This window comes from Thalassophryne amazonica, chromosome 9, assembly GCF_902500255.1.
Source record: "Thalassophryne amazonica chromosome 9, fThaAma1.1, whole genome shotgun sequence".
In the NCBI taxonomy this organism is placed as follows: domain Eukaryota; kingdom Metazoa; phylum Chordata; class Actinopteri; order Batrachoidiformes; family Batrachoididae; genus Thalassophryne; species Thalassophryne amazonica.
The window spans coordinates 71,160,322-71,264,934 of NC_047111.1; the positions used below are offsets into that span (position 1 = coordinate 71,160,322).

General features: G+C 42.9%; 1 protein-coding gene across 1 annotated transcript; it reads right to left on the minus strand.

The window, feature by feature from the left end:
* Positions 1-4,429: 4,429 nt before the first annotated feature.
* slc7a1a (solute carrier family 7 member 1a) lies at positions 4,430-91,747 on the minus strand. Its single transcript, XM_034178353.1, has 13 exons — positions 91,663-91,747; positions 29,474-29,751; positions 29,220-29,402; positions 27,089-27,247; positions 26,316-26,493; positions 26,054-26,187; positions 23,344-23,566; positions 21,292-21,428; positions 16,235-16,337; positions 12,008-12,213; positions 10,007-10,158; positions 7,842-7,950; positions 4,430-6,753 (listed from the first exon to the last, which is right to left on the minus strand). Exons 2-13 carry the CDS (start codon positions 29,658-29,660, stop codon positions 6,566-6,568), a joined length of 1,959 nt encoding a protein of 652 aa, XP_034034244.1. The 5' UTR covers positions 29,661-29,751; positions 91,663-91,747; the 3' UTR covers positions 4,430-6,565.
* Positions 91,748-104,613: the final 12,866 nt, after the last annotated feature.

Sequence of the window (104,613 nt, forward strand, 5' to 3'; positions counted from 1 at the left end):
ATTCACGCATTTGCAAGAAAGTTCCCTATACCTCCACACCAAACGACAGCTCACACACTTCATTTGTTTCCGTGGGGTAAAATAAGGTGAAGCTGTAGGTGTGTGTGTGTGTACGTACACAACAGCAAGGACTATGTTTTCACTCAGACATTTTATTATGTCCCAGAGGATTTTTCTCCTTTAACATTGATGGCATCATCACACATTTGTAACTTTAAAAGTAGATTTTAGGTTACCATGGCAACCATGACTAACATCAGCAAAGGTGAAGGCTGTGATTTCATTTTTCACCAATCCTGAGGAGATATATGTGAAAGTTTCTCTCATCATGTAAACACAAGCAACACATGGGGAACTTAATATTTGCCAAAAGACAAAGCCCCACAGAGAGATGCTTATACAATATGTGCAATAATAATAATAATAATTTGAAGAGTGAAATATAAACAATATCTTATATACACAATTTTGACACAATGTTTCTGTGTAGGCTCTCAGTTGTCCAGGTGGTTTCCATAGTAGAGAAGCTTGAATCTTCGACTGGACTGGGTTGCTTGACGTGAGGACGTTTCACTTCAAATCACGGAAGCTTCCTCAGCTAAAATTCTTGCTCTGGTAGTCTGACTTCTGTCTTGACTCTTGTAGAGAAGAATAAACCAGAAGCCAACAAAAGCTGGAGTTTTTTAACCTAACCAGACCCCACCTACCGAGAGGCTGACTGCTATAGGCTAGTGACTAAACAATAGCTCTAATTCTAGTTAGCACTCTCCTAATGCCAGGACGGAAGCCTCCCCTGATGGATCCTCACGTCAAGCAACCCAGTCCAGTCGAAGATTCAAGCTTCATTAATCATTTTCCGAATTACAGAATTCCATTGTTGTGCGTATCTTAACTTCAAACATCACAGTGATAAAATTTATGAATCTAAACATAACTGTTTTAAAATGTGTATTTCCACAAGTTTTTTTTTTTGTATGAAATTACCAGCAATTCCTTGCAGATAATTGTAAAAGGTTAAAGTGACTCATGTTTATAATCTAACCAAACAGTAAACAGCCATGGCATGTTTTAATACTAAAAATGGACGGAAATTCAAAAGAAATCCAGTATATTGGAAAAAAAATAAATTCTGAGCAATAAATTTGTTTGAAAAGCAAAGCTAAATGTTCTAAGCTCCAGATGCAAAAAATACACAGCAGCTGCCACTGTGGAAATGAAGTCATCATGTAAGAAGACATTAGGAAAAGCTCATCAAATGTTAAAATTCTCCAACTTGTCAACATTTTCCAGGATTCACAAATAGGTGGTATTAAAGTACGTTTTTAAAATATTATTGTGACAAGTATATTATGTACAGTACAGTAAGGCTGTATATTCTATTCTCTATGTTGGATGGGTAAAGCTGCAGGGATAAGGGGTATCAAGGCTGAACGTCTTCAGGCTGGTGGAGATGCTGGTATTATTCCAGCAGACTAAACTCCAGAAAGTAAAGAATAAACCCTGGATTCCAACAACTGCAGGTGTACTGCACTGCTCTCTGTGCTGGGCAAGGAAACGGCAAGGATTATTCTCCACAGGATTCAGTTCCAGTTCAGCTGGAGCAGTCTTAACTCCACACATCCTAGCTCTGCAGGTACTCAAGTGTGAATATCAGTAAGCCTTCGTTGTAGCTTATGTTGATTTTCACAAAGTATTTGACTCGGCTGATCTGCCTGCTTTGTGAGACAGCCTGAGACTCTGCGGGCTCCTCAATAAATTGCTCAACATCATAGCCAGACTATACACAAGTGCTGTGAATGCCAATATTAGGGATGTGCCATCAAACTGAACAGCCTGGGACTGAACACTTCACTGTGCAACTGGCTGCTAGACCTCCTGACAGGGCGACCACAAGCATTGGGGGTCGGCGGCAACACATCCAGCGCCATAACTGTGAACACGGGGGGGCCCCTCAGGGATGTGTGCTGAGCCCCCTCCTCTTCACCCTGCTGACCCATGACTGCACAACACCAACCTCCTCATCAAGTTCACAGTCGACACAACCGTGGTGGGTCTCATCAGCAATAATGACAAGACCAACACAGGAACGAGGTGAACCGCCTGACCTCATGGTGTGAGCACAACAATCGCTCCCTGAATGTGGAGAAGACAAAAGAGATTGTTGTGGACTTCAGGAGAGCACATATCCAACACCCCCCTTTGACCATCAATGGTGCTGCTGTGGAGAGAGTGAGCAGCACCAAGTCTCTGGGTGGGCACGTCACACAGGATCTCTCCTGGACCACCAACACTACACCACTGGCCAAGAAAGCTCACCAACGCCTTCACTTCCTCTGCAAACTAAGAAGAGGTAGGGCCCCGCCCCCCCATCATGTGCACCTTCTACAGGGGCACAATTGCGAGAGCATCCTATGAAGCTGCATCACAGTGTGGTACGGCACCTGCACCGCATCCTGATGCGGGACCATTCAACACATCATGAGAGCAACTGAGAAGATCACAGGCACCTGTCTCTCCTCCAAGACATATAGCACCCGCCTCACCCACAAGGCCATCTGCATGGTAGGAGATCCCGCCCACACATTAAACTGCCTCTTCAGCCTGCTATTGTCAGGGAGGAGACTGAAGAGTCTCTGGGCCAGGACCAGCCGACAGAGGGACAGATTGACTCACCAGGTGGTCAGAGCTCTCAACACGCCCCCTGCTCTTCCCTCTTTCCCCTGCTGCCTCCCTCACACACAAACTCTGGATCCTGACCCCCCCCCCCGTCACTGACTTCTTACTCCTGACACCCACCTCACAAACACTGAACATATGTCCAAGGACTGCTTCTGCACTACATGCACTTTAAATTAGTTTGAATAAGCTCATCAATGTTGAATCACTGCTCAATTTGCACACGACATACTGTACCACCAGGTACCTCATTGACCACATTCTACTGTCTACCATATTCATACATTTATTTTATATTCTTACTGTTGTTCTCTTGCACATCAGAGACTGTTCTGTTTTTTACTCTGTGTTGTCTGGGAGACAGCGTATCGGAATCTCAATATGTCTGTGTATGCATTGCAGAACTGTCAAAAGGAGTTGTGTCTGGGTTTGCAAGTGTTCTGGATGAAGATAAAATACGATCCAGGCTTTTAATGACTTCGAGTCTGCCACGAGAAGTGTTTGTACTGAAACTGTTGAAGATGGTGAGACATTCATTGATCTTCACAGTGACATTCATGTCTTTAGGAGATAGGTGTTTAACCTTATGACTCCATACACTCTTCGTAGGCATCTATCAACCACAAAGTACAGAGGTGTTTAGGACCATGGTCTTTAAGGCCCTGGTGCTTGTAGCCTTACTGTATGGTTGTGAGACCTGGTCAGTGAACAGAGACATTGGTGACTTCTGCATAAGCTTCACTGGTATGTAGTAGTTGGTCACACACTTGCGTGGATCTTGTCATGGCGTTGTAACAGGACACAGATAGTTGGAGCAAATCGTGGATCCTCTGTCACAGTGCAATCTGGTGTACCACAAGTCAATGCTTGGCCCCATCATGTTTCATTTATTCATTAATGATATTACAAAAAGAGGATGAACTCTACAGTATGACTTTTTGTGGATGACTGTGTCCTATATCAGAGTTGCATCACCAAAGGACCAGGCTCTGTTGCAAGATGGCGGAGTGGTCACACACATGGCAAATGCAGTTTAATCCAAAGAAATGCAGTATATTAAAGATCAAAAACAAGAAAAACCCTGTACTGAATTCTTACTCAGTGATGGGGCACATCTTGGAGACAGTGAGTCATCATCCATTTTTAGGGGTAAGGATTAGCTCCAGTGTTATTTGGACTAAGCACATAAATGACGTACATAGCAGAGGCTAAAGGAACATTAAGGTTCCTTAAAAATAATTATATATAAGCACTGGTTTGCCCCCATATGAAATACATGTCCGCAGTTTGGGGCCCCACCATGCCAGTAAGATCCACCAAATAGAGATTATTCAGTGGAGCGCACCAAGATTATTTATGTCCAGTTATGAGTAGACAACCAGTGTGACAGCAATGACAAACAAGCTCAAATGGCAGTCCACCCAACAAAGGCATCAAATAGATTGGCCTGTACTCTTACACCAAGCTGTGCATGGAACTGTTGCCATGAAGATCCCCCTGTACATCCTACCACAACAACTGAACTCTGCACATGCTTTTATATTCAGCCATTTGCCAACAGTGACCAGTATACCACAATAGCTTCTTCCTGAGGACCATCTGTGAATGGAAGAAGCTGCCATCCAATGTGACAATCCTTACAGACACTGAGGCCTTCAAAACTGCAGTTGAGCGCCAAGAGGTGGCTTGTAAAGCAACAATTTATCTTTTTATTCCTGCACCCGCACAGTTCTTTAATCTGTTTTTATTGCTTTTACTTAACATGGTCATATGTCTATTGTCTTTATTTAACTATTTCATTTAAAAATAGCAGTCTTATATTTCCACACATGTAATTTTCAACAACCTGAGCAAAAGCTGATGGCCTGCTCAAAATTATGACAGACATAGACATCTGGATATCTTTGGTACTAGGTCTCTCCAGTGGATCCTTGGGTACCACTGAAATGACTGTGTCAAATGAGCAGCTACCCTGGAAGACTCAGATGAGGCATACTAGCTGCAATTTCATGGAACACTAGTTAAGATGCTATAGCCATGTAGTGCACCTTCCTGTGCATGATCCAGGGCAAGATACTTCAGTGCTAAAAAACCCAACAACAGGAAAAGAGACAACGAGATGCCCACAGATGACCAGCCTGCAACAGATAGACAGTTACATCTATCTATAGTTAGTCGGATTCGAACCACTGACCGTTCGGTCACAATACGGCTCACTGAGCCGTTGCCTCCCCCAAGCATTTCTGTTGTATGGTCGATTACATTGGTAATGGTGGACTTGGAGTATAGCAGGGAGGTTAGCAACTATAATAATGACTTGGATTTATAGAGCACTTTTAAAGACACCCAAATCACTTTACAAGTTGCATTATTCATTCCCTCGAAAACAATGGTGGTGGTAAGTTATTTGTGTAGCCACAGCTGCCCTGGGGCAAACTGACATAGCAGCCATTCTGCACCTAAGGCCCCTCCGACCCCCACCTCATTCATACACTGTGACTGGTTGGGAGCTGGATTCGAACCGCGACCCTTCGGTCACAATACGACTCACTCTACCAACTGAGCTATCGCTCCCCCCCCAGGCACTTCTGCTGTATAGATGTGTTGATCGGCAGCACCAACACATGCTCCCAGAACTACTTTGAGAGGATACAATGACAAAAGCAATGCTATTTGTGTCTTATGACTGCTTTTTGCCATCAAAGATGTGCGCAAACACTGACTATTTCTATAGTGTTTTTTTCCCATCTGATGCAAGCACTCAAAGCACTTTGCACTGCCTAAACTTCACCTATTCACACATGTATTCACAGAGTGCAACCATGTGGGTGTCCCATGTACACTAAGAGTAACTTGGTAATTGAGGACCTTGCTGTGTGATTTTTCCTGTTTGATCAAGCAAATAAACAGAACACCATCTGGTCACAAGCCTGCCTATCTGACCTCAAGGCCACATCGAAATGGCACACAGTTTTCCTGTCTTGAGAAAAGCTTATTGCTAGCTTTCATATTTTGTCAATATGTTTTCCAGTTAACTATGTTATTACACGTTGCTGATCATATTCAAAACACACAAACACTAAAACTATCAAATAAACTGTTGAAGAGAATGCAACAATCAAGATAACACTTTTTCCCAAGTGGCCAACCTTTGTTGCAATAAACGTCAAACTGTGTTAATCCATTCCGAAATCTAAAAACATGGAAATCACCTACAAGCCACAGCTGTGACATATACTGAAAGCAACCATCTGGTTCTGAGGGAACATGTGTCATAAGATTATTGACAAGCCACAAATGCTCCAGGTTCTTTGTGCAAACTCCCACTTTTTAGCAAAAACAGTTTGAGCAGCAGTTCAGTATTTTTTAATAAATTATTTACTTTATGAACTGATGTTCACAACTTCCTACCATCTAATTTTTGTCTTAATGGAAAAGAGGCAAAAGTTGTATTCAGATGTGACTTAAAGACAACTATCACTGCATCACTACTATTTATCCTTCTCATTACCAGACAAATGTGATGCAGTACTGCCATACCAATATTAACAATAAGACCCAAAGTGGAAACAAATATCACTCTTCCAGTATCAGTGAGCTGAAATGACACATTTGTGCCTGAAAAATACCCCCAGAAATAGGGGGTAGAAAAACCAGACAATAAAATATGAGGCTCACATTCAAGAAAATACTGAGATAACAGAACACTTATGCTTTAAAACTAGTATGAGTGTATATTCATTAGCTGTCTGTGTTTAAGAGGAGTTAAAGTTGTTCACAATTACTTTCCTGGAACACTCCATAAACAGAGTGGGAGTAGTGCTGTCCATAATACTTCCACACAGACAGACTGGGATCAGGACAAGTGTTCAGTATATGCTGTTAGGGCCTAAAAATCTCCGTCCTCTTCCCTGGCCTGCAAAACATTGTGAAGAAAGGTCTCCTTTTCTGGTGCTGCGGCACTTGACTGGTGACTGTGCAAAGGTTTGAAACTGATCAGCTCTTTTTCTGGAGCAAAGGGGACCGAAGTCGCTTCGAGGCTGTGGTGAACACCATAGCAGAAGTAGATCCCGAAACCTGAAAAATTAAAACGTGGGCCTGTTAGTCCAAGCAAGTAATCTTTATCATGTGCAATAGTAATTTACCAGTTACTGCAGAATTCTACTTCAGGTTCACTTGTTTGTGTGTAATGGGCTAGCTCTTCAGCATAATCTATATGACAAATACCTGGCCAAAAATTAAAAAATTAAGAAATAATCAGAATAATAAATTGGGGGATTCTGATGACAGCATCTCTGCAGAGATCAGGTCAATCCAAACAAATCTAACTCATATATTATGATGATAACATTAAACCGGTTTTCCATGTGGAAACTTGTTATATTTAAAGCAACACTGTGTAGAATTTAGGGGTGATTATTTGTAGAAATTCAATATGAGCATTCATAACCATCTGTTCATTAGTGTACCATCAACAACAAATTGATGCATTTACATAAGCTTAGAATGAGCCCTTCATATCTACACGGACGCAGGTCCCCTCATGGACGCTGCTTCCATGTAAAAGCTGTATGTTGATACAGAACCCAAAACAGATGCACTTATGCACATTTTGTAGTGTGCCTGGAAGACTGAAGAAAAAGACAATTCTGTCTAGTAAAGTCTCACAAATTTGAGAAACCTCAGTTTTGTGAAATGGAGGATCAAACATATTAGTTATCACACGAGAAGGCAAGTGAACATGAATCCTGGTCATCAAATAACAAAAATGTGAAGAAACAAAATCATGACTGGCAAAGGCATAATGCAATCTGCAACCTCGCCACTGGATGGCGCTCACATTCACGTCACATCAACACCTCTCCAATGCTTTTTGCACTGTGCAGATTCATAAATAAACCAACAGATTACCAGAGAAATCTGCAGTATGAGATGCTTACGTTGCAATATGTTTTAATTAGTAAACCTACTGTAAATGGGCAGATTAATACACTTTTGACAATTTATTTGAATGCACGTAGTAAGTAAGAAATCTCCAAGTGACACGTACTGAAAGTAGTTGCCACAATACAATACTGAATCAAGCCCCCCCCCCCCCCCCCCCCGAAACTCCGAAATCATCCTTCATATTTTACAGCATTTAAACCATGAATCTGCCAACTTACCGATCACCATCCAAACTAAAAAACGTATCCAAGTGCCTCTGTCCAGCTGCATCATCAGGTAGACATTGACAAACATGCTAATCACTGGAATGAAGGGCACCAGGGGCACCTAAAGAGTCAAAAAATAAGGAATGATTCAGGCTTGTAATGACAGAGTACTGTAGTTTCTGGACTCTTGCATTTGGACTAAGTTGCATTTGTTGTGTTTTATTTATTTATTTTACTAGCTTGGGAGGTCATGCAACATTCTTTAAAGACGAAACAAACAAAAACATAAAAAGTGTGTGTGGTGGGGGATTAACAGTACATAAAGTCACGGTTCTGTACATTTTTTCAGTACAGTGGGAATAAGAAACAGTATAAAAGATATTTAGCCAATGTGTCTGTCTTTCCAGATTGTTATAAAATGTTTTTTCTTGAATTCTTTTCAAATACATGTTTCAATGATAAATATGACTTAAACTCCTGTGCTAGCTAGCTATCTATCTATCTAGCTAGCTAGCTAGATAGATAGATAGGTATTTCAACACCCTGCGATTTTGCAAGTTCTCCCACTTAGAAATCATGGAGGGGTCTGAAATTTTCTAGGTGCATGTCCACTGTGAGAGACAATCTTAAAAAAAAAAAAAAAAAAATCCGGAAATTACAATGTATTTTTTAAAATAATTTATTTGTATGTTACTGCTGCAAATAAGTATTTGAACACCTATACCAACCAGCAAGAATTCTGGCTCTCACAGATCTGTTCATTTTTCTATAAGAAGCCCTCTTATTCTGCACTCTTTACCTGTATTAACTGCACCTGTTTGAACTTGTTACCTGTATAAAAGACACCTGTTCACACAATCAATCACACTCCAATCTGTCCACCATAGCCAAGACCAAAGAGCTGTCTAAGGACACCAGGGCCAAAACTGTAGACCTGCACAAGGCTGGGATGGACTACAGGACAACAGGCAAGCAGCTTGGTAGAAGACAACAACTGTTATGATTATTTATTAGAAATTGGAAGAAACACAAGATGACTGTCAGTCTCCCTCAGTCTGGGATTCCATGCAAGGTCTCACTTTGTGGGGTAAGGATGAGAAAGCTCAGAACTACACAGGAGGACCTGGTCAATGACCTGAAGAGAGCTGGGACCACAGTCAAAGATTACATTAGTAACACATGATGCTGTCATGGTTTAAAATCCTGCAGGGCAACAAGGTCTCCCTGCTCAAGCCAGCACATGTCCAGGCCCATTTGAAGTTCACCAGTGACCATCTGGATGATCCAGAGGAGGCATGGGAGAAGGTCATGTGGTCAGATGAGACCAGAATAGAGTTTTTTGGAATCAACTCCACTTACCATGTTTAGTGGATGAGAACAACCCCAAGAAAACCATCCCAACTGTGAAGCATGGGGGTGGAAACATCATACTCTGGGGATGCTCTTCTGCAAAGGGGACAGGACGACTGCACCGTATTGAAGGGAGAATGGATGGGGTCATGCATTGTGAGATTTTGGCAAACAACCTCCTTCCCTCAGTAAGAGCATTGAAGATGGGTCATGGCTGGGCCTTCCAGCATGGCAATGACCCCAAACACAGAGCCAGGGCAACTAAGGAGGGGCTCCGTAAGAAGCATTTCAAAGCATTTTCATGGAGTGGCTTGGCCAGTCTCCAGACCTGAACTCAATAGAAAATCTTTGGAGGGAGCTGAAACTCCAAACCTGAAAGATCTAGAGAAGATCTGTATTGAGGAGTGGACCAAAATCCCTGATGCAGTGTGTGAAAACTTGGTCAAGAACTACAGGAAACATCTGACCTCTGTAACTGCAAACAAAGGCTACTGTACCAAATGTTAACATTGATTTTCACAGGTGTTCAAATACTTATTTGGAACAGTAACATACAAATAAATTATTAAAAAAATCATACATTGTGATTTCCGGATTTTTTTTTTTTTTTTAGATTATGTCTCTCACAGTGGACATGCACCTAAGATGAAAATTTCAGACCCCTCCATGATTTCTAAGTGGGAGAACTTACAAAATCGCAGGGTGTTCAAATACTTATTTTCCTCACTGTGTGTGTGTGTACATATATATATATATATATTTCCTCAACATGATGTTCTTTTATTTTTATGAGAGTTAAACTCCAATAACATTCTGAGGATTCAAACCTTGAAGGAGAGCTTAGATTTGCTTTCAGTTTGTCTCCAGATGATGAAGACAAGGACAACACATATGATAAAGATGATACTGAGAGCTGTAATGTTCCACAAAGCCAGGCCTCCCTGCACTGCCAAGACACTAAACACCAGGATCAACAGCCCTACAACAAGGAAAGAAAGGGAATGAATTTACATAGATATGGGGATATCTGATTTGGCAATGTGTAATAAGATAATTAAACAATTGAATATGCATAAGGACTCAGCACAAATAGATACACTATAAGGCCCATGTCATTACATCTGCAAAATGTGTTCTTGTTTGTATCTGCTGTTAACAGTTTTTGAACACAGAACTGAAAATATTAATATTAATAATAATGTTAAAAACGGAAGTCCTAACATGAAATAGATAGCATAAAACGTGACGGTACAACCCCAAATCTGAAAAAGAAAAGAAAAAAACTGCATGAAAATCACTGCAGACAGTATGAATCCAATGTATTTCATGTTTATTTAATTTTTAACATTCCAGCATTTCAGCCCTGCAACACATTCCAAAAATGTTGGGATGCTAATGGTTTTACCAACTTGTAATATTGCATTTTCTTCTTCACAACACAAACATTTTGGCAATGATAAGGAAATGTATATCAAAACACTAACATTTTAACATCGTAAAATACTTTGTGATACTATGCACTTTTGTTAAACCTCATTGAGATAATTTGCCTTTCTCCTGAGTTCTTTTATGCAAAATACTTAAGCCTGGTTTATGCTTCTACAACTCTGTAACACCATCGCCAAGCAAACACGTCAACGTGGGCTTGACCCTTTCAAAGTCATGTTGGTGGGTGTCGCAATGCAAATTACCACCGGAATAGTAGGCTGAAGAACAAGGCATGGACATTCTTTCCTTCTGCACTACCACTGCTGTTGGTCAGTTTTTTTCAACAATCGACATTGTGCTGCAATGCAACATGGGAGTTCTGCATTTTGGGGTTTTAAATATTGTTATTCTTGTTCATGTTAGTATAACAGTGTTAGTCTTATTGATTTATTGTGTCTTTTGTACTTCAATTGGTTTAGTCAGTTTAGTTAAATGTCATGTTGCCGTTACCATGAGTGGGAAGTGGAGTGTGTTTGATGTCTTCCACCACTGTCTCTGTATGTAGGTGTGTAAAAATAAAAGCACCTGCTTGGGGCAAATTGCAGAAAAGACAAAAAGCTCTGGCTCAGTTTTCATTCTTCCGCACAGCTCACCGCAATATATTAAAAGCGAAGTGTGCGTGTGTGTGCACCATTGAACACTGACAAAACAGAGAGAGCGCACATTTGTCATTTAGTATGTTTATGTATTTTGGGTGAAGGTATGAACACTGCAAAAACAGAAAGTTGATAGGACTAATATTTTTGGAGAAACTACAGATATTAAATATTACAATCCAGTGTTTGTATTCCAGCAGATTGAACTTGCTAAATAGAAATCACGCACACACACATACAAGTATATCTGTTGTTTTCAGTGAGCAAACGAAGGAAAATTACACCACCACTGGCTGTGACAGCACATTGCAACGATACTAAAAAAAAACCAAAAAAAAAAACCCCAAAGTTACTTTAACTGCCTTGCCACAGTGACGAGAACAAACTGGTTGTTATTTCAGCTTTAACAAGGGGGAAAATGAGCAGCAAGAGATGCATTATTTTATTGCAGAGAGTCATCTGGTTTTAATCAGGTAAACATAAATAATTTGTGATGTTCAAGAGAGGAATTTATCTACACCCTCACAAAAAGTTAAGTTTTTAACAACTGTAAGAGCCAGGGTTTCCTGTTTCAGTTTAATGCTGTGCCAAATACTACAACTGTTATCTTTCAATTATTATTATTGTTGTTGTTGTTGTCGTCTGTCGTTAACTTAAAATTAATTTAATTAATTGAAGGATAACATGCTACCCGAGTGAAAATATTTCATCCCAGTGTTTGTATTCCAGCACATTTGTACCTACCTATGAAAGAAGCACACATGTTGACAGTGTGACTTGACAGCACAGATGGCTCAGGATTGTCTGGAAACATGATGGTATGGAAACTCAATCTTTCTTCCACACCAGGCAGGCTGTCCATGCTGTGGGCACTGATGCGGTCACTGATCTCCACCTCCTCCTGCATACGGGTCATCTGATAGGCCATGGTGGGCTGCTCCGGCTGGTACCTGACACAAAGAAAGCCAGTTCCCCACTGAGGCCTTATTATGGATTCACACCATGTAAAAATAACCACCTGATGGCTTTGATGTGTGCATTTTCTAATCTAGCTGATAATACAACAGGAAGGAAATATTATAGCACAGGTGGACTGGTTATTAGTAATGTCAATCACACCTTCAACCTCAGCCAAATTTTCAGGAACAGCATTTCAAGTCAGCCATAATTTCTCTCCTATGATTAAAATTAATGGGTTGTGAAATTGCTTTCAACATGAATGCAAGGTTGATTTTCATGGGCAGAAAACAGGTGGCGGCGGAAAGGTGGCGATCAGACCGGAAAATACATTCTGTGAGTTCTTAAAATGCTCAGTTTCATTCAAGTGATTTTGGTATGCACAATGCTTCAGGCTCAAACTGAAACCAACCCAAAAAAGTAGAAATTCTTGACAGTAAGCCCAAAGGGCAAATTTACTGATTTTACCTTGATTTTTAAAATAGCGAACTGATAAAAGTGATTGTAAGAACAATTAGTGAGCAGTGGCTCATACTTAAATTACAAAGAATTTCAACATACATTGTAACAAGAAATTTTGCTTAATTTAACAAACAGACCGAAGCCTAACCCAGCAATCATAGGGCACAAGGTAGTTTACACTAGAGGGCTGCACAGAGATTGAGTCCCGCCAGGTCCCGCGGGACCCAATGCAAATCTGGCAGGAGTGGGCAGTTAAAAAACCCACTGCGGGAATGGAAGCGACAAGATGACTCAATCAACAAAGGAGAATAGTGTAAAGTATGCGGTGTCCACACAGTACTTTCCTCTTTAATAATTTAACAGGAGCAGAGGACATTAACAGGAGCAAACAGAGACACAGCGCAGCGAGTAGAGTCTGTGTCTCTCTGTGTCACAGCGCAGCAGTTCAGTTACTGCATGCCCATTTATGGGCATGCAGTAACTGAACTGCTGCGCTGTGACACTATCTGTAAACTTAATGAAAACAATCAAATGTAGTGCTATTGTTGACCAGTGCGTCAAAAAACATACAGGCCAAGGAATCAAAACAAACAATTACATGAATCTCTATTAATCAGTGTTTTCTCCTGTGAGATGGGAGGAGACAGCGTTTCGCGGGTGCGGGCGGGACTGGACAGGCACATTGCGGGAATGGGCGAGAGTGTAACACACACATTGCGAGTGCATGCAGTAGCGGTCTGAAATTCAGTGGGAGTGGGACAGAGAAATTAGTCCCGTGCAGGGCTCTAGTGTACACCCCGGACAGGGTGCCAATTTATCACAGGGCTATATACTACAGACAGACAAACTCACACCAACGGTCAATTTAAAGTTTCCAATTCCAATTCTCTTCCTACAGAATGTATGTCAATATAATCAAAATTAACTTCTGAAATATCAAACAAAAGTAAGAATCACTGAAACAAAGAAACAGAAATCAAAAGGGTTAGGGTTAGTGCAAACCCCAGAAATCATTTATGGAACCTTGTAAATGTAGTAGTGCTTTTTACGTTTTTGAAAATACATGCTTTCACTTCCAGTTACCTGTGCTTCTTTGTCACTGGTCAGAATTTTGCCCTCACTACCAGCTTTTTGGTTACGCTCCCATCCACCATGGTGCAGTGACTGCCCTCTTACCAAGAAGGTTTATATCCCATCCATCCCATAATCTCTGTGTATATCAGGAGATCAGGAGTTGTGCCAGGAAGGCCATTCATTGTGATATTTGTGCTAAATACAAGTTAATCTGCCTATTACAAACCAGAAAAAAGTGAACAATCACATGGAGTGTTTTTGTAGCATATCATCTTACAACTGACTGCATATATTGTAACTGTTTATTCTATGCTTGTATTGACAGCACTGTATTAGGTAGTTATTAGGGGTGTAATGATACACAAAAATCATGGTTCGGTACGTACCTCGGTTCTGAGTTCACGGTTCGGTTCATTTTCAGTACAGTATGGGAACAAAATGCAAAACCTAAATTTGCTTGTTGTTTAAATTAACAATTTACAGTAACATTATACAAACAGGAAAATAAAATAATTGCAAAGTGCTGCCTGGTAATAAGTTAAATAAAATGCTCTCAAATAAATGACAAATGTATGAAATATTATAAAAAAAAATACATTGCTAGTAAACAGCTTTTAATAAAAACCTTTCCACAAGTAAAAGAGTAGCATAACGGTTCCAGCATGAAGCCCTATTCGATATTATTCAACCTTCATATTTTTTTACCAGAAAAGTTAACTTGTCCAAACTGTCACACTCTATAAGGGATATTTAAAGAGAATTAATGTTAAGGAATCCCTTTACTTTTGTACAATTTATTTTATTTTCTATCTCTTTCTATTAACTGTTTGTTTTAATGTTTGTTAATATATCCTTTTAAAAAAAAGTTTTGAAAACAAAAACATTGTGGGAGAAGCAAAAGAGTGAGTAAAACCACCTTAAAAATATTTAGAACTGCAAATAAACCTGATTCTTGGTTTATTTATTTTGCCATTAAAATTAGCCATCACTTATCAAAAATAAAATAACTTCTCATGGCCAGGGCTTCTCAAAGTCTGGGGACTATTTAATCACAGCGCAGCAAACAAGGTCAGTAGGCTGAGTGAGTCCGAGTGAGGAGGACTGTAGATATCCCTCCGCTCAGTGCTTTCAGGCTGCTGCAGGCAGCGGAGGAGGGGGAGACCCGCTGCTGCTCAGTGACAACAGAGACTTTCACTTTCAGTCGCCAAACATCAGAAAAGTCTCCAGTAACGCCAGGCAAAGTAGCTAGATTTATCGCTAGACACTTGAGAAAATAAATCAAGAGGGTTTGGAAAGTCCCCAGATTTAGCGAGAAAGTCGCTAAGTTGGCAACACTGAATGTAAACACACGCAACGCAAACTCACCTGTGAACAGCCCTGTACTGAACCGAACGTCCCGTACCGAAATGGTTCAATACAAATACATGTACCATTACACCCTTAGTAGTTATATAATGGCTGAGTGGATCCTTGTCATTTTGACTGGTGCTTTGTATGTCACATGACATGGATTATTCGTCCCATTTGTGGCATTGCATTTAGAGTGCAATTTGGTTCCATTTAACGTGCAAATTTGGTTCCATATGTTTCGTACCACTGCACGCTGTGCACACACACACACACACACACACACAAAACAAATTCACTGCGCTGTAAGATGTCTGGAGGCATGAAGAGCTGTTAGGAGGAAGTTAGAATGAAAAGCTGAACAAATTTCTGACGTGATTTTTTTCTGGAAGTACAGAAAGTCAGTGCAGTGATGCACCAAAATGTAAGTCCCTTTTCTGTCGTTTATAAATGAATATATCAAATGACAGGGATCTATTTTAGCCATTATATAAAACAAATAAATGTTTTTACATTCTTTCAATGGAATGAATATTTCATGAGGTGAAAGCTGGAACATACCATTCCTCATTGAATGGTATGTTCCAGCTTTCACCTCATGAAATATTCGTACCATTGAACTCATAAGCATTCATTATTTGTATACTAGCCAGTAAGGCATGTATCTGTGCTGTCTACTACAATCTTACTGATCTGTACCGATCTGTTTTTAGAGTAGTTCATGATATATACTGAATCCAATAATCATATACGCCGGTAATATTATAATAACCCCATTCTGTATCATTTTCACTTTCTCAAAATGATTTCAAAATTATTTTCCTTCTTGCTTGTCTTCTGGTGGCACCTATAAGAAGTGATTGCAAGGAAAGTCATTATCAAGAGGGACGTAAAGCAAACCACAGGGAATGTCATGCCTACTGAAGATGCCCGGCCCCTAAAACAAGGCATGATCGGCCAAGTACTTGCAGGAGGGGGTGTTGTGTAAAACAGGGCAATCACGGCGACTGCTTCTCCACTACTTCCAAGTCTGACTGGAATGCCAGAAACCTGATGACTCCTGAAACTGTGTGGACAGTCTGATACCCGCTGTCCCTGGTTAAGCGTTGTAGCTGTGTCGCCTCCACTGACCTGAGCACCAGGACGCAGGCTGCCACTAATGTGTAAGCCAGCAGAGTCCCTATTGACATCAGGTCCACTAGGTCCTTCAGGTCAAACAGGAATGCCATGATAGCTTGAGAGAGAGACAGCAAGAGAGAGAGAGACTTCAACAGTAGTCACTGTTTTTGTTTTTTAAATGTTCAAAAATTGTTCCCACCTTGAAATCTCACATCATGTTGTGACAATGTATTGTAGGTTATTGGCAGTTTTGTGACATCATGCTGAATTTCGAGTATTCCCGGTGATACATGGAAGAAGAAAGCAGCTACAGACTGACCAGCAACAACATGTCAAAAATACAATAAAAGCTACAGGATCAAGGGACAGGAGACATTCTTTCTGTATAAATAATAGACAAAGGAACACCTCTGTTCCGGAGTGTTAGAGGACAAGTTGGGACATGTCCAGCTCTCCACAATTTCTCTTATACTCACTCGACTGGTAAGCACTGAAAGCCGAGATAGACATGTCCCAACTTGTCCTCTAACACTCCGAAACGGAGGTGTTCCTTTGTCTCGCTTCATCAGCGAATCAGTCATGACGCGCGAAGCCTCCGCGCGGCTTTCCATGACAAAATCTCTTGTTAAAAGTGAAATCTGCCGGAAAATGGCTGATGTCCAGCTCTTGTGATAACCAGAGAAAGAGCACACGACGGTCTCGTATCCACAGAGCCATCAGCTTAGAAATGATCCAGTGGTTTGTGCCTCATCGTTGCAGCTCGGAGCGCGGCGCACCGACCGTCCTTAAAGCAGTCCTGAAAGCTGTAGTAAAAGTCCTTATTCTCTGTGAAGCCTGTAAAATTTTCATCGAAAGCCAGATAAATTTTTCGAATGGTTTCCAGGTGCCAGTCTCTAACAGCTTCTGAAAAAATTCTGATGGAAAAAAGTCCTTTTCATTCTGCCATTTCCAGACAATGAAAATCCGACGAGGGGGCGGGACCACTCCTTCCCAAGGCGTGCTCACAGGCGAATGACGTGACCGACAGGCGTGGAAAAACTCACGCATGCGCACGAGGGTTCAAGCATGTCTGACGTAAAAACATATGAATGAAATCCATATAGTTTTTGAAAAAAATAAAAAAGGTACAATACTTTGACAGACCTCGTACATATCACCGTAGTTAAAAGCATTTGAAACTTTGTTGTGTCACCCTAACCCAAGCTTAGAGAAAGAATTGATGTATCAATGTTGTGTAAACGCCTTTGATCGCCAGCACGACAAGGTCTAAAAAGATCATTATACCTAGGTTCTTCTGTGATAGCAAAGCCATCATTCATATTAACTACCAACCACACGGTAATGAGTCAACTTTATTCTGACCTTCAATAGCACCTGCTCCAGAATATCAAAATCCATAACGGTATTCTCTATCATTGAGGCAAAATGTCAGTCTACACCAGGCAATTTCACCCCCTCTATTCCACTCTCCTGGCTCCCAGGACAACACCCTGTTGTCTAATCTAAAGCATCATGATGGACATGATGAAGATGAGCTTGAGCAGCTGGTCCTGAGCAGTTTGAGGGTCAGACATCTACTGGAGGACACATAATGTCCCTAAAAGAAGGCATGAGTGATATAACTTTATTAAGCTTTAACAAATTTGACACTCCATTGCAGTCCATGTGTTGCTTTCAGTCTTAATTCTCATGCTAAAGAATTAAGAAATACCAGAAGCTATCTTGTTCTTCTTCCGTCAGATGGCTTCCTTGACCACCGGTGTCCACCACGGTGTTTGAGGGTGGCCACCCCTTGAGGCACTTAAGACTTTCAGGCCAAGGCCCCCTGTTGTAAATTCAGCAATGGAAGCTTTGAACATTGCCTATTTAATGTTCCCAACCTCCATAGGGATGCCAGAAACGTTCCGCTGGAGGAGTGAATTGAAGATCTGTCGCACAATGGGCTCCTCCAGACATTCTTAGTTCACCTGCACTATCCATTTGGGCTTGCCAGGTCTGTCCAAAGTCCTCCCCCACTCTCTGATCCAAATCACCACCAGATGGTGATCAGTTGCCAGCTCTGCCCCTCTCTTCACCCATGTGTTCAGAACATGCAGTCTCAGATCAGATGATATGATCACAAAATCAATCATCGACATTCAGCCTAGGGTTCTCTGGTACCATGTACACTTATAAGCATCCTTGTCTGAACATGGTGTTTGTTATGGACAGTCCATGACAAGCATAGAAGTCCAATAACAAACGACCACTCGGGTTTAAATCAGGGAGGCCGTTCCTCCCAATCACGCCTCTCTAAGTGTCTCTGTCATTGCCCAGATGTGTGTTGAAGTCCCCCAGCAGAACAATGGAGTCCCATGCAGGACTTCAGTCACCGACTCCAACAAGGTTGAATACTCCAAACTGCTGTTTGGTGCATACGCACAAACAACAGTCAAAGTTTTTCCCCCTGCAACCAGAAGGTGCAGGAAGGTGACCCTCTCGTCTACCGGGGTAAACTCCAATGTAGCGGTTCTCAGCTGGAGACTCATGAGTATCCCCACACCCGTCCGGGACCTCACACCCTGGGCAACTCGAGAGAAGAATAAGGTCTAACCCAGGGGTATTCAACTCGTTCTAAAAAGAGCCGAGAAAGTGCTGGTTTTCTTTGTAACCACCGACTCCAACAGATGATATCACTGATTAACTGATCCCATTGGCTCAAAATTATGTTAATTAGTGAAATCACCTGGTTAAATCGGTGGTTACAAAGAAAACTTGCACCCTCCTGGCCCTTTCTGGAACAAGTTGAATATCCCTGGTCTAACCCCTATCAAGGAGAGCGGTTGGACCACGTGGAGGCGAGGCCCACCAGATCTAACTGGTAGCCCCCCAACTCCCACACAAGATCCCGCTCCTTCGCCCACAGCAAGGTGACGTTTCATGCCCCCAGAGCTAGCCTCTGCTGCCCAGGTCTGATCCGTCAAGGCCCTCAACTTTCATGTCACCCATGGGACAGCACACACAACCCCAGTGGTTCCCCCTATGGGTGGTGAGCCCACAGGGTGGAGATGAAAAGTCCATGTCACCTTTTGGGACTGTACCCAGCCAGGCTCCATGACAAGGAGTCTGACGAAGGAGAAGAAGGACTCTTTCCAGGATATGTTATCTTGGAGGCAGTGGTGGGCACAGCTCAGATAATTCGATAGTGCATAATTATCGAAGCTAATGTTTTTGCTATCGGATTAGCTTTTCAGATAGGTTTTAAAACCATCATCGGACCAATTATCTTCCTGTAATTTAACTTTTTGGTTAGCTTTTTGGTTAGCTGTGCCCACCACTGCTTGGAGGACTGCGGAGGCAGTTGTAAGGTGTGGACAGGGCCAAGGGCGACATACTCTGCTGTGAGGAAAGCAAAGATGCAAGTGTGGGAAGAGTTCAGAGCAACAGTGGAGAAGGATTTTCGATAGGCACCAAAGTGCTTCTGGAGGACACCTCAGGAGTGGAAAATGGGGAAAAATCCAAGCTGTATACAGTAAGGATGGGACTCTGCTGACCTCAACTGAGGAGGTAATCAGGACTTGAAGAATGCGTATGTTTAGGTACCCCAGGAGATACTGTGGGAGTATGGAATGAAGGGGTCCCTTCTCAGGGCCACTGAATCTCTGTACTCACAATGCAAGAGCTGTGTTCAAGCCCTCACCAGTACGGTCAGACTCATTTCCGGTGGGGGTTGGCCTCTGCCTGGGCTGCGCCTTATCACCAATCCTGTTTGTGATATTCATGGAGAGGATATCGAGGCATAGTCAGGGGAGGAGGGCCTTCAGTTTGGTGGGCTCAGGGTCTCGTCACTGCTTTTAGCAAATGATGTGGTCCTGTTGGTATCATTGGCCTGTAACCTCCAGCACTCACTGGGTCAGATAGCAGCCGAATGTAGAGTGGCTGTGATGAGGATCAGCACCTCTAAAGCTGAGGTCATGGTTCTCAGCAGGAAACTAATGGATTGCCTACTCTGTGTAGGGAATAAGGTCTTGCCCTAAGTGAAGGAGTTCAAGTACCTCTGGGTCTTGTTCATGAATCCTTTGTGCCTCTTACAATATTAACTATTAATTATATTAATAAATAAGGAGTGTCACAATAACTGCTTGCATTTCATCTCATTTCCACAGACTGTGTCACTCTAGTTCAATGCTCTGTGCAGGAAGCATGGCCAACCCCTCAGTCTGCTGTCTGAGGCAAAAAGAAACAGTGAACCAGCACAGTTGAGCGAGCAACCGGATTATTCCAATCAGAAATTTTGTAAGTACAAATGGAAGTGTGTTAATTTCCCCTTTTCTTCCGAAATATGAACCTAAAAGTGAACTTGTGCCAATCCTGCATTTGTGCTGAATCGCTGTCTTCAGACAAAATCGGTGCACATTCAAGTTTACGCAGAAAAGTTTGTGTTCTTGTCCAAGAACACAAACTGATAGCATGACCAGGAACCAAACCCAGCTCCAGATGTTAGCACCCCAACTTCTACATCACAGAGCAACTTACTCCGCTGAAAGCTCAGTCTGTGAATTACTTGGGTCATTTTATGTGGGTCAGTATGTAAGTTGTGCAATCCTGTTTCAATATTCAGGATGAAAGCTGACGTCAATATGCAACTGTTTGTTGTGATTTGGCGCTATACAAGAAAAAAGTTGATTGATTGATTGATGTAGTTTTTTTTTTGTCTAAAACATCATATATTAAACACAATAATAAAAAAAAAAGTGGCAAGGGTGGTGGTCAAGCTGTTAAGTGCATGTGTGTTCAGTGTGAAATGTTCCTGGTTCAAAGCTCACATCTGCCCCTTCTCCACCTAATATGGAGATGCATTTACGAAGGACTTCTGGTGTAAAACCTGTGCCAAATCAACAAGCAGATCCACCTCGGATCTGCTGGGGCGACCTTAACTGAAAATAAGGGAGCAGCTGAAGCAACTTACATGATGAATAAAACATGTTTTCAGTTTAACTCTCAATGTCCCATCATTTCTTCATAAATTAATGAATGAAATGAACCTTCAGTCTTCATTTTTATTCACATTCTCTCTCCATTTCTCTTACCAGACAAAACTCCAGCGGCGATGGTGGCGGTGATGGGAGATTTCCTCTCACTGATGCGGGCCAGGAAGGAGAACAGCAGACCATCCCGAGCCATGGCAAAGATGATACGGGGCAGAGGGAACATGGAGCCCAGTAGACTGGGAAAGTATGTGGAATGGCATAAGGAGGGGGAATGGAAGAATAAAGTACCATCAGATGAGAAGAAAGGCAACAAATATTAAGAAAAGAAATGAATAAGTACATCCCAAGTTGCCCATCAGGGGATATGGAAAAATACAAGAGGTTCTTGGACCAGCTGTACATATATCTACAGTAATGGAATAATGTTACAAACGCATGCTTGATTCTTCCCCTTAAACACAAATAGAATGTAATCTATTGTGTAACACTCCCTTCCAGCACAATTTGTAAAACAAGCTGAACATTTTTTTTTTCTGTTTTACGTTGAAAATATAAAACATTCAGCTACAAAAGCACCATGCAGTAACTCTGCAGGCCTCTTTACTCCAACAAGATAAAACTGTCAAACAACTCTGTCAGTTTACGAAGTTTGCCATAGAGGTTTTAGCAGCCGCTGCATGTTAGAAGAATTAGTAGCTCAATGATGAAAAAAAAACAAAAAACAAAAAAAAAAACCCACATACTTGGTCATAATACGTAGGTGTCTTAAAAATCGATATTAACACCCTTTTCATGCACATGTGCTGATTTCTGCCAGAACTAATGTGGGACTTGAAAATACCACGTCACAACCCAGCAGTATGAAAAGAGGCTTTGGTGAACATAGAGCTGTTTCTATGCATGCGTGTTAGTGTCTCACCTGCCCCTATGCCAGGGGTGAGGGTTGCATTAGCAGGATTTTGGTGCTAATGTTGGCCCATCGCCAGCCACAGCTCAGATTTCATGGGTCACAGAGAACATAGCACCCAGGTAGCCAGGCGACAACATCCACACTTACACCGAGGGGATCACCACAAACATAAATACATGAACAAGCCACCAGCTCACTTATACAGGACACACCAACAATCTACACCAGGGGTCACCAACACTGCTCCTGGAAATCACCTGTCGCACTTGTTTTCCAAACTCTCCCCGCACTCCCTTTGACATGTTTCGATGACAACAGAAAATGGCTAACAAAGACTAGCTTATACTGTACGGTGATAAAACGTACTCACCCACAGGCAGAACCAAGTGTCTGTCCAATCTGCTAGCACAGATGAGTTACTTGTCTCTATGCAACAGATTCTGATTGACAAATCAGCAAAAATAATCTTCTCTTCCTGTTTGCCTGAAAAGTGTCACAGTGACATCGTAGCACCTTTTGAGAAAATTTGAGGGATTTTCAACTTAAAAGTGCTCAAAAAAGCAGTGTGGTCTGGAAAAAGACACTAGATGCTGCTTTTTTTTTAATGCTGCTGCATGCAGCCACATGCACACTGCTCGCATTTAGAAGTGTAAAAAAAAAAAAAAAGATGCTATGTGCACATGGGGCCTAACAAAGTCAGGTGTAGTCGGCCACTTAAGAGCAAGGAAAATCCAGATATTAAGCATCGGCTGTGGTTGCAACAGGTTCACATAGAAAATATGCAGGGCAGCTAATCTCCAGGGCTGGAGTTGGTGACCCCGAGTGTATGCACATTTAAGCAGCATTATTAAAAACCAAACACATACAAAGTTAAGTTAGAATGACAACACGCAGCTGCAAAATCGGAAAATGGAATTAGGATTACCACAGACGACGCAAATCATAGCAAAATAACTGACAATATCTTGTTTTTTTTATTTATATGATGTGTTAAATGATTTAAACACTGTAGTTTCAAGATATATCCAATATAATAATACTGCATTTTAAAATTAAACAAAACAGAAATGCAGTTTATGGTTGCCTAATGGTGCAGGTCAGTGTGACATAAAAGCATGCAAACAGGAATGGTGCAGTATATTCTCAGCAAGGCTTGTATTTTTAGGCAGAGGGTCAAATTTCTGCTCGAGTTAAAAATATATCATAACAGCACAAACAGATGGAGAGGGCAAGTGACCTACCTCGTAGACAGAGCACACAGAGAGCCCACAGCCACAGCATACTTTGCTCCTTCCCAGCCCACATATCTAAAAGCAACAGGCAGGGGACTGTTGTTATCCAACAGGTAGTACGGCATCATGAGGGTGAGGGCGGCAGAAACGCCAAAGTACGCCACAAAGCAGATTAGCAGGCAGGCCACGATGCCGATAGGGATGGCTCTCTGTGGGTTCTTCGCCTCTTCGCCTGCAGGCCCCACACACACACACACACACACACACACACACACACACAAAGATTTTTTTTGTGTGTGTTTGAAAATTCTTTGTTGTACTTTGTTTATTTGAGCTTTATCAATCAATCAATCAAACAACTTCATTAATCCCACAGGTGACAAATTTGAGCAGTCCATAAAAAAAACACAACATAACAACATATAACAATAATAAACTAAAAAAAACAGACTTAAGGAGTTAAAATGGATAGCCAGAATGAATAAATAAATAAAAAACATGGCAGACCTACAGAGCATTTAAAGTCGAATCACCGACGGGATAAACGACTTTTTTAAAAAAAAGGTTGGTTCTACACACTGGGGAAGCATAATGGCTTCCTGAAGGAAGCAGAGAAAACTCCCTTAAAAGAACATGACCTGACAAGGACGGAATACTTTCAGCCTTCCAGAGGATCTGTTGATTGCGAAAAGAGTTTAAATGTCTGTTTCACTGCGATAATCTTTGAACAAATTTTAACAGCGTTGTTCAGGCTGTTTCTGTCTTTCACTGAAAGACTGTGAAATCAGCAGATAAATGAAAAACACAAAAGACTCTCAATAAAAAACTGATAAAAGCAACAAAGGATGGCAGACCTGACACAAAAGGAATTCAATTTATGGAGAAGATAAATTCTCTGCTGTCCTCGCTTCACAATGGTGTCTGTGTTCACGTCAAACATCAGTCTGTCATCAAAAATAGTCCCCAAATACTTATATGATGTGACAAGTTCCACTTTTTCATTGTGTACAATACACTCCTTGGCCACATCCCTGTTACGTCTGAAATCAATGATGTAACTGTTAAAATGAATTAAGCAGTGGGACACCCCTCTGAGCCTGGTCTGCTTGAGGTTTCTTCCCCAAAAAGGGCATAAGGGAGTTTTTCCCTTACCACTGTTTACTAAGTGCTTGCTCTGGGGGGTTGGTAAGGTTAGACCTAACCCTGGTGAAGCACTTCAGAGTGACATATGTTGTAATTTGGCACTTTATAAACAAATGGAACTGAAATGTTGTCAGAACACATCACAACATTCTTGTGTCGAGGTGATTAGTGTGCCAGATAAGTGCTGGAATTTTTCACAGAAAAACAATTTAACAGACAACATTTTCATTCACATCGTCCAGTAACAGTTTCTCTCAATGTACAAGAGAGCAACTGGGCTTTTATTCACCAGAACTGGTTTCTTCTGGAATGAGTGACTGCCAATCATAGCAGAGCGGCACCATGATGTCAGTGGCTGGTCTCTCTAGCGCTACCAAACCGCTTTGTTTATGTGAAAATATAACATGTTTCTCATATGTTATGTAAAAGCGAGCGAGAAATAAGCACTTCTAAAACTGAATGCACTGTTTTTGTAACCTGATAACACCTCATTCTGTGGATGTTATAGCATGCACACCAACTTCCCCTAACTCAAAGCTAACTTCCTCTTTTATCAAATGCTCACGTATGCGCACACGCACGCCCTCCTGCAGATGTCGTTAAAACGTAAATAAAATATTGTTTGATTGATTGACATGAATATAAACATACAGAGGTGAATTTATCAATGATACATGGATAACACAATAAAGCATAAATGCTTATTTCCATTGTGGCTCTTGTGAAATGATCACGTGACAAAATAGAAGGGCTTGACTGAACATGTACAAATTCTAGGACAATAGAATCTTAAAAATTATTGTAAATAAATAATGTAAATAACAATCATGTATTTATATATATATATATACAGATATACACACATACACATAATGTACACTTTTCACTGGAATACCAATTAAACAACTGCAAATTATAAATAAAAATGCTCATATGGCTGGGGCATTTTAGCATTGCGTTATATTTATATACTATGGTTATCATGACATTGTGCAACAAACTGGAAAAGGAGCTTATTTTCTATGTGCAAATGCCAAAGTGAAGCACCCAACTATTCAACTGCAGCCGGTTGTGCAATATGACTCCTCGGACAAACACTCAGTTCTTGTTGCACAATGAAATCACCTCACATCCACATACGTATGTGTACTGAGTGAGCCACATACCACCACGTGCAAACTCCAGAAGTCATTCAGGGTTAAATATTACCAGCCAATTACAATTCAGAAAATGAAGGGGTGGGAAACACTGTGGGGCCACAGAGTCTGCAAACTGGAAGAGATTTGTAAACCATTCCCACTATGAAAGCCCAAATGACCTTTAGGATTTACACCTCTAATGTATGTCACAGGGTTTGACACTTTTGCAAGCGCATATGTGGGCCACAAGCACAAACCATCTCTGTGTGCAGCCCTCTTATGTAATATTCTGAGATGTTTTCAAAAGCTTAGTACAGAAGTGGTCCCACCTCCAAACTCAGTGACACCACCCCCAAAGCTAAAACAGCCTGAAAGTAGCAGACAAGAAGATAGAAAACACAGTGAAAAGAAGGAGCACTATTTCCAGATGCACTGACCTGTGGTAGCAATGCAGTCAAACCCCACGAAGGCATAAAAACAGGTAGCAGCTCCTGACAGGACGCCTGTGAAGCCAAATGGCATGAACCCACCTACTCCCAAACTTTCTTTGCTGGGTAGAAACTCAGTCACACTGAAAGCGTGAAAACATTTATGATCGATACGTCATTTATTTAGAGTCAGATATCAAACAACAACTCAGAGCAGACATGTTTGAGCTCAAAATTCATGTGTAATATGTCTGTCTGAGCATGGCCTTACTTGGTGGTGGAGTTACTGGTGTTACTGACATGTAGAATCTCCTCCGGGTCCACTTGCCAGTTCTTCAGACTGCCTTTGACCAGGCCAGAAACAACCATAAACAGCAAGACTAAGATGTTGATACACGTAAATACCTTGTTCACCATTGCAGACTCCTTTACTCCAAATGCCAGAAGACCTTACAGACACAAAAGACAGCAAAGAAAAAAATTCAAAACAGTGACTAGGGGAAAGCAGGATTAGCAGGGAATTGTTTTCACTGTCGTGTGTGTGTGTGAGCATGTGCATCTGTGGACAAGATTGTTCAAAAATGGCTAGACAGGTTTCCTTCAAACTTCGGGGGAATATTATTTGGGTAGACATCTGGAGGTGACTACACTGTGGAGTAGTTTGGTCAAAGGTCAAGGAAAAAACATGGTCCAAAATAACACCTTTTTTTGGATATCACAACAACCAAGAATCTTTAATGAATGATACTGAGCATACATTGATCAACAAAATATTTTTGATTGACTGGCATGAATGACATCATAATGAAGTGACACAGAAGTCATATGATGAAGTCATACATACTACAGACAAAAACACCATTACAGACATATATTTACATTGTGTGTAGCGTGTGCAGGGAATATACCTGTGACACAAGTTGTACCACCAAATTTGTGCATTTTACATAGTGTTAAGATCTGCTGCTTCATGCACTTGTTTATGCTTTATAAAAAGCATGCATTAGAGTGACACAGAGTGAACCATTGGTGACGTTTCCATACCTGTAAGTATTACGATGATAAGAACAGCAAACAAGTCGGGGTATTCTGCCAACACACCCGGTGCATTCATGGACATGTACTCTCTGCAGAAAAGCTCTATGCGCTTTGCTATCAGTTCATCAAAGGTCGCGCTCCATGCACGGGCCACACTAGAGGTACCTGAGATACAGAGACAAAAGAAGATCTTGTTTTTGTTCTTCGTCACCTGCAGCTAGCATTTTCTTTAAGACAAATGTCCCATGTTGACATAGCAATGTCTGATATAACTAGCAGTACATTTTAAACATGGAAATAAATTCAGTATTTTATTGACAACGTTCACCTCTGTTCTTTAACCTGTTCTGTCACTGGGGTTTTGGTTCTGCTTATCCAGATTCAGTTTTTCCTTTCTGCATTTGTAAACTGCTATACTTTACATTTCCAATTAACCTAAGAGGAGCATGCGACACATCAAAATGTGGAATTTCCACTGCAAACAACAGTGGTGCTTGAATGACAAAGAAAAAAAATCCCATGTTGCCTTTTTATATTTCAGTTACTTGAAGATCTGGAGCCAAGAAGGCATGATGTCATTGGCCAGAAGAGAAGATGACAATTACTTGAACTGCTTCAATGGAATCAGGAGAACACTGTTTTACAAAGGGAATTCCAAAATCATTCTGACAATACTGGCATTATGGTGTACCACAGCTACCACAAAAGAAGAGTTGTGGTATTGTATGATGACGTCTGGAGTGGCAGAGAAGTATGTGAGGGTAGTGCAGGATATGTACAAGGACAGTATGACAGCAGTGAGATGCACAGTAGGAATGACAGATTCATTCAAGGTGGAGGTGGGATTACATCAAGGATCAGCTCTGAATCCTTTCTTGTTTGTCTGTAGGTCTTGTTTGTCTGTGTCTATAGTTGATGGATGAGATAGGAGGAAGACTGAGTACATGTGTGTTAATGAGAAGGAGTCCAGTGGAACAGTGTGGTTACAAGGAGTAGAAGTGGTGAAAGTAGATGAGTTTAAATACTTGGGGTCAACTGTCCAAAGTAATGGAGAGTAGCAGAGTTGTGAAGAAGAGAGTGCAGGCAGGACAGTGTGGGTGGAGAGGAGTGATTTGTGACTGAAGAATATCTGCAAGAGTGAAGGGAAAAGTCTACAAGACAAGGAAAGGTTGGTAATTTTTATCATAGGTACATGTCAACTGTGAGAGACAAAATATTTTTTTTTTCTGAAATTAATATTGTATGATTTTTAAATAATTAATTTGCATTTTAATGCATGAAATATGTATTTGATACAACAGAAAGACAGAAACCTTTGGTTCAGAAGCCTTTATTTGCAATTACAGAGGTCAGATGTTTGATGTAGTTCTTGACCAAGTTTACACACTGCAGCAGGGATTTTGGTCCACTCCTCCATACATACAGATCTTCTCCAGATCATTCAGGTTTTGAGTTTCAGCTCCCTCCAAAGATTTTCTATTGACTTCAGATCTAGAGATTGGCTAGGCCACGTCAGGATCTTGAAATGCTTCTTACGGAGCCCCTCCTTGAATGCAAATTAATGATTAAAAATCATACAATGTGATATTCTGAATTGCTTTTTTCTTTTTAGATTCTGTCTCTCATAGTTGAAGTGTACCTATGATAAAATTAGATCTCTCCATTTTTTGTAGGTGGGAAAACTTGCAATATGGACAGTGGATCAAATACTTTTATACATACATATACATACACACACTCAATCTAACAGGGCTATTATGATTTACCATAATTTCCACTTAAAGAGCAGCGGTGGGCACAGTTCACCTGGTTTTGTGTGATGCAAATCAGATCAAAACTCATTTGCTGTTCATGATTTTGTTCTCACACAGGCAAACAACAACCCCACATGCAGCACTGCTGCACGTAAGGCCAGAAATCTGAAGTGACCTTGAGAAACCTGATGTGAGAATGTACATTGTACCAAATAATTACAGATTCTGACTTTGTTTGCTGTAAATATAGTCTGCCAAGCTAATGGAAACACTGCTTCTCACCGGTTGGGCACCAGCATTGATTGGCACAGCATGAGTAGAAAACACAGTGTCAGACTACAAGTTATTAAAAAGAAAAACTACTTGCATTGTGTCATGTTTACCAATGATATAGGCGAGGATGAGGTTCCACCCAGTGACAAATGCCCAGATTTCACCGACAGTCACATAGGAGTACAGATATGCTGAGCCTGTCTTTGGAACACGGGCTCCAAACTCTGCATAGCACAGCCCAGCCAGCACGGAGGCTAAGGCTGCTATCAGAAAGGACAGCACAATAGCCGGACCTGCAGAATAACAGACAACACATCAGTATGTTTTTTAGATTTTGTCTCAAAAACACAAACACGCATTATACCTGAATTCTCCCGTGCCACTGCACCAGCGAGCACATAGACACCAGCGCCAAGCGTGCTGCCGACTCCCAGGGCAATCAGGTCAAATGTGGTGAGACATCTGGCCAGATGGGATTCCTCTGTGTTACAGTCCACCACCTTCACCCTCAGCAGCTGCTTCCCAAAACCCACAAGCTTCTCCAGCGCCATGAATCACTGTCTGGCCTCAGCAAGGAGAGGTGGGAGAAGGTCGACTGAGGTTCAGAAGTCACAGGGAGAAGGGGGACAATCTCACACAAACCTTAACAGGACACAAAAGACAGGAAATATAACCAACATGAAATAACAAAATTAAGTGGTTTGTGGAGACTTTTTAATTTTACATTTTTTATTTCCATACTTTGAAATTGCATTTAATCATGTAGAAAATGTTGTTTGTGATCTCATCAGCACTGATCACACACACAGAGCAGCATAATGGGGCTTAGCTGTACTTGACAAACCTGTCATAAGTATCACACTGCTACATGGAGAGTTACATAACAGTCCAAACCCACAATACGAGGTTTGTCCGTAAAGTATCGTACCTTTTTATTTTTTTCAAAAACTATATGGATTTCATTCATATGTTTTTACGTCAGACATGCTTGAACCCTCGTGCGCATGCGTGAGTTTTTCCACGCCTGTCAGTGACATCATTCGCCTGTGAGCACGCCTTGTGGAAGGAGTGGTCCCGCCCCCTCGTCGGATTTTCATTGTCTGGAAATGGCGGAATGAAAAGGACTTTTTTTCCATCAGACTTTTTTCAGAAGCTGTTAGAGACTGGCACCTGGAAACCATTCGAAAAATTTATCTGGCTTTCAGTGAAAATTTTACGGGCTTCACAGAGAATAAGGACTTTAACTACACGTTTAAGGACCCCTTTAAAGGACGGTCGGTGCGCCGCGCTCCGAGCTGCAACGATGCGGCACAAACCACTGGATCATTTCTAAGCTGATGGCTCTGTGGATACGAGACCGTCGTGTGCTCTTTCTCTGGTTATCACAAGACCTGGACATCAGCCATTTTCCGGCAGATTTCACTTTTAACAAGAGATTTTGTCATGGAAAGCCGCGCGGAGGCTTCGCGCGTCACGACCGATTCGCTGATGAAGCGAGACAAAGGAACACCTCCGTTTCGGAGTGTTAGAGGACAAGTTGGGACATGTCCAGCTCTCCACAAGTTCTTTTACACTCACTGGGCTGGTAAGCACTGAAAGCCGAGATAGACATGTCCCAACTTGTCCTCTAACACTCCGAAACGGAGGTGTTCCTTTGTCTCGCTTCATCAGCGAATCGGTCGTGACGCGCGAAGCCTCCGCGCGGCTTTCCATGACAAAATCTCTTGTTAAAAGTGAAATCTGCCGGAAAATGGCTGATGTCCAGGTCTTGTGATAACCAGAGAAAGAGCACACGACGGTCTCGTATCCACAGAGCCATCAGCTTAGAAATGATCCAGTGGTTTGTGCCGCATCGTCGCAGCGCGGCGCACCGACCGTCCTTTAAAGGGGTCCTTAAACCTGTAGTTAAAGTCCTTATTCTCTGTGAAGCCCATAAAATTTTCACTGAAAGCCAGATAAATTTTTCGAATGGTTTCCAGGTGCCAGTCTCTAACAGCTTCTGAAAAAATTCTGATGGAAAAAAAGTCCTTTTCATTCCGCCATTTCCAGACAATGAAAATCCAACAAGGGGGCGGGACCACTCCTTCCACAAGGCGTGCTCACAGGCGAATGATGTCACCGACAGGCGTGGAAAAACTCACGCATGCGCACGAGGGTTCAAGCATGTCTGACGTAAAAACATATGAATGAAATCCATATAGTTTTTGAAAAAAATAAAAAGGTACGATACTTTACGGACAGACCTCGTATGTGACTGAGCCAAAAAACAAGAGGTCTGTAGGGATCATCCATTTTACATCTGGATACATTACGGACATATATTACATAACACAATGACACGATTCAGGAGATGAGACAAAGACTCAATACAAACTGAATGGCGTCACTGCACCAAAATACTGATTTGAAATGCACATTAGAAACCTATTATTTTGCTTCACATACCGGAAATAATACATCTAACAAGGCTGTTATGATTTATTGTACTTCTAATTAAAGAGCAGCAATGGGCACAATTCAGCTAATTAGCTAAAAGCTACTTTTATGACCATTTTCATTTGTGATCATTAGCCTTTCAGGGAGCTTTGAAAAACATTTGTGGACAATCAGCTTAGAAAAAAAATTAATTTCGTGAACTTCAAGATCGCCAATATTTTAACATTTGTAAGCCCTAAAATTTAAAAGCAGATACCATATTTTCTGGAGTATAAGTCTTTTTTTTTATTCGTTTGAGAGGTCCTACAATTTTTATTAGTCTGGTGAGACATCATTAAAAAAAAAAAAAAAAAAAATCACAATTCACGACCACCAATTTTCTTTACACCTGAAATGAGAAACATACCATTAAACTGCTTTTTATAAAAAAAAAACAAGAGGTTTATACTTCTTAAGAGGGCTTGATTACTTTGAGCACACATTTAAAACAGAGTGAGGTCACATTTCAAGTATCATTTAAATGAGTTATCGTAATGGCGTTACTATTTTGAGCTTTTCCTCATGTTAATTATTAAACGAGTAAGAGGAAAAGTTCCAAATAACTGACTATGGTCTGGAAAGAGACTCAAATAAAACAGTCTGCCCTCTGATCACAAAACACTACCTGGGAAAATCCACGAAAAGAGCCCCGTGCCCATCCAGAGCGAGAACCGCTAAGCGGGCCCACTGCCTTCCACCAGTGGGAGAGGGGGAGGTGATGGGGCGACCACCCCCCCAGCAACGGTGTGAGCTCAGCCCTACTTCTCACAAAAAGTTACGGTGTGATGTCAAATTTGTCTCAAGATGCCTATCTTCAGGAAGCGTACGTCGAATAACAAGAACTACCATAAGATCATGAAAAAAGAAAAGAAAAAAAAAACATTCTTTGCTCTGAAGAAATACTGTAACATGTTTTTATTGCAAGACCAGACTCTTGAATGAAGACTTATTTAAAATTAATGGTGAGTTTATTTTATAAATGTGCTAACAAAGGAGTTTAAATTACATTTAAATTATGTTGTACATTCACCTCACATATGAATGGCTGCTCATTGACTTAAAGAAGCAGTTTGTGCTTGTAACAAATCATTCATTAGCTCTTAGCTTCCCATTGCTAGTGGAGTATTTGTGTTGTAAATATATAAATGATACACCAGGTTTTCAAATGTTTCATTGATCATTGTGATCATATTTTGCTTCTTCTTGCATGAAGGGATAAATGTGACTTTTCCCCAGTGCAACTTACAGTTGTATGTAAACGTTTGGACACCCCTGATGATTTCCATGATTTTCCTTTATAAATCACTGGTTGTTTGGATCAGCAATTTCAGTTAAATGTATCATATAGCAGACAAACACAGTGATATCTGAGAAGTGAAATGAAGTTTATAGGATTCACAGAAAGTGTGCAATAATTCTTTAAACAAAAGTAGGCAGGTGCATAAATTTGGGCACCCCAACAGAAAAAAAATACATCAATATTTAGTAGATCCTCCTTTTGCAGAAATAACAGCCTCTAAACGCTTCCTATAGTTTAGAGTCTGGATTCTGGTTGAAGGTATTTTGGATTCTATTGGATTCTATTCTTTACAAATCATCTCCAGTTCAGTCAGGTTTGTTGGTTTCCGAGCATGGACAGTCGCTTAGAATCACACCACAGATTTTAAATAATATTCAGGTCTGGTGACTGAGATGGCCATTTCAGAATGTTGTACTTGCTCCTCTACATGAAAGCCTTAGTATATTTTGAGCAGTGTTTAGGGGTCGCTGTCTTGTTGAAAGATCCAGCCCGGCACAACTTCAACTTTGTCACTGATTCTTCAACATTGTTCTCAAGAATCTGCTGATATTGACTGGAATCAATGTCACCCTCAACTTTAACAAGATTCCCAGTACCTGCAATGGCCACACAGCCCCACAGCATGACGGAACCACCTCCAAATTTTACTGTAGGTAGCAAGCATTTTTCTTAAAACACTGTTCTTTTTCAGCCATGCATACCGCCCCTTGTTATGTCCAAATAAATCATTTTTAGTTTCATCAGTCCACAGCACCTTATTCCAAAATGAAGCTAGCTTGTTCAAATGTGCTTTAGCATACCTCAATCGACTCTGTGGCGTGTATGCAGAAAAGGCTTCCTCTGCATTACAGCATCTCTTTGTGCAAAGTGCGCTGTATAGTTGAACAATGCACACTATCTGCAGCAAGATCATGTTGTAGGTCTTTGGAGCAGGTCTGTGGGTTGACTATGACTGTTCTCACCATCCTTTGCTTCTTTCGCTTTATCCAAGATTTTTCTTGGCCTGCCACTTCGGGCCTTAACTAGTACTGTGCTTGCGGTCTTCCATTTCCTCACTATGTTCCTCACAGTGGAAACTGACAGCTGAAATCTCTGAGATAGCTTTTTGTATCCTTCCCCTAAACCATGATCTTTGTTTTCAGGTCATTTGAGAGTTGTTTGGAGGCTCCCATGTTGCCACTCATTAGAAGTGATGCAAAGAGGGGAAACATTTGCAAATGGCCACCTTAAATACCCTTTCTCATGATTGGATTCACCTGTGTAAGGAGGTCAAGGGTCAATGAGCTGACCAAACCAATTTTGTGTTCCAATAATTAGTGCTAAATGTATTCCAATTAATAAAATAACAAGGGTGCCCAAATTTATGCACCTGCCTAATTTTGTTTAAATTATCGCACACTTTCTGTAATTACTAGAAACTTAATTTCAATTCTCACACTTTATTCCCACTTATGCATTGCAGGCTACTAGAGGAAGTGTAAAAGAAAAAAAAAAAATGTAAAGTCATCTTCTTTGTTTTCACATATGAAATTGTCCATTAGCTCAAGTTTGTAACCAACTACTCACCAATCAATAGGGATGGGTAATGATAAGATTTTATTGATATCGATACCATTATCAATTCCGCGTACTGATCCAATTCCTTATCGATACCTCTTGTGAACTTTCTGTGTACTAAAAGTAGGCTTTACAGGTTTTCTATGTCAACAACATTTTATTGAGTCTTAAAGCAAATAAATGTGAAATTGGTTATTGGATTCTTAAACTCTGGACATAAATAGAAATAAACAAAATCTGTAGTTTTTGCCAAAAGCATTTCCTTTCAGACATTATTGGCATGAATGTCTTTCCATATATCGGAGCTGAGGTCTTGCAGCTGGCTGCGCTGCACGTCAGGATGTAATTAATAAAGAATGCAGGACGTCTCATTTTGGGAGGGAAAAAAAAACCCATTTTAGTCAATTGTTGTTTATTGTCTGTATTACAGCGTTTGGAAAGAGGCGTCATTTTATTTAAAGTGGCAGTCACTTTGAAGTTATTAATTTTGAATGCACTCTAACTTGACTCAGCAGAGAGCGGAGCAGGATTTGGAGCTGTGCCAACGGAACGGAGGACAATTCTCGTTTCTTGACTGCAACAAGACAAGAGTCCCAGTTAGTGACTTTAATCCACACAAAAGTGACTCACGCTTAACATATTTTAATGGCTTTGAGAGGGGTTAAGAAGCGGACTTGCCACTTCTGAAGAGCAGCAAATCAAAGAACCAACGAACCAGCGGATCGAAGCATTGCTTCATTGGTTCACGCTTCAAAGTGGAGTCGTGCTGCAGAAACGGCTGATTACAGAGCCGCTGCAGGGTCTGTAATCAACGTAGAGGAATGATCATTTTCCCAACAAACACCCTCAAAAACAACAGTCGGTCTGAAGGACCGATAGGGGAATCGTTAAGAAAAAGGCTATTGATCATCATATCATTTCTTAACGATACCCGAAAAGAACCGGTTCTCAATACCCAACCTTACCAATCAAAGATGCATAATACCCTTAAACAAAACCAACAGCTAATACATATTTTGCCTTGCAATGAAAATTATACCCTTTCAGTTCAATCACATGAAAGTGAAAGTTCTGCAAATGATCACTTGGTCCGACAAAAAGAGGTGGGCTTGGTGTGGATCAACCTGAACTCTGGTCCAGTGTCTTTTCAGTGTGAAAACACTTTTTTGAATAACTGGGGCTTTTAAATAGATTAGGAGGCAGATTGTCGTCACCTATTAAAGAGTAGAATAATGAAATGGTGAATAATTTAATTAATTTCCCTGATTAAAATTGGAGGCTGTCTAAACCACTTTATCTTTTTTCCTTGTGAAAGATAAAACTACATTTATGTCAGCCATAAAAAAACAAACAAACAAACAAAAAACCCAAAGCTGACCTCACTGTATTGAGATTTAATCACTCATTCATCTTCAACCACTTACTCCAATTAAGGGTCATTGCAGACAAATGCAAATAGTGATCCTTTATCCAACAAAACTTTAATTCATTCTCTCTTCAACCAGGACATTTTTTGTATGTGTTCAAAAGGAACCATCAGTGATGAAATTGGCACTTGAAAGAATAACCTGAATTTTTTTTTTCATGACGTTTGCGCTGCCGCAAATAGTGGGGGGTCTGGGGGGAAATACTACATGCAATCTGGTGCAGTTAATAAGATAAATGAGAGCTATTTCTCAGTCCCATTTTCTTGCTCTTGTTAGTCATAAGCAGACAAGCTGGAGGAAAAGACAGAGGAAGGTGAGATATGTATGTATAATGACAGTGAGTCAGTAACAAGCTACCAGCTTGATCTACGTAATTATTTTATGTTCATTTACTGTCTTAATGTATTTATGAATTGTTTAAGTTGTTGCTATCATATTCACACATTAATATTATTATTATTATCATCAGTTGGTGTTGATACAGCCAGATCTGCACTGGCATTTGGCACAAGTTTTACGCCGGATGCCCTTCCTGACGCAACTCCAGTGTCACCTGGAGAAACACACACAGCCGCTGGTGTTCCAAAGAGGTCTCCCATCCAAGTACTAACCAGATCCTGCACTGCTTAGCTTCTAAGATCTGACGGTATCAGGTTTACACAGAGCAGACCAGCTGCATTATTATTATTATTATTATTATTATCAGCATATTATTTTATTTTATTACTTCGATTTTGTAATTTGATTTTTAAATGGACCACAATGGAAATAAGTGTCTTCACTTTCTTGTGTCATGCATGTACTTTTAACATATTTACAATTGTATTATGTACTTACGTACACTGAACTTATGAATAAACTCACACACCCACGTACACTTTTAATATGTAGATAATCGGCATGTGAATGAGATATGTTCAACAACTTCAAGCTGTGTAACAATTCATTTTGTGGTGAGCTGCGTGGAATAATGAAAGACAAGTGAGAGCTTTTGTCTTTTTGGCACTTTGCGTTAGGAGGCGCTCTTATTTTTCAGATAAAATAACAGGTACGGCATTAAACATGATACACTTTTGAGTTATGGAGACAACATGGTGACACTAAACTAACTAAACAAACTGAACTACAAAAACACAATAAATCAATAACACTAACAACACTTATGAACCACAAAAACAGCATTTAAAACCCCAAAACCCAGAACTCCCATAATGCCTTACAGCACAACAATTTACAGGTTCAGAAACCAACCCGACGATCGCTCCAATTTAATTTTGCTGAGTATCATCATCATGACATTAAATTATTTTTATGATTATGCATTTATTAATGCAGTTCAGGTTATATGATTAGTTGATTCTGCTGTTCATTCCTCTGTAGGAGTGCAGAGCACATTTATTTTTTTGTTTCCCCTTCCCTTTCTGTGACAACCAATCACAGCTCTTACAGGACCACGTCATACCTAGCAATGGTGTCATCAACCCTGCCTCCTCACTAAGATAGGAGTTCTGGTCAACTCCTTGCCCGGAGTTGCCCTCAGACACCTCTTGGGTCTCTCTGAGGCTATGAGTCCTTGCCAGGATATTTTAGGCTAAGTTAGGAGCTCTTTGAAAGGCCTTTGAGATGCACCGAGGATATGGGCACAGCTATGTTGTATGGCTTATAGATGGTGGCACTAACAAAAAGACAGGAGGGAGAGCTGGAGGTGGCAGAGCAGAAGATATTACGATTGTCCTTGGGAGTGATGAGGATGGACAGGATTAGGAATGAACATATCAGAGGGACAGTTCAAGTGGGACGGTTTGGAGACAGAGTCAGAGCAGCGAGATTGAGATGGTTTTCGCATGTGCAGAGGAGGGACCCATGTTATATAGGCAGAAGGCTGCTAAGGATGGAGCCACCAGGCAAGCAGAGAAGAGGGAGGCCAACGAGCAGGTTTATGGATGTGCTGAGGGAGGACATACAGGTGGTTGGTGTGATTGATATGCTGTGGCAACCCCTAACAGGAGCAGCCAAAAGAAGAAGATGATGATGGATGGATGGAAGAAAGAGAGAATGGGGATGTGATGACATCCAGAAAGATGGCCCCACCTGTCTTCCACCCAGTGGAAAGCAGGTGCAGTGCTATCATGTGGATACAGAAAGAGTTTACATTGCAGCCCAGCAAAGTGTGGAGTTCTACTATTTAAAGGGTTTAATATTCAGATACACCTGACATGACAGGTTCAGGACATGCCTACATTCTATGCACACAGAGGCAATTTAGTACATCATACAACCATGAACCCCTGAGCTGGCTGGCAGAGAGCACTAAGAAACCTAATTAGGGTAGGTCCTCAGGGGGAACCGGGGGAAAAAACCCCATTACAAGCATTAATGACATCTTCCAACATAACACAGCGAGGGACTCTCACTCCATGTACGTGTCAAGCGCCTTTCAAACTGAACGAGTTGGTTGATCATTCTGACTGATTCTCTTGCATTGAATGTGTTTGGGTGCATTATATGTTTAAAAAAAAAAAAAAAGGATTTTCTTCAGAAAACTGCACTGTATTACACATTTCTGCACTCCGTCATCTTCCGTGTTTTGACCTGATGCCACATTTCTACTGGACACGCGAAGCTGTGTCACACCGTGCACCATTCCCTGATTCTTCTCACTGAAAATAATGGGTTTTTACAGCGATGCGTGAAGAATTTAATACCCTGAACATGGTTGGTGTGAAAGGCCCTTCAGAATGCAACACAGGACACAGAATTTTTAGTTTGAGTCACAACAGTTTTTATCTTATCTTTAAAAATGCTGCAGGTGACACATCTCAACGTGGAGAGCCTTGTCCTTTCATTCAAGAATTTGGACGTGATGTCTGTCTTGAATCAGCTCACCTTACGTGCATGATACATGAACCAATGACAGTCAGAAGCCTGCTGCTCCATTTTCCACGCCACCACCTCCAAGGCCATGGTTTATTCTCAGTTAATCAACTAGTCACTTCATTTCTACCCTGCAACTACTGTGATGAAAGCACTGGTGTTCTGAAATAGAATCCAGATGAATCACATGGCTCGGTTATTCCATGCAGCTTCTCTTGGCTACTGGGGCACGAACACACAGATTGTCGTACGCCATCTGAGCACACCAGATGTGCATGATGACCTCTGATGAATATGATTTCATGGTAATACTGACATCTCTGAAGCAAATGTGAGGCCTGAGAATGTTTTGTGGGAGCTGTCCCATTAACTGGAAATATTACTTAACAAATATTCAATGCCTTGTCATTTATATGTTTGTAGAGTTGTAGAGTAAAAAAACAAAACAAACAATAATAATAAAAGGCCATTCATGCATAAGTTTAACTTTTTTAATGCTCAAAGTGAAAAGAAGAAAACTCCCAACATAATCTAAACTCAACAAAAATATCAAACAAAATAGCATTATGACACAGCATATTGCTTCGGTAACTGTGGATTAAAAGTGAAGATAACCTCACCAAGCACTTGATATCTGCTTATCAGCATTAACAGTTCTAATATCGAAATTATCCCAGTCCTGCTTGTGGGGGCAGCAAACCAAGCAGCTCAACCTACAATTCCCTATCTCTAACCAAGCCCTGTAATGCTTTCTACAGGAACTTTAGGTGTTCTAAACCAGCAAGGAGCTAAACCCTGGTCCCACCAAATAATGAACAGTGAATAATGAGCCATGCAGCATGTTTTTTGTTTTTTTTTTGTTTTTGTTTTTTTTTGGGGGGGGGGGGGGGGGGGGGTATTCAACAACCATGGGAGAACAGTGGCTCTAAGAGGCTCTTAGAGGCAGAATATTCATCTCTGAGCGTGGCGCTAATTTCAAGAAGCTCAAAATTTAGCAACAACAGTGTGGGCAGTTTGTGTGCAAGTTCCTATGAGGATGAACAAGGATTTTAAAGGCATGTTTGAGGTAAGGACGAGGCTGTTAAAAGCCCATTATCCGAGCACCTGGCAGCTACGAGGACCGGAGAGGCTATTTTTGACGGGCTCAGCCCTCTTGTGCACGACAATTCCACCTGCTTTGTGCGCCGGATGCTGTATATAAAATAATTACTTTGTAGCGGATTAAGCATTTTCTGTCAGAGCTTGGATGCTGAAAACACCTCAAATTGCTTCTGGAATCACAGAGGACTGTTTCAGCTGGACACTTTTTTTTACCCCCTCTCCTGTTCCATGAAGTGGACAACGTATTGGAACAGCTTAAAAGATAACAACTTGTAATATTTTTATAACTTGGTAAAACAGTTGCATGTTCATTCCTAGCTGTAAAAGTATGTTTATGATAGATTTAACATCTTGTTAATGGATCAGATGAGCTGTGTCTGCGCACTGAAACAGTGACTTGCACCCAAGACGAGCATTTATGCAATACGCCAGCTTGCAAAAGAGTGATTTTGCAGTCAATAACGGATGAAACCAAAGTTAAAAAATTGGATCATGGTGTCAAAATGGCTGTGTTTAAAGCCGCGGAAGAAATGAAGCCAGCGAAAAGGAGCGCAGAGGCAACTATCCAGGAACGCAGAACGAGAGCGATTTTCGTTGAAATAAAAAAAATCAATCAATCAATTTTATTTATATAGCGCCAAATCACAACAAACAGTTGCCCCAAGGCGCTTTATATTGTAAGGCAAGGCCATACAATAATTACGTAAAAACCCCAACGGTCAAAACGACCCCCTGTGAGCAAGCACTTGGCGACAGTGGGAAGGAAAAACTCCCTTTTAACAGGAAGAAACCTCCAGCAGAACCAGGCTCAGGGAGGGGCAGTCTTCTGCTGGGACTGGTTGGGGCTGAGGGAGAGAACCAGGAAAAAGACATGCTGTGGAGGGGAGCAGAGATCAATCACTAATAATTAAATGCAGAGTGGTGCATACAGAGCAAAAGGAGAAAGAAACACTCAGTGCATCATGGGAACCCCCCAGCAGTCTAAGTCTATAGCAGCATAACTAAGGGATGGTTCAGGGTCACCTGATCCAGCCCTAACTATAAGCTTTAGCAAAAAGGAAAGTTTTAAGCCTAATCTTGACAGTAGAGAGGGTGTCTGTCTCCCTGATCTGAATTGGGAGCTGGTTCCGCAGCAGAGGAGCCTGAAAGCTGAAGGCTCTGCCTCCCATTCTACTCTTACAAACCCTAGGAACTACAAGTAAGCCTGCAGTCTGAGAGCGAAGCGCTCTATTGGGGTGATATGGTACTATGAGGTCCCTAAGATAAGATGGGACCTGATTATTCAAAACCTTATAAGTAAGAAGAAGAATTTTAAATTCTATTCTAGAATTAACAGGAAGCCAATGAAGAGAGGCCAAGATGGGTGAGATATGCTCTCTCCTAGTCCCCGTTAGTACTCTAGCTGCAGCATTTTGAATTAACTGAAGGCTTTTCAGGGAGCTTTTAGGACAACCTGATAATAATGAATTACAATAGTCCAGCCTGGAGGAAATAAATGCATGAATTAGTTTTTCAGCATCACTCTGAGACAAGACCTTTCTAATTTTAGAGATATTGCGTAAATGCAAAAAAGCAGTCCTACATATTTGTTTAATATGCGCATTGAATGACATATCCTGATCAAAAATGACTCCAAGATTTCTCACAGTATTACTAGAGGTCAGGGTAATGCCATCCAGAGTAAGGATCTGGTTAGACACCATGTTTCTAAGATTTGTGGGGCCAAGTACAATAACTTCAGTTTTATCTGAGTTTAAAAGCAGGAAATTAGAGGTCATCCATGTCTTTATGTCTGTAAGACAATCCTGCAGTTTAGCTAATTGGTGTGTGTCCTCTGGCTTCATGGATAGATAAAGCTGGGTATCATCTGCGTAACAATGAAAATTTAAGCAATGCTGTCTAATAATACTGCCTAAGGGAAGCATGTATAAAGTGAATGAAATTGGTCCTAGCACAGAACCTTGTGGAACTCCATAATTAACCTTAGTCTGTGAAGAAGATTCCCCATTTACATGAACAAATTGTAATCTATTAGATAAATATGATTCAAACCACCGCAGCGCAGTGCCTTTAATACCTATGGCATGCTCTAATCTCTGTAATAAAATTTTATGGTCAACAGTATCAAAAGCAGCACTGAGGTCTAACAGAACAAGCACAGAGATGAGTCCACTGTCTGAGGCCATAAGAAGATCATTTGTAACCTTCACTAATACTGTTTTTGTACTATGATGAATTCTAAAACCTGACTGAAACTCTTCAAATAGACCATTCCTCTGCAGATGATCAGTTAGCTGTTTTACAACTACCCTTTCAAGAATTTTTGAGAGAAAAGGAAGGTTGGAGATTGGCCTATAATTAGCTAAGATAGCTGGGTCAAGTGATGGCTTTTTAAGTAATGGTTTAATTACTGCCACCTTAAAAGCCTGTGGTACACAGCCAACTAATAAAGATAGATTGATCATATTTAAGATCGAAGCATTAAATAATGGTAGGGCTTCCTTGAGCAGCCTGGTAGGAATGGGGTCTAATAGACATGTTGATGGTTTGGATGAAGTTACTAATGAAAATAACTCAGACAGAACAATCGGAGAGAAAGAGTCTAACCAAATACCGGCATCACTGAAAGCAGCCAAAGATAACGATACGTCTTTGGGATGGTTATGAGTAATTTTTTCTCCAATAGTTAAAATTTTATTAGCAAAGAAAGTCATGAAGTCATTACTAGTTAAAGTTAATGGAATACTCGGCTCAATAGAGCTCTGACTCTGTCAGCCTGGCTACAGTGCTGAAAAGAAACCTGGGGTTGTTCTTATTTTCTTCAATTAGTGATGAGTAGTAAGATGTCCTAGCTTTACGGAGGGCTTTTTTATAGAGCAACGGACTCTTTTTCCAGGCTAAGTGAAGATCTTAGACAAGAGGGTCACCTCCTTGCGTCTTCGGGTGGCGGTGGGGGAAACTCTGATTGTTGTTTGTGCGTATGCACTGAACAGCATTTTGGAGTATTCAGCCTTCTTGGAGTCCCTGAATGGAGTCCTGTATGGGGCTCCGGTGAGGGACTCCATTGTTCTGCTGGGGGACTTCAACGCACACGTGGGCAATGACAGAGACACCTGGAGAGGTGTGATTGGGAGGAACGGCCTCCCTGATCGTATCCTGAGTGGTCGTTTGTTATTGGACTTCTGTGCTAGTCACGGACTGTCCATAACGAACACCATGTTCAAACATAAGGATGCTACCAGAGCACCCTAGGCCAAAGATCGATTAACGATTTTGTGATTACATCATCTGATTTGTGGCTGGATGTTCTGGACACTCAGGTGAAGAGAGGGGCATAGCTGTCAACTGATCACCATCTGGTGGTGCATTGGATCAGAGGGTGGGGGAGGACTTTGGACAGACCTGGTAAGCCCAAACGGATAGTGTGGGTGAACTGGGAATGTCTGGAGGAGCCCACTGTCCGACAGATCTTCAACTCACACCTCCGGCAGAGCTTCTCAAGCATCCCTGTGGAGGTTAGGGGCATTAAACCAGAATGGGCAATGTTCAAAGCTTCCATTGCTGAAGCTGCAGCGGTGAGTTGTGGCCTGAAGGTCTTAGGTGCCTCAAGGGGTGGCAACTAGGGATGTCCTGATCAGGTTTTTTTGGCCCCGATCCGATTCATCTGATTTTGAGTATCTGCCGATACTGAGTCCCGATCCGATACTTTAAAAAACTGAATGAACAATGAACAAATGCTAAATATATAATATTTTCATTTTAATGACCTTATTTTATTATTTATCACTTAAACAGTGCACTTCTCCTTGAGGTAGCTTGAACAATCAAGTAATAATCTACCAGACTTAAAAAATGTACAAATTTCCATGTTATTTTATTTGTCTAAAAATAAATGTCCAAGGTTCCTTATGTTAAGCAAGAAATCTAATCTGAAATAACAGGTGGTTTTAATTTACAGATGAAATGTTTCTAAATAATCATTTACTGATTTAGCTATTGTAATTACAAGTGTTCCTAACTTTTTTTAAACAGTAATCAGAAATTTTGAGTTAAACAACAACAAAAAACATTTCCAAGGATTTTTTTTCAGAAAACTGCTCTATAAATAAGCAGTCCTGTGACACGTTTCTGTTTAAAAAAAAATGGAATATTTTACAAAAGCACATTTATCTGTAAACACCAACACACGACACACGTCACATTAACGTGTTGGTTTACAAAATGAATGACTCAACCAATCAGTGTTTAGCGGAGGTACATTTTACCCAGAATCCTTTGCGATCTGTATGATTGTTACAAAACTTCAGATTAGTGCATTATTCAACATTAAAAGATATAATATTTTAACTTTGTACAAATGACAGAAATGACATTAATGGAGTTATACTATCACTATTCATTTTATTTATATACCAAACCATAACTCAGCATTGCTTTATTTTCCAAGACCTCTGCCTGACGGGAACGTTGTGACTGGTTAGATATCTGAGCTTTGCGGCTCCTCTCAGCTTGCTTCTGAGCTGGAAGCCATATAGTAAACAGGAGCTTCCAGCAGAGGGCAAGATGTTCAAAGACAGAAGTGCTGACTCGTTGTTTGGGTCATGTCTTTACTTTGATTGTTAATGTCTTTACTTTGATGTACTGCCTTTGATCTTGTTTTTATTTTCCATATATACATATATGCATGTGTGAGAGTTCATGCACCATTATTCTTCTAAATAATCACTCATTGTCAAAGCAGTCATATACACTGAACTGTTCAAGTAATCATTAAAACTGCTCCTACAAGAATGTAACAATTGATCTTTGGCTGTAAAGACTGTTTTGCTAGAGCTATGTTTTTGCTGAGCACAGATGTACATTTTAGTTAACAAGTCAGCCTTGAGCAGAGAATAACACAGCCTGTACACTAGTTCGAGGCTGGCGCTGTAATGTTTTAATTTGAAGAACAATTACTATCTGTCTGAGGAGACCATAAGGCGCCTTCAGGTGCAAAGCGATACAAATATCAACTGACTGAATAACACAGCTGTGCCTTTGAATATTGTTTTGTAATATGTCTGTGTGCAACTTGCTTCAAATAAATCCAGGAAAAGAGTGGGCAGACCCTTCAGAGCGGACAAGGACGAGTTTTGACGAAGGGTCATCTGTTCTCTCCTGATCAGGAAATGAAGTTCAGTCTCTTGCGTGATCACTCTTTGTGTGGCTAACTGAGTTGCTCTTTTACAGATTTCAACTCTGACATCTTGGTCCTTCGAGAGCCGGGTGCCAATAGACCGAAACGGTGGTCGGCCTGTGATGGAGGACCCCAGTGGAAGACCGTGGCCACGGCCGGGACTAGTTCGCTCAGACCCTTTTCCGGGGGGATGGGTCTCCTCCCTAACGGGTTGGTGCTTACCGGGGTGAAGGCATACGGACTTCAGCGGTGGTGACAGAGTGTGATCGTGGGTGAGACTGCTGTTCTTTACGTGCACGTGTGTGCATGTGGCCGGGACCACCGCGAGGAAAAACCCCATAATGTCTTTTTTGGTTTGTCTCTTGGCTTAAACACTGTAAGGTGTGAGGCTAACGCCTGGCTGTAAAGCGTTAAATTTTACTCTCTGGGAGAGAAAGAGAAAAGTCAGGTGGCGCAGCGGTTAAAGACCATCTGTTATGGAGCCGCGTGCTCACGCTGCATTCCTTCTGTGTCAAACACCTGATGTGGCTGTTGGCTCCAGATTGAGCCGGCAGCGGTTACAATTGGCAATTAAAAAAGCAAGACACAACTGAAAGACCACTTTCGGGTCCAGAACAGCACGTAAAAAACTGTACAGTGTTAGGTCAGTTTAAACCTTCGGTGGACAAGCCGTAAAATTCTGATATAAAAACCGGTTGGAGCAGAAGCGTGATAACAGCTGAAGTGCAGCAATGTGAATGTTTGTGTGAGTGTGCTTTTATGAATGAGAATGTGCACAACTGAATCACGGGGGGCCTTTCACCAGTTTTAACCCACTGGCAGAAACGAAGCCCTGTCCGTGAAGTAGGTTGTAAGTGTTCTATATGCACCACACCTGTTTGTGAACCTACGAGTCTGAAAAGAAGCCCTAAGTAAGGTCACCCACCTCTCAGAGGTCGAAATGGTGATACTTTTCAGGCTGATCGGCGACCAAACAGTGAAAAAAGAACAACAGCCTGTTCGTTTAGATCTCCCTATGAGATAACCCCACGGACAGCTAAAATGGGTAACTGCTGTTGTTCTCACAGTAAACATGACACACAACCACAGTCTAATGATTTCAGGTATATGGAGGTTAAATATCCCGGGTCATCTAAACATTTATGCATGTGGCAAAAACAGTTCAATTTCTCAGGGAAATTACAGCCAGAAGCAACAACAGAATTAGTGGATAATAATAAAGAGGAAAGCTAAGGACTCTGCAAAAAATCAACAAAAAAAAAAGTGTGGGTTAGAAAATGCACTAAAGTGGAAAAGTGAAGCCTACAGGCGGCGTGAGGCTGAGAATAAAGTCAAAAATAAACTGAAGCAGGGACAAGACGATCTTAAGAGCGTCTTTTAGAATAAAAATTAAACTGATAATGAGACACCGGGAGGGAGCCAGAGGCCCCCTCTGCAGAATGCAGGCGCAGCCCTTTACCCAGCCGCAGATAATGCTGAAGCTACAGCAAGTGCGCCTTCTCCACCTCCCTACACTCACCAGACCACAGATCCAGCATCACCTGAACACTTAAAAATGTGGCGAGAGAAAGTTAACTTCTCGGGAAAATTACAGTTAAACTCCACAACAAAGTCATTTGATACTATAAAAGAGAACACCAGTGATTTTACAAACAGGCAAGAGAGATGTGGAGTGAAAAATACACCAGACCACGCTTTTGCACCAAACACAGCAGTTTTTAAACCTGCCGGAGCAGTCATGACAATGTGTGAGGAAGAAGTGTATTTTGTAGGAAAGGGCAAAGGTCAGCGCCGCAGAGCAGCCAGAGGCAAACCCCGTGGGCGTGAGACAAAGAGGAAATTAACATGTTGGAAGTGTGGGAAGAATGGACACTTTGCATGTGAATGTACACACTCGCAAAGATAAGGAGTTCTCCGTTTTCAACATGAATTTTGTTTATGTACATATAAGGTTGCAGTTCTTTCTTTTCTAGAAGATTATACTTATCAATTTTTCTTTACTTTTATTCTGTTGTCGCTATATAGACAGATTGTGTGTAATTATTGTGAATTGTTTTAGATAAAACTGTCAAGGTCACAGTTGCTGGCACGTCAACATTTAAAAGTGTGGCGTTAAGATACTACGAAATAAGTGCACATTAATCAATTTTGTACGTGTATATGAGTGTGAGTTGGTGTCCAGGGTAAAAGACAATTCCATTGTCAGGAATTGATTTGTCATATTAAGACTGGCCTGCACGTAACAATCAATATTAATCAATGCTTATCATTCATCCAATCAATCAATTTTTGCAACTTAATGCGTCACAATGTCCACCAAACTGCTGATGGTGTGTATGCCTGATCCTCAAACAAACCGGTCCTACCCTGCAGCCTTTTCCAGTCGGCACCTGTCGTAAGTCATGGACCATGTCACGTTTCTACGGCTGGGATGGTTGGACTGGTTAATACTCATTTTGTGACGTTTGGATTTCAGGCATATGCAAAACATTACTGCAGAGCATGTTTAATTTGTGCAAAGCACAACCCGCAGGGTAATGAGAGACCAAAATGAGGGAAATTTCCAACCCCTCAATACCCATTTCAAAGGATCCATATGGATTTTATTGAATTGAATCAATGTGAAGGGAAAAAATATTGCCTAGTATTGACTGATGCATATAGCAAATGGGTAGAGGTGTTCCCTGTTAAACATGCAGATGCTCTGACAGTTGCAAAGATACTTTGTAGAGACATAATTCTAAGACATGCACTACCTGAAACAATGTACAGTGATAATGGTACACATTTGTAAATAAAATCATCCAACATTTGACAGAACATTTGAAAATAAATGCAAAAACACATTGTGCTTATTATCCAGTGCAGGTTTAGTGGAAAGAACAAATGGGATAATTAAAAGTAAGCTCAGAAAATGTATGGAAGAAACAGGAAAAAACTGGGTTATGAGGTCTATTAGAAAAGTATCCGACCTTATTATTTTTTTCAAAAACCATATGGATTTGAATCACGTGTGATTGCGTCAGACAAGCTTGAACCCTCATGCACATGCGTGAGTTTTTCCACGCCTGTCAGTTGCGTCAGTTGGCTTTGAGTGAGGAGTGGTCCAACCCCCTCGTTGGATTTTCATTGTCAGGAAATGGCGGAATGATTTGGGCTTTTTTTCCATCAGAATTTTTTCAGAAACTGTTAGAGACTGGCAGCTGGAAACCATTAGAAAAATTTATCTCGCTTTCGGTGAAAATGTTACGGGCTTGGTAGAAAATAAGGAGTGTTACTGTCGCTTTAAAGATGGCCCCCAGCAGCTGTGGGGCGCACCGCGCTCCGAAACCGCCATCGACAGGCTGAACGACTATTTCATTTCTAAACGGATGGCTGTCTGGATCCGTGACCATCGTGTGCCATTTCTCTGGTTATCACAAGAGCTGGACATCAACCATTTTCCGGCAGATTTCACTTTTAACAAGAGATTTTGTCATGGAAAACTGAGCGGAGGCTTCGCGCGTCACGATGGATTCGCTACTGGAGCGAGACAAAACCACCTCCGTTTTGGTCTCACAGGACGGCTTTGAGATGGCGTTCAGACAGCTGTCGGTGGTTTTTCCATCGAGTGATTATCCGAGAAATTGTGGATGTGCCTGGACATGCCAGAACATGTCCCATGAGGCTTCATCACGGCGCTGCTGTGCGCCATGCGGCACCGCCGCGACGCGCGGAATTCCTCCGCACGTCTGTCTCAATGTGCCGAAAAAGTGCTGATGTCCACGTCTGTTCACAATTCCTGTGCTAGTCAGACGACGTCCCGGATAAAACACAGCGTCCAGTTTGGAAATGAACGGCACATTCCACTGTTACAGGAGTTTTTGTCATGGAAAGAGGAGCAGAGGCTTCGCGGCGGTGCCGCATTGCGCACAGCAACGCCGTGATGAAGCCTCACGGGACATGTTCTGGCATGTCCAGGCACATTCACAATTTCTTGGATAATCACTCGATGGAAAAACCACCGACAGCTGTCTGAACGCCATCTCAAAGCCGTCCTGTGAGACCAAAACGGAGGTGGTTTTGTTTCGCTCCAGTAGTGAATCCATCGTGACGCACAAAGCCTCCGCTCGGCTTTCCATGACAAAATCTCTTGTTAAAAGTGTAATATGCCGGAAAATGGTTGATGTCCAGCTCTTGTGATAACCAGAGAAATGGCACACGATGGTTACGGATCCAGACAGCCATCCGTTTAGAAATGAAATGGTTGTTCAGCCTGTCGATGGGGGCTTCGGAGCGCGGCGCACCCCACAGCCGCTGTGGGCAGTCCTTAAAGCGACAGTAACACTCCTTATTCTCTACCAAGCCCGTAACATTTTCACCGAAAGCCAGATAAATTTTTCTAATGGTTTCCAGCTGCCAGTCTCTAACAGTTTCTGAAAAAATTCTGATGGAAAAAAAGCCCAAATCATTCCGCCATTTCCTGACAATGAAAATCCGACGAGGGGGCTGGACCACTCCTCACTCAAAGCCTGCTCACAGGCGAATGACGCAACCGACAGGCGTGGAAAAACTCACGCATGCGCACGAGGGTTCAAGCTTGTCTGACGCAATCACACGTGATTCAAATCCATATGGTTTTGAAAAAAATAATAAGGTCGGATACTTTTCTAATAGACCTCGTATTGTTTGGATTTGGTGAAACTGTACATGCATATAACACCCAGCTCAGAGACTGGCCTTACGCCATTCGAAATCTTGTATGGCAGGCCCTACAGAATACCAGATTTACAGAAACGTGCAACAGTGTCGGCTGCATCTTTGAGAACGGGAGACAAGAGACAAGACAATCCTGTTCTATTCCTGTGCATCCATGTTTGAAGAAAACGTCAAGAACGAAGACATTCCGAGAATTCCCCTTCCGGGAAATTTGTCCAAGACACTCACCTCCACGCACAGCTTGGGCTCTGGTACCCAACTCCTGGAGAGGGGCTGGACGCTTCATTTTTCTGGCGTCGCCCACGGGGAGAGGCGGAGAGCTGGGGTCACATTGCTTAAGTTCACTCCGGTGAACGAGAGGGTCGCATCCCTACGCCTTCGGGTTGGGGACAGGTCTCTCACCGTTGTCTCGGCCTACAGGCCGAGCGGCAGTGCAGAGTACCCAACCTTCCTCGAGTCCCTGGGAGAGGTACTAGATAGAACTCCGACTGGGGACTCCAACGCCCACGTGGGAGGCAACAGTGAGACCTGGAGGGGGGTGATCGGGAAGCACGGCCTCCCCAATCTGAACCCGAGTGGTGTTCAGTTGTTGGACTTTTGTGCTAGTCACAGTTTGTCCATCACGAACACCATGTTCGAGCACAAGGGTGTCCATAAGTGCACATGGCACCAGGACACCCTGAGCCGGAGGTCAATGATCGACTTTGTAGTCGTATCATCTGACCTTTGGCCACGTGTCTCGGACACTCGAGCGAAGAGAGGGGCAGAGCTGTCGACTGATCACCACCGGGTGATGAATTGGATTCACTGGGAGGGTAGGAAGCCGGTCAGACCTGGCAGGCCCAAACGTATCGTGAGGGTCTGCTGGGAACGACTGGCGGAACCCTCTGTCAGCGAGGCCTTCAACTCCCACCTCCGGGAGAGCTTCTCCCAGATCCCGGGGGAGGTTGGAGACATGGAGTCCGAGTGGACCATGTTCTCTACCTCCATTGTCGATGTGGCTGCTCGTAGCTGTGGTCGCAAGGTCTCTGGTGCCTGTCGCGGCGCCAATCCCCGAACCCGGTGGTGGACACCGGAAGTAAGGGATGCTGTCAAGCTGAAGAAGGAGTCCTACTTATCTTTGTTGGTAGGTGGGACCCCAGAAGCAGCTGACAGTTACTGGCAGGCCAAGCGTGCCACAGCCCGTGCGGTCGCAGAGGCAAAAACTCGGGTCTGGGAGGAGTTTGGGGAGGCTATGGAGGAGGACTATCAGTCGGCCTCGAAGAGATTCTGGCAAACCGTCCGACGCCTCAGGAGGCGGAAGCAGCTCTCCACCAGCACTGTTTACGGTGCAGGTGGGGAGATGTTGACCCTGACTGGGGATGTTGTCGGGCGGTGGAAGGAGTACTTTGAGAATCCCATCGTCACGTCTTCTGAAGAGGAAGCAGAGACTGGGGGCTCAGAGGCGGACTCATCCATTACCCAGGCCAAAGTCACCGAGGTGGTTAGAAAGCTCCTCGGTGGCAAGGCCCCTGGGGAGGATGAAATCCGTCCTGAGTACCTTAAGTCTCTGGCTGTTGTGGGGCTGTCTTGGCTGACACGCCTCTGCAACATCGCGTGGCGATCGGGGACAGTGCCTCTGGATTAGCAGATCGGGGTGGTGGTCCCTCTGTTTAAGAAGGGGGACCGGAGGGTGTGTTCCAACTATAGGGGGATCACACTCCTCAGCCTCCCCGGTAAGGTCTATTCCAGAGTACTGGAGAGGAGAATTCGACCGATGGTCGAACCTCAGATTCAGGAGGAGCAGTGTGGTTTTTGTCCTGGTCGCGGCACACTGGACCAGCTCTACATGCTCCATCGGGTGCTCGATGGTTCATGGGAGTTCGCCCAACCAGTCCACATGTGTTTTGTGGATCTGGAGAAGGCGTTCGACCGTGTCCCTCGGGGCACGCTGTGGGGAGTGCTCCGGGAGTATGGGGTCCTTTGCTAAGAGCTATCCGGTCCCTGTACGACCGCAGCAGGAGCTTGGTTCGCATTGCTGGTAGTAAGTCAAACCTGTTTCCAGTGGACGTTGGCTTCCGCCAGGGCTGCGCTTTGTCACCGGTTCTGTTCATTATTTTTATTTCTAGGCGCAGCCAGGGTGTAGAGGGGGTCTGTTTTGGGGAACCACAGAATCTTGTCTCTGCTGTTTGCAGACGACGTGGTTCTGTTGGCTTCGTCAAATCAGGACCTTCAGCGTGCACTGGGGCAGTTTGCAGCCGAGTGTGAAGCGTCCGGGATGAAAATCAGCTTTGGCCTCTTCAGGTCGGTGGAGTGTCCTTGCCTCAAGTGGAGGAGTTTAAGTATCTCGGGGTCTTGTTCACGAGTGAGGGACGGATGGAGCGTGAAATCGATAGACGGATCGGTGCAGCATCTGCAGTGCGGTGGCCTCAGATTTGGAGGTGCTGATTTTCATCCCGGACACTTCACACTCGGCTGCAAACCGCACCAGTGCACGCTGAAGGTCCTGATTTGACGAAGACAACAGAACCACATCGTCCACAAACAGCAGAGATGAGATTCTGTGGTTCCCAAACCAGACCCCCTCTACACCCTGGCTGTGCCTAGAAATTCTGTCCATAAAGATAATGAACAGAACCGGTGACAAAGGGCAGCCATGGTGGAGGCCAATGTGCACTGGAAACGGGTTTGACTTACTACCGGCAATGCGAACCAAGCTCCTGCTGTGGTCATACAGGGACCGGACAGCACTTAGCAAAGGACCCCGGACCCCGTACTCCCGGAGAACCCCCCACAGGGTGCCCCAAGGGACACGGTCAAACGCCTTCTCCAGATCCACAAAGCACATGTGGACTGGTTGGGCGAACTCCCATGGACCCTTGAGCACCTGATGGAGCGTGTAGAGCTGGTCCAGTGTGCCGCGACCAGGACGAAAACCACACTGCTCCTCCTGAATCCGAGGTTCGACTATCGGTCGAATTCTCCTCTCCAGTACTCTGGAATAGACCTTACCGGGGAGGCTGAAGAGTGTGATCCCCCTGTAGTTGGAACACACCCTCCGGTCCCCATTCTTAAACAGAGGGACCACCACCCCAGTCTGCCAATACAGAGGCACTGTCCCCGACCGCCACATGATGCTGCAGAGGCGTGTCAGCCAAGACAGTCCCACAACATCCAGAGACTTAAGGCCCTCAAGACAGATTTCATCCACCCCAGGAGGATTGCCACCGAGGAGCTTTCTAACCACCTCGGTGTCTTCGGCCTGGTAATGGATGAGTCCCTCTGAGTCCCCAGTCTCTGCTTCCACTTTGGAAGACGTGATGATGGGATTGAGGAGATCCTTGAAGTACTCCTTCCACCGCCCGACAACATCCCCAGTCAGGGTCAACAGCTCCCCACCTGCACTGTAAACAGTGCTGGTGGAGAGCTGCTTCCGCCTCCTGAGGCATCGGACGGTTTGCCAGAATTTCTTCAAGGCCGACTGATAGTCCTCCTCCATGGCCTCCCCGAACTCCTCCCAGACCCGAATATTTGCCTCTGCGACTGTATGGGCAGCAGCACGCTTGGCCTGCCGGTACCTGTCAGCTGCCTCCGGGGTCCCACCTACCAACAAAGACAAGTAGGACTCCTTCAGCTTGACGGCATCCCTTACTTCCAGCGTCCACCACCGGGTTCGGGATTGCCGCTGCGACAGGCACCAGAGACGTTGTGACCACTGCTACGAGCGGCCACATCGACAATGGAGGTGGAGATTTCTTCACATGTGCAAGGAATTAATTTTGTTGGTTTGGAACCAAGATTTTGCTCATTTACTAGTGTGCTTGGGGTCATTGTCTTGTTGAAACACCCATTTCAAGGGCATGTCCTCTTCAGCATAAGGCAACATGACCTCTTCAAGTATTTTGACATATCCAAACTGATCCATGATACCTGGTATGCGATATATAGGCCCATCACCATAGTAGGAGAAACATGCCCATATCATGATGCTTGCACCACCATGCTTCACTGTGAACTGTGGCTTGAATTCAGTGTTTGGGGGTCGTCTCACAAACTGTGTGCGGCCCTTGGACCCAAAAAGAACAATTTTACTCTCATCAGTCCACAAAATATTCCTCCATTTCTCTTTAGGCCAGTTGATGTGTTCTTTGGCATATTGTAACCTCTTCTGCACGTCTTTTATTTAACAAAGGGACTTTGCGGGGGATTCTTGCAAATAAATTAGCTTCACACAGGCGTTTTCTAACTGTCACAGCACTTACAGGTAACTCCAGACTGTCTTTGATCATCCTGGAGCTGATCAATGGGTGAGCCTTTGCCATTCTGGTTATTCTTCTATTCATTTTGATGGTTGTTTTCCGTTTTCTTCCACGCGTCTCTGGTTTTTGTCCATTTTAAAGCATTGGAGATCATTGTAGATGAACAGCCTATAATTTTTTTGCACCTGCGTATAAGATTTCCCCTCTTCAATCAACTTTTTAATCAAACTACGCTGTTCTTCTGAACAATGTCTTGAACGTCCCATTTTCCTCAGGCTTTCAAAGAGAAAAGCATGTTCAACAGGTGCTGGCTTCATCCTTACATAGGGGACATCTGATTCACACCTGTTTGTTCCACAAAATTGACGAACCCACTAACTGAATGCCACACTACTATTATTGTGAACACCCCCTTTTCTACTTTTTTTTTTTTACTAATAGCCCAATTTCATAGCCTTAGGAGTGTGCATATTATGAATGCTTGGTCTTGTTGGATTTGTGAGAATCTACTGAATCTACTGGTACCTTGTTTCCCATGTAACAATAAGAAATATTCTCAAAACCTGGATTAATCTTTTTAGTCACATAGCACTACTATTATTCTGAACACCACTGTATGGAACCAATTGCACGGTAAATGCAATGGAACAAAAATGAGACGAATAATGTCATGTGACATACAAAGCACCAATGAAATGACAAGGATCCACTCAGCCCTTTATATTTATGCATGCATGTATGTATGTGTTTTGCTTTTCTCTTTTTTGTACTTTCAATGATTTTGAAAATGAAGTTTTTTATTCACTGATACTGCTAATATTGCAATTTAATACAACAATTAAGTATTTTATTTTAAAATATTCTGTAGAACACGGGACACCTTGTTTTCATTCAGGACCACAGGTAAAAAGGATCCATGGCATGCTGTTTGATAGCGCGGACTCGTGAGACTAAAAACAGAGATTAAAAATCATTTTCTCTTCTGTTCTGCTCCACACTCAGACTGTGCAGCCATCAGATTATAATGGTTATCCATCCATCCATTTTCTTCCACTTTATCCGGAGTGGGGTTGCGGGGGCAGCAGCTCAAGCAAAGCCGCCCAGACCTCCCGATCCACGCACACCTCCCCCAGCTCCTCCGGGGGAACCCCAAGGTGTTCCCAAGCCAGCCGAGAGATGTAACCCTTCCAACGTGTCCTGGGTCTTCCCCGGGGCCTCCTCCCAATGGGACGTGCCCGGAACACCTCTCCAGCGAGGCGTCCAGGGGGCATCCGGAAAGAGATGCCCGAGCCACCTCAACTGACTCCTTTCGACATGGAGGAGCAGCGGCTCGACTCCGAGCTCCTCCCGAGTGACCGAGCTCCTCACCCTATCTCTAAGGGAGCGCCCAGCCACCCTGCGAAGGAAACTCATTTCGGCCGCTTGTACCCGCAATCTCGTTCTTTCGGTCATGAGCCAAATCTCATGACCATAGGTGAGGATCGGAACGTAGATCGATCAGTACATTGAGAGCTTTGCCCCCCTACTCAGCTCTCTGTTCACCACGACGGTCCGATACAGTGACCGCATCACTGCAGACGCTGCACTGATCCGTCTATCAATCTGACGCTCCATCCGTCCCTCACTCGTGAACAAGACCCCGAGACACAAACTCCTCCACTTGAGGCAAGGACACGGCACCGACCTGAAGAGGGCAAAGCACCTTTTTCCGGTTGAGAACCATGGCCTCGGATTTGGAGGTGCTGATCTTCATCCTGGACGCCTCACACTCGGCTGCAAACCGCACCAGTGCACGCTGAAGGTCCTGATTTGACGAAGCCAACAGAACCACATCGTCCGTAAACAGCAGAGACGAGATTCTGTGGTTCCCAAACCAGACCCCCTCTACACCCTGGCTGCGCCTAGAAATTCTGTCCATAAAAATAATGAAAAGAACCGGTGACAAAGGGCAGCCCTGGCGGAGGCCAACGTGTACTGGAAACAGGTTTGACTTACTACCGGCAATGCGAACCAAGCTCCTGCTGCGGTCGTACAGGGACCGGATAGCTCTTAGCAAAGGACCCCGGACCCCGTACTCCCGGAGCACTCCCCACAGCGTACCCCGAGGGACACGGTCAAACGCCTTCTCCAGATCCACAAAACACATGTGGACTGGTTGGGCGAACTCCCATGAACCCTCGAGCACCTGATGGAGCGTGTAGAGCTGGTCCACTGTGCTGCGACCAGGACGAAAACCACACTGCTCCTCCTGAATCCGAGGTTAGACCATCGGTCGAATTCTCCTCTCCAGTACTCTGGAATAGACCTTACCAGGGAGGCTGAGGAGTGTGATCCCCCGATAGTTGGAGCACACCCTCCGGTCCCCCTTCTTAAACAGAGGGACCACCACCCCGGTCTGCCAATCCAGAGGCACTGTCCCCGATTGCCACGCGATGTTGCAGAGGTGTGTCAGCCAAGACAGTCCCACAACATCCAGAGACTTAAGGTACTCAGGACAGACTTCATCCATCCCAGGAGCCTTGCCACCGAGGAGCTTTCTAACCACCTCGGTGACTTCTGCCTGGGTAATGGATGAGTCCGCCTCTGGGTCCCCAGTCTCTGCTTCATCTTCGGAAGATGTGACAATGGGATTGAGGAGATCCTCAAAGTACTCCTTCCACCACCCAACAACATCCCCAGTCAGGGTCAACAGTTCCCCACCCGCACCGTAAACAGTGCTGGTGGAGAGCTGCTTCCGCCTCCTGAGGCGTCGGACGGTTTGCCAGAATCTCTTCGAGGCCGACCGATAGTCCTCCTCCATAGCCTCCCCGAACTCCTCCCAGACCCGGGTTTTTGCTTCTGCGATCGCACGGGCTGCGGCACACTTGGCCTGCCGGTACCTGTCAGCTGCCTCTGGGGTCCCACCTACCAACAAAGATAAGTAGGACTCCTTCAGCTTGACAGCATCCCTTACTTCCGGTGTCCACCACTGGGTTCAGGGATTGCCACCGTGACAGGCACCAGAGACCTTGCGACCACAGCTACGAGCGGCCGCATCAACAATGGAGGTGGAGAACATGGTCCACTTGGACTCCATGTCTCCAACCTCCCCCGGGATCTGGGAGAAGCTCTCCTGGAGGTGGGAGTTGAAGACCTCCCTGACAGAGGGTTCCGCCAGTCATTCCCAGCAGACCCTCATGATACGTTTGGGCCTGCCAGGTCTGACCGGCTTCCTCCCCTCCCAGCGGATCCAACTCACCACCAGGTGGTGATCGGTCGACAGCTCTGCCCCGCTCTTTACTCGAGTGTCCGAGACACGTGGCCTAAGGTCAGATGATACGACTACAAAGTCGATCATCGACCTCCGGCTCAGGGTGTCCTGGTGCCACGTGCACTTATGGACACCCTTGGAAATATTAACCAGATTGTACGAAGTCTGTTAGAAAAGTATCGGACCTTTATGTTTTTTGCAAAAACCTGATGGAGGTGTGCATGAGCAAACCTTGAACCTTGTGCATGCGTGAACTTTTTCATGCGTGTCGATTGCATCATTTGCATCATGTGTAGTGCGCTCGGCGGATTTTCATTTCAAGGAAAAAGACGGAACGACTGGAGCAGCGCCGCATCAAATTTTGCCAGAAACTGGGCGACAGCCAGGTGGAAACCATTTGGATGATTCAGACGGCTTTCGGTGACTTTTCAGTCGTGTGACTATCCGAGAAATGGTGGAAGAGGTGGGCATGTCACAGCATGTCCTGTGAGACTTCAACACGGAGGCGCTTTTGCTGCGCCATCAGCAGCAGCATGAATTTCACAGCCACTCTTTTCATGGCCAAATCTTCTGTCACAGTGGAATGTGCCGAAAAAGTGCTGATGTCCCCCTCTTCAGCAATTTCTCGGATAGTCACACGACGGTCCCGCATCACCACAGCGTTCACTTTGGAAATGATCTGGTCATTTCAGCATGTTGATGGCCGACTGGAGCGTGGCTCGCTCTCGACCATTGTGCAGACGTCTTTAAACCGGTTGTACCTCTCCTTAATCTGTGTGATGCCCACAGGATCGTCTCCTTTGCGTCGAAAGGAGCAGCTGAGGTGGTTGGGGCATCTGGTAAAGATGTCCCTTGGGCACCACCCTAGGGAGGTGTTCCAGGCCTATTCATCTGGGAGTAGATCCCAGGGAAGAACTAGGACTAGGTGGAGAGATTATATCTCTACACTGGCCTGGGAACACCTCGGTATGCAACAGTCACAGGTGGTTAATGTCAATGTAATGTTAATGTTTATATCATTAATGATGTATGCTGTACAATAATTCCACCCTGGCAAAAAAAAAATAAAAATAAAAATAAAAACTGTTGAAATACATCATTGAAGGCTCCAACTTACCATGAAAATTCAGTAAGGTACGTCTTTAATACATTCCAATTCTAAAGCAGAACTCTACTAGTGTATATTAAGGTATATCTAAATATCTAAAAAAAAGAAGAAGAGTGGAATAGAAGAGTAGAACAGAGTACAGTGGAGCCACTTAGGTGCCTGGTCTTGAGAACCATGGATGGTAGGTTGAAAAGCATTTTTATCCTATGGGAACTCTCCCTACCCACTCAAGCGGCTCAAGAAAATAGACATGTATATAAGTGATATTTACACAATAAGGGTATTAAACAACATATACAAAAAATATAGTTACTACATAATATTATAGGAGTTAGCTTCTAAAACCTAAATATTCATACAGGAGAAGATTGTATTATACGTATACCTAGTCTGTAGACTAGTAGTAAAATTAAATTATAGCTAGTAGGCTAAGCTATAAATATGGTTATTTTATTATAGAAACAGAAGACATTCATGACATCCATCATCATCATTCATGACATTCATGCCCATGATGTGTGTATGTAAATGTTCAACCACAACTGTAAATAAGTTTGATATAAGTAGTAGTATATACTCAAATATACTCAGGGTAGCAACATTTGCTACTGAGGATTATAGAAAGACTTTAATTTTGTGGCTAAAGAACTCATTTAACTGACACAAACTGTGAAAACATAATGGTAATTAAATTTTTTGATGATAATTATGGGTTTGATGAGAGTGCATTGAATGTCTATGGATGTGAAGGTCACAATACTTTTATTCAGTCTCAGAGAAACATAATGATAAAATAAAACAAAATCATGTAAATATTAAAACTAATGGTAAAAAGATGGTAAACAGAAAAACCTTATGATAGGACAGTTCATGGGTTTAGTGGGATATCAATATCCAGCACAATGCATGTTTAGACTGAAAGTCATAAAATAGATTGTGTTCAGTAGAGCTGTTGATATCAACATCACGACAGCCAGCTGTAATACATTACAACATGCAAGACTGTCAGGAAATGATGGTTTACGGACGTGACAAAACCGTTATGGAATTTGGATATCTGGCAGTGTTAAAGCTGCCACTGGGCAAATTACTGTAATAAAATCATAATTTCCATTTATCTGAAATAAACAAATGCCCTGTTTAAAATATACAAGACGAAATTAGAAAAACATACTTTTAGTTAATTAAAGATAAGAGTTGTTTCAGAACCAGGTGTAAAAATCAACCACAAGACTGTGACATATATGGTTGATGTCAACACCGAAACATACTGATGATAGAATGTAGCATTGTTTGTTGTTGTATTATTGATTTTGATTTTTGAGACAAAAATGTTTGCAGAGCACTTGAATTCCAAGACAAATTTTCCCTTGGGGACAATAAAGTGTATTGTATTGTATTGTATCGTATCGTGTCGTAGAATGAAGAACAGACTTGCAATTATAGGTGAGATATTAGCTGGAATAACCAAGGCAAGTACTGAGACACACAAAAATGTCTTTACATCAAGAATAACTAGTTCTGTTAATTCTGTGCATTTTGCAATCTGGCCAAGTCTGACATGTAAATTTGGGTTTCCTTTGAATAAAAAGTTGTGGAATGTAATCATTCATTAAAGTGTAAATTATCAATAGTAAATTGATAAATTGTATGTGCTATTACTTAGGACAACTGTAAAATGAAGATAATGTGCAGCAATATTATGTGCACATATGTTGTGTGGGCTGCCAGAAGAGGAGGTACTGCTGGCCCACCACCAGAGGGCGCCCTGCCTGAAGTGCGGGCTTCAGGCACGAGGGGGCGCTGCCGCCTTACAGGAACAGCCGAGGTGACAGCTGTCACTCATCAACTATGACAGCTGTCACCAATCATCTGCACTTCACCCCGGATAAAAGCAGGATGACACCTCCACCACGTCGCCGAGATATCGTACTTCTTTGGAGGTAACTTTCTCTGCCTGCGTATTGTACTAATTGATTTCAAGAGCTACTTTGTTGCAGCTGTCTACCCAGAGGACCGGCGTGGGCCGCGACTGTTTCGTTCTACTTCCCACCAGATAAGTGGTACTCAGACGCTGCACGAGTGTGTGTTAGAGGTGGAGGTGGAATTCCCACCGTTGTTGTTACGGGGTGTACACACACCCACACTTGACTGTCTTTGCTCTCCGCCAGCAGTACCAGATCCGACACACTGAGACGGTGGCCACCTGGGGAATTCAGGACCTGGCGGCTCCAGTATCCTTCGGGTTCGGTGGCGGTGGAAATCGTGTGGTTCCGGTTCATCTCCAGACGGACGTCTCCTATCGTCGAGCCTGCCCACACGACACCTTTATCCACTGACTTGTATTTATTCTATAATCAGCTGTGTGTGGTTGTGACATTCACAACAGTAAAGTGTTCACATTTAACTCCCTCTATTGTCCGTTCATTTACGCCCCCTGTTGTGGGTCCGTGTCACTACACTTTCCCAACACATATGTCATGCCACTCCTAAATTAGTACACTAAAAGAACTTAAGTGGGTGAAAATCCTTGTGACATTTCTGTAACTGAAAATTCAGTCTGCCTTTTTAAAACAGCAACTTATATCATAAGCCTGGAATGATACAAAGCAAAAACAGTCTTCGACTATTTTGAGAGAAACTTGAAAATGTGATAAATGTACCCTATATCCAAAAGAACAAAACTGATGTATGTACGGTGCATCCACCAAGTATTCACAGCACTTCACTTTTTCCACATTTTTTATGTTACAGCCTTATTCCAAAATGGATGAAATTAATTTTTTTCCTCAAAATGCTACACACAGTACCCCATAATGGCAATGTGAAAAACTGTTTAAGATTTTTTCCAAATTTATTAAAAATAAACTAAGAAATCACATGTACATAAGTATTTACAGCCTTTGCCATGAAGCTCAAAATTGAGCTCAGGTGCATCCTGTTTCCATTGATCATCCTTGAGCTATTTCTACAGCTTAACTGGAGTCCACCTGGGGTAAATTCAGTGGTAACACTTTATTAACAAATGACACAAAGTATTGAGGAATAAGGATAAGTAGTTAATGCAATCTTCACAAATGTTATAGCTGATATATTGAGCATCAACTAATGGTTTATTAATGCTTGGTAAAGGCTTAATAATTTGAGGAAAAATGTAAATAGAAAATAGTATTTTTATCACTAATGAAGAGTGTCTGATTTTATGTTTGTAAATGAACTATTAATGATCAACGTTTCTTAAATGGTTTATAGAGAATTTAAAAATCATTTATAAATGTTTTATAAAGACATTACATATTTTGTTAGTAATAATTATTAAGCCATCTATTTATTTTCTTACCAATGAGTAGCTAATAAAAAAAGAATGGTTTGTAAATGTTTTACAAGTAGTTATTTAAGAATTTACTTACACTTTATAAATGCTTTACTAATGCTTTATAGCATGCAGATAATATAAAGTGATACCAATTCAGTTGATTTGGCATAATTTGGAAAGGCACACACCTGTCTACATATAAGGTCCCACAGTTGACAGTGCATATCAGAGCACAAACCAAGCATGAAGTCAAAGGAACTGTCTGTAGACCTCCAAGACAGGATTGTCTCGAGGAAAAAAAATTGGGAAAGGGTACAGAAACACTATGGTGCATTTTCATAGTTAAGGAGATACCCCTACTGGAGGTATAACAAGATGAAACTGGTACCAAAATTTTCATCTGAATCTGTAGTTTTCAGAACTAAAGTTGTACTATATATTCATTTTATGAATTGTTCTGTCATTTATTTCTGTAGCATGGCCCAAGCAGAGGGTCACCCCTTTCAGTCTGGTCTGCTTGAGGTTTCTTCCTCAGAGGGAGTTTTTCCTTACCACTGCTGCTCTGGGGGTTAGTAAGGTTAGACCTTACTTGTGTGAAGCGCCTTGAGGCAACTCTGTTGTAATTTGGTGCTATATAAATAAAAAGAAATTGAACTGAAAATGAAAAATTACTTTGCAAAAGTTGTGCACATCATGCCGTTTTAACCCTTTCAAGGACAAAATACCCACAAAAATCGCACCGCCATGCGTCTTTCAAGAACATGATCCAGTGATCAAGGAATCATGTTCTGAATCAAATTAATGGTAGGTTTTTGTTGGGAATAAGTTGTACAAGACAACCATTGACCATTCAGGGGTTTAAAGTTGTCTTAAGGGTCCACTTGGACCTCTAAAAACAGCATTTATTGGCCCTTTCTGGTGCTTTTTTTTCCAGGAAAGTTCTCTGCTAGATTACCTATCAGGGTAAATTTTTACTTTTAACTCACACAAAGTGTCCTCCAGAGCCAAATAATTAAGAAAAAAATGATTTGAACAAATATGTACTGTAATTAACCCTTTGTCAAAACGCTCAATTGGCATACAAAAGCACAAAACTCACAAATGTCTCATTCTGTGAGAAATTAGTGAACATTGGTGATATTATGATGGTTTTGCAGTCATTGTTCAATGTCACTGGGTGTCAGTCAACTATGCTTCAGAACACAGGATATGGGATGGCGCATTGAGTGACCCCCCCCAACAGGTGGGGTCAACCCTGGGGAGACCCTCTTCGGTTAGCTGTCAGTTTTGAATGTTACATTTCTAACTGAATATAGAAGAGCTGATGAAATAACATCATTAGATGTATGTTTGGATTAACATAATATGTAGGGACATGATTTTTTATATCCACTAAAGCAATTAGATGACCTGCCTGCGGTGATAATACACATGTACGAGGTCTATTAGAAAAGTATCCGACCTCATTTTTTTCAAAAACCATATGGATTTGAATCACGTGTGATTACATCAGACATGCTTGAACCCTCGTGGGCATGAGAGAGTTTTTTCACGCCTGTCAGTTACATCATTCGCCTGTGGGCAGTCTTTGAGTGAGGAGTGGCCCACCCTCTCGTCAATTTTTTTCATTGTTTAGGAATGGCTCAGAGACTGCTGCTTTGTTTGATCAAAATTTTTTCAAAACTGTAAGGCACAACTGAGTGGACACCATTCGATAAATTCAGCTGGTTTTCGGTAAAAAATTTTAAGGGCTGATGAGAGATTTTGGTCTGGTAGTGTCGCCGTAAGGACAGCCCACAGCGCCTGATGGCGATCTGCGCTTCGAGGCGGCAGCGTCTCGCCGTTTCAAGTTGAAAACTTCCATATTTCAGACTCTGTTGACCCAGGAAGTCGTCAGAGAACAGAGAACTTTCAGAAGAAGTCGGCATGAGGAGTTTATTCGGACATTCCATTGTTAACGGACATTTTGTAATGAAAGAACATGCGGGCAGAGTCGCATGTCGGGCCGGACCCGACCGCGGGGGGTCACGACAGGAAAAACACCTCCGTTGGAAACCTTAACGGGCGAGTTGGAACATGCCCAAGCTGTTAAACAATTTCTCAGTTATTCACTTGTTGAAAGCCATCAAAAGCCGCCTGAATTTTACAAATGGTTTTCAACACGGAGGTGTTTTTCCTGTCGCTGCGCGACGTCCCGCTCCGTGGGAAGTCCTTACACCGACAGAAACACCCCATAATCTCTCATCAGCCGTTAAACTTTTCACCGAAAACCAGCTTAATTTCTCGAATAGTGTCCACTCGGATATTCCTCACAGGTCCAGAAAAAGTTTTGATAAAGCAACGCGCGCCGTCTCGAGCAGCGTGTGAAACAAAGGAATTCAACCGAGAGGGTGGGACCACATCTCACTCAAGGCCTGCCCACAGGGAAATGACGTCACCGACACGCGTGAACAAACTCACGCATGCGCACGAGGGTTCAAGCTTGATTGGTGTAATCGCACGCCATTCAAATCCATATAGTTAAAAAAAAAGTGTCTTTTTATCTAATATACCTCGTACATTCCTAATTGAAAACAGGATATGTTTCAGGGCGTTTTTGAATTTTGCACCACAGATTATTGTTTTCCTGAGTTTTATTATATGACTTTTCTACCATTTTATAATCAAATGAGAAAAAGTTGCAAAATTGGCCCCAAAACCCATTTCGATTGATCAATCAGACAAACCCGATGCCTTTTGTTTTTATCACAACCGTGCAATATGCACCAGGTGGTGAGTTCGTTAATCATTGCTATGAACCCTTAGAAGTGGAAGTATACCATATCACTCCGCCTGTGTTTTAGTATTCACCTCCATCTCCATCCACTGAATTTCAAAATCAAGTTAAGCCAGAAGGACTGGACACTGTCAGAAAATTTATACTGTTGTTGCACAACAGAGGCTGCAAGGGTAGGCCTTGCAACAGCTTGGATGAACTTCGCTTGATTATGTCAACAACTGGCAAAACAGTGGAAGCCCTGCCACCAACAGATGATGCTTTTCAGCCACATGCACTCCGTCCAAAGTTCCAGACATGACGTGGTGCAGTAGCCATGTTCCCAATCCTGTTGTGGGCTGCCCAACTAGTAAGGGCATATCTTAATACAAATTATAATGAACACGCACAAGCATGTGCTGATATTTACTGATATACATACAAACGGAATCTGCCCGCTTGATAAATCCAGATTGTGTGTTTGTTTGTTTTTTTTTGTATTTACATATAAACTAAATTTTGCATGTTTTCTGTGCATCCACTGACTCCACTAGGTGAGTTCACTGATTAAATGATGTTAATAAATGAAATTACCTGCAGCAGTCAGTGGTTGTACAGAAAACCTGCATCCTTTTGGCCTTTTCTGGAATTTTTTTGGACACCAGTCCATTTGACAAACAGTGACAACAGTGATAAATGATGACAAAAACAGTGACTAAACGAAAACGTGGATGCCAACAAAAACAATGTAGAAACACAAATATAAGTGATTAAAAAACAAACAAAGGAAGATGAACATGTTAAATAGGGGAGGTGCTTATGACAATAACAGTACACATACGAATGTAAGGAATTTTACTTTATGGAGTATGTTTTGTGCGCTTGTTGCCAAAACAGATGGTTTCTGGTTCAAGACCACCCCTGCCCATTCTCCATATAAGGTAGAATTGCATCAGAAAGGGCATCCAGCATTGAATTCATGCAATTTCAACATGCAGATGCATCTCTGATCTGCTGTGGTGATTCCAAATGGGGGAAAACAGGGAGAAACTTAAGTAAGTAAGTAAGTAAGGTTTATTTATATAGCACCTTTCAAGATAGAAATCACAAAGTGCTTCACATAAGAACAGAGAAATTAAAAACAGCAGAAACATAAAACCATAAAAACTAGGTAAAAGCCAGCCTATACAAAACGCTCTTTAGCTTCACTTTAAATGTTTCAACAGAGTCTACGGAGCGTAGGTCCAAAGGCAATGCATTCCACATTTTAGGTGCCACCACCTCGAAAGCACAGTCTCCCCTGGTCTTCAGTCTTGTCCTAGGCACAACCAATAGGCCCAGGTCCGAAGACCTCAGAGACCTACTTGTCACATATGGATGTAATAGCTCGGTGATATAAGATGGCATTTGACCATGCAGAGCTCTAAAAGTCAGTACGAGAATTTTAAATTGGAGTCTGAAATGGATGGGGAGCCAGTGCAAGGAGGAGAGGATTGGGGTTATATGTGACCTCTTTGATGACCTCGTCAGCAGCCTCGCAGCCGCATTCTGAACCGTTTGTAAGCGGTCCAAAGAGGACTTGCTAAGGCTAAAAAATAGAGAGTTACAGTAATCCAAACGTGATGACACAAATGCATGAATGATCATCTCCATCTCCGCCCGAGACACAATGCTGCGCAGACGGGCAATATTGCGCAAATGGAAAAAACAAGACTGTGCCAGGCGGGTAACATACGTGTCAAAATTGAGGGAGTGATCGAACGTAACACCCAAGTTCCTCACTGCTGAGCGAACAAAAGGGGCCAGAGAACCAAGATTCCCAACCACAGTGGGAACAAACTCATCATGGGCACAAACAAGGACCTCAGTCTTTGCTATATTTAAGGACAAATAGTTGGCCGCCATCCAGTCACCAATAACCTCAACACAGTTCTGAAGAGCAGATACCCTAGAGACCGTTTGAGGAGTGAATGAGATGTACAGCTGGATGTCATCTGCATAACAGTGGTAGGAGACATCTTTAAAACTACTCAAGACATGACCAAGTGGGAGCAAATATAGAGCAAACAATATAGGTCCCAGAACAGAACCCTGAGGCACACCACAGGATAGCATGGCAGAGGAGGACATAAATTTACCAGCAGCAACAGCGAAAGTCCTGTGTGAAAGATAAGACAAAAACCAGTCCAGAGCAGACCCAGAAATGCCCACCCAAGTCCTTAGTCTCTCAACTAAGACTCCATGATCCACCGTGTCAAAAGCTGCAGAGAGATCCAAAAGGACAAGCACAGACTATTCACCTGCATCTCTGAGCATTAAAATATCATTTGAAACTCTGAAAAGGGCAGTTTCTGTAGAGTGCAAGTGACAGAACCCAGACTGGAATTTATCAAGAATATTATGTTCAGCTAAAACCTCATTAAGCTGTTTGGCCACCACTTTCTCTAAGACTTTGGAAATAAAAGGCAACTTTGAAATTGGTCTAAAATTTTGAAGGGGTGAAGGATCAGCATTAGGCTGATAAGGTACTTAGAGTGCACTTACAGAAGATATGTGGATGGGACAATAATTTTTCAATGTAATTTAGTTTCATTTATGTAGCGCCAAATTACAACAAAGTTGCCTCAAGGCACTTCACACAAGTAAAGTCTAACTTTACCAACCCCTAGAGTAAGCAGGTGACAATGGTAAGGAAAAACTCCCTCAGATGATTTGAGGAAGAAAACTCAAGCAGACCAGACTCAAAGGGGTGACCCTCTGCTTGCACCATGCTACCAAAACAAATGACAATACAGGAAATTACACAGGAAATTTTGGGAGTCCATGGTGGTGCACAAGATGGGAGGCCTACAGAAGAAAACCCCCACTCCTATCTCTGGATGGAGCCGCACCTCAAACAGAGGAAAAAAACAGAATCAGGTGGCAGAAAGACAACAAATACAGTATAGTTTGTCAGTATAAGGCAACAAGAAAAACAGAAGAAATACTAAGGTGATCACTGGCCACTAGTCCTAAGCTTCACTAAAAGACCCAGACTTTAGATAAAGTTGAGGCCCCGCCCACTCCATTTACTAATAAAATGAATTTAAGAGGGTATAAAGCATAGTAGTATACTATGCCAGTATGCCAGCGATACGAAAGGGACAATAAGTGGGTTTTAAGTATGGACTTGAAAGTCTCTACATAATCTGACTGTTTTATTGATGCAGGGAGATCATTCCACAGAACAGGTGCACAATAAGAGAAAGCTCTGTAACCGCAGAGTTTTTATTCACCTTAGGGACACAAAGTAGTCCTGCAACCTGAGAATGCAGAGCCCGGATCGGGACGTAGGGTTTAAGTAGGTCAACTAAGTAGAGAGGTGCCAGTCCATGAACAATTTAGGTTAGTAAGAAAACCTTAAAATCTGATTTCACAGGGACAGGAAGGCAGTCAAGAGATGCCAAACTGTGTGTAATGTAGTCAAACTTTCTGCTTCCTGTCAAAAATCTGGCAGCAGCATTTTGAAAGAATTGGAGACCCCTAAAGCTGGACTGCAGAAAACAGAACATTGCAGTAGTCCAAGTCTAGAGGAAACAAATTCCTGAATAAGGGTCTCAGCATCAGCCATAGACAGGATGGGACAAATCTTCGATATATTTTACAGGTGGAAGAAAGCAGTCCTCGTAATATTTCTAATGTGGAGGTCAAAGGACAATGTAGGATCAAAAATTACCCCAAGGTTCCTCAAGTTGTCACTGTGATGTACAAGCCCAATTCCAATGAAGTTGGGACGTTATGTAAAATGTAAATAAAAACAGAATACAATGATTTGCAAATCCTCTCAACCTATATTAAATTGAATACACCACAAAGACAAGATATTTAATGTTCAAAGTGGTAAACTTTGTTGTTTTTGTGCAAATATTTGCTCATTTTGAAATGGATGCCTGCAATACATTTCAAAAATTTGGGACGGGGCAACAAAAGACTGGGAAAGTGGATGAATGCTCAAAGAACATCTAATTGGAAACAGGTGAGTGTCATGATTGGGTATAAAAAGAGCATCCCCAAAAGTCTCAGTCATTCACAAGCAAAGATGGGGTGAGGATCATCACTTTCTGTACAACTGCATGAAAAAAATTGTCCAACAGTTTAAGAACAGTGTTTCTCAACGTTCAATTGCAAGGAATTTAGGGATTCTATCATCTACTGTCCATAATATAATCATAAGATTCAGAGAATCTGGAGAACTTTCTACACATACGTGGCAAGGCTGAAAACCGGCACTGAATGCCCGTGACCTTCAATCCCTCAGTCGGCACTGCATTAAAAACCAACATCATTGTGTAAAGGATCTTACCGCGTTGGCTCAGGAACACTTCAGAAAACCATTGTCAGTTAACACAGTTTGTCGCTACATCTACAAGTAGAAGTTAAAACTTTACCATGCAAAGCGAAAGCCATACATCTACAACATCCAGAAACACTGCCGCCTTCTCTGGGCCCGAGCTCATTTGAAATGGACAAACGCAAAGTGGAAAAGTGTGCTGTGGTCTGTCCACACTTCAAATTGTTTTTGGAAATCATGGACGTCGTGTCCTCCAGATAAAAGAGGAAAAAGACCATCCAGATTGTTACCAGCACAAAGTTCAAAAGCCGGCATCTGTGATGGTATGGGGGTGTTAGTGCCCATGGCATGGACAACTTACACATCTGTGATGACACCATCAATGCTGAAAGGTACATCCAGGTTTTTTGGAGCAACACATGCTGCCGTCCAAGCAATATTTTTTTTCAAGAACGTTCCTGCTTATTTCAGCAAGACAATGCCAAGCCACATACTGCACATGTTACAACAGTGTGGCTTTGTAGTAAAAAAAGTCCAGGTACTAGACTGGCCTGCCTGCAGTCCAGATCTGTCGCCCACTGAAAATGTGTGGCACATTAAAAAGTGCAAAATGCGACAACTAAGACCCCGGATTGTTGAACAACTGAAGTTGTACATCAAGCAAGAATGGGAAAGAATTCCACTTACAAAGCTTCAACAATTAGTGTCCTCAGTTCCCAAACGCTTATTGAGTGTTGTTAGAAGAAAAGGTGATGTAACACAGTGGTAAACATACCACTGTCTCGCTTTTTTGAAACGTGTTGCAGGCATCCATTTCAAAATGAGAAAATATTTGCACAAAAACAATAAAGTCTATCAGTTTCAAAAATAATAAATATCAAAATTAATAAATATCTTGTCTTTGTGGTGTATTCAATTGAATATAGGTTGAAGAGGATTTGCAAATCATTGTATTCTGTTTTTATTTACATTTTTTACAATGTCCCAACTTCATTGGAACTGGGGTTGTATGACACATGAGCCTAGGCTAAGCATTACCTCTTCAAATTGATGCCGATGTCTCACTGGACAAAGAACCATCATTTCAGTCTTGTCAGAGTTTAAAAGCAGGAAATTGCCACATCCAGTTTTTCACTGATCCAAGACAATACTGCAATACCGATATATTTTTGATGCACTCCTCCCCTCTCCAAGTCCACAGAAGAAAGGCAGGGAACTCCCTTTTGCCTGCCTAACCCCACACCCTATCTGCATCTGCATGCACAGCTCTCTTCATGTAACATAAGGTGGCAAGGCCTGATTAACATCATTCCATATAACAACAATGAATATAAAATTGACACATTTTACATACAGTAGTGTTCAGAATAATAGTAGTGCTATGTGACTAAAAAGATTAATCCAGATTTTGAGAATATTTCTTATTGTTACATGGGAAACAAGGTACCAGTAGATTCAGTAGATTCTCACAAATCCAACAAGATCAAGCATTCATGATATGCACACTCTTAAGGCTATGAAATTGGGCTATTAGTTAAAAAAAAAAAAGTAGAAAAGGGGGTGTTCACAATAATAGTAACATCTGCGGTTAATGCTACAAACTCAAAACTATTATGTTCAAACTGCTTTTTTAGCAATCCTGTGAATCACTAAACTAGTATTTAGTTGTATAACCACAGTTTTTCATGATTTCTTCACATCTGCGAGGCATTAATTTTGTTGGTTTGGAACCAAGATTTTGCTCGTTTACGAGTGTGCTTGGGGTCATTGTCTTGTTGAAACACCCATTTCAAGGGCATGTCCTCTTCAGCATAAGGCAACATGACCTCTTCAAGAATTTTGACATATCCAAACTGATCCATGATACCTGGTATGCGATATATAGGCCCAACACCATAGTAGGAGAAACATGCCCATATCATGATGCTTGCACCACCATGCTTCACTGTCTTCACTGTGAACTCTGGCTTGAATTCAGAGTTTGGGGGTCGTCTCACAAACTGTCTGCGGCCCTTGGACCCAAAAAGAACAATTTTACTCTCATCAGTCCACAGAATATTCCTCCATTTCTCTTTAGGCCAGTTGATGTGTTCTTTGGCAAATTGTAACCTTTTCTGCACGTCTTTTATTTAACAGAGGGACTTTGCGGGGGATTCTTGCAAATAAATTAGCTTCACACAGGTGTCTTCTAACTGTCACAGCACTTACAGGTACCTCCAGACTGTCTTTGATCATCGGGTGAGCCTTTGCCATTCTGGTTATTCTTCTATCCATTTTGATGGTTGTTTTCCATTTTCTAGATGAACAGCCTATAATTTTTTGCACCTGCGTATAGGTTTTCCCCTCTCCAACTTTTTAATCAAACTACGCTGTTCTTCTGAACAGTGTCTTGAACGTCCCATTTTCCTCAGGCTTTCAAAGAGAAAAGCATGTTCAACAGGTGCTGGCTTCATCCTTAAACAGGGGACACCTGATTCACACCTGTTTGTTCCACAAACTTGACGAAATCACTGACCGAATGCCACACTACTATTATTGTGAACACCCCCTTTTCTACTTTTTGTAACTAATAGCCCCATTTCATAACCTTAAGAGTGTGCATATAATGCATGCTTGGTCTTGTTGGATTTGTGAGAATCTAGTGAATCTACTGGTACCTTGTTTCCCATGTAACAATAAAGAAATATACTCAAAACCTGGATTAATCTTTTTAGTCACATAGCACTACTATTATTCTGAACACTACTGTACATGTAGCATCCTGGGGATGTGGAATGAGTGGCATGTAATGTCTGGCAGTATAGGTTCTGTTCTGACCACACAGAGCTTTGATCACAGGAGTTCAGCTGCATTTTTTTCTGGCTGCAGAGAGAAAATTTCAATCAGGTCCAGCGAAAATGTGATGAGAGAGATCGCAGCTACCAAAAAATTTGACTGTCTTCACTTTAACACAACTTTTTTCACAAACAAAGTGTTATTCTGTAACTGTTCCACAGAGGTGCAAACCACAAATAAATGGACTCAGTGCAGCAAAAGTTTCTTTCCTAATGCATTTACTGTTGTTTATAAATATCTCTCTTTCCTGATGCATTCACTGTTAACTTGTAAATCTTTCTCTCCATCTCTCGCAACTGAAAAGTGGTAGCCTTCCATATTACGAACGATATGGTCCCTCTTCTAAGTGTAACAGGGAGACTTTAAAAAGCTACAATACAATAAATACAACTGACTTACTCTTGTTTACATTTTTTATTATTTGCACGGCTGTGCTTTGTTGTGCAGGAAAGAAAAATCTAGAATGTTTCTTATTTGTTTCTTATCAACGTATTGATTTATTCTGCCTAACAGAAACCTGGTTACAGCAGGATGAATATGTTAGTTTAAATGAGTCAACACCCCCGAGTCACACTAACTGTCAGAATGCTCGTAGCACGGGCCGGGGCGGAGGATTAGCAGCAATCTTCCATTCCAGCTTATTAATTAATCAAAAACCTAGACAGAGCTTTAATTCATTTGAAAGCTTGTCTCTTAGTCTTGTCCATCCAAATTGGAAGTCCCAAAAACCAGTTTTATTTGTTATTATCTATCGTCCACCTGGTCGTTACTGTGAGTTTCTCTGTGAATTTTCAGACCTTTTGTCTGACTTAGTGCTTAGCTCAGATAAGATAATTATAGTGGGCGATTTTAACATCCACACAGATGCTGAGAATGACAGCCTCAACACTGCATTTAATCTATTATTAGACTCTATCGGCTTTGCTCAAAAAGTAAATGAGTCCACCCACCACTTTAATCATATTTTAGATCTTGTTCTGACTTATGGTATGGAAATAGAAGACTTAACAGTATTCCCTGAAAACTCCCTTCTGTCTGATCATTTTTTAATAACATTTACATTTACCCTGATGGACTACCCTGCAGTGAGGAATAAGTTTCATTACACTAGAAGTCTTTCAGAAAGCGCTGTAACTAGGTTTAAGGATATGATTCCTTCTTTATGTTCTCTAATGTCATATACCAACACAGAGCAGAGTAGCTACCTAAACTCTGTAAGGGAGTTAGAGTATCTCGTCAATAGTTTTACATCCTCATTGAAGACAACTTTGGATGCTGTAGCTCCTCTGAAAAAGAGAGCTTTAAATCAGAAGTGTCTGACTCCGTGGTATAACTCACAAACTCGTAGCTTAAAGCAGATAACCCGTAAGTTGGAGAGGAAATGGCGTCTCACTAATTTAGAAGATCTTCACTTAGCCTGGAAAAAGAGTTTGTTGCTCTATAAAAAAGCCCTCCGTAAAGCTAGGACATCTTTCTACTCATCACTAATTGAAGAAAATAAGAACAACCCCAGGTTTCTTTTCAGCACTGTAGCCAGGCTGACAAAGAGTCAGAGCTCTATTGAGCTGAGTATTCCATTAACTTTAACTAGTAATGACTTCATGACTTTCTTTGCTAACAAAATTTTGACTATTAGAGAAAAAATTACTCATAACCATCCCAAAGATGTATCGTTATCTTTGGCTGCTTTCAGTGATGCCGGTATTTGGTTAGACTCTTTCTCTCCGATTGTTCTGTCTGAGTTATTTTCATTAGTTACTTCATCCAAACCATCAACATGTTTATTAGACCCCATTCCTGCCAGGCTGCTCAAGGAAGTCCTACCATTATTTAATGCTTCAATCTTAAATATGATCAATCTATCTTTGTTAGTTGGTTATGTACCACAGGCCTTTAAGGTGGCAGTAATTAAACCATTACTTAAAAAGCCATCACTTGACCCAGCTATCTTAGCTAATTATAGGCCAATCTCCAACCTTCCTTTTCTCTCAAAGATTCTTGAAAGGGTAGTTGTAAAACAGCTAACTGATCACCTGCAGAGGAATGGTCTATTTGAAGAGTTTCAGTCAGGTTTTAGAATTCATCATAGTACAGAAACAGCATTAGTGAAGGTTACAAATGATCTTCTTATGGCTTCGGACAGTGGACTTATCTCTGTGCTTGTTCTGTTGGACCTCAGTGCTGCTTTTGATACTGTTGACCATAAAATTTTATTACAGAGATTAGAGCATGTCATAGGTATTAAAGGCACTGCGCTGCGGTGGTTTGAATCATATTTGTCTAATAGATTACAGTTTGTTCATGTAAATGGGGAATCTTCTTCACAGACTAAAGTTAATTATGGAGTTCCACAAGGTTGTGTGCTAGGACCAATTTTATTCACTTTATACATGCTTCCCTTAGGCAGTATTATTAGACGGTATTGCTTAAATTTTCATTGTTACGCAGATGATACCCAGCTTTATCTATCCATGAAGCCAGAGGATACACACCAATTAGCTAAACTGCAGGATTGTCTTACAGACATAAAGACATGGATGACCTCTAATTTCCTGCTTTTAAACTCAGATAAAACTGAAGTTATTGTACTTGGCCCCACAAATCTTAGAAGCATGGTGTCTAACCAGATCGTTACTCTGGATGGCATTTCCCTGATCTCTAGTAATACTGTGAGAAATCTTGGAGTCATTTTTGATCAGGATATGTCATTCAAAGCGCATATTAAACAAATATGTAGGACTGCCTTTTTGCATTTACGCAATATCTCTAAAATCAGAAAGGTCTTGTCTCAGAGTGATGCTGAAAAACTAATTCATGCATTTATTTCCTCTAGTCTGGACTATTGTAATTCATTATTATCAGGTTGTCCTAAGGCTTATAGTTAGGGCTGGATCGGGTGACCCTGGACCATCCCTTGGTTATGTTGCTTTAGACGTAGACTGTGGGGGGGTTCCCATGATGCACTGTTTCTTTCTCTTTTTGCTCCATATGCATCACTCTATTTAATCATTAGTGATCGATCTCTGCCCCCCTTCTCGGCATGTCTTTTTCCTGGTTCTTTCCCTCAGCCCCAACCAGTCTCAGCAGAAGACTGCCCCTCCCTGAGCCTGGTTCTGCTGGAGGTTTCTTCCTGTTAAAAGGGAGTTTTTCCTTCCCACTGTGGCTAAGTGCTTGCTCATAGGGGGTCGTTTTGACCGTTGGGGTTTTTCATAATTATTGTATGGCCTTGCCTTACAATATGGAGCGCCTTGGGGCAACTGTTTGTTGTGATTTGGCGCTATATAAGAAAAAAGTTGATTGATTGATTGATTATTTGATTAGTCTTAAAATAAGAGTGATTGTGACATCACATGTGTGACATTGAGTTACAGTGCATCCAAAAAGTATTCTCAGCACTTCACTTTTCCACATTTTATGTTACAGCCTTATTCCAAAATGGAGTAAATTCTTTTTCTCCCCTCAAAATTCTACTCACAACACCCCAAAATGACAACAAGAAAAAAGGGGATTTTTTTTTTATTTTTAGGAAAACCTCTTAAAAACACAAAAAACAAAGCAATCACGAATGCATAAGTATTCACACCCTTTGCTCAATACTTTGTTGATGCATCTTTGGCAGCAATTTCAGCCTCAAGTCTGCTGGAATATGTGTTTGGCATATTTGGCAGTGTTTGGCACACTGAGCTTTGTGCAGTTTTGCCCATTCCTCTTTGTAGCACCTCTCAAGCTCCATCAGGTCAGATGGGGAATCTAGATATACAGCCATTTTCAGATCTCGCCAGAGATGTTCAATCAGATTCAGGTCTGGGCTACTCAAGGACATTCACAAAGTTGTCCTTGATATCTTGGCTGTGTGTTTAGAGTCATTATCCTGCTGAAAGATGAACTGTTGCCCCAGTCTGAAGTCAAGAGCACTCTAGAGCTGGTTTTCATCCAGGATGTCTCTGTATATTGTTGCATTCATTGTTCCGTCAATCGTGACTAGTCTCCTAGTTCCTGCCGCTGAAATATCCCAACAGCGTGATACTGCCATCACCATGCTTCAATGTAGGAATGGTGCCTAGTTTCTTCCAAAGATGCCTTTTATTTATGCCAAAGAGTTCAATTCTTCAAGTGCCTTTTGGCAAACTCCAAGCGGGCTGCCATGTGCCTTTTACTAAAGCTTCCTTCTGGCCACTCTACCACACAGGCCTGATTGGTGGATTGCTGCACCTCCCTGATTAAGGCCCTTCTCCCGATCGCTCAGTTTAGACAGGTGGCCAGCTCTAGGATGAGTACTGCTGGATCCAAATTTCTTTGATTTAGGGATGATGGAGGCCGCTGGGCTCAATGGGATGTTCAAAGCAGCAGAAATGTTTCTGTACCCTTCTCCAGATTTGTGCCTCAAGCCGATCCTCTCACACAGGTCTACAGACGATTCCTTTGACTTCATGCTTGGTTTGTGCTCTGACATGCACTGCCAACTGTGGGAACTTATATGTAGACAGGTGTGTGCCTTTTCAGATCATGTCCAATCAACTGAACTGACTCCAGGTGGACTCCAATTAAACTGTAGAAACATCTCAAAGTTGATCAGCGGAAAGACAATGCACTTGAGCTCAATTTTGAGCTTCATGGCAAAGGATGGGCTGTGAATACTTATGCCCATATACAGTGAGGAAAATAAGTATTTGAACACCCTGTGATTTTGCAAGTTCTCCCACTTAAAAATCATGGTGGGGTCTGAAATTTTCATCTTAGGTGCATGTCCACTGTGAGACACAATCTAAAAAAAAAAAAAAAAGAAAATCCGAAAATCACAATGTATGATTTTTTTCAATAATTTATTTGTATGTTACTGCTGCAAATAAGTATTTGAACACTTGTGAAAATCAATGTTAATATTTGGTAGAGTAGCCTTTGTTTGCAATTACAGAGGTCAAATGTTTCCTGTAGTTTTTCACCAGGTTTGCACACACTGCAGCAGGGATTTTGGTCCACTCCTCCATACAAATCTTCTCTAGATCTTTCAGGTTTGGAGTTTCAGCTCCCTCCAAAGATTTTCTATTGAGTTCAGGTCTGGAGACTGGCCAGGCAACTCTAGGACCTTGAAATGCTTCTTACAGAGCCCCTCTTAGTTGCCCTGGCTGTGTGTTTGGGGTCATTGTCATGCTGGAAGACACAGCCATGACCCATCTTGAATGGTCTTACTGAGGGAAGGAGGTTGTTTGCCAAAATCCCACAGTACATGACCCCATCATTCCTCCTTTCAATACGGTGCAGTCGTCCTGTCCCCTTTGCAGAAGAGCACCCCCAGAATATGATGTTTTCACCCCCGTGCTTCATGGTTGGGATAGTTTTCTTGGGGTTTTTCTGATCCACTAAACATGGTAAGCGGAGTTGATTCCAAAAAGCTCTATTCTGGTCTCATCTGACCACATGACTTTCTCCCATGCCTCCTCTGGATCATCCAGATGGTCACTGGTGAACTTCAAACAGGCCTGGACATGTGCTGGCTTGAGCAGGGGGACCTTGTTGCCCTGCAGGATTTTAAACCATGACAGCATCATGTGTTACTAATGTAATCTTTGTGACTGTGGTCCCAGCTCTCTTCAGGTCATTGACCAGGTCCTCCTGTGTAGTTTTGAGCTTTCTCAGAATCATCCTTACCCCACAAAAATGAGATCTTGCATGGAACCCCAGACCGAGGGAGCTTGACAGTCATCTTGTGTGTCTTCCACTTTCTAATAAATAATCATAACAGTTGGTGTCTTCTACCAAGCTGCTTGCCTGTTGTCCTGTAGTCCATCTCAGCCTTGTGCGGGTCTACAGTTTTGTCACTGGTGTTCTTAGACAGCTCTTTGGTCCTGGCTACGGTGGACAGGTTGGAGTGTGATTGATTGAGTGTGTGAACAGGTGTCTTTTATACAGGTAACAAGTTCAAACAGGTGCAGTTAATACAGGTAAACAATGCAGAATAAGAGGGCTTCTTAAAGAAAAATTAACAGGTCTGTGTGAGCCAGAATTCTTGCTGGTTGGTAGGGGTTCAAATACTTATTTGCAGCAGTAACATACGAGGTCTGTCCAAAAAGTTTCTGACCTTTTTATTTTTTGCAAAAACCATATGGATTTGAATCACGTGTTATTGCATCAGCCAAGCTTGAACCTTCGTGCGCATGCGTGAGTTTTTTCCCGCCTGTCGGTTGCGTCATTCGCCTGTGAGCAGGCTTTGTGTGAGCAGTGGTCCACCCCTCTCATCGGATTTTTATTGCGAATAAATGTCTGAAGGATTTGGAGCTTTGCTGCATCAAATTTTTCCAGAAACTGAGAGACCTCCAGCTGGACGCCATTCGGAAATTTTAGATGACGTCGCGGCGGAGCCGCATGGCGCAAAGCAACGCCGTGATGAAGCCTCACAGGACATGTTGGGGCATGTCCAGCTCATGCACAATTTCTCGGATACTCACACGACTGAAAAGCAACCGGAAGCCGTCTGAAAGCCATCCTGTGAGACCAACACGGAGGTGCTTTTGTCCCGCGCCATGAGCGGCACGGGGGCGTAATCCTCCGCTTCTCTTTCCATGAAAAAAAACTCCTGTAACAGTGGAATGTGCCGAAAAAGTGCTGATGCCCACGCCTTCTTCCTTTTTTGTGAAAGTCAGACGACGTCCCGGATCAACAAAGCCTTCACGTTGGAAATGATCTGGTTGTTTCAGCCTGTCGATCGGCGCTCGGAGTGTGCCGCGCTCTCAGACGCTGTGGGCGGTCTTTAAACCGGCTGGAGCACTCCTTAATCTGTGCAATCCCCATAAAATCATCGCTGAAAGCCATCTAAATTTTCCGAATGGTGTCCACCTGGAGGTCTCTCACAGTTTCTGGAAAAATTTGATGCAGCAAAGCTCCAAATCGTTCAGACATTTATTCGCAATAAAAATCCGATGAGAGGGGTGGACCACTGCTCACACAAAGCCTGCTCACAGGCGAATGACGCAACCGACAGGCGTGAAAAAACTCACGCATGCGCACGAAGGTTCAAGCTTGGCTGATGCAATCACACGTGATTCAAATCCATATGGTTTTTGCAAAAAATAAAAAAGGTTCGATACTTTTTGGACAGATCTCGTACAAATAAATAAAAAAAAAAAAAAAAAAAAAAAAAAAAAAAAAAAAAAACATACATTGTGATTGCCGCAATTTTTTTTTAGATTATGTCTCTCACAGTGGACGTGCACCTAAGATGAAAATTTCAGACCCCTCCATGATATCTAAGTGGGAGAACTTGCAAAACCGCAGGGTGTTCAAAAACTTATTTTCCTCATTGTATGCGATTTCTCACTTACTCACCTTGACCCACTTATCCAGGATCAGGTCACAGGCATGTGATTTCTAAAGCCTCGGTCCCACCGAATAATAAGCCATGAATAATGAGCCATGCATGGGTGCGTCAGTGATTATTTGAATAATGATCCACGTATAAATCTATCACGTATCCGCTACTAAGGTGCCTCTATGTGACTCTCTGTATCTCACGTGTCAGGTATTAGCCTCTTGTGAGCCACAACCAAGCTGTCATTTGAGCCCTGCCCAGCCTCGAATGGCTTGTGTCGCCGCATATGATCCACGTCAAGCCACATATGATCCATGCAGCCCCATGTAATGCATTGTCTGTGCACGTTTAGGCATGGGTTTGGTCCAAACCTCCACACTTGGTCCCTTTAAAGTGTGGGTTTTCAATTCACAGCATCCACTCAAGATGTTGACACACAGTTCAGCCAGTGTGCGCCATGCGCCAGGCTGCTGGTCACTTGTGTTCCAGAGTCATTAAATGCACAACTCCAGCTAGAATTGAACCACGGATTCCTGGACAGTCACCTCTGCTCTTCTTCTCACTGCCTTTATTTCTTCCACGGCTTTACAGTCATTTTGACACCATGATCCAACTTGTAACTTTGTGTTCATCCATTAATGTCTGCAAAATTGCTCTTTTGCGAGCTCATGTCCTGCGTAAATGCTCATCTTGAGCGCAAGTCATTGCATCAGCACACTCAGAGCACACCTCGTCTGATCCATTTTAACAAGACATTAAATCTATCAAACATATTTTTACAGCTGCTTATAAAGAAGGAATGAACGTGCAACTGTTTTACCAAGCTATTGCAATATAAACATTACAAATAATGACCTTTTAGGCTATTCCAAATATGTTCTCCACCTCAGCAGATGAGACAGAGACAGAAAAAAAGCTCCAAATGTCCTCTGTGATTCCAGAAGCAATTAGAGGTGTTTTCAACATCCAAGTTCTGACAGAAAATGATTAAGCCAATACTAAATAATTATTATTATATACAGCATCCAGCGCACAAAGCAGTTGGGATTGTAGTGTGCAAGAGGGCTGAGCCTGTCCAAAATAGCCTGTCCTGTCCCCGTAGCCACCAGGTGCTCAGATAATGAGCTTTAAACAGCCTCGTCCTCACCACAAACATGCCTATAAAATCCCCGTAGTACCTTGTAACCCCACGCTGTTGTTGCTAAATCTTGAACCTCTTAAAATTAGCACCACACTCAGAGATGAGCTCTGTTAGCCAAATATTCTGCCTATAACAGGCTCTCAGGGACACTATTCTCCGATGATTGTTGAATAACTGGACTCATACCAAAAAAAAACAAAAAAAAAAATGCTATGTAACTCATTATTCATCCTTTATTATTCGGTGGGACCACGGCTTTTGTTTTGTTTTTTTTAATAAACTTGCAAAAATCTAAAAACTTTTCATATTGTCATTATGGGGTATTGTGTGTAGAACTGAGAGAAAAAAAAAAATAAATTTCATCCATTTTGGAACAAGCCCCATTTTTATTAAAATACTGACCTATAACACATATCACTATTCATCCAAAAATTACAGAGATATGATTTTTGATCCTTATTGTACAGCCCTGTGTAGAGCTCGACCGATATATCGGCCGGCCGATATTATCGGCCGATATAAGCCCTTTTCAAAGTACTCACTATCGGCCGAGATTTTGCCAATAGAACGCCAATAATTTCTCATAAACAGAACAGTTACTGAAATAACGTTTGTGTCGGCAATGTAAAATGTCCTTGCACCGTTTGTTCAGTAGATGGAGCTCTGACTCCATTCAACTGAGAGCTGCTTATACCCCTGCTTAAATGTGTTCATCACTGGCCCCCGTAGTTCGCCGTCACACGGCAGTGATCGGCTGACAAAAGCATACAAGTAAGTTTAATAATAATAATAATGTAATAACTTTGCGATTACATTCACCCCACATCTCTCCTGTTTCAGTTCAACTAAGTTTGATTAACTCAGATTATGTAGTAATGTGTCAAATGTGCTTCATTGCATCGGTCACGCTTTTTATTAAGCCCACGTTGTGTAGACCTTATTTCTAGCATGAAAAACTTTCGTTTACTGCTAAGAGGTTGAAACATTGAGATTCACTGGTCGTCTGGAAGGGTTCTGGGAATTACTGCCGTTCGCCATTAACCCTCTGGGGCCACCGCAGCCGTATACGACGGCTGGAACCAATTTTATTTACTAAATTGTAAATAACTTTTTAATGATATGAGATAGAAACTTACCTTTTTTTTTTTTTTTGCTGAAAAGTTAATTCCGCGGACTTTCGATCCACCGGCGACCATCTTGGTACTCCTCATAGAAGATGTGTGATGACGTGCGAAATGTGAGTGTCCAATGGGAATTGGTTCTCCGTCACATGGTTTTCCAAAATCCAATCATAGGGCAGATTTACCTCACGTGATATGGCAAAGATCGCTTTCAGGAGTGATATCTTACTAGTTGGCCTGTTTCAATAGCCCCCTAACTGCTCCAATTGCATTTTTGCATTTTTTTTAACTTGAAAATTCTTCTCTGTTATAAAGTTAATCAATATGAGGACAAAGCTTCAGCTTTTAGCTCATACCTTTTTTGTTAAGGGTCCAAAAAAAGAATATTTTATTCATTAAAAAAATAATAATAACATCGGCTGATTTATCGGCTATCAGCAAATCAGCCGATTTATCGATTATCTGCATTTTTTCATCTAAATATCGTTATCGGCATCGGCCTCAAAAAATCCATATCGGTCGGGCTCTAGCCCTGTGTGTGTGTGTGTGTGTGTGTGTGTGGGAAGGCTCTGCATCTATTGGCACAGTATGGTAGTTGTAATGTGGTGTGTGATATTGTAAGTTATGAATGATTGTGAGGAGTTGCATCAGTGTCGGATAACATCAAATCTGCAGACGCAGCCTCATGGGCATGTGGAAACGCTGAGCCATGGCTGCATCACAGGGCAGAAATCACCCCTGCCCCAGTGAGAGGGGAAACGCAAAGCAATAAGAATAATATCCCATGCTACTAGCAGGTGAGAAGTGACCACAGGGACCAGAGAGCAGCCATTCAGCAATAGGACACATTTAACCAAGAGAACCTGGAAGCATATGATATACGATACAGACCACCACCTCAGCACCAGAAAGGACCCAGAATCCCACAGAGAAAGGCCACCCACTGGGGAGTGCACTGGCAGCACCATAAGTACCACAGTGCCTCCTGGGTTCAAGTCTGCTGACGCTAGCATGCTGACATTCCCAGTGTTTGATAGCAGCCAAATTATATGCAAGATGAAGCAGAGCTGTTCATAATTTTACATAATGCACCAAACACCAACCAGGTAGCAGACCTGTCTATGTGATATCACACAGGCAAAATAAAGGTGCTCTATCAACTCATCTGATGCTTCAAAGTTAACCATGATGAATCACTTCATCCTCATTATGTGGTCTTAGGAAAAAATGTCACTCATTTGTCTCCCCAAGCAGGAGAGATGCTGCTCCATGGAGACACGTCACATGCAGCTGTACAGTGTAATGATATAGTACAAGCTAAAACCTCCAAATAAACAGCTTCTTCTTCACATTCTTATGTTTTACAAATGGACCAAACCCTCATCAGCAGGTGACTTGTAATGACTTATTGCTGAGTGGCAGCACCAAAACAAAAACAAGCTAAAGTCAGACACTAATTGTATATTAAGCCATTTTAACCTTTACAGGTCAGGCAGAGGATTTGAAGATGCGGTAGGCACCTTGTTAAATTTGGTTTTAAAGCCTTGATCCCACCAAATAATGAAGCCATGAATAATGAGCCACATATGGATTTGTCAGTGATTATTCGAATAATTGTCCACATATAAATCTGTCATGTATCCGCTATGAAGAAACCTCTATGTGCCTCTAAGTACCTCACATGTGGCAGGTATCAGCCTCTAATGAGCCACGAGTGACCTGTCATTTGAGGCCCGTCTGGCCTTGAATGTCTCATGTCGCCTCATATGATCCAAGTCAAGCCACATATGATCCATGTAGCGCCATGTAACATGAGGTTGGTGCACGTTTAGGCATGGGTTTGGTCCAACCCGCCACCCCTCCCACACATGGTCCCTTTAAAGTGTGGGTTTTCAATTTACAGCATACATTCAAGATGTCACATTTTTTAAACGCAGTCCAAAAAAAAGACACTCCTGCTCAGTCTGGCCAGTGTGCGCATCTGTGCACCAGGCTGCAGTTCACCTGTGTTCCAGAGTCATTAAATGCAGCAGTTCTGCATGTACACTCAGTGCAAAGTTGAAAAAGTGATGAAGGAAAAAGAACTACTGTGGAGAGGTTTCTCGTGACCAAAAAAAGACACCACAATAAGGTGTCACATTCTAAATAAAAGCTTGTTTTGAGTGCAAGTCACTGTGCCAGTGTGCACACAGCGGAGCTCATCTGATCCATTATAACAAGATATTAAATCTAACATACACATGCTTTTACAGCTGCTTATAAAGAAACAATGAACATGCAACTGTTTTACAATATAAACATTACAAATAATTACCTTTTATGCCGCATTCACACCGGACGCCACGCGACGCCACAAATTCGCATCCCTCGCCTGGCGATGGAGGTGCCACCATCACCCAGTGTGTTGCTCTGCTTTCGCTGCGAAAATTTGTCCCAGTGCGTCATCAAATAGGAGGAGCTTCCATTTCGCTCGCCGTCAAGTCAACATGATGGACCTTGATCACACAGAGTGAGTTGCTGTGCTCCAACTGTTGTGGAAAGCTGACAAACGCCAGCGGCACCGTCCCTGGGTTCACAACATCCTCATGAGACGTTCCGAATTCGTGGCGTTTCATCATTTGCTGCAGGAGCTGCATCTGGATGACGGCTGCTTTCAACGGTACTTCCGCCTCTCCAGGACCCAGTTTGAGGACCTCCTGTCCCATTCACGCGCGCACGTCAACAATTAAAAAAAAACTGGCTGCCACTGCTGCTGCTGCTCACTCTCCCCTCAAACTCTGTCATAATTGTGTTATAAACCAGTCACCATTTGTTTTATTATACATCTGTGTAGTTAATAAATAAAATAATCTTCACGGACGATTCGTTCGCGGGCGCACGTGAAAAAAACTGGCTGCTGTCACTGCTGCGGTGCTACTGCTCGCTCTCCCCTCAAACTCTGTCATAATTGTGAAATAAAGGACAAAAGGGACATAAGTCCTGCTCACAGGCTGGCTGCCAGAGACAGGACATCTCCACATCACTGCAGTCCCTGATTGGTCATCGCGACAAGACGAAAAAGTTCAGATTTTTCAACTTGGGGAGGAGGGCAATGCAACGCGATATCGTGCCACAAAAGCGCCAATCACTCAAAATCGTTTCATTCGCATCCATCGCGTCGCATTGCGTGGCTTGAACTTTTGTGGCACCACAACGCGTCCTTCCATAGGGATTACGTGGCAACCTGTTGCCGCCGTCGCTCGCATGTCGTCCAGTGTGAATGCAGCATTAGGCTGTTCCAAATACGTTTTCCACCTCCTGCAGCATACGAGAGAGACAGGACAAATAGGGTCCAGATAAAACGGGCCTCTGTGATTCCAGAAGCCATTAGAGGTATGTCCACCTCTTCCGCAATTTCTCGGATAATCACACGACGGTCCCACATCAAAATTTGATGCAGTCGCACTGCTCCAGTCGTTCTGCCATTTCCTTGCAAAGAAAAAACGACGAGAGACTCCACCCATCCTCACACAAAGGCTGCTTACAAGCAAATGACGTAACCGACATGCGTGAAAAAAAAAAAATCACGCATGCGCACGAAGGTTCAAGGTTGGCTCATGCAAGCACACGTGATTCAAATCCATCAGGTTTTTGAAAAAAATTAAAAAGGTAGGATACTTTTCTAACAGACCTCGTACAGCGTCCGGCGCACAAAACAGGTGGGAATGTCTCAGAGATGAGCCTCGTTAGCCAAATATTCTGCCTCTAAGAGCCACTGTTCTCCCAAGATAGTTGAATAACTGGACTCGTACCAAAAAAAAAAAAAAAAAAAAAAAAACATGCTACAACACCAATTCCAATGAAGTAGGAACATTGTGTGAAGTGTAAATAAAAACAGAATATAATGATTTGCAAATCCTCTTCAACATATATTCAATTGAATACACCACAAAGACAAAATATTTAATGTTCAAACTGACAGACTTTTTTTTGTTTTTCTGCAAATATTTGCTCATTTTGAAAAGGATGCCTGCAACACATTTCAAAAAAGCTGGGACAGGGGCAACAAAAGACTCGGAAAGTTGATGAATGCTCAAAGAACACCTGTTTGGAACATTCCACAGGTTAATTGGAAACAGGTGAGTGTCATGATTAGGTATAAAAGGAGCATCCCTAAAAGGCTCAGCCGTTCACAAGCAAAGATGGGGCCGAGGATCACCACTTTATGAACAACTACGTGAAAAAAATGTTTCTCAACGTTCAATTGAAAGGAATTTAGGGATTCCATCATCTACTGTCCATAATATAATCACGTAAGTGGCAAGGCCGAAAACCAACATTGAATGCCCGTGACCTTTGATCCCTCAGGCGGCACTACATTAAAAACCAACATCATTGTGTAAAGGATCTTACCTCGTGGGCTCAGGAACACTTCAGAAAACCATTGTCAGTTAACACAGTTCGTTGTTATATCTACAAGTGCAAGTTAAAACTCTACCATGAAAAGTGAAAGCCATACATCAACAACATCTAGAAACACCGCCGCCTTCTCTGGGCCCGAGCTCATTTGAAATGGACAGACGCAAAGTGGAAAAGTGTGCTGTGGTCTGATGAGTTCACATTTCAAATTGTTTTTTGGAAATCATGGACATCGTGTCCTCTGGACAAAAGAGGACAAAGACCATCCAGATTGTTACCAGCGCAAAGTTCAAAAGCCAGCATCTGTGATGGTATGGGGGTGTGTTAGTGCCCATGGCATGGACAACTTACACATCTGTGATGGCACCATCAATGCTGAAAGGTACATCCAGGTTTTGGAGCAACACATGCTGCCATCCAAGCAACGTCTTTTTCAGGGACGTCCCTGCATATTTCAGCAAGACAATGCCAAGCCACATTCTGCACGTGTTACAACAGCGTGGCTTCATAGTAAAAGAGTGCGGGTACTAGACTGGCCTGCCTGCAGTCCAGACCTGTCGCCCACTGAAAATGTCTGGCGCATTATGAAGCGCAAAATACGACAATGGAGACCCCGGACTGTTGAACAACTGAAGTTGTACATCAAGCAAGAATGGGAAAGAATTCCAGCTCCAAAGCTTCAACAATTAGTGTCCTCAGTTCCCAAACGCTTACTGAGTGTTGTCAGAAGGAAAGGTGATGTAACACAGTGGCAAACATCTGTCCCAGCTTTTTTGAAACATGTTGCAGGTATCCATTTGAAAATGAGCAAATATTTGCACAAAAAACAACAAGGTTTGTCGGTTTGGACATTAAATATCTTGTCTTTGTGGCATATTCAATTGACTATAGATTGAAGAGGATTTGCAAATCATTGTATTCTTTTTTTATTTACATTTTACACAACGTCCAAACTTCATTGAAATTGGAGTTGTACATGGAGTTGTACCATTCCTGGTTCTCAAGACCAGGCACCTAAGTGGCTCTACTCTTTTCTACTCTCCTATTTTACTCTTCCTTTTTAGATATTTAGATATACCTTTGTATACTGGCATAGTTCCACCTTAGAATTGGAATATAATATATAAGATATACCTTACTGAATTTTCATGGCTCATTATTGATCCTTCATTATTCATTGGGACCAAGGCTGAACTCACCTGGAGGGAGCCAGTTCCTTTGCTCGTCTTTTATTTATTGATTTTTCATATGCTTTTAATTGCATTCAGCCACACATTTTAGCAGAAAGACTATGGGACTCCTACAATGTTGATCCTACTCTTATAGCCTGGCTGACTGACTTTTTAACACGGAGGCCACAACGGGTGAGAGTAAATGGTATCCTGTCAGACACTCTCATCTACTCCACTGGATCACCCCAGGATTGTGTCCTTTCACCTTTATTATTTGTTTTATATACAAATGAATGCTGGTAAAAACATGCAGGGTGCAGGTATGTCCTGCCAAAGTGCAGGACCAACAGATATACGAGGTCTGTTAGAAAAGTTTAAGACCTTTTTATTTTTTTCAAAAACTATATGGATTTGAATCACGTGTGATTGCATCAGCCAAGCTTGAACCTTTGTGCGCATGCATGAGTTTTTTCACGCCTGTCGGTTACATCATTCGCCTGTGGGCAGGCTTTGAGTGAGCACTGTTCCACCCCCCGTCGGATTTTCATTGTCAGGGAAATGGCTGAGCGACTGCCGCTTTGCTCCATGAAAATTTTTTCAGAAACTGTGTGAGACAGCCAGGTGGAAACCATTCGGAAACTTCAGATGGCTTTCGGTGAAGATTCTATCGGCGTCACACAGATTAAGGAGGATTACAACCGGATTAAAGACGGCCCACAGCGGCGGAGAGCGCGCTGAGCTTCGAGCGGCCATCGACAGGCTGAAATGACCAGATCATTTCCAAAGTGAAGGCTGTGTTGATCCGGGATGTCATCTGACTACCAGAGAAATCGCAGAGAATGTGGACATCAGCACTTTTGCGGCACATTCCACTGTTACAGGAGATTTTGTAATGAAAGACATGCGGAGGAATTTGCGCATCAGAAAGCCATCTGAATTTTCCGAATGGTTTCCAGCTGGCTGTCTCACACAGTTTCTGAAAAAATTTTCATGGAACAAAGCGGCAGTCGCTCAGCCATTTCCCTGACAATGAAAATCCGACGAGGGGGGTGGACCTGTGCTCACTCAATGCCTGCCCACAGGCGAATGACGCAACCGACAGGAGTGAAAAAACTCACGCATGCACACGAAGGTTCAAGCTTGGCTGATGCAAGCACACATGATTCAAATCCATATAGTTGTTGAAAAAAATAAAAAGGTCGGATACTTTTCTAACAGACCTCGTAAGTTTTCTTTTGTCCGTGCTGCCATTTCCCTCCCTGTTATATAAGTGATGTGTCGTATCTTTTCTCTGTATTTATTTTTATTGTCTGTATGATTGTGGCAATGACTCTCATTGCTGGCTGCACAAAAAATTTCCCCACAGGGATATTAAAGATTTCCGAACTTGAATTTAACATTTACTGAGGTAAATGCCCACAATGTATATGTGTGTAGAGAATGTCTACATGCTGCCAGACAGTTGTAATTGCATCTTCACCAATTCGGTGGTGACAAAGAGGCTGTTTAAGTTGAAATTTTTTTACTTTGCCCCATAGTGTTACATTGTATAGCTGTCTACCCATGATAGTCTTAGTGTTTTTAACACAACACTGGACAAATTAAAATGATTTTTGACCCAAGTGAAAAATTATACCCCAAAATGTAGAAATAAGGCTCAAGTTGAAAAATCCTGGAGTTTCCCTTTAACCTAACTCTATCCTTATAATGGAGTTTTTCCCCCAGAAAAAAAGAGACATTACATTTGTCATGAAAATTCAGTGAGGCATATCTTAAATATTATATTCCAATTCTAAGGTGGAACTATGCTAGTATACTAAAATATATCTAAATATCTAAAAGGGAGAGTAAAATAGAAGAGTAGAAAAGAGTAGAGTAGAGCCACTTAGGTGCCTGGTCTTGAGAACCAGGGATGGAACTTGCAAAAGGACATTGTTACAGATATGAAACCCATATCCTTAAGTTGCATGAAACAACTCCTCGCATGCCCAGCGGTAGCTTAGACAAGATACTTAATCTGCATTTTCAAAGTCCACCCAGTTATAAATAGGTGCCAGCCTTGGCTGGAGAAGGGACCTGCGTTGGACTGGTGTCCCGTCAAGGGAGGAGTCATGGACTCCCATCCATTTCATGTTAGTGAATCTACAGTTTAGCACCGGCACAAACAGACTTCAGTGCATTTATAGGACTTTCTTCTTCTTCTTCTTCTTCTAGCAATAGCACTGAGTCTGTGGCACCTGGACATTTGTGGCTGTGACAGAACCCAGTAGTTAATGTATTGCAATGCTACTACTACTTCTAACCCAATACAGCCAGTGTTGGGATTGAGACCAGAGGATCCTCAGTTCAAATCCCAGCCTGACCGTAAAATCACTAAGGGCCCTTGGGCAAGGTCCTTAATCCCCTATTGCTCCCGGTGTGTAGTGAGCGTCTTGTACCCTGACATCAGGGTGAATGTCAGGCATAACTGTAAAGCACTTTGAGCGTCTGATGGAAAAGCGCTATATAAATTTACCATTTATCAATACAACACTGTCTGATCTAGGTGGATCATAAAACCTGGAAATGTCTTGGAAATGGAAACATTACTTACTATACAGATGATCACATTTTATGATATGTCTGTCTAGAATTAAAAGTAATGTGGAAGATATTTTAAATGGGGAAATTGTGTGGAGTTTTTTTAGTACAACCTAGAGAAACTGTTGTTTCCATGTGGGTTGCAGTCAAACAAAACTGAAATGGCTAAATCTTTCTTCAAATGTACTTAATTTTAAACATCTTCAACATTGTTACTTTTAAATATAGCCAGAAATGTCATAAAAATGCATTAATCTGCATATGAAATGTTTCTGAGACGTCTCTGGGTTTTAGGATCCACCTCTGATCTAGCATGTGCCCATGGAGATGCTCACCAAGCAGGAGACCTGAGATGGACCTCTGTGTCATATGTCACATAAGTCTCAACTTTGACCTTTTTGGTTTAAATTTTGCTTATAGCAGGAGAAAGTCTACAAGCAGGCATACAACCCCTGGCAAAAATTATGGAATCACCGGCCTCGGAGGATGTTTATTCAGTTGTTTAATTTTGTAGAAAATAAAGCAGATCACAGACATGACACAAAACTAAAGTCATTTCAAATGGCTACTTTCTGGCTTTAAGAAACACTATAAGAAATCAAGAAAAAAAGATTGTGGCAGTCAGTAACTGTTACTTTTTTAGACCAAGCAGAGGAAAAAAATATGGAATCACTCAATTCTGAGGAAAAAATTATGGAATCACCCTGTAAATTTTCATCTCCAAAACTAACACCTGCATCAAATCACATCTGCTCATTGATATTGACCCTATCCCATGACATTGACCCTATGTGTCTTTTTGCAAGGAATGTTTTCACAGTTTTTGCTCTATGGCAAGATGCATTATCATCTTGAAAAATGATTTCATCATCCCCAAACATCCTTTCAACTGTCCAAAATATCAACGTAAACTTGTGCATTTATTGATGATGTAATGACAGCCATCTCCCCAGTGCCTTTACCTGACATGCAGCCCCATATCATCAATGACTGTGGAAATTTACATGTTCTCTTCAGGCAGTCATCTTTATAAATCCCATTGGAACAACACCAAACAAAAGTTCCAGCATCATCACCTTGCCCAATGCAGATTCGAGATTCATCACTGAATATGACTTTCATCCAGTCATCCACAGTCCACGACTGCTTTTCCTTAGCCCATTGTAACCTTGTTTTTTTCTGTTTAGGTGTTAATGGTGGCTTTCGTTTAGCTTTTCTGTATGTGAATCCCATTTCCTTTAGGAGGTTTCTTACAGTTCGGTGACAGACGTTGACTCCAGTTTCCTCCCATTCGTTCCTCATTTGTTTTGTTGTGCATTTTTGGATTTTTGAGACATATTGCTTTAAGTTTTCTGTCTTGACGCTTTGATGTCTTCCTTGGTCTACCAGTATGTTTGCCTTTAACAACCTTCCCATGTTGTTTGTATTTGGTCCAGAGTTTAGACACAGCTGACTGAACCACCAACATCTTTTGCAACATTGCGTGATGATTTACCCTCTTAAGAGTTTGATAATCCTCTCCTTTGTTTCAGTTGACATCTCTCGTGTTGGAGCCATGATTCATGTCAGTCCACTTGGTGCAACAGCTCTCCAAGGTGTGATCACTCCTTTTTAGATGCAGACTAACGAGCAGATCTGATTTGATGCAGGTGTTAGTTTTGGGGATGAAAATTTACAGGGTGATTCCATAATTTATTCCTCAGAATTGACTGATTCCATATTTTTTTTCCTCTGCTTGGTCTAAAAAAGTAACCGTTACTGACTGCCACAATCTTTTCTTGATTTCTTATAGTGTTTCTTAAAGCCAGAAAGTTGCCATTTGAAATGACTTTAGTTTTGTGTCATGTCTGTGATCTGCTTTTTTTCTACAAAATTAAACTGAATTAACATCCTCTGAGGCCGGTGATTCCATAATTTTTGCCAGGGGTTGTAGATAGACTTGTGGAATACAAGCATGTTTAAATGGAAACCTCTCATACCATTTAACCATAAAAGCAGGCAGAAACAGAAAGAACATGCACCCCTTTATAAGTCACTGTGATGCGTTTGTGCCACATGAAAGTTTCGTAAAAACACAGTTTGGAGTAAAAATGCGCTCCTCAAACATTTCTGCATTCATGTCATTCAGTCACTGAGTTACAGATGACAGGTACATCTCAATGCATCCTTAAAATTATGAGTAGCTAAAATAATCACGGCAAACAACTAACTGCATTTAAAAATACGCTTTTCATAACGTGAAGGCTGCCGCTTTAAACTTCCAGTAATATTTATTTATTTTTAGTAAGTGTTTAAAGCGAAAATCTTTTAGTTTACAAGTGTTACCAAAGTCAAGTTAATGGAAAACAAAGATACTTTGTTCTTTAAACTGAGCGCTGTAACAGGCGTTCCTTACCTTATCAAGCCTGTGCGAGCGCATGGAGCAGCGAACCTAGACAGACTGAACTCGGATCCGGAGTCCAACACAGCATGATGCAGACTGTCGTCTGGTGAACGTAGGCCACGCCCCCCGCGCTCTTACATGTCAAAATAAAAGCTCAAGTAAGCCACGCCCCCCGCGCTCTTACTTGTCAAACTGACTTTCCCAGTGGATAAAGGAGAGGTGGAGTGTACTGTGTTTACAGCTCATTAATCCATGTACTTCTGCATCATATATATATATATGTATATATATATACATATATATATATACATATATATATACTCAACAAAAATATAAAAGCAACACTTTTGGTTTTGCTCCCATTTTGTATGAGATGAACTCAAAGATCTAAAACTTTTTCCACATACACAATATCACCATTTCCCTCAAATATTGTTCAATCAATCAATCAATCAATCAATCAATCAATTTTATTTATATAGCGCCAAATCACAACAAACAGTTGCCCCAAGGAGCTTTATATTGTAAGGCAAGGCCATACAATAATTACAGAAAAACCCCAACGGTCAAAACGACCCCCTGTGAGCAAGCACTTGGCGACAGTGGGAAGGAAAAACTCCCTTTTAACAGGAAGAAACCTCCAGCAGAACCAGGCTCAGGGAGGGGCAGTCTTCTGCTGGGACTGGTTGGGGCTGAGGGAGAGAACCAGGAAAAAGACATGCTGTGGAGGGGAGCAGAGATCAATCACTAATGATTAAATGCAGAGTGGTGCATACAGAGCAAAAAGAGAAAGAAACACTCAGTGCATCATGGGAACTCCCCAGCAGTCTAAGTCTATAGCAGCATAACTAAGGGATGGTTCAGGGTCACCTGATCCAGCCCTAACTATAAGCTTTAGCAAAAAGGAAAGTTTTAAGCCTAATCTTAAAAGTAGAGAGGGTGTCTGTCTCCCTGATCTGAATTGGGAGCTGGTTCCACAGGAGAGGAGCCTGAAAACTGAAGGCTCTGCCTCCCATTCTACTCTTACAAACACTAGGAACTACAAGTAAGCCTGCAGTCTGAGAGCGAAGCGCTCTATTGGGTTGATATGGTACTATGAGGTCCCTAAGATAAGATGGGACCTGATTATTCAAAACCTTATAAGTAAGAAGAAGAATTTTAAATTCTATTCTAGAATTAACAGGAAGCCAATGAAGAGAGACCAATATGGGTGAGATATGCTCTCTCCTTCTAGTCCCTGTTAGTACTCTAGCTGCAGCATTTTGAATTAACTGAAGTCTTTTCAGGGAACTTTTAGGACAACCTGATAATAATGAATTACAATAGTCCAGCCTAGAGGAAATAAATGCATGAATTAGTTTTTCAGCATCACTCTGAGACAAGACCTTTCTAATTTTAGAGATATTGCGTAAATGCAAAAAAGCAGTCCTACATATTTGTTTAATATGCGCTTTGAATGACATATCCTGATCAAAAATGACTCCAAGATTTCTCACAGTATTACTAGAGGTCAGGGTAATGCCATCCAGAGTAAGGATCTGGTTAGACACCATGTTCACAAACCAGTCCAAATCTGAGATAGTGAGCACTTCTCCTTTGCTGAGATAATCCATCCCACCACAGGTGTGCCATATCAAGATGCTAATTAGACACCATGATTAGTGCACAGGTGTGCCTTAGACTGCCCATAATAAAAGGCCACTCTGAATGGTGCAGTTTTATCACACAGCACAATGCCACAGATGTCGCAAGATTTGAGGGAGTGTGCAATTGGCATGCTGACAGCAGGAATGTCAACCAGAGCTGTTGCTCGTGCATTATCCTGCTGCAACATGAGGTGATGTTCTTGGATGGCACAACAATGGGCCTCAGGATCTCGTCACGGTATCTCTGTGCATTCAAAATGCCATCAATAAAATGCACCTGTGTTCTTCGTCCATAACAGGCGCCTGCCCATACCATAACCCCACCGCCACCATGGGCCACTCAATCCACAACATTGACATCAGAAAACCGCTCACCCACACGACGCCACACACGCTGTCTGCCATCTGCCCTGGACAGTGTGAACCGGGATTCATCCATGAAGAGAACACCTCTCCAACGTGCCAAACGCCAACGAATGTGAGCATTTGCCCACTCAAGTCGGTTACGACAACGAACTGGAGTCAGGTCGAGACCCCGATGAGGACGACGAGCATGCAGATGAGCTTCCTTGAGACGGTTTCTGACAGTTTGTGCAGAAATTCTTTGGTTATGCAAACCGATTGTTTCAGCAGCTGTCCAAGTGGCTGGTCTCAGACGATCTTGGAGGTGAACATGCTGGATGCGGAGGTCCTGGGGTGGTGTGGTTACATGTGGTCTGCGGTTGTGAGACTGGTTGGATGTACTGCCAAATTGTCTGAAATACCTTTGGAGACGGCTTATGGTAGAGAAATGAACATTCAATACACGAGCAACAGCTCTGGTTGACATTCCTGCTGTCAGCATGCCAATTGCACGCTCCCTCAAATCTTGCGACATCTGTGGCATTGTGCTGTGTGATAAAACTGCACCTTTCAGAGTGGCCTTTTATTGTGGGCAGTCTAAGGCACACCTGTGCACTAATCATGGTGTCTAATCAGCATCTTGATATGGCACACCTGTGAGGTGGAATGGATTATCTCAGCAAAGGAGAAGTGCTCACTATCACAGATTTAGACTGGTTTGTGAACAATATTTGAGGGAAATGGTGATATTGTGTATGTGGAAAAAGTTTTAGATCTTTGAGTTCATTTCATACAAAATGGGAGCAAAACCAAAAGTGTTGCGTTTATATTTTTGTTGAGTGTATATGTACACACACACACATATGCCTACACATATCCGTGCACAAAGCCCCTAACACTGCTCCTGGAGAACCCCTGCAACATTCAGGAGTCTAATTGAGGTAGGAAGAAAAGAGTTCTTGTATCTGTTCAGTTTGCACTTGGGGACTCTTTAACGTCTACTAGATGGTAAAAGTTCATACTCTTGATGGAGGGTGTGGGACGGATCACAGAGTATTTTCTGTGTTTGCCTATAAACAGACTGCTCATAGATGGGCTGAAGGGGAAGGGTTCCAGTCCTCCCCATAACCTTCATGGCAGTCTGCAACACACAAGAAAGCTTTCCATACCATGCTGCCATCCCATATCTAATGATACTTTCCAACACTGCCCGATAAAATAAAAACATGACTTTCTTGTCAACACAAACACCCTGAGCCGATGTAAAAAAATAGTCTTTGCTGTAAGCGTGCACATAAATGATCAATATGGGTTTCCCAACTAAACAGATTATCTAAGTGAACACCTAGATATCCATAAGAGCTTACCTGCAGATTTATTTATTTTTTTGATCATGAACTAGAACTGAAGTCGTCCCCAACAAACTGAGGATCTAGAACCATCTCCTGCCTTTTGTTTACATTTGTAACCAGGTGATTGGCATCATACCAATGAACAAAACACTCAACCTCAGAGAAATGAGGGATCTTTGTCCTTGTGCAAAAGGCTGAGGATGGCGGTGTCATCAGAAAATGTAAAAATTAGGTTACCGGGGAAACAACTTGTTGTGTGGGCCGCCAGAAGAGGAGGTACTGCTGGCCCACCACCAGAGGGCGCCCTGTCTGGAGTGCGGGCTCCAGGCACCAGAGGGCGCAGCCGCCTCACAGGAGCAGCCAGGGTGACAGCTGTCACACATCACCTGCAACAGCTGTTACCAATCACCTGATCAGCAGGGGTACATCAGCAGGACGACGTCTCCACCTCTTTGCCGAGATATCGTTCTACCTGGAAGGTAACGTACCTCAGCTGACTGTTTTGACAGTATCCTTTGTGACTTTGTGCATTATATTGTGGACTGCTTTTCCAACGAGAGGTGGAGGTAGCTTTCCTGCCGAACTGATTCCTGGGTGCAAACGCATCCTCAGTTAATTGCTTTTTTGTTCCTCGCCAGCAGTACCAGGTCCGACACGCGGAGGCAGTGGCCACCTGGGAGTTCGGGACTTGGCGGCTCCAGTATTCCTGGGGTCTGGTGGCGGAGGAAATCGTGTGGTTCCGGTTCTGCTTTGGACAGGCGTCTCCTATCTTCGAGCCTGCCCACACGACACCTTTGTGAATTGACTCTTGTCTATTGTTGCAATCTGTTGTATTTGTTGTGCCCATTCACAACAGTAAAGTGTTGTTATTTGACCTACTCCATTGTCCGTTCATTTGCGCCCCCTGTTGTGGGTCCGTGTACCTACACTTTCCCAACAGGATATCTCGGCCAACGTCATGGATCCCGAGGGGCGTCAACCGGCTGTTGAACGGCCAATGGAAGAGCAGGGCGCACAGGCGTCTGCAGGAGGAATGATCGGTGAGTTGCAGCGAATCCTCACCGCTTTTACGGCTCGGCTGGATCTGATGACCGAGCAGAACGTCCTCCTTAACCGCAGGGTGGAGGCTCTCACCGCGCAGGTGGAAGCGCGCCCTCAGGGCGCTGCTGCGGCTCTCCCTCCTGTCGATCCTGTGCGCAACAGTGACAGTTCCACAGGTCGTTCAACGGCCCCTCCCACCTTCCCCTGAAGCATACATAAGCCCTCCAGAGCCGTACGGGGGTTGTGTGGAGACATGCGCGGACTTTCTTATGCAGTGTTCGCTCGTCTTCGCACAACGTCCCGTCATGTACGCGACTGATGCTAGTAAGATAGTTTATGTAATTAATCTGCTTCGCGGCAAGGCACGCGCTTGGGCTACAGCGCTTTGGGAGCAAAATTCACGGCTCTTTCTGATATATGATGGGTTTGTGAGGGAGTTCAGAACAGTGTTCAATCACCCAAATAGAGGAGAGACCGCTTCAGCCGTGCTGCTGTCAATGAGACAGGGGCGCCGGAGCGCAGCTGTTTATGCAGTCGCCTTCCGCATCGCGGCTGCGAGGTCCGGCTGGAATAGCACTGCCCTCCGTGCCGCCTTCGTAAACGGACTGTCGTTGGTCCTGAAGGAGCTCCTGGTGGCCAAGGCTTATTGATCTCGTTATACGATTAGACAATCGGTTAGAAGAACGCCGTCGGGAACGAGACGAAGGGCGTGGCCGGGCACGCGCCGTCCCTCTCCCTTCCGGTTCCGACCGAGTTCCGCCCTCCCCACGCTCCACGGCCTCTACGCTCCGTGTGGTTACAGCTCCCCCTGCTGACGAAGCTATGGACACGAGCAGGGCCACATTTAGGGCACCAGATAAACAGAGGAGGCTGGCCCGCGGAGCGTGCTTTGTTTGTGGCTCAATAGAGCATCAAGTGAGGGACTGCCCCGAGCGGTTAAAACACCAACGCCCGCCCCTAGAAACTGGGTTAGGGGTGGGTCAAAACATTCACGTGGGACATACCCATATTGCCACACGACTCCCAGTTACAATCCTTTATGAGGATTTAACCCTGAAGGCCCCAGCACTGGTGGACACGGGCTATGAAGGGAATCTGTTAGACAGCAGATGGGCCAGGGAGATAGGGCTCCCTCTGGTGGCGCTTACCTCGCCTGTGCAGGTGCGGGCACTAGATGACTCCCTCCGATCACACAAGACACCACCAGTAACTCTGGTGGTGTCAGGAAATCACTGGGAGATCGAGTTTTTTGTGACTCCTACCACCTCCCGTGTGATTCTAGGGTTCCCCTGGATGTTAAAACACAATCCCCGGATCGATTGGCCGTCCGGGGTAGTGGTTCAGTGGAGCGAGACCTGCCATCAGGTATGTTTAGGTTCCTCGGTTCCTCCCGGTTCCCAGGCTAAGGAGGAGGTCAGAGTCCCGCCCAATCTAGGGACGGTGCCGGTGGAGTACCATGACCTTGTGGATGTGTTCAGTAAGGATCTGGCGCTCACCCTTCCCCCCCACCGTCCGTACGATTGTGCCATTGATTTGGTTCCAGGCGTTGAGTTCCCGTCCAGCAGGCTGTACAACCTCTCACGACCTGAGCGCGAATCAATGGAGACCTACATCCGGGACTCTTTAGCCGCCGGGTTGATCCGGAATTCCACCTCCCCGATGGGTGCAGGTTTCTTTTTTGTGGGTAAAAGACGGCGGACTTCGTCCATGCATTGATTATAGGGGGCTGAAAGAAATCACGGTTCGTAATCGATACCCGTTGCCCCTGTTGGATTCAGTGTTCACGCCCCTGCATGGAGCCCAAATATTCACTAAGCTAGATCTTAGAAATGCGTATCACCTGGTTCGGATCCGGAAGGGAGACGAGTGGAAGACGGCATTTAACACCCCCTTAGGTCACTTTGAGTACCTGGTCATGCCGTTCGGCCTCACAAACGCCCCCGCGACGTTCCAAGCATTAGTTAATGATGTCTTGCGGGATTTCCTGCACCGATTCGTCTTCGTATATCTAGAGGATATACTCATCTTTTCTCCGGATCCTGAGACTCATGTCCGGCATGTACGTCAGGTCCTGCAGCGGTTGTTGGAGAACCGGCTGTTTGTGAAGGGCGAGAAGTGTGAGTTTCACCGCACATCTTTGTCCTTCCTGGGGTTTATCATCTCCCCCAACTCCATCGCTCCTGATCCGGCCAAGGTTGCGGCGGTGAGAGACTGGCCCCAACCCACTAGCCGTAGGAAGCTGCAACAGTTCCTCGGCTTTGCAAATTTCTACAGGAGGTTCATTAAGGGCTACAGTCAGGTAGTTAGCCCCCTGACAGCCCTGACCCCACCAAAAGTCCCCTTCACCTGGTCGGATCGTTGCGATGCCGCGTTCAAGGAGTTGAAACGGCGCTTCTCGTCTGCACCCGTTCTGGTGCAGCCCGATCCTAGTCGCCAGTTAGTGGTTGAAGTGGACGCCTCGGACTCACGGATAGGAGCTGTGCTTTCCCAGAGCGGGAAGACCGATAAGGTCCTTCATCCGTGTGCCTATTTTTCCCGCAGGTTGACCCCGACCGAACGGAACTATGACGTCGGCAATCGAGAACTCCTTGCGGTGAAAGAGGCTCTTGAAGAGTGGAGACATCTGTTGGAGGGAACGTCCGTGCCATTCACGGTTTTCACTGACCACCGGAACCTGGAGTATATCAGGACCGCCAAGCGGCTGAACCCCAGGCAAGCCCGCTGGTCACTGTTCTTCGGCCGTTTTGACTTCCGGATCACCTACCGTCCCGGGACCAAAAACCAGAGATCGGATGCCCTGTCCCAGGTACATGAAGATGAAGTCAAGGCGGAGTTGTCGGATCCACCGGAACCCATCATCCCGGAGTCCACTATTGTGGCCACCCTCACCTGGGACGTAGAGAGAACCGTCCGGGAGGCCCTGGCACGAAGCCCGGACCCCGGAACTGGGCCGAAGAACAAACTATATGTCCCACCAGAAGCTAGGGCTGCAGTCCTGGACTTCTGTCACGGCTCCAAGCTCTCCTGTCATCCAGGGGTGCGAAGAACCGTGGCAGTTGTCCGGCAGCGCTTCTGGTGGGCATCCCTGGAGGCCGACGTCCGGGATTATATCCAGGCCTGCACCACCTGCGCCAGGGGCAAGGCTGACCATTGCAGGGCATCAGGACTACTCCAGCCGCTGCCTGTGCCTCATCGCCCCTGGTCCCACATCGGCCTGGATTTTGTCACGGGCCTCCTGCCGTCCCAGGGTAACACCACCATCCTCACGATAGTGGACCGATTCTCCAAGGCGGCCCACTTCGTGGCCCTCCCGAAGCTCCCAACAGCCCAGGAGACAGCGGACCTCCTGGTCCACCACGTCGTCCGGCTGCATGGGATTCCAACAGACATCGTCTCCGATCGCGGTCCCCAGTTCTCCTCACAAGTCTGGAGGAGCTTCTGCCGGGAACTGGGGGCCACGGTGAGTCTCTCGTCCGGGTACCACCCTCAGACCAACGGGCAAGCAGAACGGGTAAACCAGGAGGTGGAACAGGCCTTGCGCTGTGTGACTGCCGCACACCTGGCGGCCTGGAGTACCCACTTGGCCTGGATCGAGTATGCCCATAACAGCCAGGTGTCTTCAGCCACCGGCCTCTCCCCTTTTGAGGTGTGTCTGGGGTATCAGCCCCCGTTGTTTCCGGTGGTTGAGGGAGAGGTCGGTGTGCCCTCGGTCCAGGCCCACCTACGGAAGTGCCGTCGGGTGTGGCGTGCCGCCCGTTCTGCTTTGCTAAAGGCCCGGACGAGGGCAAAAGCCCATGCAGACCGTCGGCGGACCCTGGCCCCTGCGTATCGGCCAGGGCAGGAGGTGTGGTTATCCACAAAGGACATTCCCCTCAAAGTGGACTCCCCAAGCTACAGGACCGTTACATCGGCCCTTTCAAAATCCTTAAGGTCATCAGTCCAGCCGAGGCTTCAGCTTCCGGCCTCACTGCGGATCCATCCTGTGTTTCACGTGTCCCGAATTAAACCGCATCACACCTCACCCCTCTGTACTCCGGGTCCGGCGCCGCCTCCTGCCCGGATCATCGATGGCGAGCCGGCTTGGACTGTACGCCGGCTCTTGGATGTCCGTAGGATGGGCCGGGGCTTCCAGTATTTGGTGGACTGGGAGGGGTACGGACCCGAAGAACGCTCCTGGGTGAAGAGGAGCTTCATCCTGGACCCGGCCCTCCTGGCCGATTTCTACCGCCGCCACCCGGACAAGCCTGGTCGGGCGCCAGGAGGCGCCCGTTGAGGGGGGGGTCCTGTTGTGTGGGCCGCCAGAAGAGGAGGTACTGCTGGCCCACCACCAGAGGGCGCAGCTGCCTCACAGGAGCAGCCAGGGTGACAGCTGTCACACATCACCTGCAACAGCTGTTACCAATCACCTGATCAGCAGGGGTACATCAGCAGGACGACGTCTCCACCTCTTTGCCGAGATATCGTTCTACCTGGAAGGTAACGTACCTCAGCTGACTGTTTTGACAGTATTCTTTGTGACTTTGTGCATTATATTGTGGACTGCTTTTCCAACGAGAGGTGGAGGTAGCTTTCCTGCCGAACTGATTCCTGGGTGCAAACGCATCCTCAGTTAATTGCTTTTTTGTTCCTCGCCAGCAGTACCAGGTCCGACACGCGGAGACAGTGGCCACCTGGGAGTTCGGGACTTGGCGGCTCCAGTATTCCCGGGGTCTGGTGGCGGAGGAAATCGTGTGGTTCCGGTTCTGCTTTGGACAGGCGTCTCCTATCTTCGAGCCTGCCCACACGACACCTTTGTGAATCAACTCTTGTCTATTGTTGCAATCTGTTGTATTTGTTGTGCACATTCACAACAGTAAAGTGTTGTTATTTGACCTAATCCATTGTCTGTTCATTTGCGCCCCCTGTTGTGGGTCCGTGTAGCTACACTTTCCCAACACAACTGCTACATTCATTTTTATATAAAGTAAACAAGACAGGGTAACTCACACAACCCTGAGGTACTCCTGTACTGATAAATCTGGAGTCTGAAAGTGTATTTAACGTTCTGAGTTCTATTTGTTAAAAAGGAATAAAAATACTTCAGTGAGTAGGTCTGAGACAATTTGCTTATCAAGTTTTAAAAGCAGAACTAAAATCAATAAATAAAAGACGGACATAAGCCTTGGAGACTTCAAGATGCTTTAGGCTCAGATGGTTAATACTATTAATTGCATCATCTGTACCTCAACCATTTCTGTAAGCAAACTGTAGTGGATCCAATTCAGAGCTGACATCGGCTTTGAAGTGGAAATAATAGTTTTCTCCAAACATTTAAGTACCATGGAAGTGAACGCTCCTGGTCTGTAATCATTACTCTGTTGGACAGGGTTTCTTTGGAACAGGAATAATAGATTTTTTTGTGTGTGTGTCCATGAACTGCTGAAAACCGAGCTGGAGTGAACTTTTCTGCACAGGTCTTTAAAAGAAGAGCAAACATGCCATCAGGGCCTGTGGATTTACCCCTACAAACTTGACAAAACAGCTTCATTTTATGGGGGTTAACTACCAACCAAACCTCAGTAACAGGAAGAAACTAACACATGATTGCATTCCAAATAAAAGTTCTGAGTTTCAAACCTGAGAAAAAAAAAAAAAAAAAAAAATCCATTTACTTTCTCCAGTTAATCATGAGTTACAAAAGCCTTTCCTCTCTGCGGTCATGTTGACTGCAGCTTTCATTGAATCCCAAAGCCTTCTTGAGTCCACAGACATAAAATTTTGTTCTGTAGCGTTCCTGTGTTTCCTCCGTGCCTCCTGCAGTTGGTTGAGTTCTTTGCGTAGTTTTTAAACCAGCTCATGTTTTTTTAAAAGCTTTTTTTTTTTTTTTACAATTAATAGTCTTACACTTCTCTGGTGTTATAAGGGTTATTCTTGTGAGTTGTAACCTTGATATGGTCACATATCACATTGCTTCATCACATTTTCTTTATCTTTTATTAATTTACACACAGAAAAATAACCAACTACAAACAATATAACAAGGATATAGTCACATATCACATTTTCTTTATCTTTATTAATTTACACACACAGATAAAAATAACCAACAACAAACAATATAACCTTGATATGGCCACATATCACATTTTCCTTTTGATGATGATGATAAATATCTTTATTCAGCATGTCCTGGCCCGCCACAGTAAACAGTATTAAATACAGCACACTGAGTCTCTTTACAGCAGGGTCCTCACACATTCAAGCATTCAATTATCATTCATACGTCATTGGTCAAACTTAACACCATAGCACATTGAGACTAAAATTAAAATGAATGGTTTTCATAACCTTCATGTTGGAGTGCATTTTTCACATGCACCTCCAAGTGCTGTAAAACCACGACCTTTGACCCAAGCTTGTACATGTCAGTGGGGCAAAGGGGGCAGTGAAAGCACGCACAGCACACCGTGCATCTCGTGACCTGCGGTGGGCTTGTTTTATTGAAAATGCTGAAGTGGACCTGAACAACCAATAAAAGAAAATCATTCAAAAATCAATCAATCAAAAATTGATCCAGCTTTTTTGCTGTTAATTCCTCTGGGACACTTATTCTCAAATGGGGGTACAATACAAATTTGCCTGTTATATTAATTTTCATTCATTAAATCATTTCTTTATTCGTCATCCACATGGTCTAGATTCAAATCACGTTTCATTGCATTCCAAAGGAGTTTTTTTTTTTTGGGGGGGGGGGGGGGGGGGGGGGCGTACATTTATCAAAAAAATTTAAAATAAACCTGCACGGTTGTTTTCCAGCACTCTATTTACAAGAAACACAATCATTAGCCGCTTCTAGATGGTAAAAAAAAAAAAAAAAACCCTCTGAGGGAATTTACCTGTGATGCCGTCTCCTTTGATGATTTTGGATCCTGGAGACCTGCTGTTGTAGCCCAAGAGACGCAAACCGCAAGCTGGTTCAAGTCTTGAGAAAAGGAGGATGTTTTGAAATAAGAGCACAGGGGGCGTGGCTTCAGGTGACCAGAGCTGCACTTGGGGAGTCTTCAGGTCTCCTCTGCAGCCATACAGTCTAAGCAAATTTTGACAGAAAGCAAAACCCACTCAACGGACGACCACGGACCACCCGTTCAGTTTGGTTTTGGGAAGGAGAGCACAAATGGATAGCACAATTTTTGTAGTTATATATAACGCACACGTTCAAAATAATAGCAGTGTGTAAAAAAAAAAAAAAAAAAAAAAGTAAGTAAAGCTCAAAATTCTTATATTTCCATACACAAATGCATTGGGGACAGTGTACATTCAATTCTAAATGAAAACATTCAGAACAAGAGCAATCAGATTTCTGATGTCTGCCAATCCGGATCCAGATCACCTCCAAAATTCAGTGGAGTCTTCCATGCACCAATACCCATCTGTGGGGCAAAATTGGTGATAATCTGTGAAGTAGTTTTGACGTAATCCTTCAAAGCATATATAATATGAAATCTTGATCCAGAATCTGGATCTGGAGGAGTCTTCCATGCTCTAATATTCATTTCTGGTGCAAATTTGGTGAGAATCCATGCAGTGGTTTTGACGCAATCCTTCAAAGCCTATATAAAGAGAAATCTTGATCCAGAACACTACCAAACTTTAATGGAGTCTTCCATGGCCTAATATCTATGTGGTGAAAAATGTATCAAAATCTGTGCAGTAGTTTTGACGTAATCCTGCGTAGACACAAATAAATAAATGCCAATTTTATTACACCCTTGGTGGATGTAACAATGTGTCAAGTTTATTATTACTTTACTGAAACTGAAGAAAAAGTAATATTAAGCTCTTCAAAAAAAAATAATGGTCTGCATTTTTCTTGCTGTGGCCCTTATTCAAGGACAAAGGCAACAAATGTTGTACATGCTGGTTGTGCATTTCTCTGTGAATAGCCGAGTAAAATGAGTCATACCAGACATTATGTAGGTCAGTGTACTTTGACTAAGAAGTTGGAGAGGGGAAACCATATATAGGTGAAGATTAGTATTAAAAATTAACTCTAAAATGTCCAGTTTTCACAGCACAATTCCACATGTTGCAAGTTTTGAGGGACCGTGCAATTGGCATGCTGCCTACAGTAATGTCCATGAGAGCTTTGCCCGTGAATTGAATGTTTATTTCTCTACCAAAAGCCGTCTCCAAAGGTATTTCAGAGAATTTGGCAGTACATCCAACCAACCTCACAACCGCAGACGTCTAACCACACCAGCCCAGGACCTCCACATCCAGCATGTTCACCTCCGAGATCATCTGAAACCAGCCACCTGGACAGCCACTGCAACAATCGGTTTGCAGAACCAAATAATTTCTGTACAAACTGTCAGACACCGCCTCAGGGAAGCTCATCTGCATGCTCTTTGGCTTCATCGGGGTCTCAACCCGACTGCAGTTTGTCACTGTAAACTACTTGAGTGGGCAAGTGCTCACATTCGATGGTGTCTGGCTGCTGATCAACTCTATGTGAATGAGATGTGTTGCACCGCATGAGGTAAATGCTGGTCACACCAGATACTGACAGGTTTTCTGACTCCCCCCCCCCCAATAAAGCAAAA

Bases quoted from the DNA above. Each gene is read 5' to 3' on its own strand.
- slc7a1a (XM_034178353.1), bottom strand. From the start codon at position 29,660: ATGGCGCTGGAGAAGCTTGTGGGTTTTGGGAAGCAGCTGCTGAGGGTG. The intron at 27,248-29,219 runs GTAAACATGACA...TCTGTATCTCAG, and splicing joins CATCCTCGCCTATATCATTG to GTACCTCTAGTGTGGCCCGT. The intron at 6,754-7,841 runs GTAAGTTGGCAG...TTAATTTTTCAG, and splicing joins TTTAGTTTGGATGGTGATCG to GTTTCGGGATCTACTTCTGC.